The 144179-nt window shown below is 38.1% G+C and overlaps 4 protein-coding genes and 1 long non-coding RNA gene across 10 annotated transcripts in view; 1 reads left to right on the top strand and 4 right to left on the bottom strand.

Annotated features, from left to right (window-relative positions):
• LOC136836900 (isobutyryl-CoA dehydrogenase, mitochondrial-like) overlaps nucleotides 1-21656 on the bottom strand; it is a 26863-nt gene extending 5207 nt beyond the window's left edge. The window contains exons 1-8 of the mRNA XM_067101343.1: nucleotides 21300-21656; nucleotides 18176-18276; nucleotides 13684-13853; nucleotides 10179-10365; nucleotides 7730-7838; nucleotides 7368-7532; nucleotides 6368-6465; nucleotides 2243-2395 (exon numbers count right to left, since the gene is read on the bottom strand). Coding sequence (XP_066957444.1) covers nucleotides 2243-2395; nucleotides 6368-6465; nucleotides 7368-7532; nucleotides 7730-7838; nucleotides 10179-10365; nucleotides 13684-13853; nucleotides 18176-18276; nucleotides 21300-21483 — 1167 coding nt within the window. The 5' untranslated portion in view covers nucleotides 21484-21656. The remainder of the gene's footprint in view (nucleotides 1-2242; nucleotides 2396-6367; nucleotides 6466-7367; nucleotides 7533-7729; nucleotides 7839-10178; nucleotides 10366-13683; nucleotides 13854-18175; nucleotides 18277-21299) is intronic.
• Nucleotides 21657-26266: 4610 nt separating this feature from the next.
• Nucleotides 26267-35409, bottom strand: Arl2 (ADP ribosylation factor-like 2). The gene is made up of 5 exons (XM_067101339.1): nucleotides 35169-35409; nucleotides 31610-31732; nucleotides 30740-30902; nucleotides 30497-30577; nucleotides 26267-27163 (listed from the first exon to the last, which is right to left on the bottom strand). Exons 1-5 carry the CDS (start codon nucleotides 35231-35233, stop codon nucleotides 27029-27031), a joined length of 567 nt encoding a protein of 188 aa, XP_066957440.1. The 5' UTR covers nucleotides 35234-35409; the 3' UTR covers nucleotides 26267-27028.
• Nucleotides 35410-37119: 1710 nt separating this feature from the next.
• Nucleotides 37120-104240, bottom strand: LOC136837009 (uncharacterized). Of its 4 annotated transcripts, none has more exons than XM_067101541.1 (9): nucleotides 103967-104240; nucleotides 103122-103380; nucleotides 96848-96938; nucleotides 76544-76661; nucleotides 56867-56981; nucleotides 49689-49785; nucleotides 42919-43037; nucleotides 41215-41325; nucleotides 37120-37579 (listed from the first exon to the last, which is right to left on the bottom strand). In XM_067101541.1, exons 2-9 carry the CDS (start codon nucleotides 103311-103313, stop codon nucleotides 37439-37441), a joined length of 984 nt encoding a protein of 327 aa, XP_066957642.1. In that variant the 5' UTR covers nucleotides 103314-103380; nucleotides 103967-104240; the 3' UTR covers nucleotides 37120-37438. The 4 variants fall into 4 exon arrangements, with proteins under 4 accessions (XP_066957642.1, XP_066957643.1, XP_066957641.1 ...); XM_067101542.1 differs by having other exon boundaries at nucleotides 103122-103356; XM_067101540.1 differs by lacking the exon at nucleotides 103967-104240 and having other exon boundaries at nucleotides 103122-103465.
• Nucleotides 104241-109706: 5466 nt separating this feature from the next.
• On the top strand, nucleotides 109707-125892 carry LOC136837074 (uncharacterized). Its single transcript, XR_010852572.1, has 3 exons — nucleotides 109707-110186; nucleotides 122225-123025; nucleotides 123397-125892. It is a non-coding gene; the product is annotated as an uncharacterized lncRNA (long non-coding RNA).
• A 6430-nt stretch (nucleotides 125893-132322) lies between these two features.
• LOC136836905 (cell division cycle and apoptosis regulator protein 1-like) overlaps nucleotides 132323-144179 on the bottom strand; it is a 63529-nt gene continuing 51672 nt past the window's right edge. Inside the window, exons 14-21 of one of the 3 annotated variants that reach the window (XM_067101345.1) lie at nucleotides 143827-144060; nucleotides 143019-143282; nucleotides 141610-141742; nucleotides 138596-138709; nucleotides 137030-137095; nucleotides 136481-136600; nucleotides 136147-136262; nucleotides 132323-133446 (exon numbers count right to left, since the gene is read on the bottom strand). In XM_067101345.1, coding sequence (XP_066957446.1) covers nucleotides 133306-133446; nucleotides 136147-136262; nucleotides 136481-136600; nucleotides 137030-137095; nucleotides 138596-138709; nucleotides 141610-141742; nucleotides 143019-143282; nucleotides 143827-144060 — 1188 coding nt within the window. In that variant the 3' untranslated portion in view covers nucleotides 132323-133305. The remainder of the gene's footprint in view (nucleotides 133447-136146; nucleotides 136263-136480; nucleotides 136601-137029; nucleotides 137096-138595; nucleotides 138710-141609; nucleotides 141743-143018; nucleotides 143283-143826; nucleotides 144061-144179) is intronic. The other 2 variants (XM_067101346.1, XM_067101348.1) reach the window with 2 other exon arrangements.

Below are 144179 nucleotides of genomic sequence, written 5' to 3'. Positions count from 1 at the left end.
TTTCTTCACTACTTTGAGGAATTTTAAGTTCTCACCTACCAAAGGTTACAAGGGCATATCTCTATAAAGGTTGTCCTTTGGCATGATGTGAATTTGCATAATTAAAAGAAAATTACACACCTTGTTTCATAACTTTGCACAATTGATTCTTCTAGGTTTACTATTAAACCTCTGGGTTGAGATTTACCTTTTGGTGTTGTGCAGGCTCACCAGACCCTCTTAAGAACTTTTGGGATACCTTCTTACTTGTCTTGACCCTTCAGAATGTTTTTACTGGCCATTACCTCCTCTAAACATGTCAGTGAACTTCAAGCCTGTTGAGACTTTCATTTGCTCCAAAAATTTTGTAGCAAAGACTCAGTTTCTGAAAAGGTCTAATTCAACTTTGCTATTCCTCTTTACTTTTGTCTTCTGAGGGCAGTTTCTCCTACACCCAGTAAGAACCAGCATTAACTTATCTTTGGAAAACATGGCTCCAGGCCATCTTTTTGTCCATTTCTAGCTGCAAGAATTTGCCAGTCTCAGAAATAACCTCTGTGCTTGGGCATTTCACCAGTGGACCTCAGCCCACTCAAGCTCAGATCAAGAGGTCCATGCCCTTTAATCTTCATAAGCCTGTGAGTTCAATCTGGGGCTCTCTAGCATTCTTAGAACAGGTACTTGGCTCTGTCAAAAAACTTTCAAGATTTAAGTTATGAGATGTGACCCTATGTCTTTGATATGTATACACTGGAGCCGATCATCACAACAAAACACGTTTTACACATAAGAAAAGATGTGGGCTATCTATCCTCATTATTATCTACAGAAAGCTCTAAGTCTGCCATTTACAATGCAACTTTTGTCATACAACATCTTGGTTCCCAAACATCCAAGAGTGGGCAGATTTTTATTCTAACAGTATTTTTTTCTATCTTTGTACTAATATTTCTTATCCTTGTATTTCCTCCTATGTTGCAATTCAGCCTATTGATGATTAATTGGTTTGTAATAAACAAAGATTGTTTTCACAAATCAAAATATTTTCCAAACAAAATCATTCATGATAATACACAGTGCCCTCATCCCTTCCTCACACTCTTTGCCTTTGATTGAAGCCTTGCAAGATGCAGTGTGGTCTAAGCATGCACAAAGAGGTCATTGTCTTTCAGGATCTCACAAATTAGTGAGGCTAGAGAGGCATTTGCATGGAATAATTTTGCCAATGAGCTTGTATGAAAAATATTTTAATTTGTAAAAGCATTGTGGCTAAATGATACCTATATTCAATAATGTGAATATATAACAGTCAAAGAGAAGGGAAGACAAGCGTAGGTGAATTTCACAAACACCCTGCTCTTGGAGTATATAAATTAATGACACCTGATATTCAAGAGGTCTGTTGGTAGCCCAATAGCTTTAGTCAATGAAGCCACTGTTGAAAATATTTCTGGACAGGCAATATGCTGTTGTAACAGGTATAACTATATACTGTAGCCAGCTGTACAAGATATCTGGCAATAAAGAATTATGTTTCAAAGGACAAAATGACACAAAAGATAATGAAAGCTACTATATGATCCACACTCAGGGAAGAGCAGAAAGTCTTTTAACAGTGAGGTAAGTCAGTCACACCACAAATTGGAATATTTACCTTCAGCATATATTACTACTGTACTTATATACTTTTAAATCACAACCGTTCTCAGCCATCAGAATCAGGTTAGTATAAAAGCTTATTACAGCAGGTTTTTTCAGCCAATAGCAGACTCCACATTACAGTGGAACCTTGCATTATTAAGTACAATTAGATGTTTCATGCTTTCAGCCTGCCAAGGCTTGGAAATGACATTGAGACGTTTTGAGTAAAAGTTCTCTATGTAACTGAGGGAATGCTGTAAACTATTCTTTCAAGAATAATTCCATCTCCACACTAACAAATCAAGCAGTGTAAGAAATGCATATTTAAGGAATTATTAGTATAATATACTTCAATGGAATTAATTGTTTGTGATTTTCTGTTCATAACATAGAAACAGAAATGTATTTTTTAATTTTTGTTAATTTCATGCCCTAGTCAAGATGAAAGCATTCACCAGTAACAATTACAGTGCTATATGATGCAAAGCATCAAGAAAATGCTGTTCATTATTCACTGCATATTGCATACTTGAACTCTACATACCACACAAAAGAAATAATAATTTGCTTGAAAGATCTATGATACACTCTAAAGGCAAAAAGATATCAATAAGATACTTACATTAAAGCACTTCTCAGTTGCATAGTACTTCGCCATTGAACACAGAGATACAGTGTCTTTGTGGCCAGTCTCCAGAGCTCTTGCTGCATTTCGCACTAATAGACGAGATGCTACCAAATCTGTTGCCATTTCAGCTAGGCGGAATTGGCTATTCTGAAATATGAAATTTATGTTATCCTTTAATAACTTTTGCCATTTCAGCTAGGAAGAATTAGCTATTCTGAAATATGAAATTTATGTTACCCTTTAATAACTTATATTTGTTTTATGGCAAACTTTTTATCTATGGTTAGCCCATTCCATGGTCATGAAACCTCCTATACACTATCCATTTTAAAAAATATATAGCTGTCTGCCAGTAACACTGTGCTCTGCAATTTTCTCTATAGTTTTGAAATCTCCGGAGTAATTTCTTTCATTTTCCCTGTAATGTGTAATTTTGCTTCCTTGATGAGTGTTTTCAGTGATTTCATTCGATCATCTGTAGTAGAAGTGGACAATTCTTTTGAATAGTAACAGGATATACCACTATTATGTCAGTTTGTAAAACAGATGCTTGGGCAACTACGGCATTTCTTTTGTTTATGGCAAAGAGCAGCTGTGCTATTATGCTTAGAGTATGGCGTTAGGTTTTGTTTTTAGCATTCTTTTTAAATTTTGGAGAATTTTCCTACTTTTTGGTGTTTGTACATACTATCCAGTTAGCAATCAATAAACTCATCAGTATTAGAAGTTAGCTTTTGTTTGGTTCACTGTTAGTTGTTTACTGAAGATTTCAGTGAATTCTGCACAAAATAAGACTGTACCTCAATGTAATTCTGACATTTTAAAAAACATTCTCCAACAATTTTTTTAGTTATTGTTAACCTTTATAAATATCTTTCATTAAGCTTTATAAATATCTTTCATTTGCCTATATTCAACATGACAAGATCTCAAAAACTACTGATCATACTAGTTTGAGCTTTAACATGTCTTTCACATGTATTTCAAATTAAAAACTGAGAATACAATTTTTGATAAGTGGTAAAACAAATTTTTAAAAATATTTTAAAATTTTAAAGAAAAAATAAGATACTTGGAAATTAACCCTTAAACGCCTACTGGACGTATCATACGTCGACTAAAATTGTCTGTTGGGTGCCAAGTGGACGTATCGTACGTCGTCGACTACAAAAAATTTCAACCTTCGGTCAACTTTGACTTCGACCGAAATGGTCGAAAAACGCAATTGTAAGCTAAAACTCTTACATTCTAGTAATATTCAATCATGTACCTTCATTTTGAAACAAATTGGAAGTCTCTAGCACAATATTTCGATTTATGATGAATTTTTGAAAAAAACTTTTTTCTTACGCCTGCGCGGTAACTCAGCCGAAAACTTCAGAAATTCTTTCGTCATTTTGTCGTAATTTTTGCACTGTTCTATATTAGCCGTTACATAAAGTTTTATATATGAAAATGTGCACAATTTCATGTACAATACAACAGAAAATAACTAATGGTTGTAGCTTTTATCAGTTTTGAAATATCTTCGTATAAATCACGATAACTGCCAAAATATCAACCTTCGGTCAACTTTGACTCGACCGAAATGGTAAAAAAACGCAATTGTAAGCTAAAACTCTTACATTCTAGTAATATTCAATCATTTACCTTCATTTTGCAACCAATTGGAAGTCTCAAGCACAATATTTCGATTTATGGTGAATTTTTGAAAAAACATTTTCCTTACGTCCAGCGCCAGAAATTCTTTAAATCACGTTGTCGTAATGTTTGCACTGTTTTATATTAGTCGTTACATAAAGTTTTATATATGGAAATGTGCGCAATTTCATGTAGAATACAACAGAAAATACTCATGGTTGTAGCTTTTATTAGTTTTGAAATATTTTCATATAAATCACGATAACTGCCAAAATTTCAACCTTCGGTCAACTTTAACTCGACCGAAATGGTAAAAAAAACGCAATTATAAGCTAAAACTCTTACATTCTAGTAATATTCAATCATGTACCTTCATTTTGCAACAAACTGGAAGTCTCTAGCACAATATTTCGATTTATGGTGAATTTCTGAAAAAAAAAAACTTTTTCCTTACGGTAACTCGGCCGAACATCTCAGAAATTCTTTCGTCACGTTGTCGTAATGTTTGCATCATTTTACATTAGTCGTTACATAAACTTTTATATATGAAAATGTGCGCAATTTCATGTAGAATACAACAGAAGATAGCTCATGGTTGTAGCTTTTATCAGTTTTGAAATATTTTCACATAAATCACGATAACTGCCAAAATTTCAACCTTCGGTCAACTTTAACTCGACCGAAATGGTAAAAAAAACGCAATTGTAAGCTAAATCTCTTACATTCTAGTAATATTCAATCGTTTACCTTCATTTTGCAATAAATTGGAAGTCTCTAGCACAATATTTCGATTTATGGTGAATTTTTGAAAAAAACATTTTCCTTACGTCTGCGCGGTAACTCGGCCGAACATCTCAGAAATTCTTTCGTCTCGTTGTCATAATATTTGCACCGTTTTATATTAGTCATTACATAAAGTTTTATATATGAAAATGTGCGCAATTTCATGTACAATACAACAGAAAATAACTCATGGTTGTAGCTTTTATCAGTTTTGAAATATTTTCATATAAATCACGATAAATAGAAAAAATTCGACTTTCGGTCAACTTTAACTCGACCGAAATGGTCGAAAACTGCAATTGTAAGCTAAAACACTTACACTCTAGTAATATTCAATCAATTAGCTTCATTTTTCAACAAACGGGAAGTCTCTAGCACAATATTTCGATTTATGGCAAATTTTTGAAAAAAACATTTTTTTACGTCCGCGCGTTACGAATTCATGCATCATTTTGTGATAATATTTTCTCTGTGTTGCTTTGATCATTTTACAATTTGTTATATACCAAAATCATCGCAATTTAGTGTACAATACAACTAAAAAAAATTAACTCATTAGCTTTAACTGTTGTGCTTACAACGCAATTTGTATATAATTATATGAGTTTTTTTTTCGCTGTCATATATTCAAATATTTATATATGATAATGATATTTTTTTTCATTTCTGATGGTTGCATACTAAACTTCAGGCAATGACAAAAAAAGGAGCCAAAAATGAACTCTTAATCTTCAAAACTAAGCGTGCTGTGATTTTTTGAAAAAAACTTTTTTTCCGCTTCGGCGCTAACTCACCGAACGCTGCCGGCATACGGGAGACGTTTTTGTAAATAGAGGCTCGGCGTTTAAGGGTTAACAAAACACTTCCTATCAAAGTATGACTAAAAACATTAAAAATCTACATTGAAAGAATCCTTCGGAAATTTTGCATTTTCCACATACAGTACATTTGGTTGAGTTTCTACTTCTTCCAATTACCTGTTGCAAGTCTTTTATTGTTGACTTAGGTTATCACTGACCACAATTGAACTTTCATCACTGCAGTCACACAAATTTGATAAACTTAATCAACTTTAACAGGAATTTTAATTCACCAATTTCCCAGAATGTTCAATGGAAAAAGATAAATATGAGTACAGGCAGTGCCTGGTTAACGGCAGGCTAGGTTAATGGCGATCTGGTTTTACAGCGCTTGTCTAGTGACGAAAATCAGCAACTTTCAGCACCAAAAATCGCTGATTTCCACTTATCGGCGCCAATAATTGGGTATTGGTGCCGATACATACCTAACGGGGCGGCGATAACCAAAAATTGGCGCTTTTTGGTGCCGATAAGCCCTTTTTGGTTAGCGGTGATTTTCGGTTATCATCACACCCTGAGAACGGAACCCCCACCGGTAACCGGGGACTGCCTGTATAGGATTCAAACATCACTTACTTTTACAATGAAACAAAAAAATTGCTCAAAGCTTAATAAACTACAAACCATACTTAATAATACCTGTAGTATAAAAAACACACAAAAAAAGGCCCTTCCATTTGGGTCACACTAAAATCTTTCTAATCCCTTTTTTCTTTGTTACAATTATGATTTGGATAATGAAGCATTAGACTGCCTACTCCACCAGAATCTGTTTTATACAAAATATAGTTGTTTCTTTACAAGTACTTTTCATGTATAGTAGACAAGTGCTCACCTGAAATGCTGCAAGTGGTTTTCCAAACTGCTTGCGAACTTTAACGTGGGCTGCTGCTGCCATTATACTTGCATGAGCCGCACCGAGAGAACAGGAGGCTGCAAAAGAGAAAATGAACTGTTAAAATCAATTACAGACTACATACACATAAATAATCATTGTATGTCAGTTCCCTATTACAAAAATTAAATTATAAACTAATAAGAAGATAATGGTTATTCCCAACCGCACTCTCTCCAAGGGTGAGATCTAACTTGACAAAGAGTGAGAATAGAACACAATAGAGTGAGAGTTGAAAAAAAAAACTTTTAAGTCTTCCCAATTTGGATTTCTTAAGAGGTAAATACTGCCCCTAAAGACAAAAGTGAAGGGAGCTCTATAAGACTGCAGTAAACAAAATGCCTCCATCAAAAGCATAGGAATAGTGTAGTCCTCATTCTATCAACCAATTGCGAATTATTATCAAACTATTCTTTACAAACCACACATGCATACCTGCCATCTACAAAAACTGTACCTCAAATAGGGGTGACATAAATTATATGATATACAGTAATTAACAGTACTGTACAGCATTCAAAAGGTAAAAATTCATCTTACTTTAACAGATGCTTACCATACCAACCATTTGCATGCTAATTACTTTCACACCTAGTTTAATTACTACAAAAAATAATGAACCATTTCCAATTTTAAGCAGTGAAGAATGAATTAATGAAAACTACACAACATTGAAAAGAGTATTAAAATTTAAAATCTGGGAGAAAACCAAACAAGTGTGCTTGAAATGGGACACACACTTGCAATTATTTTACAGCAATTAGGGACACTTTAGAGCCTGTAAATACACATGAAAATGTGGGAGACATTCGGTTTTTAAGTAGGTCTGAAGAATGCAGTGGGACAAGGTTACTGTAAAGTGAAGGATTTGTAATAAAACAAATCATAAGTATTAATGAATTGAAACTTAATACGATAAGCTACATAAAAAAACACATACCAATATTAATTCGGCCTCCATTAAGGCCTTTCATAGCAATGTTGAACCCTTGACCTTCTTTCCCAATGATGTTGGATGCAGGCACTCTGCAGTCTTCAAATATAACCATACGAGTCGGCTGGGAATTCCAACCAACTTTCTTTTCTTTCTTTCCAAAGTTCAGTCCTGAAGAGCAAAATAAAATTACTTTGAAACTGTAATGCATATTTTCTTCCAATTACAACCAAACAATACAGCACAATGATAATTCCCTCTCATAAGATGAAGCTGCCAAAGATTTTCATCCACATTTATTGTCAGACAACAATATTAACATTTTGCATGTATACTCTTGTAAAAAAAATCTCAAGTAGGTTACTTACCAGGCATTCCCTTTTCAACAAGCACACATGAGATACCTTTTGGTCCAGTACCTCCTGTTCTACACATTACTAAATAGACATCTGTGTCCCCTCCTCCACTAATGAATGCCTGTTAAAAAATTGAAGTTTTAGAATAAATACAATTTTTCATGCTAGCCTAGCAATCATAATTAGCCTTAATTCACAGTGTGGAATTCCCCACACATATAAACTCTGAAGTACCACATTTGGAAGAAAAAAAAAAACACTGAGTGACTGTATCTGTGCTACATTTAGCTCACTGGTCATCCAATACCACTAAGGTCCCGTGGCATATAAATATAAGAAGCGCTTGCGGGAAAAGGTGACAGGAAAGATCGTAGACCTTGAGCTTTTGTCTTTATTTCAAGACCCGATCACATGTAGGAAGGAAATGCCAGCCCCATTCTTTTGTGCAGAACTTGCAGCAAAACTGAAATGAGAAGCTTGGAAAATAAGTATGGTTTAAGGATGTTCTATCTGAGGAAAAATCCAGCCCATTAAGGAACTTTTGCTCAGTTTAAGGATAGACAAAGATGACAGGCTAAAACATGAGTGGAGTTAGGTGTATCATATGTGTGAAGTTACCAGCTGCAACAAACAGGAAAAGCTCAGTTTACCTGTATCTGGTGTTCAGTGCATAACTCTGCTAAACTGTCTTGTGATTCTTTGAAACTAAGAGGAAGCATTAAGTTTACCCATAGCTGTCATCCAGTGCACAACTAAGCTAAACTTTTCGTATTTCTTTGTATTTTGTATTTCTGGTGCAAATAAGTCATCATGGAGCCTAACAGATAACAGCACACCAGTATGTAATGCAGATGGAAATTGAAAGAGGATGTCCCCAGTTCATTAATATATGAAATGTATGCAAAATAGGAGCAAATGCAAAGTTTCCTTGGAAAATATCAACATGAGAAAGCTGTAGTACACCATCTCATAAACTTACTGAGTGACTATGCTATGTTTCACTTTAGGAATATTTTAAAATGAAGGCAAAAACAGATAACACTGATCAGGTCTTTAGTGAGATAGAAACACAGTGAGTCTCAAGAAGGAAGCAGAAGAAACACACAGAAAAGAACAATAACCAGATGCACAACTTCCAGCTATTTTTATGGAAAGGGACTCCCCTTCCAAGCAATATCTCCACCCCTCTTCACCTTCCTACCATCTATCACCATGCCATCAACTCTCCCAATTACATGTAAACTGAGAACAAATATGGATTCAGATCATTCAGTTCATCTATTTACTTTGTTTTTTACAGTTTCTGCATGCTAGGTTTGTTGAATTAGAGTTAAAATGCTATTATTTGTTGTATTTTTGGAGATCTAAAATGGTTGAATCCAATTCCCATGGGAAAAATTTATTCGGTTCAAGGAGAGATCGGTTAACAAACAGCCTTCTGGAATGGAATAAGTCTGTTAATCGAATTATGGCTGTATTAGGATTATGGGTTTGAAATCATAATAGAAAACTGATTTTATTCTACAAACTTTAACTGTTCTATAACAAGTTCTCCTCAGTCAGAATTCTCCAATTTTTTCACCTTTAAGGGAAGTCCTGATGTCAGCCCTTCACCTTTTTCAAGTCCTTCCCTTAGTTTAAGATGAGATCCTTCAAAACGTGGTCAAATAAGTGTTTTTACAACCCAAATAAAGGTGAATATTTTTTCATCCTATGCACTAAGTACAGATTATGTACTGCCATATACCAAACTTTTTTTTTTATTGTTGCACTGACATGATTTTACAGAATCCTTACTTTAATGCTTGTCAAGGGATTTTAACCTTACTTTTTGATTTCCTGTTCTCTTTAGAGCCTTGAGTCCCTTGCAAGTCTCAATCCCCAGAGTTTTTAATTGGGTCCTGGCTTCCCACTTAAAATGAAATTCAGGATAATGCAAATGAAGGGTTGTAACAGAGTAAATGTAGTTTCTCAAAGATAATACAAATTTTTGAATACAAAGAAACCATTTTCATTAACTGTCCAGCCGCTCAACTTTACTAGTTTCTTGCAGCTACTGTATAACCCACAATGCACAAAAATTAAGGTTCTTTCCTTTATGAAACCCAGAATTAACAGGGGTGCATACATATAGGTGACAAACCATCCAGCCAGATGATGATGATTTTCTTTTGATTCCAGAACCATATGAAGACTATAAATGTAGGGTAATATACATGATGGGTTATTTGCTCAAACCATAATTCCACTGTTTCCATTTATTAACTAACCAACTAGCTTACCCCAGCCTACCCTAGGAAAAGCCTCTAATGCTGAATATTTGGATATAATAATGACACCCCAAGGGCAATATGACAGTCAGTTTAAGCAACAAACAATATAATAATATTGTCACTACTAGAACCTATGGTCACAATTCTGCGTACATGTTAAACAAGACTTGCATTTTTACACAAATTACCTTTGAACCATTCAAAATGAGGTCATCACCATCTTTTCGGACATTTGTTGAGAGAGATGCAGCATCAGATCCTGATCCTGGTTCTGTCAAACAATATGAAGCAAACTTCTCCATGGTTGCCAACTGGGGTATCCATTTTTCTCTTTGATCATCATTGCCAAACTCATCAATCATCCAAGCGCACATGCTACAAAAACAAACAAACTATAATCAGACAATCAGCTTACTGATGTTACATAGAACAAGATACAGTAATCCCCTCAAAATTAGATGTACAAAATATGTTAATTTTTTGCAAATATAGTTTATTCTTTCATACACAAAAATCAGTCATTAATCTATTGTATAGTCAAAATATCCCATACACTTCAATCACTATCCAAAATTTGCAGAAAGAAGGCAGTAGTTATGTGGTAGCCTTGTGCATGAGTGTATGTATGCATTAGTTTCAAGAACAGACTAGAAAGCATGGTTTTATCCTTTGCATCACTATCAAAATTTTCTAAAAAGATGCTCCCACTATGGGCGTAGCCTAGATTCGTCCAGTTCAAATTATACAAAAGACAACTACAGCAACAATGACATTACAAAAAATGGCAAAACTTTGTAACTGATTTTATGTCAAATGCTACAGTGTTATTAAAAGACAAATATTTTTAAATTTTTCAATTCTTTTCAGATTTTTACTATGCCTTGCACTGTATTCATAAGAGCTACTAAATCTATATACATAAAAATGGTGTATGTATTTATGTACTGTATGTATGTGTGTGTGTTCCACCATTGAGCAATTTCAACAAAACTTGGTATACATATTACTTACTATCTTGAAAAGAATACTGTGGGGGTAAAACATCACTAGCACCAAAGGGCACCAAAGAGGGTTAGGGCGGGAAGGGTTCCCTGAAACGGGGCTGGTTCTGCCCGTAGACTTAGTAACGAAATAAACTCAACAGGTTTATTTTATCTTATTTAGGTATACATATGACTTACCATCTGGAAAAGAATACGGGGAGGGTAAGACAACACTGGCACCAAAGAGGGTAGGGGTGGGTAGGGGGTGACATGTAAAAATAACCGAAAACGACAGATATTAGTGTCTAATCCAGTTTTCGAGGTCACTGATATGAATAGTGACACTCCTGATGCCCCTAAGTCCAAGTTCAGCCTAGGAAGGGGGTGGTGAGAAAGGGTGAAAAATAAAATGTAAAAAATGACATATAATAGTGTATAATCCATAGTTTTTGAGGTCGCCGAGAGAGATAGTGACACTTCCGATGCCCTTTAAGCCCAAGCTCAGCCTCAATAGGAATGGTGGGTGGGAAGGGGTGATATATAAAATGTAAAAAATGTTGGGCAATGTAACTGAAGCAACTATCTTAACAGGAAAGAGAGAGAGAGAGAGAGAGAGAGAGTTTATCAGCTGTCATTTAGAGTTTTCCCGGGCAGTGCCGGGTTGGTCAGCTAGTACCTTAACAATAAAGTGCATTGTCTCACCCATGCTAAGAAGCTATTAAAACACGGTTGTTTCAATAAACCACTATTTTGTGGAATTAATTAAGTTGTTCATAACTTTTCTGAATAATCTGTAATGAAAAGAGGCAAATATTATCTTAGACCTGACTACTGCAGAGACCAAAACTGGTCACATGAAAATGAAAGAATGTTTTTGCAAACTCAGACGACAAATTAAGCATTGATATCTGTACAAATTAAAAAGCTGATTTTAATGAAACCAAAGACCTGTTTTCTCTAGTAACAGATGAATGTAAGAAAGTAATAAATGTATTGTTCTTTGATCAATATGACATTCCTTCTTACCCACAGTAATGTAAAACATTACTGAATCACAGAAAACATATATTATATCTAGACTTCAAACACCAATAAATTGCCATGATAAACTCACTTGACTGAAATATACAGTGCTTTATTATATGTTTTTCTTCCTGTATAATTCCGATAAAACCTTCTGAATTGCAATAAACATATACATGTATTCATAAATTTTAGCATCAAACACTGTAAATGCAAAATGTGTAACAAACATTTTTCAAAGACAACTGGCAGACAGATACACTTATTGTCATGTCTTTCAAAACCAAAACACAAGCTAATGCTCTCAATAGTTGCTATTTTGTTAGGTGAAATTAGCCAACTATTAGTGATGCAGGATTATAAGTGATACAGCTAGGCAATCAGTTTTTCACATATATGGTAACATGCCAAATTTGAACAAAGTAGTGGCAATGGCCTAACAGGGTTTAACAGTAAAGCCACAACTGTACAAGGTATAAGACTGAAGGCTTGAACTGAAATAATATGATAACACTAAACCATCTAAAAAATAGCTCACTACTTTACATGAAACACCCATTACTTAGAAGCACTCGACTGAATTTGATTTGAGAAGCTTCCTTCCAAATGTGATGCAAGCTCTTAGTAAAATGAAAACCTAAACTCAAATGATGCAAGAAAGACAATCTTTTTCTGAAAAATTCAATATATAAATCTGACTATGTAGTTTTCTTGCTGATTCTACTTGTGTTCTGCAGGTTTCTCCTACTAAATTAGCTAACTTACACTCTGCAGAAAGTTCACTGTGCCATTGTGGAATACATGTACTAAGAAGGTTGAATAATTTTCAAGCTTGTTTGCTGAAGGCAAAGTCGTCACTGAAAAGCTTGGTGAACACTGGACAAAGCCTGAATAGCTTCACAATCAGTAAACAGACAAAGAACTGAGGCCAATAATTCAACAGATGAAATGAGTGAGAGAATTAATTATTACTGTACAAGTGAACATTAGTTTGGTGAACACCAACAAGCAAAACCTACTGTTTAATTCTTCATAACATGCTCATCTCTGATCAGGTTAGAAAAACTGTGGGGACAATTCCAGATGGCATTAGATTTGTACACTGATCTTTTTCTAAATCCCAAAGTTATCAAAAGTGAGTTGAAGAGAGAAATGAGATTTCAAAGTAATAAAAGGCTAACAAATGCTTTATCTGCATTACATCTATTTACTTTTTTCTCAGTACATCTGTCTCATCAGGTTCTAGCCCCATTACCAATAACACTGCACTGCAGAGGCTAAGGGCCCTTTTCAAAGCTAGAACAAACTCTGACTGCAATAAAATAAGAAATGGAGGAGATTCTTGGTGAACTTTATTCTTCAAATGCAAAGGACAGGTGCACATACTGTAGCAGATGTGATTGATAAACTGTTCTCTCTTCAGTTTACTGACTCAAAGTCATCTTACTCAATTCCTATTCATGATATAACGTCATTTTTAGTTCAATATCCATTTCTTATTTAGATATCTATAGATTCATGTTTAAAATATATTCTCGTCCTTCTTTAAGATACAATCATCAGCTGCAATAATTGTAAATTGTATTTTGTTACAGTTTCATTTTAACCACTGATATTTATAAAATTTATATAATTTCTGACAGAACACTCCTGGATATGCCCATGACGCATTATTTACATGACTTACTTGTGAATACTTATGTAAGCAGTGGTGGAAGTACAACCTTGAGCTAAAGCTTCAAAGATGATAGAGGCATCTAAACGACTGAGACCAGTACCACCATAATCCTCTCTAGCATATATGGCACCAAATCCCAATGCTGCTGCAGATTGCATGGTCTTAACAGGAAAAATTTCCTGAAAGCACATACACAGACAAATAACATACAATACTTTTTTTTCTGAGTCAATAATCTGTTATAGCATAATTAGCACAAAAATTAGTTCAAGAAGCAATGCACAACTATACACTATTTTGGAATCTAACACTTACCTGTTATTGAAACGTTATGTTGAGCTGTGGCAAATTATTTTTCTACTTCTCTGATCAAGAATAAAAATGATGGTTATCAAAAACTTTTCTTGTGCATACCATACTTTATACTTTGTCGGGGCCACTTGGCTAAGCTTCACTGCATTTATCGGAATATTTGACCTGCATTTGAAGGCTGGTTTACCTGCAGTGCCACATTTCACTGCTTTATGTCATGTGGGGTCCATGTAACTACTAATACCAAACCATGGCTATGCCATAGTAATTGTATCACAGTTTTCCATGGTCTTGAGTTACCTTGCTTGAAAGTAAGTACTTATGTTAGTTATTTACCCAATTAGTGATTTAATTCTTCACCAATTGATTGATTAATTTTTGTTTCATTACTAACCCACTACAGGTACTTTCATATACCTTATTCATGCATCTGCAACAATCCAGGACTCAAAATATTGGTATAAAAAGTAAGTTATCACATATACACAGTATATACAGTTTTCCAAGTCCTCCTGTGGCTAACTTTCTCCTTCCTTGTGTGCCTCTTGGCATTTTAACATCTTGCAGCCTCTTCCAATAATTTTTTTTGGATTATGGGTTATCTCCATTTTATTTTCCACCTCATTCCAAATTCAATCATTTTTGGTTAACGCAAAGATTTTAAAAGCTAGGACTTTCAAGAAGATTTTCCAGGAAGATTTTTGGAAAGACAGAACTCATCATGAAAACTTTCAAGTTGGTACTCTTCTCTTCCTTGCAGAAGATTGATACTGGGCTTGGTCATAGTTCTGTTTTCAGCTCCAGTTCCTAATGTTTTCCTGCATGAACAAGTGTTTTTTCACTCTACTGGCTATCTGGTAAGTATTTTTAATTGCTTTTTATCTTTCCTTTCATGAAAAATTTGCTAGCTGGTGTTTAAGTTAACATTATGGTAGTTGGTAGCTTATGATTTTCTCCTAAGTTTTTTTTGTACAGTATTCTTTCCTCCATTTTTGTGTACCTAACACTATAACCTGGAAACCTTCAGTTCCAGTAACCTTTTTTCTTATGACAGCTGCAGTTTCAATTATTGTGTATTTGTGTGTGTGGTTTACATACTAGTCTTTGTTTTTCACCTGTGGTATTTTTGTAGCTTTCATAGCAATTTACGTCTCTCTTGGAATGTCAGCATAATTTGTTTTTTCCCCTTTGGTAAGTTTCATCTTGCTAGGGCTGCACTGTACAAGATTTTTCTTACTACTTAGCACTTCTAATAGTGGTGATATCACTGAACTTGATAGAAATTATCCTGGCAAGGGTTTAGCTGCTAACTTAAGCGACTTTGCTTCACAAAAGTAGGAGTTACATGTACAGTACTGTATTTTCAGCATTCATGCATTGTGGAATTTTTTCTCTTGTGCTTGCAGTTTTGTACCATCAGATAACGGAATTCAGGTTCTTGTTGGTTTGATTACAAGCAACTTTTTCTGCTAATTCAATTAAGTGGTTACCTTATTTATTTTGTTAGCACTTATTTGTAAAACCATGATGTCTCAGCATAGGTGTTTGGGCTTTCTTCGTGAATTTTTGGATTTGATTTCTTCATTATCTTTGTAGTACAGGTATCTGTTTAGGGCAAGTTTGTACTCCTAATCTGACTTATTTTATTTGCAATAGCTGGTTGCCTATGTAGTGGCATTTCTATATGAGAAATTAGTGGCACAAGAAGAAAATTATATGATCATTTTGTCAGTCTTTGTCTTGCCAAGGGGGAGGTCCCAGTGGTAAAGATGTTCCCCCTTCTCACAACAAGCTCTTTGGCTATGATTTCTCTCCCTTCATCATTTCCTCCTCCTACCACTCCTGTCAATATCAATACTTCTCTTTTGCTCCTAATATAGTAAATTTTAAAATTAACTTGTATTTTCCCTAACATACAAACCTTAAGTTTTTTACATACGGATACAGCTCGCATTTGCAAGCTCAATCCCTATGTAAAAATCGAAGGTTTGTAATTGTGTAGGAACATACAGTCTTTTGGGAAAGATTGATTAGCATAACCTATTAAAGGGATTCTTCCTCTAAATGACATTTGCCTCCCTCTTGACATAAAGGGTCTTCCTTTCTGGCACTGTAATCTTTACATTGCAAAGTCCAAATCTCTTCCTGATATTATCACACCAACCTTTACTTCTTCCTAATGAACACCATGTTCTTTGGAAGCTTTGAATTTCAAGTCAGTAGCCCTTGTGGGCTTGTTCCATATGAATAGGTTGCATCTTCTGAATAATAATAATAATAATAATAATAATAATAATAATAATAATAATAATAATAATAATAATAATAATAATAATATAATAATAATAATAATAATACTGGCTCCAAAGTCTGTAGAGCTAGTTCCTTTGCCTTCTAGTTGCCTTACAGACTCACATAAGGACGTGATCTTTTCTCAAATCATGTTAAAGTCTTGCGATGCCCTTTTTACAGCTTGCACATGCAGAAAAAGTAATTATTTCCATACAAGAGAGATAGGAATTTTTTAGGATTCAGTGTTTTAAAACCTGCACTAACAGCTGCACAGATTGACTTATTCTTCTTATTTATGTATCTCACAGTCAACTCAGTGCCATAAAGGCAGGCAACATCAGTGTGTTTCCACAGTACTCTACAGGCAGTCCCCGGTTATTGGTGGGTTCCGTTTCTGAGGGTGTGATGATAACCGAAAATCGCCGCTAACCGAATATTGGAGATTTCAGGGCCTTTTCAGCGATTTTTGGGGGTTATCGGTGCCTCTGTTAGGTATGTATCGGTGCCAATACCCAATTATCGGTGCCGATAAGCGGAAATCGGCGATTTTCGGCGCCGAAAATTGCCGATTTTCATCGCTAGACAAGCCCCATAAAACCGGATCGCTGTTGACCGAGCCCACCATTAACCGGGAGACTGCCTGTATGTAGAAACATGCAATTCAATCTTTTCTTGCATGGTCTTCACTTTTGCCTTAGAGAAACATTACTGATCACTGTGCGAGACAAACATGAGAGAGACTGAAAGCCAAGACAACAGAGCACGCAGATCTGGTTCTTTTAAGAACTGGAACTTTAAAATAAATTCACAGTTTTTAATATTGTTGTGCAAGTCTTTATGCTAATAAGTAAAAAAGCATTAAGTATTTACCTTGCATTTTTAGTTTCCTCTACCTTTCCAACCCCAAGTTCATTGGCTGCAGCTTTGCCATTTTACATTTTCCTCAACTATGGACAATGTTGTGGGCAGTTTGTACACATATGAGTTTGACTTTTTTCAAGTTTTTACTTAAGTATTTTATGTACAGTATATAGTACTGTACTGTATTCTCATGGTAAAACATACTATGTCCAAGTATTTTATTCATTTATAGACTATACCAAACTATTTATGTAAAGTAGGCTATATAGTACTGTATTATACTCTAATGGTAAAACATACTATGTACATATATTATATTCATTTATAGACTATACCAAACTTTTTGAGTTTTATTTATATTTCTACCCTCTGCAAATCATTAGCAGGTTTATGTGAATGGCTGCAAACCTCCAGAGAATATTCCATTTCTGAAAGTAACCAAATCCACACGACCAAAACAAGCAAATTTTGGGGTTCAACTATGCAATGTTTTAAAATTCTTCTACTTACTTTTACTATTATGTATATGTTAAACATTTTAGTAACTGATCTATCAAGCTGAAGGAAAGTTTTTTCTTCCTCTCAGGTCCCACACAATCCATATGCCACCAAATCTCCCACTTACAAAGTGGGGAAAAAGTAATCACCAGATTACAAGTTTGGCAAGTGTTTCTTTCCCTTTGTCTCTAAACTTTGAAATATTCTCCAAGGTATGGTTTTACCATTTGCCCAATAAGTTTTCAACATCAAAAGGCTGATATATTAGGGCCTTTGGGTATAGGCAATACCAGGACATCAGACTGCCCATTCCATCAGTCCATGCATAATACAGTAAGGCTACACTTCCACACTGCCAAACTTGTGTTATCTTTTCCTGTCAATATATTTTAATGTTGTCCTTATTATTTAAAATTTCAGTGTAGTTATTTCACCACTGACGCTATAAATGATGTGAAGTTTTCCTTACAGTGAAAGAATATACTGTAGTATTCTTTACTAATTTACACCCAAACAAATAAAGTCCTCAAACACTAACCTTTTCATCCCATTCTGCCATGTGAGGTAACATCTCATTTAGAGCAAAATCTGTAGCTAACTTCTGGATGGCACACTGTTCTTCTGTCAGCCCATGTGATGCTGAAAGATTATTAAAATAAGAATAATATACTAAATAAAATTTTGTACTTTTTCTTATACATAATTCTTGCAGATACAAACAACTGCTTTACTAGACCTCCCCACTATGATACACATTCTTTCAAGGATGAGAGATACCCTTCACAGGGAAGTACAGTTCATGCACTGGCCATGAGTTCAAAGTGCCGCAACCCTTTTACCCTTGGAGACACAAGGAGGTCATTAGAGACCAAAACAACACCAGTGCTGGAGAGTGGACAACAAACTATTCTGCCATGATCAATTGCGAATCTTTCCCCGAAACTTCAAGTGTTATTCCTCTACAACCCATTAACATTAGCCACAATAAAAAATTTCTTTACAAATGACAAAAAATTACCCATTTGCAATCTTTGGTGCAATCTTGGCTAAGATATAGTGCCTGAAAACAAAGAACCTATCAAAATTGTTAAACAGAAATTCCTGTCTGTTTGAATACTGGCTGTATAATTTCCACTAGCATCAAGATATTCCCCACAAAAAACAAACAAGATACCTAACTTCACCTAACTCATGATGCCAAACCTTGGTCTCTACCTTCAATTCAAATGGGATGCAATACCCTGACTAATACATTATCTCCTACTTTAACCTACATCTCAACAAGGATGCAATGATCTACCCAAAGAGTTTTCACCTCCCAGAGATCCACTTAACTTACCTACTAAAGGATTCAGAGCCGATGAAACATGGTTTTTTGACAGATCCTCAAACAATTCGTAATGTAAACATAATATGACATCATGAGGCTCTGCATCCACCAGATAGGCGGTGAATGGATATGCTTAGAAGGTCTAGGCTTCAAAAAATTCGGTAATGGCCAGCAGGATATGGAACTGTCCCCGTGGTTGCAAGACTGCATTTCTGCTACAGCTTGCTACTTTGCATACAAGTGAGAAGACCCGTGGCAAGATTTACTATAGCATGAATAGGTAATTATTTCTATAGTGGGTAATAGTTACTTGGCAACACCCATCTCTTGCTGCAGCAAATGGAAGGCTATAGTCTTGAAGCCTGAGGTAAAATAAAACGGATTGTCTTTTTGTATTCCCGCCCTGAATAGATGTAGATCTAACACATGAACTATAGACTGGTTTATTTTGTGGATGAATTACATGCACTGAATTATTTGTAATGTAGAAACAATGGGAATAAGAAGAAAATGGAAGAATTCCAAGCTAACAACTTAGTCCCAACAACTGCTCTGGAAGCTGCAATGAAACTTCCACAAAATAGTAATAAAATAATAATAGTAATGATAGTAATAATATTAAAATTATTCAGAATGATAATGCAATCAAGGGGACAATGACAAATCCTGCTCGCCATCATTAATATCGCTGAAGCCTAGGATGGGTACCAACATGGCCAAGAGAGACAAAGTCTACCCAATTGGGTGGAGTCGCCTCCCACCTGGGGTAACTACGTAGGCGATGACATATCTTACAGGTACCTGCTCATTACGGCAATTCACCTGCTGACGCAATAAGGAGGTAGACAAAGCTCTGCCTACATGGGGGATTTGAGGGAAAGTGAACAGACCTTACCTTTCTCTTGGCCTTGGGTACTAATGTCAATTAGTGAATATGTCATCGGCAAGTGGGCAGAGCCACAGTGAAGAGACATTTTCCCGATATATAAACTTCTCTTCACTGTGGGTGGAGCCTTGTGTTCAAAACCCTTACCTGCGATTTTGATGGCTCTGGCATAGAAAACACACTTTTACTCTGATAAGTACTGGAACTATTGAACTTAGGTACTAAAAATTTTCCAGCCCAAGAAGAACCCTAAAAGAGTTCAGAGGTCTGGTTAAACAAATAATTTATAAAAAAATACTTGTAAAAATTAGGTAGGGTTATAAAACATACACTTGCCAAATTTCGCCTTTATCTGATGCTTTGATAAAAAGGTGTTACTGAAAAACCATTTTTCATCGGCTCTGAATCCCTTAGTAACATGACTTAAGAAACTGTCCTTCCCTAATGGGAGGAATAACTGACTTTCTTTAAATGAACACCTTACCTAAAAGTTTAGGGAAGAGGAAGGTCAAGGTCATGTGAATTATCCACAATCTTGCCAGGTAGTCTAATAATCATTGTATAAAGAGGTATTTCACACACAAGCAGCTCTCCTAGACCAAAAGGTTGTTCTGACCTCTTGGGTATAGTCCTTATTGTTCCTAACTGCTGAAAAATTTTCTACAAACAACTGTACTATATTATAGGGTATGAGAATGGGGATATCGCTTGATATATCAAGTGATATATCAAAATCAGCAAAACCTTTCAAGAAAATATTTCATTCTTCACAATTACAAAAAGTTTCAAAGGCAAATATATTTTCTCATAGTCTTTCACTGAGATGATGTCATTTGTAAGCCACATGCTGTCAACATTGGACACGAAACACTAAAATTTGTTTTAAATAAAATCTGTTTTCTAATACAAACCTATCATTTTACATCTGCCTAATCCTGCAATCAGCAGCTCTCCAAACACAAACCAAGAAAACATCATTGAATAATGACAAATTTTACTTTTTTTTAGCTACAATAATGAATACAGAGGGGAGGTACCAGTGCAGAATAGCTGCGCACATGTCGTAAGGGTCAGGGAGGTAAAGCCTCCTTGCCATGTCAAAGCACAGTGTCCTAAGAGTGGTTAGGTCATGATGTAACCATTAGACATTCTTTATCTAGTAGAGACTAGTATTATGCTTCTGATTTCTAGCCTAACAACAGTACACTAAGCTCAATCTCAGGTAGAGTTACTTTTAGCTCCGGCCCCCAGGTCAAGTACAGACTCAGCACCTGGGATAGGTTATGTCTTGGAAGGTTAATTGGTGCCCCATGAAAACTGGTCAGGAATTAAATTGATTCATAGCCTATTTCGATTATTACCGAAACTACCCTAAGGTAGGTACACTAGCACTTGGCTAAGCCTATATGAAAACGGGGACAAGAACTAAGCTAGTCCATAACTTACGGTCGACCGAAGTGACATAACTCCTGCCACTGACGTTGCCAATCACAGGTGAACCTTTATAGCTGTAAACAGGCCTTGGGTTAACTTGTTCATGACCGATGAACTTGGGGCTCTTTGACAATCCACTGGAAAAGGCCTTTTGCAATACTCCGGGAACTCTGCGAAACCCCGCAACTGGAGACATTGTTGTCAATCAGCGTTATTTTTTTAAAAACTATCTAGAAGAGTTAATTATACACTTAAATCAACCGTTTCGCAACCAACACCAGTTAACTTGGTAGTGGTTTTGTAAAATCCGGTTTGTTATTCAATTGGGTGCGTTCATAAACATTATCACTTAAACTTGTTACTGCCTGTGATCGTCACTTTTGGAAGACGAAAATTTTCTCAAGGGTAGATAAGGCGAAAGACAACGAGAATATATCTGTTCTGAGATATCGTGTTATTTATAGTATAACAGATGAGTGCATCTGAAAAACAGTACAATGCAAAACGCACAATCTGAGCTACACAACAGAATATAGTCAGGGGTAAATATTAAGAGATTGAACGTTGCCGGATTCTTCTTCTTTCCCATCCGTATATAACCTGCGAGGACTCGAAAATGGAAATCTGTATCAAAATGTATACATCGTTCATTCGGTTAAGCAGACCTCTTTGTTATGATTTACTTATGCACTTTGTATGCAAGAATTTACTAATGTATATCTGAAAAAGTGGCTATTATTAAACAAGTTTTGAAAGATCCCTTTGGTCATTAAAACTTCAAAATGCTGTCTTTGTTAAAGAAATTCCTGAAGTGTTCTATAAAGAAAATTATGACTCATTGTGTCTTTAAGAGAGTTGGCTGCTGCAAATCCGTCTAAGCTGCAAAATATGCTAGATATGGAGGCAAAATTTATGAAGGATGTGGCCGTCATTGTCTTCTAGGTCATGGCCATCCCCTTGTACATTGCTCCTCTGCGAATGAACTTTATTACTGTAAACAGAAATGCATGAACTAAGCGAAATGAAATTCCTTGGGTTAATTTCTGACAAAAAGTTGAAGGCCATCACATCAGCGCAAAACAAGACCAGAAATAAAATCAATTTAAGGCTCTGTGCTGAAAAACAAAAAGCAGTCAAATTAATTACGTACAGAAACTGCTAAACAACCACTGGTCTGGACACACAAGTTGGCCGTTACTGATTTACAAATCAACTAGAATTTTTTTACAGAGAAATCATTACTATCACTAATGATAATAACTAGCACAAAAAGAAATAAAACTGAAACACACTTGAACTTTTCTAAGGCCACGAAATCTCTATAAGCGTTATAAAGATGGCAGACTCACGAAATGATTCAGTTACTTACCACAGACTAGTAGGAACCTGAGTGGATGTGTTGATCTACCTGAATTTCTTCTGGTTGGATGGCATATCTGGGAACTGTGCACGATGCATGATTAGGTTTTGCAAAAGTAATTTTTACCCACGTATTTTTGTGTACCTTAAAATAACTTTTACCCAAGTACTTTTGTGTACCTTAAGTAATTCCGCCTTCAGTTTTCATTTGTTCTGCTAGAGGAAATGACACAGGATGAAGTTCTTTTGTATTGTGATAATTTCTTTTCATTATTTTTTTTTTCACACAATGGAACAGTTTTAGATCAAGTTTTCATAAACATCCTCATCATCTTTTACAATTAGTGTCATAGTCATGATTTGTCACTTGATATTTTTTGTGAATCGTCCCCCTCTCGTGTATATATTCTACATATGAATATATACATGAGATTCTTGCTTTGTTGATAAATGCGATACATGATCGTGATTGATGAGAAATGAAGAGACGTCTGACGTCTTTACAGGGTATTACAGAGGAATAAGACTGTATGAGTATGCTATGAAAAGCTTTAATACCCAAAGGCGGTCGTTGGATTATGTTGATATCTCCTCTGCTTCAGAATTGTTGATCTCTTTGGTATAAGGCCAAACTGACAAAATATCATTTTGAATAAAATTTCTCAGTCTTTCCTCCAACACGTTTCCCACTATTTTCATAGCATACTCATACAGTCTTATTCCTCTTTAATACCCTGTAAAGACGTCAGACGTCTCTTCATTTCTCATCAATCACGATCATGTATCGCATTTATCAACACAGTAAGAATCTCATGTATATATTCATATGTAGAATTTCCTGGCCTTTTCGCCGATATATGCTTTATCATTGTATGTACATTATGTCTCTTAATATTGCTATTTGTTTGCCTGTTAACAAACACAAATTGCTCTCGCTCAGTATGCGGGTCACGGCAATCAGAGGTCAGGCACTCCGTTTCCGTCCGCATGCTGCTATGTATACCTCTAGGAGCAAGAGCCCGTGCTGGTTCAAGGCCAGCTAAATCTGAAACAACATAAATAAATCAATTAGTACCCAGTTCTGTCTCTTTGACCTCACAACCCACATTGAAATGCCTCCCCTTTTCCTCGATGTATGACTGTTTTCGTAATTCTTACAAGATTTTCATATATTCTAGTCAGCTCTCGAATGGCCAATTCCCCTCCTACTTCTACTGTCACTTATTCCCGATGGTCCTCGGTTTTTTCTATTTTTCACCTTATGGAAGGCTTTCTTAACCTCTCAAGCCGTTATGCTTTATATTGTTCCTTCTGTTATACCAGTGTCTCCCAGTTTGTGGTTTTAATTCATTCAAGAGGTTTTCAGAATATTGTCTCCATTGTTTAAGGGTCTCTGTTTTCAACTTCGGTTTCTCCATTAACATCTTATATATACTTTGCCCATTTAACAACTATCCTCTGTTATTTTTATATCCTGGATATCCTATATACTGGGATTTGATTCCATTTCTCCAAACTCTTCTTCTTTTGATATTTTCTTCTACGCCTAGTGGTAGCAGTAGGCTAAGTTATATTAGTTCCTGCATGGAAGTGTGTAAGATTCATCTTCTTTGGAGTGGTTTTTCTATTAATTTCATCGTAATGGATGTGCAGCTAAATAATCCATGAATAGGTTAAAGAATATAAAGATGAAAGTTGATTGGTTTACAAGCTGAATGTCGAGGAATGGTGCCTAAGGTATTTCTGTATGAAGGAAAGGTTACAAAGAATCCTCATAATTCACCTTCCTTTCCTCTAGATTGCTGTAGATGTCCCACAACTTTACTAACATGGTTCTTGTCCATTCCATGACCTTGTGTTCATCTTCAGAAATTTTAGGCACCGAACATCATTTTACTCTGATGTTACAGCCTTTGGCTGTAATTTCTGTATTTTATGCATTCATCAACTCTAGGATCCTCCTACCTAAGTACCTATTAAGGCTATGTAAAAGTAATCAGTTTATGGTGAAATAAATATAATTTTAAAAAAAATTTCCGTATAAGCAATGGATTCCTCTGGGACCTATGAGGTCATTCAGCACTGAATTGTTATGAAAGGGTGGAAAGTAAGAGAATGTGAACAGAGGTATAGTAAAAGAATGAAAAGGATTGTGGCTAGGGCCCGAAGGGATACTGCAAAGAACCTTAAGCAATGCCTACAGTGCACCAGATGAGGTCAACTGATGGCAACCCCCCAACCAGGGGTTTTTCTGTGGAAAAAATGGAATGAATGAATCATGAAATTTAAGCTATAAAAGACAGGCACTAAGGCACTTTCAGCCATTCAGTGCTAAAAATGGTGAAAAGAGAGAGTTGGAGTGGTTTGAAAGCAAGATAAAAAGATCCAAAAATAAATGACACGATGCACAATTATCTAAAGGTGAAACTGGAGAAAACCTATAATTGCATTATGAAGTACAGTATTAGGTTGAGAGGTTAGACAGAAAACTGGAAAAACATAAACAGGAATGGAAGTAAAGAAAAAGGCTTAAAAGTGGGTGTAGCTGGATCCAAAGGGTCATTGCAAATATCATTTAGTACTACCTACAGTGCACAAAATTAGGTTCACTGACAGAGCTATCCTTCTCTGGCATTTGTCCTGTGATGTCTGAGAAGTTTGGGCAAATGCACAAAAGGCTACATAAAAGTGATGAGTTTGCAATGATAAAATTTTTTGGTTTTCAAAATTATTTTCATAAAGGTTACATGTTTCATCAGTGTTCTTCAGGAATATTTCATTATACAGCACATAGTAAACCTGCTTTTGGAATGAGATCATTTTGATTTCATTGTGCTGCATTCTCAGTAGATAAAAATATTTCTATTCAAATTAATTACTTTACACTGCACACGAACATGTACTAAACTAAGGTCTTCTCAGTTGGGATTTTACACTCTCTAGGTGGCCCAAAAATATTTTTGACAATTCCTGGCCAAGACAAAAGAGCCTTCACTTGTAAATCTTTTTTCTTTATAATTGCTTGGTGGTAAGAATGTTCACTTGTGTATCTGATCAGTTTTGAGACACTGACATTGGCTCATTAAACAAGTTCTCAATTAAAATTTATTTACTGTACTTGCACTTAGGTTGACAACCTAGAGGAAAAAATGTAAAAAGTATCCTTATTACTCTTCTTAGGAGTAACTAAGGAAGGGTTAGATAATTTCTGGGGTATCAAGAGTTCTGAGAAGTACCCTATAATTGTAAATGAAATTTTCATACGAAAAAATTTTAGGCTTATAAAAGAAACATAATGAGTCAATGACCATTTGATGACAAAAAATTCTATAAGCTTTCATAAGAAACTTACTCTGAAACACATGTGGACACAAAGATAAATAAGGTGTGAAGTATTAAACAAACCTACAAGAATGTTAGAATTACAAGAGTAACCATTTACTTCATCACACTTTTGGGAGCTTAAGCACTCTTGAAATGAAAGGTTTATTTATTGCATGGACACATCATATTCAAGTGTAGTACTTTCAGTTCCTAAAACATATGCAGTATGATAATATTCTAAAATTTCTACAATATTAGTAAAAAAGATTAATAAAATTTATGAAAAACAACACAAGTTATGGTACTCTGTTTTATTGCAATATGCATGTTTTATATTATTTTACATAATAAATGCTATGCTTTCTAAAGAACTCTCTGACATAAATGGATATAGAGTTTATATAGGATACAGAACATTAATCAGACTGGGTTGTATAACAAGATCAACCACCTTGAAACACTGATTTTAGCAGAGTAGAAGCCCAAAGGTGGTGTAAAGTTGGTAGTGTATTTTACTCTATACAAGAGCAATCTGAACAAATTCCCAGCACAATTCTTGAAAGGTCCACTATTTTAGCATCATATCTTATTTGACTGTGGAATACACTGAAGTTTAAAGTGGACTGCACATGATCAGACATGCAACCCAGTGCTACAAGAGTAAGGAGTATATTCTGTGGTCTGGTTAAACCGACTAATAATAATAATATTTATAACTTTAAATTATCATATCCTAAAAATATCACAACACACTGTTTGTCAAATCAACATTCATACACTGGAGATCTTTTAATACACAGCTCATTTTTATAGTAAAAAACAGTATGCAATTGTACAAATGGAATCATAAGAAGATATAAACCCTTTAAAACAATACCAAAAAAGGAGTCACATTTTTGAAGTTTCGATGCTATGTGAGAAGCTCAAATCTTGTACAGCAAGTTACTTTTTCCTTTATAGAAAGTTAGATAAAAATGAGATCTATCAAGAAACTCGCTATATTTAACATAATCATTAGACATCTCTTGACAATAATTATGGTCAAGAAGTTTTAATTCTTACTCCAGAGTGAATATTCTTGCAGCAATGTCCCTGATCAGCCAATCAATTCCTTCAACAAGATTCTCTCCTGTCACAGCACTACATGGTAGGATGTACCAGTGATGAGTCTTGAGGCTATTAAGATCCAATATCTGAAAAATTTCATTAAAAACACAGGTAAAAGGTAACTTGTTTAACCCTACATCTGCCTTGTCTTACAGTTACCAGCTCTCAGAACACATACACAGACACAGAGATACACACACACACACACACACAAAGGAACCCTGTAGGCCAGATATCCCTCTGGGCAGCACCTCTGATGGTATCAGGGATAGGTATCATTCTGTGTCCATTGTTCCCACCATATTTCCCAGTGGAATTTCAGTATATACAGTTACTGGTTTGTGCATAATTTTTTCCAGTTCCTTAAATATGTGTGAATTTTCTGAAATCATCATCCAAATAGCTCTCTGTGCGTCCACAGTATTTCATAATTCTGAATATTCTTAGTATTCAGATCTTCCCAGACAATTCACTGTATAGTGCTAGATATGCAGTTAATCTTTACAGTCTTGCCTTTTCTTCTGTAGGGTTCAGTACTGCAAAGTTTTCTGAGTTTTATTCGCGTTGTGATCAATTGTGGAATGTCCTTCTCAATCCTGTACTTAATTTGTTGGCTTCAAAAGCTTTTGTCATTTATTTTACTTTGTTACTTTTCTTTTTCTCTTTCACAGCTTATTCTTTACTTCCCAGTTTCCATTTTTATACTGGACTGTTCTCCCTATACTGTACTGGGGGCCCTGGGGCTTGTAGCATTTTGCTTTTCCAATAAAACTGGGACTATAACAATAACAACACTACTTTGATCAGGATTATAACAATTATAATACTACTGTGATTATGTTATAAATGATCATATCTGAATTTATATTACTCTCTGTATGGGGCACAAGTTTAATTATAATTTTATTGTTGATGATCATCATTACAGTTTTGGTATGTTAGTTTTTTGAGTGAAGTTCAATTACTGTCCCTTGTTTGACTATGCTTTTGTTGTTTTCATTATCAGTGTGTTTATGTTTTCTGCCAAGTGTCCTTCTGATGGTGCAATGCCATCTTATTTCCTTATTTTATGAGATTCTTTACTTTTACGGGTCATTCTGCATCTTCTAATGCCCATAATTATTATTATCATTTTGTAGAATAAGTGGGTATTGACCATGATATACCAAAAAAATGAAACAACCTAGCAAGCAAAATGTCTTACTAACGACCTTCCAACACAAACTTGTATTAACAATCAAGTAACTGAATAATGCAACAAATGTGTGTGTATGTGACAAATGTTGTGTACAAGTAACAATAAAAATCACAATGCCCACACAAAAAATGAACAACAGTGCACAATATATGCTACCATTTTAGATCATACATTCTTAGATAAATCTCTTAAACTGAATGTTAGGTGTAGAGTACAAGTTAGTTTAGCTTAGGAACTATGTAGAATTGCTGTTAGCTGTATGATATCTAAAAAATATTCAAGTGAAGGTTATAATACAAGGTCTGTGTTACTGACCCCAAAGCATATGTTAAGGTAAAATGCTACTGCTTATATTCTATGTACATAGAAGAACAAGTCTAAACGACTGGCTACCGAGTGAACATTTTCACTAATGCATTAATACTAAAACTAGTGCAGTATACTTGTACGAAGGTAAAATATGTTGACACTATCAGTCAACACTCAGCTCTCAGACCAGGTGAAAATGCAAGCAAAAGAAATACTTGCTCATGGACAGAAATTACACATTTATCACTCAGGAGAAAGATGGGACCAATGATAAAAAATCAATGAATTAACTATGGATAATGAAATAATGGTTGAAATAACACTGGAAATTAGCAATCCTGTAAACAACCTGGGGAATTCCCAACAGAGCTAATAATATTGGTGCAGACTCAAGAAATGGGGTACTGTACACGATTAACCCTTAATGGACATATCCCCTAAATAGAGGATCTAAAACAGGTTTTGGATGGTGGACGGATCCCCCTTTGAGTATTAATATTACACACCACACGATTTGGCTGTATCGAGCAGGAAAGAGTTTCCAATACTTCACTGGCTCATCAATGAATTGTGGCAACTAAAGAATTTAGCTCAGCTTAGTCATGGGCGTCTTATGGAATTTAGTATTGTTCTTGCCTTGAAGGGGGAATGTCTTGCTCCTTTCTCTCCCATGATGTCTTTTTATTTATTTATTTGCTCATAAATATACCCAGGGATTGCTGTTGGTTTTAATTCTTATCTTTTACAATATGATATCAGGTATAATTGTAATTTTGCAAAGAAATATTAGAAAAAACATGTATAAATCCCAAAAAAGTTACTGCATTTCCTGATCTTAGTAAATTTACTTAAATATTTCACAACAAATATGCTCAGAATTTGTTACTGATTTTATTTCTTATCTGTTATGATATTGTGTGAGCTGTAATTATAATTTTACAAAATAAAATAAAATAAATTGTTATAAAAAACATGTAAAACTTGGTAAAATTTATGAGTGTTTTGTGAAAGAGGCCCCACAAAGGGTTGTGACTACATAGTCACTTTCAACTTCCTGTGGAAGGTAGGGAAAATTTTTAAGAATTTTTTTTTCTTATACCATGTGCATTTGCATATCTTCCACTCTCCAATGATGTGTTTTTTCTTAAATTGGCCACCCTTAAAGTTTGCCCGATCTGGGGGTTGCATGATATATAACTAGCCTGTCCCTTAAGGGTTAATGAATTCTGACATTTGCCCATCTTTTGCTCTTTTCTTTATACCCTTTACTACCATTTTCTTTGTGTCTCAACCCTAGTGACTCCCACTGTCTGCACATTCCAGTTTGCTGGCTTTACTGTATAATAGAGCTAACTAAAAGTAATGAAAATCACTAATTTATCCTGAGAATTCAACATCTTTGCAGTTGTTGAATATTCCAGTGTTTTTCAAAATTTTGTAAATAAAATGCATGGCTAAACTCAAAATGTGATAAAAGTGCTTTTTTATGAAATATCTGCAGAAAACAATAAATGGATCTGACATAACCAGGGTAGTCTATCATTTGGTACACTGATGCAGCTTGGCAACTGTTAATAACCCTAGCTGTGAAAATAGTAAGTCAAATCACATGCAAGTGGACAAGCAAATATATGCTGAGAGGAATCCACACTGTTATAAATAAAAAAGAATTCTAATAAACACATAACTCACATCATAATTTGTTTTTACAACCAATATTTCAAAGTGATTAAATCAGGTGATCCCTTACATTCTATAGTAGATGACTTTCACATAACTAAAAGTGTACACCGTAACCTTTGAACTGAGGCAAAAGGCTAAGCAGGGCAATGATTTCCCCACTGTATGAACACAATTAATATATCCTTCATCATCTGATTGCCATCACCAAGAATAACAATATATTACTTACTTCTTTTATTTGTTCTGCTGATAATGCTTCTGGCAAATCCTGCTTGTTAGCAAACACTAGAAGCGTGGCTCCTGCTAACCTCTGAAATAAATTTTCTTCATGAAAATGACAAACACATCCTTTCTAATAATATGAAATGAATATTAGGTAAAAGATGTCATGAAACAGAATATGTCTTACCTTAATAGCAAAAATAAAAAGGAAGATGTAGTTCATGAAGCTTATATCACAATGCTTACTTACCTCTTCTTCTAGTAATTTCTTCAGTTCCTGCTGACAATCCCTGAGGCGGTCAGCATCTGCGCTGTCAACAACCCATATGAGCCCATCTGTGCATTCAAAATAGTTACGCCAATATGAACGTAAGGAATTTTGGCCACCCACATCCCATATGTTTAATTTATACCTGAAACAAAAATCTCATTACAACCATATCCACAAGAGTACTGTGCATCTTTTCTTCTTCATAACATTTCCAGTATCAGTAATCTTTTCGTCAAATCTATCGTATCCACAATGATTAATTAATCATATAAAACACTCCTACGCAAATATTGATAAAATCTTTAATGAAAGTCCAGAATAAAAATTAATACCCACACAGACACAAAAAATTAGTTTTTGAAAATGTCAGTCTAGGAATTCACCCACTGGATACTATAGTCTGAGTGCAAAGTGAAATCTGATACTTAGGGGTCAACTGACATGATGAATTTTGGGATAAAAAAAAAATCATGAAATATCAAATTTTAGTTACAATATGGAATAACAACAATATTACTATGAAACAAAAATGAAGAATGAAGGTGAAAAAATGATAAATCAATAATTGAGTATATATTTTGTAACAGCCAGAGAAAAAGAGAAACATGAAGGAAAAAGATTAAAAATAATTACTGTTTGAGAAATATTTGAATCACTAGTGAAAAACTGCTATATTTGAAATAAATTAAATGAACTATTGCATAAAATAGGGGAAAAGAGATATTTATACATCAACTGCATGTTCTTAGTATGACTGCAGTTACGAAGATTTTTCCTTTATGGATAGTAATAAAAACAAATAATCGAATACAACCAGTACTACAGCAATATTCAAAATAAAATACGTACCCATACTTATCAACTTCATGCTCCACCGTCTTGATATTAAAACCATACGTTGGTGAAATGGTATTGATGTCTTCCCCACAAAAACGTTTCACTACAGTGGTCTTTCCAGCATTATCTAAACCTCTGATGGTTTTAGTTAAGAAAACAAATTTAAAATTGGAATACAACAGTCATTCACTCTGGAGGATGGTCAGCTTCTAAGAGGAAAACAGTGCAGGTTATGGATCAAGAGTGAGTAAGTCATGCATTATATATTTGTAAAACTTGTTATGGCCTGCTATGACATCCTCAACTGTTACCTTCAGGAGGACATCCTCTTTTGCTGCATGAGAATACATTTTAATTCAGAAACATAAAGGCTCTGGGCCTATTCATATATATTAATAATAATTTCCTTGCCAAAATAAATAAAACTACTGTACATAAATTACTCGTTTTCTGTTGTTCCCCCCTGAGAATGCCCTGTTCCCACCAGGGCACCCCTACACTGATAGCTAGAGGGGCGAGGGTTAATTTCTAAACAAAACCATTGTTAAAACATAAATTTCTCCTCCAAATAGAGATGGGAGCAATGGTATAGGAATGGCATAGAATATAGAATTTAGGCCAAAGCCAAACACTGGGACCTATGAGGTCATTCAGCACTGAAAAAGGAAATTGAGAATAGATAGGTTTGAAAGGAGTAACAGAAGGATTCTCACAGTTGCACTATGAAATAATTGTTAGGAGAGGGTGGATAGCAAGATGGAAGAAAGATAATATGAATGGAGGTACAGAGAAAGGAATGAAAGGGGTTGCAGCCAGGGGCAGAAGGGATGCTGCAAAGAAGTTTTGGTAATGCCTGCAGTGCCACCCCTACAGAGGGAATGGTATAAATTTACAAAATAGTACAACTGAAGAATATTACTTTGCCCCTCTGGTACAGTAACTACCAGTCTACATGCAAAATGGGCACAGTATTTAGTACAAGCTCCTGGGGATGAAAGTAAAATTATAAACAAAAGATGGTAATTATCATAAACATAAAACATATGAACAAAACAAACAAATGGAGGTAAATATTCCTGTTGGCAACTGGCAGCCAGCCCACGATAGTAGTCTTCTATATTTGCCTTTTATGCACCCCAAATCAGAAGCCAGATTTCTAAATTTCAGCTTAAGGCCACCACTAATGTTCAGTTATGCCTGCGCAGTCAGCCTGTGCAGGCAAAACTGAACGATAAGGTGAACAACCTGCACAGTTTTTCTCGCCTGTGCAGTCGGCCGGAGCAAATAGCTCATCTCAATCGATGAGCCTCCAGCCAAATGGCTGTGCATGAGCACTGCAAAGTTAATGTGGGGAAGCAACGTTTTTTGGCTCAGTTCGCTGTCCGTCCCCAGACAGATAGCATGTACCAGTCAAGAACAGAGTTGAATATCAGATTTCCTTGTTTTCTATTAATTCATACAATGTCAGAATAATACATATTTATAATTTTGCCATTTTTTCAGACGAAAAATAATTGTGTATAATGAAGGCTGAAAGTGGCAGCATCATTCCTGAATGTCTTGTAAATTTCATTGAAATCTCTATGAATGAGACTGCTTGGGCAAGAAAATCCAAAGGCTATCATAACAGATTAAGCCTATGTATGTTTATTCATGGTTATAAACCATATACAGTATAAATATGCAAGTTAGTTTTTAAATGAGAATAAATATTCATTATGGCAAAATAATGTAAAACAAGACTAGGCCTATAATGCATTATATATGCAATTCATTTTAAAAATGAGAACAAAATATTTAACATTCTGATGAAAAAAAAAAAATAAATATTAGGCTACATGTTTATTCTTTGCTCAAATCCCATGTAAGCCAGTTTTGAAATTAAATTAGACTAATAAACAAACATATGAAACAAAGGAACAGTAGTAAACTATGGATGTTCACTTGTTGTAATGCATCACAAGAAAGTCATTCTTAAAATGAAAACAAATCAGGGTATAACTAAGTATTAGCTCTGATTTGGGTATTACCTTGGAAATTTACCTTTTCTATAGTATTTTGGTTGCTTATCAAGAATTTACTATTAATTTTTTGGTCAACTGTAATTAGCCAGTAATTAACCTCAGAACTGATTATATTTTTGCTATCATGCAAGTGCAGAGTTATGGGGAACCTTTGGTAAAAAGTGGAGTTTCCCTCACCGGGAGTGGCCCCCGGCTAAGTAACACGGCCTACTAGGTTAGGTTAGGTAGGTACGTTCAGTTAGTATGGTTCCTTTTATAATGAATTTCCTTAGCCAATCCCTTCTTGAACATATGGCTCCCTAATGTCTCTCGCATTTGCAGAACCGTTCCATACAATTCCGTGCGGAGCTAATACTTGGAAATACCCAAATCAGTACAGTATTAAGCATTTTAATAAAACATAGAAAAACAACAATGGGCATATAAATGTCAACTTTGAAATGAAAAACAATTATATACTAACTTAATTAACACATTTATCTTGCCATGGAACTCTTCCTTCATTCATAAAATATTCAATAAACATTATGAAAGTCCTTGGGGCCAAATTTAAACTTTTAAAATATTCACATGGGAGTGCAGTATTGGATTTTCTACCTAATAAGAAAATTGCAAGGAGTACAAAATAGAGCTGCCAGGTTAATAACAGGACTACGTTCCTGTGATAGAATAACCCCAGCACTAATTGAGCTACACTGGCTCCCAGTAAAAGCTATTATAGAATATAAAATACTACTTACAGTCTTTAGAGCAATAAAATATGATGAACCAACATATCTGAGAAACTTATTAAGTTTCTTTAGACCTGAAATGAATACTGTAATCAGACATGCAAGGGCAGCATATAGGCTATTTGAACCTACAACAAATTGTAAGTCAGGCGAGAGAGCACTTGTACACTGCGCACCAAGACTAGGCAACAAAATACCGCCTGAAGTGAAGCTCATACAAGAAGCATATTTAAAAAAAGAACAAAAGACACTCCTATTCTGCAGAAGCTACGATACTGGCGAGAAAACACTAAAAGACAATTATAATAAAATATAAGAAGCACCTTATTTTGAAGAGGCACAAGGGCCTGCCAGAGAGGGAATCATCCCTGTGGAGGGATGCACATAAAACCAAACAAAGTGAACCAATCTTTCACTGGACGTCTTCCTTGAGACGTTTATGATTTTTTTCTTTTATATCAGCAAGCCAATTACAACCGTGGCTGCTGCGGAGGAGTGAGGAAAAAGAATGTACTGTATCTTAGAGGCGATGATTCGCCTGCACAGGCCGACTGTGCAGCTATAGGCTAACTGAACGTTAGTGGCGGCCTTAAAAGTAGCCTACAGGTATAGGTGGTAGTGAGGGCAGTTTGCAGGTAGCCAACAGGCAATTATATAAAACGAACAGGCACCTAACACCTGGGAGTACCTGTGCATAGGATAGCCATGTATATGTAACCTTTGAGCAGCATGGCAAACACGAGAAGACAGCTGTTAATTCCACAAAGTTTACCGAAAAAAAACTAGAAACAATAACGCTTCAGTATTAAAGGATACAACATAAGGAGGCGAACTTCATGTTCCTTTTGTTTTAATTTCTTCAGTATGCTGTGCAGACCCATATTTCCCCGGGAATACTAATAAGAGTTGACAGGGTACAACCTTGACAAATGATAGGTGACAACACTCAACGAAACACAACACAACAAAGTTTGTTTAATATATTGTATTGTGATAGGGCGAGGCAAACCTTTGTAACGGCACATCTACAATGTCTTCTTCGCACTTTTGGGTCTACTGAGACGTTACTTTTTCTTCCAATTTAACAAAAGCTCTCTAGTGAGCTCTATATTTTTCTCACTTAAAAATAACTTTCCTAACGCGTCTGTCAAGTTTCTTTCAGATGGCTGCTGAAGCTCCATTATTTTAATCTTTCTTTCCTATAGTACGGATATATAATACAAAACTGAAATAGACCTTCATCCTTATCAGAAAAACACCTTATAATTGTCAATTTCATGCCTATTTCTGTTGTTCCATTGCAATGATGGTTTTTGTTCTATATGGAAACTGTAGGCCCATAGTTTTAAACGTATATCACCACTTCCTTAATTTTTTGCTTCCCCTTCTTGTATGAAGATAAACTCTCCTTGCTTTCACATTCACTCTTCTGTTTACTTGGGTCCAAATTTTATTTCTGTTCTTGTCATTACCTTCACATCTCTCATTCTAAATTTATTTCTGTCCAGCATCTTCACATTATTTTCCACTATTATTGTTTCTTTTTTTTCCAGACATGATTAGGTTATATATCCTCTGGAATTTCCTTTGTACCATTTGTAATTGTATTCAAGTATTGTAGCTTGGTCTCCAGCATGTTTGTACTCGACGAGGATGATCCTATACTTCCCTTTAATGCTCTACATTTAGTTGACCTTAATATCCTTCTGTGAGCCCCATTACCTATTCTTTGTAACCTTTCAAAGTGGACTTCAGTTAAATTTATGTTGTTCCCATATAAAATAAAATGCAAGAGCTTTACTCATCCCAAAAGTCTCCCATAATAAAACTTTACAACAACTCTTTTCTATAATGTGTTAAATTTAACAGCTCATATGCTGACTCTATCCTGTGATTCTTGAATAAAATATATTATGTTATCTATTGTAATACCAAAATAATTTATGCTATATACCAGTTCATTAACTTCTGTCTGGTCCTGCTTGTCTTTCATGTCTTATAAAATAAAATCACTTTTTCATGTTAATTCTAGCCCTACTACCTTTCTTCTCAATCAACATCCTAATAATGACCTGTGCATCTAAGATTTTCTGAAATTACTGGTAAATATCAGTAAAGAAATAATGAAACTCATCCTGATCATATTGTGCATATACATACATTTTTCCTTTATTTTTTGAATTATCCTACTTGTAGTTTAAATAATGTCTTTTTATGCAAAGCTTCTTTACCATTGACAATGTTTTAAATTTTTTCTTATAAATATTTGCTATTGTATCTGTCAATTATAAGTGAATTTTATATTCTTTTACAACTTCAGCTAGCACCTGCCTTTCTACCGAATCTAATGGCTTACCAAAATTTCCTGATATCACTACCAGAGTTAGAATTCTAGCACAACTTTGAACTTTGCCCTCGAAAAATTTTTGTATACAAATGGACACAGCCATTCGGATCTTTGAAAGTTCATATGTGGGTGTTGTTCTTGTGTTTCTATTTTTTGCAGTTTGTCTTTTTTGGTTGGCAGTCATTTTCTATTTTTAAAAGTTTTACTATTATCATCATCATGTAATTTAAACAGGACATGCAGCTCATTTGTTTAGCTCTAATAAGGCTGGACCAAAGGATTTGTCTTCATCAAAGGAAAAATGTATATTTTATTTTACAGCACCAGCTTTTACAGGAAACAAGGAATAACTATAGCAAACTACTATAATACTCTATAGAAAGACAGAATAACTACATGGGATATAAAGAAAAAAGACAATCAGTAGCCACATTTTATTGCGCATCTTTAAAACTGTGTTACATGTCCTCATAAGCTTCATGTGTTACTCAAGCTTATTTGTCGAATGAAATTATTAATGATCACTAAAACTATTTTAATCACTAGTTACAGAACTTCCTTTTAATTTCAGAAAGAAATTTCAGCTCTCATGATCTTTATCTTCTTTACATCAATATTTTTTAAAATAAATTATATACTGAAATTATATTTCAATTTTTTTCTAGTTCACTGCTTTCTGACATAGGAGTACATCTTACACTGCAAACTGAATGTTTGGCAAATCTGAAGCCTCCAGTGTTCAGGTGCTCCATGGAAGGGCATCTGGGTCAACATTTCCACCACAAAGGATAACTCCAACTTTCTGGGGTGGTGGTACAATGCTCTCCAAACAGTTAATGGCAGCATAAACCCCGGCTCCAGCTGCTGGTTCTACAACAACCTGATGATGAGAAGGAAAGCGAGAGCAAATTAGTATAGTCACACCTCAAATTAATTAGTTTTCCCAGAAATGTATTTTTACCAGTGCTACATGGGACATCAAATAATAAGCTAAGTAGAAAGCTACAAGGAAATGAAACCCATGAAATTCTTTAAAAAGGTGACAACAGGTATGGGAAGAATACTGTGTAAAATTATAGAAAGGTTTTTTAAAAAGTACACTTTCAGAAGTATTCTGGGAATATGTCACGCCTATTGTATCCTTAAATTGTAATGATCTTGCATGATGCTTCATGGAGGTTCATAAATAGTTTTATATCTGGAGATTCTACAGATATTTACAGATGCATAATCAACCTTGCAGCAGGGCTAACAACCCGAAAATATTGTGATGTGGCAAGGCTGAGTTTAATACTATTCTTTACTAACCGATATTACCTTCTTGTTCTTGTAATAGATCTTATTTTAGAGAACTACAAAGAAATGAAGGATTTATAGATGAAATTTAATCATATGCCCAACTCTTATCCTTTGCAACTTGTCTTAAATTTATATTCCAGAACAAATGAACATTTTGTTTCTCATCTAGTCTGTGGTACCATGAAGAACATCGCATTCTTTTGACTATATATGCATGAGACTTTATAAAACTCTCAGCCAGATGGCCAAATACCTAACAGTAGGAGTGCTAATAAAGTCTTCTAAGTACTTTAGAGGGGCTACCCAACGTGGCAATTCAGAGAAGTTTCACATTTCCTAATAACAGAATATACTGTATAATAATAAAACAACAGCTAAGTGTGATGTGATCAGTCATCTTCCCACAGAATGGACTGACAGTTGAAAATCCCAAATAAGTAAAATAAACAAATTTAAGTGAAAACAAAAGAGGACAAGCAACTGGAAACAGTCAGTCCAAAGATTTTTCAGATTCAAGAAAATGCCACTGCTATTCAGAGTGAATGCCCTCCTGGTCTTTATGCATGCAAAAACCCTCTAGAACTTATGAAAAGAAAAGGGGGAGGGAAGAAAATAGTAAAAGAGAATGGGAGTGACTGAAAAATAAGGTTGTTGAAACAGTACATCAATTAACATAGGAGGAATAAGTATTCGGAATCAATTTTATATACTTTTTTCAATATAGGAGTAACATGAATTTTTAGGGAGTAGAGGGGTGTCCTCACTGCTGGTATCAACTTAATAGCATAAGTATTTGGAATCAATTTCATGCATTTTTTCAATATAGGAGTAAAATGAATTTTTGGGGAGAAGAGGGGGGAATGAATTAAAATAGATGTAACTGGTGTCCTCATTGCTGGTATGAACTTCATAGCTATATTCCAAAAAAACAAGGAATTTCTGTCTATCTAATAAGCAATAAGTACATATTTATTTACTTAGTCTTATCTATTTACTAAGGGAGATAGGAGACATGGGAGCATGTGCGCCATCAGCAAAATGGACTAAATGGCCATTCTGGCTTTGTATTATATAAAAGAAAGCTACATAATAATACACAACATTAAATTTTTCAATTACTTATAAAGTATAACATACAATGTTTCACCATCCATATATTGTAAAGTAATAGTAGCATGATACAAAGGCAATTTTATGAAACGTAATTCTTGTATGAACTTTTACCATCATCTAATTTAGAAATCAGTAAAAGCATGTCACAAATTTAATTGCTAATTAAAAGGAAATAAACTAGCTAAATAACTTACAAAACCGTCCATTATATAAGTAGTACTGTAGTTACAGTATGTATCTACATAATAAAAGTAGAGCCTTTGTGAGCCTGCAGTAGTTCATACTACAAAAATAAGATAATTAAAAATGCTACTTAACACTTGCTTGTTAAATACTTTTTTTTAATTAAAAATTCAATTACAACCTGCCGTCTCCCTCAAGGGGCTTGACTGCTTTCAGACCAAAGTTTGTCTACCAGTTAGGCTAAACCAACAAACTGTGAACCAAATTTTTTGTCTATAATTACTGTTTAACAAAATTAACAAGATTGTTTAATACTGCCCGATTATTTAGGGTATCCTCAGCTACTTTTGAATGGGTAGGCGCTTTGGGGGAAGCACAGCTTACAAAAAGGGTAGGGGGATGTGGACCATGCCAACTCCCTAACCAAAATTTACACTACTGGAGAATTTATTTAAAACAATGTTGTCTTCTTCTGTAACATACTTTTTTATCTACAAGTACATCTGTGATGAGCATACATGATAAGCCTTTTCCAAATATTTGGTAAAGGGATGCAGTGTCTTGATGTATTTTCACTCTTTATGTTATACAACAATTAAAGGTTCAATATTAAATTGGTTCATTCTTTCCAACAATTTCTTTTAAAAAATACATTCAAACTACACTAACTGGCAGTAATTCAACTCAGCCATATTTACATCAAATGGATCAATTTATGTCTATCTTTGCACTCCTTTGTTATTGAAACTAAAACTGAGAATGACCGCAGTTACTGGTTTGCTAGATAAGAGATCATCCATACAAGAAATGTTTTTTATATCTAATACAATGTTTTTAGCAATAATTGCAGTTGGGTTAAAGCTCCAAAAGGGCATAGAGAGAGAGAGAGAGAGAGAGAGAGAGAGAGAGAGAGAGAGAGAGAGAGAGAGAGAGAGAGAGAGAGAGAGAGAGAGAGAGAGAGATAACTATCATTAGCACAACACTCATTTATTACCCTTAAACTAATGTTCTCATAAAAGAAGAAACAGCATTACAGACAACACAAAACACCCATTCTTCGAAGCAATGATGCTGCCATGCATGTTTGTTTACTATACTGAGCACTGTCTATTATCTTTAACGTTGTCTACCACTCTAAAAGCTCTCTACTACTTTAAAAGCTGTCAACTACCTTCAAAGCTGTCTACTAACTTTAAAACTGTCTATTACCTGCAAGTAGATAAAATATAAACTGTTCATTCTTTGTTTCAGAAATAATAACTCATTTGCAATTTGATAGAAACTCATAACTTTTACTGTGCAAAAGCATTTATGCAATATATTATTAGAAGTAGAATATAAGATTTAGGCCAAGGGCCAAGTGCTGGGAACTATGAAGTCATTCAACGCTGAAACAAAAACTGAGAGAAAGGGAGGTCTTAAAGATGTAACAGGAGGAAAACCTCGCAGTTGCACTTAGAAACAACTGTAGGAGAGTGTGGAAAGTAAGATGGAAGAAAGAAAATATGAACAGAGGTACAGTAAAAGGAATGAAAAGAGTTGCAGCTACGGGCTGCAGGGACGGTGCAGAGAACCTTGAGTTATGCCTATAGTGCGCTGTGCGAAGTAAATTGATGGCACTAGCCGCCCCCTACGGGGGCAATGTATTAATAAACTGTATGACTGTATAGCTAAAATAAACATATAAGTAATCAAACAATAAAACTTTAACCATACTGACTTAACTAAGGCAGTGAAATTCTCTGACCACATTAAAACCTCAGATTTTTCTGGTAAATATGAAAGGATGAAGAAAAATTTTCATGAGTGAGTTTGTGCTTAGTTACATTTGTAAGTTTATTCATTTTAACTATATTGTAACTCTAGATATATGCAAACACCACATACAGAAAATAAAATAAGATTTTCCAGAGTTTTTACCTTCATGCGTTCAAATACGAGCTTCATTCCCTCAATCATCTGGTCATCAGTGATGGTAAATACCTTGGGTTCTGCATGCTCACATACGATTGGGAAAACTGTGTCACCAACCTATAAGGTATGGAAACACACCTCTTCACAATGGAATATGTATCCTAAATCCAATTTGTCACACTTCATAACAAGAGATTAAGGTTACATGATATGTATTTTAAGATTAATAAAAAAAATCAATACCTTACTTTTATTTGTAATATATTAATATGCATTTTTAAACTCTAACAAATTGCATACAATACAATATAGTAAATTGACAAGTGTTACTATGAGGTAAACATAACTACAAATATAAGAAGTGAAAATGAATCATAAGAAATCTATGATATTTTGTTACATGCAAACCATTTTCTCCATTTTGATAGAGGTTGTCACAGAGTACCAGTACTTAGACACCAAAAAGTTATTCAGTAGAACAAGTGTTATCTACCATGTAAGAATAACTTATAAATATGAATAACCTGTAATCTGCACCTTCCAGCGACAGCATGTGAAACTGGGGTGCCTGTATGTTGCTAGATGTCTCACTTGGCCAAGACAATTCTTACTAATTACAAGAGAAGAAAGAAGAAATGGAAAATAGACTGATGATATTAAGCCTTTCTTATTATAAGGGTGACAAACTAAGACAAACTGCAGGACTCAAGAGAATAACAGCAAGTACACAACTTTTAGATAGAAGGAATATGAATTAAATCGAGTGACTCATAGTTCACAGCTAAACAGCGCCTGCAAGAGTAAGTGTAATATATAAAGATATATAAATTGTACCTCATGACATTCCCCAAAATAACATTAATGTATAAAGAAATTAAAGAACGCAGATATCCTTTCAATGGTCAACCATCATAAACGTCTTCTATATTCCACTGCCTCTATGCACATTCAAAACCTCCCTGGTGAGATGGAATGATCCCATGCTATAAATATAAATAAGAACCAATCTCCCAAGTTCAAGAAAAAGAATGGCTTTTATCTTCACGTAGGGAAACAGTGAAAAAAAGAGCTTCCTGATATAAGGAATCAATACAGTCCTCCATGCGGAGAGAATCTGCCCCATAAAAGACTTGAGGACTTACTCAAAGAGAAAATAAAATGAAAATGCTGCAAGTCTACGATACTGACCTTTCCAAATTATTTTTACGTTTATCTTTTGAGTCTATCAACTGACTTACAGTACAGAAGGCTACAAGGATCATTGGACAACAATAGAGCTCGCGAACACTGACTGAAAAAGTCAGGTTCTCTAAGTGCCAATTCAAACAATTCAATATTTAATGAAGGAAATGCATATAAGGGGCTGTACAGTATCTGCAAACTAACAAGGACTGAGAACTCATTATCATATGAAATATTTTAAGATTCAAAATCTATGAGACACAATATGTATCCATATATTTATTTCTTCAATGGGTAATGGTCTCCATGTGTAACTATCACACTATCTTAAATAAGAAAATGCAGAACACTGTTTCACCGCAAGTACGCAGCAAATGATAAATTACTCAATGACGTCAGTTATGACTGGGCAGGTTCAGTAATATTTTCTAAAATCTACACTAAAAAAAGACTCCTAAAAAATATTGTCAATTCATGACAATCAGTAGTAGAGATAGAGTTCAAACTAATGGCTCCAAGATTCCTTACTGCTTGTAACCTGATAGAATCAGCAACTGTGTCAAGATATTTAGGAGGATCTGTCCACAGACGTTCCTTGGCCTCTAAGGATTTTTGTAACTCTTTGCCCACTGGCTCAACAGCATAAACTGCAAAAACAGAGAACAACAGTGTTTGTTAGGATATCACTCAAAATACTCTACAGTACATGTCTGCACAGTGGGTATATAATAATAAAGATCATAATCAAAATGTTTATCATGAGTGCAATCATTACATTTTGAATCTTCATGATCAGTGACTTCTGAAACAAGGAATACTATTCAGATAAGAATATGTATATACTGAGAAATATTTTGGATATATGACCAAGGGGCAAAAATTGATGTACATATATTTTTCTTAAATTTAGAGGATTATTTACCTATTCAACAACTACCATATCTATTTACTGAACACTATGCAAACGTAAAACTTATAGAGAAATAACTGAACACAAAGTATCAAATTCATAAGATGCAGAATGTAAGTAATTTTGTAGGTTTTATCTACAGATCTCAACTTTGCCTACAAAATGTTAGTGAATCTATGATCTACAAGTGCACTGGTCAACCTGCAACCCTAAGGCCAAGTGTGACTAGGCCCCAGTTAAAGAACTCTTAAATCTCTATTGAAAATGAACCATCATGCTACTACTGGGTTAAATTTACTCATGTAGCTGACAGGCATAAACTACTAAGTACTAGTGATTAAGCCAACCTTGAAACTGGAGGAAAATGATTAAAAAGGTGTGCTGATACCAAAGAAACTCTAATCCTCTTATTGAAATACAAGGAATGCCCATCCCATCAGAACTTGTTCTGATTTAGTGAGCTTTATTTGTTAGCTGTGTAAAGTATTCCATGTCTTACTTGCATGCTTTATTTCATCTTTACATGGAATTCACTGACCAGTATGAGAAATGAGAGCTAAATATCTAACAATTAATATACAATATGTTATCATAACCTCTAGTGAGTGGTATCTTTTGAAGGTGATTTTGCTAAATGACAGCACAGTTTTTGGGAGAATTTAGAAGCATAATGAACCATTCACATTCTTAGTGCTTCAACCTCATATTCACCTACGATTAAAAAATTAGTGCTTCTACCTCATATTCACCTACAATTAAAAGATTTAAATTTTTTATTTTTTAGTAAAGTGCAATTTTTATCCACGTTTATTGTTGCCCTCATCTAGCTGAAGGCCACCTTCTTTCATGCTGGCCTCTTTATACATATGCACCATGAAGGTCTAGTGTACCTGGTAAAAGCTTCAAGATGGTACATAAACTTTCCTAGGATGGAGACTTGTTGTATCAACCATCTCTTATCTTACTGTTATTTTTTACAGTATGGGTATGCTTGCACTAAAATAAAAGGGCATCAAATACATATTAATATAGAATTTGACAAAATGAGCATAAATAGGTAAAATGGACTGCATAAAAATTAACATAATCATAGATAAAACAATACACATAAGAAAAAATAATGCCTAGCTTGTTGACTGAAATAATCACACAGTGAGGAAGTACTGGTAACATATGAACACAAACCTGTTACATATCAGCTTTGGCCAAATTTATATATACTAATGATATTATACTTTTCATCTTTTCATTGGCATGGATGTACATCCTATATCTATCTTTCAGCATTTGATACGCAAGTAAGCATTACTTATATATCATACGGAATGCAAAAAATCAATAAATGATAAATGATAGCTAAATGAAAGCTCAATTATTCCTAGAATACTAGATATGGTTCACTGTCCTTTAAGAATTGAACTGAAGCATATTACAGTACAGTATATGTGCTAATGATGGTTGTCAGAGAATAGTTATAATTATTGAATCTTCTGATGAGCTATCATTAAGTTTTACTCTCTAATTTTTAAGAGGGGACAGCCTCGGCAGAATTTCATGCTATGATCCACCTCCTTAATATTATAAACTCTACCACCTTTCTGGAAGTTGCCACGAAAAGGCTTTCAGAAGATTCCAGAACAATTTTGCTGTTGTGGCCAAAAGTTTTATGAGAACCCTACAGAAGGCACTCTATGACTTTCTAGAGTGGTGCATAAAAGTGCAAATGGAAACACTGGAGGGCTCCAACAAGTCACTTCCCAATATAATTTCATTATTACATTCTATCCCCTTCTGTAAGGACCTGTTTGAGGAGTCTGTTATGGCTAAACTTAATGAGCAAGCCCACCAACAGAATTGTACAGAGTGCACTCTTCTGTGAAAAAAGGGAATTCAGGAAACAAAAGACTCAACTCAAAAAGCCTTGCTATGATCAAAAAGCATCCAGTCACCCCCAAAAAATTTTTTCCTCATAGACAGGTAGGTGGTCAGAAGGGACAACTCCCTACAAAGGGACAACAACAGCAGCAGCAAGGAACTCCTTTTCACAAGGGGAAAAGGAAAAGCAACAGCTGGAATGCCTATCAAGGGCAAAGGCAGAGGAAGAGGCGGATACCAATAGGAATTGTATAATTGGGGTCGACTTCAACGACACCACTGGCAATGGAAGTCTTGCCCTTGGGGACACAGCACTATTTTCAAATAGGGGGGATGGAAACAGTCTCATCACTCCCTGTCCTTTAAGGGGTTCTTCAAAAAACCAGACCCCTTTCTGGAAGATTATGTGCAGAAAGGCCCTGTTAATGGGAGCCATAGAGAAACAAGTATATTCGCCACCAAGCATGTCTCTTCAGTGTCCCCAAAAAGGACTCCTCCGAACAAAGAGTGATCCTCAACCAATCAACATTAAACAAGCACATTGTTTGCCAAAAGTTTCAGATAACTACTGTTGCCCAAGTACGTTCAGTCATTCCAAAAGGGACTTGGACAGTTGCTACAGATCTGAAAGATGCATACTGGCATGTCCCTATCGCCGTTCCCTTCCACCCCTTCCTAAGGTTCTGGATAGGAAATGATACGTACGGATTCAAAGTCATGCCCTTTGGGCTAAACATTGCCCCAAGAATTTTTTACAAAATTAGCAATGGTATTTATTCAAGAACTCAAACAAGAGGGAATACAACTAATAGCCTGCCTAGACTGGTTGATCTGGGACCCACAAGAAAAGAGTGCTTGAGAAAACCTAAGAGCAGTGGTCAACATCCTACAGTCAAAAGGTTTTATAATAAAGTGGAAAAAATCCCGCCTCATGCCAGCAGATGCTTTCTGTGGCTGGGACTGTGTTGGAATACTTTTCACAGCCTGTTGTCTCTCCCCATCATACTTATAACAAAATAAGGCAAGTCCTCAGAAGGTTTCTTGCACAGCCCAAACTTTCCAGATGGCAACTAGAGCATATGAAGGGCCTGCTGCAGTTGGCATCAATAATAGATCCAATACTCAGATTGCAACTATAAATGTGAACTCTGGCTATCGCATGCAAGAAAAAAGATGTGAGACCGACCTCATCAAAAGATTATAAAAAGTTGGGGAGACACTTCGGCCTTGGACCCGGAAGGAATCTTTGGTGAAACAGGTCACCCTGAATCCTCTGTTCTGTATGTGACAATACACACAGATGCCTTGTTGACAGGTTGGGAAGACATTAGGAGGATCGTCAGGTGGCAGGGAGGTGGTCAGTTACTCTGAGGAATTTTCATATCATTTAGGTGGCAGGGAGGTGGTCAGTTACCCTGAGGAATTTTCGTTATCAATTTCCTGGAGCTGATGGCTGTCTTTTTGTCTCTCAGAAAACTCACAAACCTCCAGAAGAGACACATTTTGTGGGGTCTAGACAACATGACTGCAATGTCCTACATCAAGAGGTCGGGATCAAGTTCACCTCCTCTCAATATGCTAATGCTAGCCAACCTTTGGATGGCACAAGCAAGGAAGTGGAACTTGTTTGCAATTCACCTCACAGGGTCTCTCAGCTTAATAGCAGACTCTCTACCAAGGAAAACAACAGCTCAACAGTGTGGATGTTGGACAACCACTCTTTTCAAACAAGAGCCAACATGCTTCCACAATCTGTTCGCCACATACGAGAATCGCAAACTCCCAGTATATGTATCTCAGAACTTGGACAGTCGAGCAACAGCAAGAGATGCCTTTCTACAAGACTTGAACAAATGGAGAATGATACACCCTTTTCCTCCATTGTCCCAGATTTTGAAGGTTTTGAGCAAACTTATAACATTCAAAGGAACAGCTTACTTAATAGCCCCAGGCATTGGTTCTTATTACTTCAACAACAACATGCAAAGAGTTCAATTCCACTGCCATCTGCTGTTCTGTCTCAGACAGTAAGAGGGAAAGTCGTCTATGCATCCTCCCTTCTGAGCCGAGACCTTCACATATGGATTTTTTAAATACTGTCTGCCATGAAAATCACTCACCCAACACTGCTAGGTACCTTGGGCAAAAATTACAGACATCACCTATCTGGCAATACCAGTCTGTATGGAAAATATGGTAGATTATATCCATACTGAGAGCCCAGTTAAGATTTCTATGGAAACACTTAAATTTTTTGAAGACAAACACCTTGTGGTTACAACAATCACGGGGTACAAGGCAGCATTAATGGAACCCTTGCTTTATGGATTCAGGATTTACTCTAGTATACAAGTTGTCATTTCCTTTCTGCAGTCTTTTGCTCTACAAAGACCAGCTTCCGAAAGGCTTCCAATTACTTGGTCCCTGAAAAAGGTGCTTAGACTTCTATCAACCCCTCAATTCAGCAAGACCAAATACAACCACAACTCACATGCTACAAAAGGCGATATTCTTGATTGCATTAGCATCAGGAGCGTGTATTAGTGAACTGGGCTCTCTTAGACGAGGATGATACAGTACATCACACAAACAGCTGACCATCAATTACTATTGTCCCCTGGCCCATCATTCCCAGCCAAGAATAAGGATCATTTAAGAAGGAAATCTATTCTGATCAGAATACTCAATTTAGCAGATATTATGTCCGGCTCCAGCACTTACAGTTTACCCAGAAGTCACGGCAAACATCCTAGAGGGTCCGACTCTCCTACACCCTAGCACAAACTAACCACTCTCCCTACAAGGGCTCAGAATGATTGTACTGTCTCTCATTAAAAAGGCAAATCCACACTCCTTTCCTAGGTCACATGATATCAGGAAAGTAAGTGCGTCATTGGCCTTCCTCAGAAATGTCTCTTTTGAAGAAGTCTCCAAATGTACAGGGTGGTCGTCAGAGACAGTATTTTTAAAAAACATTATTGCCACGAGCTCGAACAAATTCCACTACACTGTGTATCAGTAGGTGGCAAGGTTAGTCCTAACCCCTAGGTACTACAGCAGAAAACCAGGGGTCTTATTGACAGTGAGTATGCTAACTATTGCTGGGAGAAGGGCGGCAGTACTGCAACCAAACCCAGCATGCTTAGGTAAGCCACAGCAGAACTACATCCTAAAACATAATTTCGTGTATAGTTTCTTGCTCTTTGGTACCAAAACCTGAAGAGTATTTGGAATAAAGATGGGACTTGACATTTGTGGCTTGACCTGGGACCAGAAATGTTTTTCCTTTGGGGTGTTGGGATTAAAAATTGAGAGCTTCAGCCTTTTTCATCACCTGTCAATTTCTCTGTAAAGCTCCTTGACGATGAAACATGTCTACGCTATCAAAAAACAGGTTTTGACGTAGGAAAAACCTATTTTTGGTGGTCATTGTTCAGTCCTCAAAACCCTCTGACATCCCTGACAAAAAGGTGTGGGATTTGGGCAAGGGATCATCCTGCATTGACCAACAGAAAGTAATGCTTCTTGGTCTCTGCGTTGGGTCTGCTGCTGACACTACAGCAGACTACACATGTGCATTAATCACTTCTTCTTCTAAGCAGGTTTTGACAATGGAAGAACCTGGGTATACAGCCTTGCTGTAAAGATTTGGGAAAGTGCTCCCTTATCTTTGAGTCCATAATATACTCCATCAAGTGTTGGTGTTTATCGCTATAAGATAATAAAAAATCATAAGATATGTATTGATTAACATGATATTCATAGTAACCAAAGCCATATGCAAATTTGTGGAAGAAGGCCTTGGTAATTATTAAGTGACAGATCAATCTCAAATCCTTGTATTCCCATAGGATATTCAACATAAAGTTTGTAAAGTTCTTACTACAACAAGACCTTCGTATTATGAGTTTTCTAATACCTTGAAAGAAGTCCCTCATATTATCAACGGATAATTCTCAGCATGAATATTCACTGAAACATCCACTGGCCAGTAATCTACCTTTTCACTGCATGTCACATTCATATGTGCTGTTACTTCACAAAGATTAGTTTCTTGATGCAAGGGACTTTAAATTCTGCAAAATAAATTAATATTTGGGGACAGATTTCACTGAATGCATGCAGTACACTGCGTAAATTACTAAAATTGATTAAATTTCTCTCAAGATAGGCCAAAAATTCCTTCACTGCTATTATAATGAAACTAAAAGATCAGATGGGTAAAATGTTAACTACTTCAAACCAGAAAAAGTATCCAAATCTAACATTGAGATATGATTTATAACCACCTCTGCATGTATACAAACCATACATCCAGCACTCAAGGAATTGATGCATTTCAAAAATCTTCCTGGACAAAGTAATACTATGAAAAATCCATGTCTCACTTTAAATGTACGTCAGAAACCTCTGAGGATGACCTCTGTATAATAAGATAAAATTAAATGAAAATTATTAACTGGCCATCTATGAGTTTTCATTAATAAAAGCCTGAACAAAAGACAATAATTACCTTGACAACTTGGCTGAATTGCATTAGCTGTTAATGCAACACCTGCTAACATGCTTCCTCCACTAGTGGCTACCAATATGGCATCTAGATCAGGAACCTAAAATCAAATCAATGTGTAAGTAAAGGCACAAAAGTTCACACATAAGATCATGAAATCCCATAGCTACTATATCTCTCTTTCTTTCTTACACACAAACACACACACATACATATATCATAGTACATAATACTCATGTTACTTCAGTTACAAATAAACCTTGTATTTATGACACTTGTTTTATTATAATGTTATAGAACTGCAAGGATAAGGAGTCATAATTACTCTGAAAGTTATAAGAATTTGCATATTAAATATGCAAAAGAAATGCCTTGTTCATGTGAAAATAGAATATTTAAAGATGATTTTTTTGAACATAAAATATCAGTTAACTAATGGTAAGCAACCTGACTCCTCTCCTTGATGAAGTAAGCACTTTTATCATCCCTGAACATAGCTTAAAACTTCAAAAGTCAAGGAAAAATATGTGCAATTCATATTTCTGTTTGACTCAGTCTACTGTCATATGCTGCTGAAGCAGTTGTGATGGCCAGTTCGAGTCACAAGTTGCGTCAGCACTGCCTACCTCAACACACCAAGATCAGAGCCAAGTAATGATGGTAATTGTTAAAATACAAGAGCCTTCAATATTTCAATAATTTCACATAGTTTATGAACTATATCAACGCACAGAACATAAGAAATATTGTATTTACCGACACAAACAGGGGAGATAATTTCAACTGAGAATTAGCAGACTTATAAATGCAGCATTTATGAGATTAAAAATATAAGAATGACATTTTTATAATAAAATAAGGTTTTACATATACTTACCAAGTAATTACATAGCTTTAGCTTCTACTTTAATAGCAGCTTTAGAACTGAAATTCGCAGTAGCGCTCTTTTGTTTTGGTGCAGGTAAGTGCCCCTCCCACTTCCAGGGAAGTACAGGTACAGCATAGCTGAAGAGCTCAGTTCATTTATGCTCTATGTCCATGTGCTTACTTGGTAAGTATATATAAAACCTTATTTTATTATAAAAATGCCATTTTTGTATATGTAACTTACCAAGTAATTACATAGCTGAATCCCACATTGATAGGAGGTGGGAAGTATGGACATGAACTACTCAAAAAATGCATTTGAAATAGATAAAAAGCTAGCATTGTGGTAATGCTTGTTGTAACCTTACCTGGGGAGAAAGCAAGAGCAGGAAGGTACTGCCTCTTGACCTGTAGGGACATGACCAGTAATGTCAGGAATTGCCCTTCCTTCAGTGGGAGCTTAGTGGTCAGGGAGTACTCCTATGACTTGACAAAGCTAAACAAAATAATTGCCCTTGCCCTGGGTATGAACATACACCAACCAACACGACCATAAAAAACAATATTACCTGAATGCCAATTAAAAACTTATTACCCATCTGTAAAAACACAGACAGGAGGGTACTCCAGGTACCACGTACCCCCCAGCTTCCCAAAACTCAACCACCTTAAACAAGGATACGGGATGGAGGAAAACAGAAGGATCACTCCTACCCCTCATTCCCTAGTGCCATGCCAGCCACGGAGAACGGACCCAGCATACTGTAGTCCTCAAAAACTATCTCGACATCACATAAATAAAGATTGGCAAAGACTGAGCGACACTTCCAATAAGTTGATTGAATAATCATAGACAGAGAGAGATTGTGTTCGAAAGCCAACGATGTGGCTACTGCCCACTCTTCATGGGCTTTTACCTTTAACAAAAGTAAAACATCTTCTTGAACCCCCAAGTGAGATTCCACAATAATGTTTTGCAAAAAAGAATGAAATAGCATTCTTGGAGAGAGGGCGCAAAGGATTCTTAACTGGACACCAAAGATTACGAAAGTCCCCTCTGACATTCTTGGTTCTCTCGAGGTAATACCTCAATGCTCTCATTGGGTACAACACTCTCTGTCGATCCGAAGGTCCCACTAGTTCCATAAGGCTCTGAATGGAAAAAGAATGAGGCCATGGATTAGAAGGGTTCTCGTTCCTACCTAAGAAACCCAGAATGTACGTGCATACTGCAGTCTCTTGGGAAAAACCAACCTGTTTATCCAGAGCTTGCAACTCACTGACTTGTTTTGCTGTGGCTACGGCAATTAAATATAGTCTTTCTGGATAAATCTCTGAAAGAAGACTTGTGAATTGGTTCAAAAGGAGGGCCTGATAATCAATGCAGCACTAAATCTAATTTCCAAGACACTGGAAACTGCGATTTCTGTTTCGTGGTGTCAAAGGATTTAACCAAGTCTGAAATATCTGGGTTAGAGAAATGTCCAAGCCTCATTGCTTGAACACTGAGTTCAGCATGGATCTGTAGCCCTTGATCATAGACGTTGATAGGCCCTGGGAAGATCTCAGGTAGAATCAAAGTTCAGCTAGTTGGGCTATAGAGGTAGAAGAAGAAATGTTACGTTCCTTACACCATCTGCAAAATACTGCCCACTTAGCTTGGTAGATCTTCGAAGAAGATTCGCGTCTATATCTCACAATAGCATTTGCAACCTCTCTTGAAAACCCTTTCACTCTGACAAGCTTCCTGACAGTCTGAAGCCTGTCAGAGCAAGAGTGGACAATCCTTGATGAAACCAGTTGAAATGAGGTTGTCTGAGCAGATCTTTCCTCTGTGGAAGGAGCCATAGAAAGTCCGATAGAAGTTCCAGAAGGTCCGGAAACCATTCCTTTTGAGGCCAAAAGGGGGCCACCAGAATCATCAGCATGTGATGAGAAATCCTGAACTTGTTTATTACTTCCCTCACTAAACTGAACCGAGGAAAGGTGTACACCTCCAGATCCGACCAGTCCTGGAGAGCAATATGGAGGGAGGTGCTGATTCCTGGACGTTGCAAACAAGTCTACCCACAGTTTTCCCCACCGTTTCCCAAGGTCAGTGCACACCTATGGATTCAGCGACCATTCCACGGGTAAGACCTGTTTGCAACGGCTCAACTCGTCCGTTAATATGTTTGACTTGCCTTGAACAAAGCGGGTGAGGATCTGTGTTGTTGTGACCCCATAGAAGATCTCTGGTTACTTCGCACAGCGAAAAGGAGTGTGTGCCTCCCTGGTTCCAGAAATATGCTAAAGCAGTTGTGTTGTCGTAATGTACCACGACCACGGTGTCGCAAGTCACTGCAGCAAAATGTTGAAGCGTCAGGTGAACCGCCTTAAACTCTTTCAGGTTTATATGAAGCTTCTTCTCTTATCGAGACCAAGTTCCTGAAACTTCCAAACGTCCTAGAATTGCTCCCCAACCCAGATACGATGCGTCGGAGAATGTTAGGCTCGGGCTCGGACAAAATAGAGACATTCCTATGAGAAACTTTCCTTCTTCGAGCCACCACTGAAGATTCTCCTTTATTTCCTGAGTGATGGAGAGTACAAAGGAATCCGGAAGTCTTCCTGCTCTAACTGGCCTTTAGGAAGAACTGTAAAGGTCTCACATGCAGTCTCCCCAACAGTATGAACATCTCGATGGAGGAGAGGGTTCCTAGAAAGCTCATCCAATCGTTGGCAGAGCAGAACTGCAGATTCAGAAAGTGTCAGATCTTTTGGTGCACGACTGCAATCTCTCGTCTGACAGAAAAGCCTGGAAAGTCCGAGAGTCTATCCTCAATCCCAAATAGACTACTGATTGAGAAGCGACTAGTTGGAACTTTTCTTGATTGATTAAAATGCCTAAATCCTGGGTTAACTGCAGAGTTTTGAGAAGGTCCTCTGTACATTTCTTCTGGGATGATGATCGTAGGAGCCAGTCGTCCAGATATAGGCATACTTTCAAACCCATCAGGTGAAGCCACTGTGATAGAGGGACGAGTACTCTGGTGAAGACTTGAGGGGCTATGGACAACCCGAAGCACAGAGCCCGAAATTGGAAAACCTTGTCCCGGAATAAAAATCTCAGGAATTTCCTGGAATCCCGGTGTGCTTGGATATGAAAGTAAGCGTCTCACATGTCTATGGAGACCATCCAGTCTCCTTGATGCATTGCAGCAAGAACTGAGTTGTTCGTCTGCATCTTAAACTTAGTCGTTTGAATGAAGAAGTTCAGAGCGCTTACATCCAGGACCGGTCTCCAACCCCCTGATGCCTCAGGGACTACAAAAAGACAGTTGTAAAACCCCTCCGATGATAAGTCTTCTACTTCATCTATTGCTCTTTTCTGGAGAAGGGCTTCAACTTCAGTAGGGCTGAAAACCTCTCCGAGCCTTCTGAGTACGCCTTTAAGGCGATGGGAAAAGACGTCAAAGGAGGTCTCTCCTTGAAGGGGATCGAATATCCTTCTCTGAGTACTTAAAAGTACCCATGGCTCTACTGACCTGGCTTCCCACCGTTTCCAAAAATGTAGGAATCTGGTGCCCACTGGGAGTCTTACTTGCTAGAGGTTGGTCTAGAGGATGATTTCTTTGCAACCAGACAAACAGATCTAGGGTTCGCGCTTGGTCGAGAGGGAGCTCTTCCCCTGCTACCTCGAAAGGGCCATGGCTGAAGGGAAGAGAATGGACGAGGATTAAACCAGACAGAAGGGGCACGGCTCGAATCCTTCAGTCGTTTGGTTGACTGAGCTAGAAGATTGTGTGTAGCCTTCTTCTGAAGCTCTATAGCTACTTGTTCCACCGTCACTAAAGGGAAAAGGCTGCTTTTGTCCGACGGGGCGAAAAGAAGAGAAGATCTTTGGGATGGAGTCACTCCCTTGGTTGTGAATGAGCATTGCATTTCTCTTTTCTTCAACATGCCTGTAGAAAAGAGAGCAGCTAATGCTTGTGCCCCAACTCTAATCACCTTATTGGTGCATGGAAGAACCCCGAGCCAGTCTGCAGCGAAATTGTCCTGTAAAGAACAATCCTCAATTTTCTTCGTTAAAGCACCCACTGTCCAGTCGATGAAACTGAAGATTTTGAATACTTTGTAGGTGTCTTCAACCAAGCGGTCAAGCTCAGAGGAAGAAAACAATCTTCGCCGCGTCGAAGGCCGATTCACGAGCATTATCAATGAGGCTGGAGAAGCCTCCTTGGGAGGAGGCAGAAACTCCCAAGGAGGGTGCTTCCCCGGTCACATACTTCCTCTTCAACAGGCGGAAAGGAGGAGAACAAAATATTGCTTTGCCCAACTCTCTCTTCTCAGAAAACCAGGCGTCAATACCTGACAACACTTTCTTGGAGGAAATCGAGAGAGCCATTTTCGGGAGTTTAGTAGAGCCTGCTGGTTGCCATAACGTGAATGACGATTCAGGAAAAGAAGTTGCTCTGGTGGAAAAGTATGATGGAAAGCAGAACAGAAAGTTTAACAGGGATGTGTATGGAGATGAGGGCTGTTCTTGCTCAGGTTCCTCTTCTGCTGACGAAATAGCAGACAGCGCAAAGTCCTGTTGCAGTTCCTCCAGTTTCTGAGGAGAAGACAAAGGTTTCTTCATAACCTCCAAGATATTATCCAATTGCTGATGGATGGGGAGCAATGAAGGATCTTGAGGAGCCGATACTAGGGTCACCTTCGGGTGCTCAGCGTTAGGAGAAGAGGATAGTCTTCGAAGCTTGTTTAACAGAAGGTGCCGAAACAGGTTGACCAGCTGAAATAGGGAGAGAAGAACCCTCAGACATGTAATCCAACAGTGGACAAGAGCTGGAAGCCAATGGGATCTCGGGAGCCACTGCGCATACTGATCCTAATGCATGCTTATGAGCCCCTGGGAGCTCTGATCCCACGTGAGAAGTCGATCTCTTTGTAAGCTTATGAGCCAATTGGTGCTTGAGCCAATGAGCGCTTACGAGCCACTGGGAGCTCAGTATCCAACTGGAGCTCTCTATAGTCACAATGGCTTCATGAGGGTTCTTGATCCTTTTGGTGCTTACGAGGAATCGATGGCTGTTCATCCAAGATGTGCCTCTTCAAAGGCCTGGAGGAATCCTGAAACCAGCATCCGCGTCCTTTGGGCTCAGAATCAGAACCATTGGAGGATAAGGTGTGGTCCACTGGTACATCTTTCCAGCGCTTGACTACCGAAACCTGGAAAGTGGCAACAGGTTCGGTTGAGGGAGCAACTACTCGTGGGCAAAGCCCACTGACCTCCCTTGGACTTACGGTTTGCCTCATCCCAGGTGCAGGGGAGTTTGACAGGGACCTCCATCCTTGAGCATTGGTGGGATGAGCAGCCACCCCCTCCACTGACACAACACTAGCACTAGCACTTGCACCGACACTTGCACTAATCTAAAAGGACTCTAACAGAAGCTCCTATCTGAGCGATTGCATTCACTAATGCATCAAATTTTTTATCTATCTAGGCTTTGAGAGTGGCAATGGCACTAGGTTCAGAGGGAAGGGAGCCAGGTAATGGAGTCGTAGGAAGGAGTGAACGATAGGTCACAGGTGTCAAAAGGACCGGTTTCGGAGTAGAGGACACTGATGCTCTAGCTTCGGCTCTAGCAGCCGCCTTTCTATGGCTAGCCTTCTCTAACTTATCTAAATGGCTGGTCAAAATTCTCCATTTTACTTTGTCCCAGTCCCTACATTCTTTGCACATCACGTCAGGAAAACACACTTGTCCTCGGAAATGACAACATACTGAATACCAATACACGTTAACTTACTGCAATACTAGTTACTAGTCACACTCGAGTCTGACATACTAAGTCAAAAAATCTCAAAAAATAAGCTAAGCTTACCTAAGCTATGAAAATATAATGCAGAGGCTACTAAATCAAAGAATACTTCACCAAATCCTTCGAAAACAATCAAAACCATCCAGGTGAAAACTCCTGAACTTCAAAACAAAGCTGCTGAACAACTGATGTATGGTCATTACGTGGCAGAAACAAGCTGAGTTCTTCAGCTATGTTGTACCTGTACCAGGAAGTGGGTGGGGCTTACTTGCACCAAAACAAAGGAGCGCTACCGCAAATTTCAATTCTAAAGCTGCCGTTAAAGTAAAAACTAATAGCTATGTAATACTTGGTAAGTTACATACTGTATATAAAACCACCTTTTATACTGCTTGGCAATGTACATCTGAGATATTGGATGATATATAAAAAAAAGTCATGTTGCATTACTTTTCAGCAGTGCTCTACAAAAAAAGGTTGCTAATCCACATTAGTGTGAAAACTTACCTCTTCCAAAAATTCCAAAGCAATAGTACCTTGCCCAGCAATAACATCACAGTTTTCTGATGAGTGAATGATAGTCTTCCCAGTTTCTGATGCCACCTTAGCACATACATCAATTCTGAAAGATTCACAATTTGATGGAGAAGCAAGTACAGTATACAGTAACACTATTCTACATAAATACAGTAGTATAAATGACATGCATTTATTACTGGAAAACGGTAATACTGTATTCAATTATGACAAGGAAAACAAAGGGTTTCTTAAATTTGTGAAGATGGCATTTGCTGGGCAAAAACTAAGTTGAAGCACATTCAGCCCACCTTTATTTCTTGCACTTTCAAATCTTCCAAACCCTTAATTTGTAAATTATAAATCTTCAATTCTATTAGAGATCATCAGCCTCAAAATTAAAATAATGGATTAAACTATACAAAAAGTTTTTGATTCTAAAATTGAGTTTTTGTTTGACAAAACCTTAGGCCACATAAGTACTCATGGTCCTTCATATTCATACTTAACAAAAGGGAAAGTCTCGATTTGGATGTGTGAGACTCTACAAGACCTTTTAAAAGTGGCCTGTAACTGAGCTAATTATTTATCTCTCACAGGGCTGGCCCAGATTTGTCTTTGTTAATAACAAAGTTTAGGCTTTCTAATCTATTAAATTACAGCTTTTAAAAATTTTAAAACTGAATATAACTGAATATGATGGAGATTCTGATCAAATTTCTTTAATCTGTTTCCAAAATTTGACATTCTAAAATGTTCAACTGTTAGTGGTACTTTACATTCTGTACAAAGATAGACTGGATCAAATATCCATGGGTCAAATAAGTGTAACTAATTCTAAGACGAGCCAAAATTACTTGACTCATTCCTTTTTATATGAATTCCATATTCAAACATTGGGGTTAATCTTTTATCATTTGTTTCTAACAGGTTTGTTATTTCATATATTCTGCCATTTTAAATAAGATATGTACTGTAATTACTAAAAATATTTGCATGTAATCTTATCAGAGTTGTTGCAGTTTTGGCCACTTTATTGGCTTTATTTCTTTCAAAGCCAAAATGACAGGAATCAAATATATTTCTACATATTTACCACCTTCATATACTTGGAAGAAATGAAAATTTTATTTGATGTACTGTACAGGGGTATTGTTTTTACTACACTTTCAAAGGGTTTCCACAGTTGCTGGACATCAGAAATTTTGATGACAGCATATCTTTCATCCTTTTAAAGACTGACCCTTCTCCACATAATTCTGACATGAAATCAGAAGCACTGTTAGGCAAAAAAAATTAATGTTTTGTTGGGAGATATGGCTGCAAATCCCATGCCTGATGAAGATTTGGACGCTCAGTGTATACTGCAAAGTGTGAACCTTTACATCTTATATGTTCCACTGCAAGTTGCTTATAGGTTCTGGGGTATATGAAGAGTTTTTAGACAAATATTTCAGAGTATACAAGTCTGCCCCTTATGCACAATCCAGGAAGGAAGTGGTTCTATTATTGGAGGAAATTTTATACTGTATTTACAGTTGTTGACTATTATTATTATTATTATTTAGAAGATGAAACCCATTTATACAGAATAAGCCTACAGGGGCCATTAACTTGAAATTCAAGCTTCCAAAGAATATGGTGTTCATTAGGAAGAAGTAAGATGAGGTAAAATGGGATACATAAAGAGGACATCCACTTCTTAAAAATGAAAAAAAGTCAAATTTTTAATCAATTTGTATTTTTCATAACAAACCTGCGGTCTTAACGTAGGGGAATTTCTCTAGCGCCTGCTGGAGTCCAGTTAAAATAGCACATGGATTTTTCTAATAACTGACTTCCTCTTTCTGTATTTCCCTTTGCCTTCTATTACTTCTTTCGAACGAACACCATATTCTTTGGAAGCTTGAATTTCAAGTAAATGGCCCCTGTGGGCTTGTTCCATAAGAATAAGGTTCATCTTCTAAATAATAATAATAGTACTGCACAGGAGGATACACTATACCCAGGGGAAGAAGCAAGAGAAACTCAGCAACTATGAGGGGACAAGATACATCAAGAAAACTGGAAAAAATTAAGGGAAGAAGGGTATGACCAAAGCTTTGCCTTTAATCTCTTCAACCCTAATTGTTCCAGTGTAGGGTCACCTCCTAAGACAGCCTGGAAAACTTGGCAGCTTTCAGGGTTGATCAATTAGGAGTTTGCTTTGTGACAATGAATAAGGAAATACCTACTATGAAAAAGGAGAAATGACTGCAGTAGTTTAGAATGCCTAACCACAGTACTTCTCTTCAGTCCCTATGGTGTCAAGATACCTTAAGTCATGATGGTGTGATGTCCATCAGGGAAAAGACATTCATTGCATTCATATACTGAAGTGTCAACTTTCCCCAATGTTCAAGTGGTGAGGACATCATGCCAGTTCAGCACTCTGCTTTGTTCTCTCCCAAGTCATGATGAAAATCTAGAAGAATGTTGGATGATGACTTCTGTAGTCAACGAAACATTTTCACGGCACCTCAATAAATTCCTGGAAACAGTCTAGGACGACAGCTCTGCTGTCAATGTTCTTTTTATCTACAATCTACAGTGGACTCCCACCTATTCGAGGTTCCAGATTCGTGGCTTCACCTATTCACACATTTTTCTGTGGAATGTATATACAGTAATACCCCAAACTTGTGCGATTCGAGTTGCGCGAATTCGGACACGTGAACTTTTCACTAGAACCTAACTAACTGTCATACACAAGTTTTTCACAGACACACAAACATTTGCGAATACTGAGAAACCCTGCAAAAGTGTTTATGTTTAATTTTTTATGTAATTTATAAGTTGTCAAGCTTTTATGCGTAAATTAAATAACATTTAATGATAAAAGTAATAATTTCTCTCTCTCTCTTTTACTGAGATGAGAGAATTTTTTTGGTACATGAATAATAAATTTTTTTACCTAACAATAAGTAATAATTTTCAAATATTAATAAGATTAAATAATAATAATAATAATAATAATAATAATAATAATAATAATAATAATAAAAGGATTTTGACAAAGGAAAAATCTATTTCTGGAGAGGGGCCCGTGTCACCCGGTGAAATAGTCCATTCAGCACTTATTTCTAGGTAATTCCGTTGCTAGATACCAGAGAAAGCTAAATGAAATGCTGGAGTTACTACCCCCAGAGCGAGCTCCACTAGATGGAGTCGTGTATGGAAAAGGGTGAACTACAAAAACACGGAACCTTATCCTATAGAGATTCCCAATGTCAAAAATCCCAACGAGAGAGGTGCCGATACAAGCCCATGCACTACTCATGGGACTGTATACAAGGCAACACTAGCCGCATTCCATGTTAGCACCCACTTCACTAGAATGAAGTTTATCAAGGAGGGAGAGAATGAAAAACAGGGGTGGGTCACCAGGTGACACGGGCCCCTCTCCAGAAATAGATTTTTCCTTTGTCAAAATCCTTTTTCTGGATCGGGGTCCCGTGTCACCCGTGAAATAGTAACAGAGAAATAAACATCATTCTTATGCTATTAAAGACTTAAATAGAAACGTTGAAAACTAGGAGAATTCTACCCTGAACATAAGTAAGGTCCTCTAAGTTCATGTAATGAAAATAATGTAAGTGGTCACCGTCTAAGATCATGAGCTTAGAATAGCACCTGAATAGGCTTGTATTAAGAAAATACTTCCTGCCTAATAGCAGACCCAATGACAGTGCCCCCTTTTTTAAAGGAGAGGACCTGACAAAATTGCGAGGTCCTGTCTAAAAGCCTGCAAGGAGAAAACTGGACACAGAAACAGACCTTGTAAAAGGGGGAGTACTTTCCAAGGTGACCACCGAAAATGAGGACCTTCAATGTAGATAGATAGAAAGTTAGGGTGAGGAATTCACAACACTACCCTGAAGAGGGGAAACCAAACTGATTGGTTCCGCCAGACAGGGCAGACAGTACAGGAAAACTAACACTAGAAGCTAAGCTGATTAAAAATTTTTGGGACTTCCTTAACAAGGAAAGATAAGAACAAGGTGATTGTTGGTTACAAAGCTAACTCCGATACATTACTCAAAGACCAGGAAACCGAATGTGGACGGAGTACTGTTCTTAGACGAACACAGACCTTAGGGATGAAAGTTAAGGGCCTGTGAGTCTGGTTCCAACAAAACACTTTCCTCGAGGCCAATGCGGTCGCATCAGTACTATAGCTTCAAAACTATGTGAAGAGTGCTAGTTACTTAACTGCAGAATCATACTGCAGTAGAGTAGGATCCCTTAACTGATTTCAGGAAAACAGTAATAACAGGACCAATATCAGTTTCCTCCTCAACTGTAAGATTCACAAAGACCACAAAGCCAGGACATCAGAGTTTGAGGGGGCTGACGCAGGCTGAGTTTATACCAGACGGGACAGCTTGATAGTTTGTGGCTGAATTGGGTTGCAAACAGACCTACTTCCAGGCCCAGGAAAAGGTCACAAGACTACCTGAATGATGCTCCGCCTAAGGACTATTCCGACACCAGGGGGGAGGCCCTGGATAGGGAAAAAGCAGTGACCTTTTGGACCCCTACGAGAAGGGTGGTAGACAGAGGCACCTGCGTCTGTTGGTTATGGAGAAGAATGAACCATAACCTGAACGATGCAATTCGAGTCCAAAACCACCTGTTTACGCAGCGCACTATTGCTGTTTTGTTCAGAACCAGCCTAAAAGGAAACCTCTTGGGGGGGGAGTTTCCAAGGACAGGAAGACTGTCACCGCCCTCCAAAGCGTTGATATGGAACTATCGGAACGTGACCGACTAAGTACCATGTACTCCATTGGGCCAAAAATAACCACCTCACCCGCCAGAGAGGTGACGGTGTGGAATACTGAGGCCGGAGGAAAGCTGGAGAGGAACTGACTGGTAAGCACTTGACAGTTGTGCAAGGCCGGAGGCCACTATTCAAGTAGGAGGAATCAAGGAGACACGTCCCCTGACTCCACCATACCCCTGTCTCATAACTCCAGCTTTGACTTCAGAAGGAGAACCGTCACTGAAGCAAACTGGAGAAAACCAGGACCTTTTCTTGGGCACGGGGAGAGGTATGCTTGAGATGATGAAATGATAAGATGCCCTTGCTATCTCTTTCCACTTCCACTGGATTCATAACTACGGAAGGCTACCCTCCTGAATCAGGTGGGATTCCTTCCTGGTTACTTAGAAGCCCAAAGACTAGAAACCGATTATAATGACCGGCGCCCTCAGGCAATTCCCGACGCTGGGTGCCCAAATGAGCCAGGCAACTAGATATGCAGCTAGCATAGCCTCCTAATACCGGAGCTGTTGAACTACGGTATTGTTCAAACTGGCGAAGACTCTGGAGCCGCATTGAGGAGGGCATGAACCTGAAGGGGCGCGCCTGCTCCCCGAGTCTGGATCCCAAGAAGGGATAGGACCTTTCTGCAACCAAGATGTGAAAGGAAGCGTCGGAAAGGTCTATAGAGGTGGTTACGGCTCCACGGGCGCAGTAGGATCCGAACCCACAAGACTGTAAGCAACCGAGACTTGCCGCATGAATAAGGAAAACAAACGGGACACGCCCGGAAAAATTTTCCAGTGGAAGGGAACTTCCTTGGCAGACTGAAAAAGCCTGACAGGCCATTCGCAAAGACCCCAGAACTCTGGCCGGAGGCTGATTGAACCTGATTGGGAACAACAGTCCAGCTCCACCCCGGGCCCTGATAACTATACTCTGGGCCCAGGAACTGAAGTTCCAGTGGCCCCAAAATGGTACAGCCTCCCACCCATATGAGAAATACTACAGGGAGGAGGCTTGATTGCCTCCCGTGAAGCCAAAAGCCTTCCCAATTTCTCGGAGAGGAGTAGGATGCATCCCTGCTCCTATGATAACCCCGAGGGTCAGAGCCTCTTGCCAAATGTCTAGTGAAAATTTTTCCTTAGGTTTTCGTATGAAGCAAAGAAAACCCCGGCGGGCATTGCTATCTCTTTCCCGTGGGGGAGGCAGAGACACACGGGGGCGTTACAAGGGGCTGATGTGTTGGCTGAACCCGCACACATCGAGGTGGAGGCTGGGAGTGAGAGCTGACGGCTGTCTAGGGGCAGAGACCTGAAGAGCCTGCACCACTGCCTGAGCAGGGGGGCTCTTGAACTACATGAACTTCTTGCCGGACTTAGGGCAGGTCCCAGCAAGATCAGACCGTTTCTGCTCGTAGGGTAGACACCCATGAGAACGGAGGCTCTGGGTAACAATAGTAGCCCCAGATGGGCGTAACAACGCCCACCTGGGAAAAGATTAATTCTCCAGGTGAAACCGTTCATAAGATTTTTCAGCTCAAGGCGGAACGGGCAAGCCTGACTTACACCTGTTTCAGCTTCCGAAAATTGACTCCGAAGCTTAGGAGCTGTACGCTGAATAAATTAGAAGCGTAGTCCAGGGTTAGAAGATTCACTGTGAATGTATCTGTGATATCTGTCTCCGGAAATGCCTCAGCGATACATTTTCAAAACAAGCCTGTTGATAAGAGGGGCTACATTCGGAGCACAAGGGGGGTAAGAAACAGGGCTCTCAAGAGAGCACGGTAAGACCCCACAGCTGGCGTGAACTTGGAATTCTCCGCCTGCCACTCCGTTAGAGTCCTCAGGGAGACGATGTGTCCAGCCCCTAGCTGAGGGCTCACTTATGGATCCTGCCAGACAGATGCCATGCTCGTTCTGACAGTCTGGTAAAACCCGGATAAGAGGATACCAGACCGGAAGGGAAGAAATGCCCTTCCACCAACCTCCGTGTGCCCACACCCCGACGACAGGAGGGTGCCTTCATGCTGGGAAGCATAAAGGGAAGGCACCAAGATTCCCCAGACTGGAGGGGAAAAGAGGTGGAGATGTCCGGAACGATAGAATTCCAGAACGGAGCAGGACTTAACAGGTGATCCATTGACAATGAGTCTTGAGATTAATCTCTTGGGATTTAAGCTCCTGGGAAAGGGAAGGCATGGACCATGACGTAGATAGTTAGTTAATAGGTTGACAATGACCCTCATAACGAGCTCCTTATAAGGAGACCTGTAAAAGAGTTTTCAACAAAGGAAGGAGGGGGTAACCGCCTTGCTTTGCTTGGGCCGTGTCCCTTTCCAGAAGACGAGGCCAAACTCGAGATGGCACCGGATTAGAGATCCGAGACGTCCTGAGGGGCCCCGGAGCGGTCTTCTTGGTTTAAAAAAGGGTGGTCTTTTTTTTTTTTTTTTTTTTTTTACTGACTTCACCTTAGGGACGGTAGACCACGAACCGTCGAAAAAGGGATGAGAAGGTAACGAATCCCCTAAAGGAAAAGTTTGCCTCACCTAATTCCGAGCTAAGCGGAAAAGGCTTGTCTCAATTATTCCCTTATTACCTACTTATCGCTCCGGGACGATGTTCACAGGTCCGAGAACGAGACAGAAGGCATAACGTCTTCAGAAAACTCTCCGTAACCAATTAACTTGAAGCGAAGAGTTACGAGACTTGCGGCCGGCCTCCAGGAGGGGGAAAAATTGGAACCCCAGACACCGGAGGAACAACTATCAATAATTTATATAAGACGGAGTTTGGCGAAGGAAAAACCGATAGGTGTATATGAAACCTACCAATTTACCGAGAATCTCGCCCGGAAACGGAGTTTGGCGGAGGAAATCGATAGGCGTATATGAAACCTACCGATCCACCGAGAATCTCGCCCGGAGAGAGCCCAAACACCGAAAGATTAACTATTAATAAGCCACAAGAGGCGGAGAACCGATAGGTTTATATGAAACCTACCGAATTAACGAGAACAAACAAAAATTAATCAAACCCACTAAAGATAGGGATCATTAATGGTAAAACATCCCAAATAAAAAGGGATACAAATAAAAACACAAAACAAATATGCCGAGCCAAGACCAAGAGAGGTCAAGAGATCAGCGTGAGAGGAGATCGAGACAGGCGTTATAAATTCCTTTAATTATTAAACTAAAGGAAAATAAGAAGCCTCAAATCGCCTAAAAACAACAAAACACTGGTACTCAAGTAATTGAAGAAGAACCTTGCGAGGATGCCAAAAAAAATCCAAAATAGAGCACAAAATAAGGATCACAACGAAATTACGTGTGAACGAAAAAACGTGCTAAAATGGAATGTGGCTAGTGTTGCCTTGTATACAGTCCTTGAGTAGTGCATGGGCTTGTATCGGCACCTCTCTGGTTAGGACTTTTGACATTGGGAATCTCTATAGGATAAGGTTCTGTGTTTTGTAGTTCACCCTTTTCCATACACACTCCATCTAGTGGAGCTTCTCTGGGGTAGTAACTCCAGCATTTCATTTAGCTTTCTCTGGTATCTAGCAACGGAATTACCTAGAAATAAGTGCTGAATGGACTATTTCACCGGGTGACACGGGACCCCGATCCAGAAAAAGGATTTTGACAAAGGAAAAATCTATTTCTGGAGAGGGGCCCGTGTCACCCGGTGAAATAGTCCATTCAGCACTTATTTCTAGGTAATTCCGCTTGCTAGATACCAGAGAAAGCTAAATGAAATGCTGGAGTTATTACCCCCAGAGCGAGCTCCACTAGATGGAGTCGGAGTATGGAAAAGGGTGAACTACAAAAACACGGAACCTTATCCTATAGAGATTCCCAATGTCAAAAGTCCCAACGAGAGAGGTGCCGATACAAGCCCATGCACTACTCACAGGACTGTATACAAGGCAACACTAGCCGCATTCCATGTTAGCACCCACCTCACTAGAATGAAGTTTATCAAGGGAGGGAGAGAATGAAAAACAGGGGTGGGTCACGGGTGACATCGGGCCTCTCCAGAAATAGATTTTTCCTTTGTCAAAATCCTTTTTCTGGATCGGGGTCCCGTGTCACCCGGTGAAATAGTAACAGAGAAATAAACATCATTCTTATGCTATTAAAGACTTAAATAGAAACGTTGAAAACTAGGAGAATTCTACCCTGAACATAAGTAAGGTCCTCTAAGTTCATGTAATGAAAATAATGTAAGTGGTCACCGTCTAAGATCATGAGCTTAGAATAGCACCTGAATAGGCTTGTATTAAGAAAATACTTCCTGCCTAATAGCAGACCCAATGACAGTGCCCCCCCCTTTTTTAAAGGAGAGGACCTGACAAAATTGCGAGGTCCTGTCTAAAAAGCCTGCAAGGAGAAAACTGGACACAGAAACAGACCTTGTAAAAGGGGAGTACTTTCCAAGGTGACCACCGAAAATGAGGACCTTCAATTGTAGATAGAAAGTTAGGGTGAGGAATTCACAACACTACCCCTGAAGAGGGGAAACCAAACTGATTGGTTCCGCCAGACAAACCAAACTGATTGGTTCCGCCAGACAGGGCAGACAGTACAGGAAAACTAACACTAGAAGCTAAGCTGATTAAAAAGTTTTGGGACTTCCTTAACAAGGAAAGATAAGAACAAGGTGATTGTTGGTTACCGAAGCTAACTCCGATACATTACTCAAAGACCAGGAAACCGAATGTGGACGGAGTACTGTTCTTAGACGAACACAGACCTTAGGGATGAAAGTTAAGGGCCTGTGAGTCTGGTTCCAACAAAACACTTTCCTCGAGGCCAATGCGGTCGCATCAGTACTATAGCTTCGAAAACTATGTGAAGAGTGCTAGTTACTTAACTGCAGAACCATACTGCAGTAGAGTAGGATCCCTTAACTGATTTCAGGAAAACAGTAATAACAGGACCAATATCAGTTTCCTCCTAAACTGTAAGATTCACAAAGACCACAAAGCCAGGACATCAGAGTTTGAGGGGGCTGACGCAGGCTGAGTTTATACCAGACGGGACAGCTTGATAGTTTGTGGCTGAATTGGGTTGCAAACAGACCTACTTCCAGGCCCAGGAAAAGGTCACAAGACTACCTGAATGACGCTCCGCCTAAGGACTATTCTGACACCAGGGGGGAGGCCCTGGATAGGGAAAAAGCAGTGACCTTGGACCCCTACGAGAAGGATGGTAGACAGAGGCACCTGCGTCTGTTGGTTATGGAGAAGAATGAACCATAACCTGAACGGAGCAATTCGAGTCCAAAACCACCTGTTTACGCAGCGCACTATTGCTGTTTTGTTCAGAACCAGCCTAAAAGGAAACCTCTTGGGGGGAAAGAAGTTTCCAAGGACAGGAAGACTGTCACCGCCCTCCAAAGCGTTGATATGGAACTGCCGGAACGTGACCGACTAAGTACCATGTACTCCATTGGGCCAAAAAATAACCACCTCACCTGCCAGAGAGGTGACGGTGTGGAAAACTGAGGCCGGAGGGGAAAGCTGGAGAGGAACTGACTTCGGTAAGCACTTGACAGTTGTGCAAGGCCGGAGGCCACTATTCAAGTAGGAGGAATCAAGGAGACACGTCCCTGACTCCACCATACCCCGGTCATAAACTCCAGCTTTGACTTCAGAAGGAGAACCGTCACTGAAGCAAACTGGAGAAAACCAGGACCTTTTCTTGGGCACGGGGAGAGGTATGCTTGAGATGATGAAATGATAAGATGCCCTTGCTATCTCTTTCCACTTCCACTGGATTCATAACTACGGAAGGCTACCCTCCTGAATCAGGTGGGATTCCTTCCTGGTTACTTAGAAGCCCAAAGACTCTAGAAACCGATTATAATGACCGGCGCCCTCAGGCAATTCCCGACGCTGGGTGCCCAAATGAGCCAGGCAACTAGATATGCAGCTAGCATAGCCTCCTAATACCGGAGCTGTTGAACTACGGTATTGTTCAAACTGGCAAAGACTCTGGAGCCGCATTGAGGAGGGCATGAACCTGAAGGGGTACGCCTGCTCCCCGAGTCTGAATCCCAAGAAGGGATAGGACCTTTCTGCAACCAAGATGTGAAAGGAAGCGTCGGAAAGGTCTATAGAGGTGGTTACGGCTCCACGGCGCAGTAGGATCCGAACCCACAAGACTGTAAGCAACCGAGACTTGCCGCATGAATAAGGAAAACAAACGGGACACGCCCGGAAAATTTTCCAGTGGAAGGGAACTTCCTTGGCAGACTGAAAAAGCCTGACAGGCCATTCGCAAAGACCCCCAGAACTCTGGCCGGAGGCTGATTGAACCTGATTGGGGGAACAACAGTCCAGCTCCACCCCGGGCCCTGATAACTATACTCTGGGCCCAGGAACTGAAGTTCCAGTGGCCCCGAAAATGGTACAGCCTCCCACCCATATGAGAAATACTACAGGGAGGAGGCTTGATTGCCTCCCGTGAAGCGAAAGCCTTCCCAATTTCTCGGAGAGGAGTAGGATGCATCCCTGCTCCTATGATAACCCCGAGGGTCAGAGCCTCTTGCCAAACGTCTAGTGAAAATTTTTTCCGTAGGTTTTCGTATAAAGCAAAGAAAACCCTGGCGGGCATTGCTATCTCTTTCCCGTGGGGGAGGCAGAGACACACGGGGGCGTTACAAGGGGCTGATGTGTTGGCTGAACCCGCACACATCGAGGTGGAGGCTGGGAGTGAGAGCTGACGGCTGTCTAGGGGCAGAGACCTGAAGAGCCTGCACCACCGCCTGAGCAGGGGGGGCTCTTGAACTACATGAACTTCTTGCCGGACTTAGGGCAGGTCCCGGCAAGATCAGACCGTTTCTGCTCGTAGGGTAGACACCCATGAGAACGGAGGCTCTGGGTAACAATAGTAGCCCCAGATGGGGCGTAACAACGCCCACCTGGGGAAAAGATTAATTCTCCAGGTGAAACCGTTCATAAGATTTTTCAGCTCAAGGCGGAACGGGCAAGCCTGACTTACACCCTGTTTCAGCTTCCGAAAATTGACTCCGGAAGCTTAGGGAGCTGTACGCTGAATAAATTAGAAGCGTAGTCCGGGGTTAGAAGATTCACTGTGAATGTATCTGTGATATCTGTCTCCCGGAAATGCCTCAGCGATACATTTTCAAAACAAGCCTGTTGATAAGAGGGGCTACATTCGGAGCACAAGGGGTAAGAAACAGGGCTCTCCAAGAGAGCACGGTAAGACCCCACAGCTGGCGTGAACTTGGAATTCTCCGCCTGCCACTCCGTTAGAGTCCTCAGGAGACGATGTGTCCAGCCCCCAGCTGAGGGCCCACTTATGGATCCTGCCAGACAGATGCCATGCTCGTTCTGACAGTCTGGTAAAACCCGGATAAGAGGATACCAGACCGGAAGGGAAGAAATGCCCTTCCACCAACCTCCGTGTGCCCACACCCCGACAGGAGGGTGCCTTCATGCTGGGAAGCATAAAGGGAAGGCACCAAGATTCCCCAGACTGGAGGGGAAAAGAGGTGGAGATGTCCGAACGATAGAATTCGAACGGAGCAGGACTTAACAGGTGATCCATTGACAATGAGTCTTGAGATTAATCTCTTGGGATTTAAGCTCCTGGGAAAGGGAAGGCATGGACCATGACGTAGATAGTTAGTTAATAGGTTGACAATGACCCTCATAACGAGCTCCTTATAAGGAGACCCGTAAAAGAGTTTTCTTGGTTTAAAAAAGGGTGGTCTTTTTTTTTTTTTTTTTTTTTTTTTTTTACTGACTTCACCTTAGGGACGGTAGACCAGGAACCGTCGAAAAGGGATGAGAAGGTAACGAATCCCCTAAAGGAAAAGTTTGCCTCACCTAATTCCGAGCTAAGCGGAAAAGGCTTGTCTCAATTATTCCCGCACCTACTTATCGCTCCGGGCGATGTTCACAGGTCCGAGAAGCGAGACAGAAGGCCGCAACGTCTTCAGAAAACTCTCCGTAACCAATTAACTTGAGGCGAAGAGTTACGAGACTTGCGGCCGGCCTCCAGGAGGGGAAAAATTAGAACCCCAGACACCGGAGGAACAACTATCAATAATTTATATAAGACGGAGTTTGCGAAGGAAAAACCGATAGGTGTATATGAAACCTACCAATTTACCGAGAATCTCGCCGGAAACGGAGTTTGGCGGAGGAAATCGATAGGCGTATATGAAACCTACCGATCCACCGAGAATCTCGCCGGAGAGAGCCCAAACACCGAAAGATTAACTATTAATAAGCCACAAGAGGCGGAGAACCGATAGGTTTATATGAAACCTACCGAATTAACGAAATCCCGCCGGAGACGGAGTTCAAAGAGCGACTATTAATAAGCCACATGAGGCGGAGCTTGACGGAGGTAAAACCGACAGGTATATATGAAACCTACGGATTCATCAGGTAGCCTGCTTGGGAGAGCATAGCGTAACGCGCAACCTGCCGGGTGCCAAACGACTAATAATAAGCCAAAGGAGGCGGCGTTTGGCGGCGATAAAACCGACTGGTGTAAATAAAACCTACGGATTCATCAAGTAGCCTGCTCGGAGAGAGCATAGCGTACTTTACAACCTTCCGAGTCAAGAATAAGTCACATGAGGCGGAGTTTGGCGGAGACGAAACCAACAGGTATATATAAAACCTACGGGTTCATCAAGAAGCCTGCTCGAGGAGAGCATAGCGTTTTCATAACCTTCCGTGCCAAACTATAAATCCAAAACAGACTGCGACCGAATGGGAGCTATAGACTCCGTGACCGCTGGTTTGTTGTAGGATAGCGGAGCATTCCTGCACTCGACAAAACCAGTCGAAAACGTATGAGAAAAAGGCATGCTGGAACGGATGCCGGAGCAGAGTACTGTAGCAGCCAAAGCCTAGTCAGACCAGGAAAACCCCCGGAGAAAACCGGGCTAACAGGACAAAACTCATAGACATAAAAACAGAGTCAACGGAACATTCCGAAGCGATCATGTTTGAACAAAATGTGGGAAGGTTATGAACTGTTCGGAAGTGGGCGCACTCCGAGCCAAGAGAGGAAAACCCGGAGGAGGATATCCTGAACGCAGTGATAGCGGTGGGGAATAAACGCCACCGCTAAACACTAAAACCGCCGTAGCAGTAAGCAAGGAGAGCGCCCAACAAGATAACGAAACACCGAACAGGTAGTAGCAAAAGGAGGGGGAACGCCAAAGTAAATAAAGCAGAAGACAGTTAGGTGGAGAACGCTAACTGGCCTCGTATGAGATCCCAACAGTGAGGTGCGAACATGTAGGAAGCACCACGAAGGGAAATAGTCGACGTAAAAGGAAGGGGGAAGGATAGGCCAGGAGGTTGGTAACCCAAAGCAGCGACCAGGGGTGGGACAGCACTCCCCGGGCGCCCAGAGATTCTCATAGATCCCCTCGCTATGTAAGCTGTGTCGCACGACAAGAGCGAGAGAAAAAGAGAGGAAGGGCAAAAACCTCTACGGCCAGGAGAGCAATGAAAGATAAAAGGAGTGTGAACAGGAGTGGGGAGAGCACTCCTGGTCACCTCCAGGTCCAGGTGGAGTGCCAACTCAGACACACCAAGGACAATCAATCAATGCAGAGGGAGGGGATTTAGGCTACGACATAAAATAAGGATAATTGCTCTCAAGCCTTGGAAAGTTAACAAACTTGAAAACAAACCAAGGGGAGAGAGAGAGCAAAGGATAAAAGGGAGAGAAGGGGACTCTCAAACCACAAAATAACATATATATAGTCGGTAAAAGAAGTGTGAACAGGAGTGGGGAGAGCACTCCCGGTCACCATTGGTAACAACCCAAAGAAGGATTGAACTAGGATAGGCTACGCAGGTAAACCCTCGCTATTCCAGCTTAACTTATTAGGAACATTAGCCTAAGTGAAAAGCCGAAACAGGGAGAGGGTGGACGTAGGCAATATATCCAAGTCAAAACCAAACAAAGGGAAGCACCAGACATAAAACACACATGTACAGAACGAGATCACCGACATGAAACTCATACGTACAGATCGAGATCGTCCCCTCCTAAACGAATTTTTCCCCGAAGGGAAAAAGTGTTACAGCCAACCCCTAGGCTAACCTAACTGAGGCGATGTAAAGGAAGGAAGCCTAGGAGAGGGGTAAAGGCTACAAATAACTCAAAAAAAATCATAATAAAACAAAAATTGTCTGTAAGGTACATGTAGGAGGATAGGCAGGCCCAACACGACATGGACGTGAAGGGACATGACCGACCTCCAGTTAAATGAAAGTATCCCAAAATTCAAAAGCATCCAAGCACAAGGTCAAAAATTAAATGTAACAATGAAAATCATGTTCCCATACACTTAGAGAAGTGAGTCTAAAACAAGGCAAAATGAAGCCAAAATAAGAAGCGAATAGGCCCGAGGGGGAACCAAGTAGCCTAAACAGCAAGACAGCACTTGATCAGGAAGGGAACACAAAATTCACAAAATAAACAAAATTATGAAAACAAAGTAAAAACCGTAACAGTACCAATGAAAATAAGATCCCCAAAGGCTAAGAGAAGTGAGTGACAAAAATAAAGCATAATGAGGCCATGATAATAAGCGAATGGGCTCGAGGGGGAAGCTCGTAGCCTAAACGCACAACAACATTTCTCGTAATGAAGCCACGATAAAAAGCGAATGGGCCCGAGGGGGTAGCTCGTAGCCTAAACGCTAAACATCACTCCCGTAAAGAAGCCATGATAAAAGGCGAATGAGCCCGAGTGGGTAGCTCGTAGCCTAAACGCTAAACATCACTACCATAATAAAATCACTCTCGTAATGAAGTCATGATAAAAAGCGAATGGGCCCGAGGGGGTAGCTCGTAGCCTAAACGCTAAACAGCACTTCTCGTAGTAAATGGGTACAGAACAAACAAAAATTAATCAAACCCACTAAAGATAGGGATCATTAATGGTAAAATATCCCAAATAAAAAGGGATACAAATAAAAAACACAAAACAAATATGCCGATCCAAGACCAAGAGAGGTCAAGAGACGACGTGAGAGGAGATCGAGACGGGCGTTATAAATTCCTTTAATTATTAAACTAAAGGAAAATAAGAAGCCTCAATCGCCTAAAAAACAACAAAACACTGGTACTCAAGTAATTGAAGAAGAACCTTGCGAGGATGCCATAAAAAATCCAAAATAGAGCACAAAATAAGGAACACAACGAAATTACGTGTGAACGAAAAAACGTGCTAAAATGGAATGCGGCTAGTGTTGCCTTGTATACAGTCCGCGAGTAGTGCATGGGCTTGTATCGGCACCTCTCTCGTTGGGACTTTTGACATTGGGAATCTCTATAGGATAAGGTTCCGTGTTTTTGTAGTTCACCCTTTTCCATACACGACTCCATCTAGTGGAGCTCGCTCTGGGGGTAGTAACTCCAGCATTTCATTTAGCTTTCTCTGGTATCTAGCAACGGAATTACCTAGAAATAAGTGCTGAATGGACTATTTCACCGGGTGACACGGGACCCCGATCCAGAAATATAACTGTAATTACAAAATTCGTACGTGATACGTATTTTAAACAAACAAATATCTTTCCCTCATCTTTTGAGAAGCTCGAAGGCAAAGCTGTCAGACATGTCACTTTAACATGAAAAGAAGGGGGAGTCAGAAGGGGGAGTGTTGCTGATTAGCGGGTCAAAGGTTTCTTACGTAATTCTCTCTCTCTCTCTCTCTCCCCCCGTAATAATTCATTAAAAATTTCACTCTCTTAAATAAGGACAACTGTTTCTCTCTCTCTCTCTCTCTCTCGTAGTTAGCGCAACCTACGTATTACTGTTTCTCTGTATGTCTTTACCTGTACTGTGGATACTGTAATTCTAAACTGATCTAATTTTACCTGTTCCATCTACAAACTGTATAAGCACTAAAACATAGAGCATTTCAGAACAAAGAGAACGAGGCAGAATAAAGAAGTTTTTAAAAACGAGATTGAGAAGACTTCTGAAAATAGATCGGTGGAATGGGGGAAGAGAGAAATAGTATACTAATCTTTACACTCTCCTATATTCTTACGTCAACCATTTATTTCTTTTGTTGAGGGTAATGTATTAAGGTAACTTTTAAATGAAATTACAATAACTTTAATTTCATTTAAAAGTTAGTTTAATACTGAATTTCCATCTTTTGATATCTAACATACAAATAACTTCTCTCTCCCTCTCTCTCTCTCATGTTATTCTCTCTGTCTCCGTAATAATTCATAAATAATTTAACTTGATATCTCTCTCTCTCTCATTCATAGTTAGCACTCACACATTTTCACAACTTACTATTTCTCTGTACGTCTTTAAACGGTACAGTAGATAGTTTAAGGAGGTCGGCCGGCTACAATACATGGAGGTATAGGACGAAAACTGCAAAATCCTGAAAAAAATATATGCGCTTTGTATGGCAATGGAGAATGTGCCTACGAAATATTTTGCCAAAATTCCTTTTAGTTTCGTAGTTACAGGGTATTTAGTAAAAGTAACTCAGTGAGCCAAAAACATCGATCCCTACAAGAAAATGTAGTATGTCTTCTGTTATCGTACATTTTTATAATTATTACATTTTATATCAAACAAATTGTGAGCAATGGCATCTCTCACAACTCCACGCATCATAACAGAGTCACAGCAGCTACCTTCCTCAGTGTGATCAGAAGAGTCATGAGGGGTGCACATCATTTTTTCACCTCTGTCATTCGATCACTTTTACGTCTGTTTTTCTTTCTTTTGGCAAAAATTCATCATGCCAAAGAGGAAAAGACAAGCAAAACATCTTTTATCCCTACAAGAGAAGAAGATGAGCTCCAAGAAGAGTTCAAGAACCGATAATATTAGTGGAATTAGTGAAAGAGAGAGTGGAGTACTATTGCGGAGGGAGGGTCGGCTGGCTCGCCTCAGTGCCAGGCTAAGCCTGACCTTGAACTCACTCCCTTCTACATCCACTGCTGGTGCTTTCACGTACAAGACTCGTATTGGTATACGCACGTCATTGCTGGAAAGCGAAGGAAGTAGCAACAATAGCGAAGATATTGATGAGGAAGATAATGAACTCGTTCTCATAAGTAGAAAAAGATTGCGAGAGATTTGTGCTAAAAGATTGCCTGGGTCCACATGTACAAAAAATTATATAGTGCAATATGAAAACAATGGTTTTGAAACAACAATTAAAATAAAACCTGGCCACAGTGAGTAGCTTGGGCAGCTATGACACCCTCTCGTAAGAGAATAATACCCTGCAGCAGGAAAAGGCGGGGGGGGGGGACCAGGAGCCTAAAGAAGCAAGATTTTTAGCAAATGGATCTTCATTTATGATTAAATTATGATAAATAACATAATTTTGGTTTATTAATACCCAAAAATGATTACAACATCCACAACTGTCATGATTTATTAACATTGTCTTTGTAGAAATACAAAGAAAAACTTTGAACGCCCGTATCTCAAAACTATACTTTTTGACCTTCAAAATCTATCTCCTCCCTCAGTTTTAAAGCTATAGCATTGAAATTTGGTACATAGCTTCGTAAGACGTTCTAGAACAATAAAATGAAGCCCTTTTTAAAATTTTTTTATCATAATTTTTTTTTATGTGATTGTTTGCATGATTTTTCGAGTTTTTTTTTTTACCCAAACTAAAAAATTCATATCTAGCAAAAAAATTACTTTTATAAAAAAAACTCTTCATTTTATTGGAGGTCTACTTCAGGTCTATTTATGGTAGTAATCTCAGGTCTTAATATTAAGTATCCAGGGAGGAGATAGATTTTGAAAAATGGTTATTTTTGGGATAAATCGCGCTGGCGTCACAAAACCAAAGGTCAGATGCAAAAATCATATGCGGTCTGGAGATGTCCTAAGCCCCCCTATTAAGTGGTATGAATGTTAAAGTCCTGCCCTTAAAAAACGGTAGTAGCCGGCCGACCCCCTTAAATTGATCTAATTTTACCTATACCATCTACAAAGCGTAAATGTGCTAGTGTGGCAAATACGTTCTAAAACATAGAGACATAATAACTAAGAGTTCTATTAGTCAAAATAAAAAACACTGTTTGTTCATGAAAAAGTGTTTCAGAACAAAGAGAAAGAGATGCAGAATAAAGAAGTTATTAAAAAGAGGTTGAGAAGACTTCTAAAAATAGACCAGTCGTAAGTGGAGAGAGACAGAAATTCTCTTCCAACTCTCTACCTTTATGTCAACCATTTATTTCTTTTTTTATGGGTAATGTATTAAGCTAACTTTTACAAGAAATTACAGTAACTTTAATTTCATTTAAAAGTTAGCTTAATAATTTTGGAGCATAGTTAGGGTCATACTGTATTTATGTTAAACCTTAGCATTTTTTGAGACTAGCAGACTTACACAAAAATTCGCCTTGTGCGAGGGGTTCTGGGACCTAACCTCGCATAAGTTCAGGGTATGACTGTGCACATTATTCGCAGAAAATTCGCCTATTCGTGGTATTTTGCATAGAGAAATATTCACTAATTAATGTATCTTCATATAATTTTTGTGACTAAATGCATTTTTTGTGATAAAGCTATTAAAATACTCAGGTATAAACACCTTTAGAGGGTTTTTTTTGGTGTCTGGACTATCAAAATATGCAGTTATAAGCATTTTTAGAGGGGTGTCAAGTATTCGCGGAGTTTAGCTATTCGTGGGGGTTGTGGTGTGCATCCCCCGCATATACAGTGGGTCGACTGTATTTTGAAGACTTAGTTCTTAAGAGGGCATTTCCAGTTCCTAAAACCTGACCAATGAAAACTGACTGATTCCATAACGAAAACATGCATTTTTTTCCTTGAAATTGTAAAATATTTACCTGGATGTATGTGAAGGCTCACAAAAAATTAGTTCTGCTCCATACCCCCTTATTGCATCACACTTGATTTTTGGGGCATCGCGAGGTATTACAACACTACAACTTAACCCTGCACACTCTGAAATAATAAGCATCCTAATATAACTGATCAAGAATTTTGAAACATGCTTCTACAACATGAAATATTTAATACATAATCCTAGTAGTTATGTTAACTATACTGTATCTACATATACTTACTAGTGATAATATAACTTATATACTATCATTTTTCAAAATCTTGTACCAATTCAAATTAGAAGAAAGTATTATTAACAGCAGCACTAATTTCATCATCCATAACTTAGCTGGAGAATGTAAAAAAACAACAGGTAAAATACCCACCTGTAAAAAAAACCTGGATAGGGCAAACTTACCAATGCACTCTTATCGGAACATCACTTCATTTTTAAGTCCGTCGATGAAGGACACCTATTCTGTTTAATAATTCACTGACCTAAAACTCCATCAAGTAGACTTCTTAATGGAATTAACAACTGAAAATACAATATAGTATGCAGCGTCACTTAACAAGATAATTTACAAACTAAAAATAAAAATACTGCAGCATGTAAATTTAGAGCATAAAGGAACCAATGCCTTTCTCTTAAAATTAGAGAAATTCTAAAACAACTTTCTGTACTTTTCTTTAAAGCACTGCTTTTAGAACAAAACTACTGTAATGTATTCTAACATGCATTTTCTATAAAACACTTAGCAAAAATTGAAAATAATGTACATAAGAGTGAGTGTTTTGCTATACAGTTAACTTTAATTTCTTTCATATGGATTTTCAAAGCCTAAGGTGAACACAATCTCAAACCAATGGTAAAATGACATTTTTATAATAAAATAAAGTTTTATATATACTTGCCAAATAATTACATAGCTATAGTTTCTACTTACGCGGCAGCTCAAAATTCGAAATTCGCGGTAGCGCTCTTTTGTTTTGAGTGTAGGTGTGTTGCTCCGCCCACTTTCGGGGAAGAATAGGTACAACTTAGCTAAGGAGCTCAATTCGTTTATGCTCTATGTCCATGAGAGGGGAGGAGGGCGGGCTCTGATCATGTAATTATTTGGTAAGTATATATAAAACTTTATTTTATTATAAAAATGTCATTTTTATATATGTAACTTACCAAATAATTACATAGCTGAATCCCACATTGAGTGGAGGTGGGATGAATGGACATATATATACTACCCAAAAAAACTACTTGATATGGGGATAATTTGGGATAGCAAATTAGCTAGCATCTTGGAATGCTTGTTGAAACCTTACCTGGCGAGGAGCAACAGCAGACGGGTACTGCCTCTGGTCGTAGCTCCTCTCGACCTGTAGCGGTGTGGCGGTAGAGCCAAGAATCACCTCTACTGAGTGGGTGCTTTGCAACGGGAGGTCAATCGCAGGTTGCCAAAGCTAAAAATCCAATGGGTCACATAATGATATGTGGATTGCCCTTGCCCTGGGCGCAGTACAATAGAATAACTAAGACCAGATAAAATCAACCTACACCATACAACCTTTTATCCAAAACCATAAAAACCAATTGATGACACTGAAGATCAGTGTACATCAAACTTCCCAAGAAGTACGACTGCCCTTATTCAAGGAGAGTGGATAGAGGAAAAGGTAAGGCGTTCCTCCTATCCTTCGTCCCCCAATACCATGCCAGCTGCGAAAAACGGACCTAAAGTACTGCATTTTTCATACACTGTCTCAACGTCCCGTAAATAAAACATGGCAAACACTGACTTGCACCTCCAAAAAGTTGTTTGTAAAATCGAAGAGAGAGACAGGTTTCGTTTAAAAGCCAAAGACGTTGCCAAAGCTCTTATTTCATGAGCCTTTACTTTGCACAAGGGAAGTAAATCGTCTTGAACTCCCGAATGTGCTTCCGAAATTACGGATCTTAAAAAGAATGACAGTGCATTCTTGGATAAAGGACGGTTGGGATTTTTAACGGAACACCAAAGATTAGGGGCCAAACCTCTAAGGTTTTTGGTTTTCTCAAGGTATACTCTTAGAGTTCTTACTGGGCAGAGGACATTCTCTTGCTCGTCTGGGCCTAATACTTCTGAGAGGCTTTTGATAAAAAAGGAACGAGGCCAAGGATTAGCAGGATCCTCGTTTTTGGCCAAAAATTCTAAAGTTAATGAGTATACTGCATTGCCTTATGAGAAGCCTATCCTTTTGTCAATGGCATGAAGTTCACTGGCTCTTTTGGCTGTGGCAAGTGCCACCAAGAATAAAGTCTTCTTCGTAAGATTGCGAAGAGACGACAACTCTATCGGTTCAAACAGTGGACCTGAAAGCCAGCTGAGGACCACGTCCAAATTCCAAGAGACTCCTGCGAGTTTAGCTTGCTTACTGGTGTTGAAATGTTTAATTAAATCAGTTATGTCTTGGTTGGAAGACAGGTCTAATCCTCTATGTTTAAATACTGAACTCAGCATCGCTCTGTAACCTTTGATGGTCGATGTTGAGAATCCTTTCGCCGTTCTGAGGAATAAAAGAAAATCAGCGATTTGAGTTATAGAAGTTTTAGAAGAGGAAATTCCTTGTTCTTGGCACCACTTCCTAGAAACTGTCCACTTGGATTGGTAGACTGCAGAGGAAGATTGTCGTCTGCAGTTAGCAATAGCCTCTGCAGCCTTTCTTGAAAATCCTTTCGCTCTGACAAGTTCCCTGACAGTCTGAAGCCTGTCAGAGCGAGAGTGGATAACCCTTGATGGTATCGGAGGAAGTGTGGCTGTCTGAGAAGACTTTTCCTCTGAGGAAGTAGTCTTGGAAAGTCTGTCAGAAGGCTCAAAAGATCAGGAAACCACTCTTTGTGTGGCCAAAAGGGAGCGACTAGTGTCACTGACACGTTGACGTGAGAATTGAACTTCCTCAGCACTTCCCTCACCATGCTGAAGGGAGGGAAGGCGTAAAGGTCTAGATTCGACCAGTCCTGCAACATGGCATCTGTTGCCCATGCTTGTGGGTCCGGGGCTGGGGAGCAATATAACGGAAGCCGATTGTTCCTCGACGTCGCGAACAGGTCTATTAACGGTTTTCCCCACAATCTCCACAGGTCGGTGCATACCTGTGGATTGAGTGACCATTCCGTCGGTAGGACCTGTTTTCCTCGACTCAATTCGTCCGCCAGGACGTTCAATTTGCCGTGAATGAACAGAGTCACTAAAAGTTTCGTTGCTCCTTGCCCAAAGAAGAAGCTCCTTCGTCGCTTCGTTTAGAGTGAAAGAATGAGTCCCTCCTTGGTTCTTGATGTACGCTAGTGCGGTCATGCTGTCCGAATGCACCGCTACAGTTTTGTGGTAGGTTATCGTTGCAAAATGTAGAAGTGCAAGATGAATTGCTTTTAGTTCCTTCACATTGATGTGGAGGTTTCTCTCGGAAGGAGACCAAGTTCCTGATACTTCCATGTTGTTGAGGAGGGCTCCCCAACCCAGATCCGAAGCGTCGGAGAATAACGTTAAGTCGGGGTTCGTTGGAGTTAGAGACATTCCTGCCGAAAATCTGTCTTTTGCCAACCACCATCTGAGATCCTCTTTTATCTGGGGAGTGATGTTGAAAATGAACGAGTCCGGAAAAGACTTCCTGTTCCAATTGGCTTTGAGGTAGAACTGAAGTGCTCTTGAATGCAATCTGCCCAATGGAACGAACTTCTCGATTGATGAGAGAGTTCCAAGAAGACTCATCCATGCGTTGGCTGAGCACGAGTTGCGAGTCACGAAGTCCTGGACTTTCCTTCGGCAAGCGAGTACTCTTTGATGGGATGGAAAAGCCCGAAAACTCCGAGAGTCTATCACTATCCCCAAATAGAGAATAGACTGAGTGGGGACTAATTGCGACTTCTTGAAATTTATCAAAAGTCCTAATTCTTGGGCGAGGCGAAGTGTTTTCCGTAAGTCCTCCGTGCATTGATAATTCGATGGGGAACGAAGAAGCCAGTCGTCCAGGTACAGAGAGATGTTTATCCCTATTAGATGAAGCCACTTCGTAAGGGGCGCAAGTACCCGGGTGAAAACTTGAGGGGCCGTGGATAGCCCGAAGCAGAGTGCCCGAAACTGGAAGACTCTGTCCTGGAACACGAATCTTAGGTACTTCCTGGAGTCCGGATGAATTGGGATATGGAAGTAGGCATCTTGCATGTCGATCGTGACCATCCAGTCTCCCTGATGGATGGCTGACAAAACTGACTGATTCGTCTCCATTCTGAATTTCGTTGTTTGAACGAAGCGGTTCAGGGCACTGACGTCCAGGACAGGTTTCCATCCTCCCGATGATTTGGGAACCACGAAGAGACGGTTGTAAAATCCCCTTGAGTTCACATTCCCTACTATTTCTATTGCTCTCTTTTCCAGAAGGGCTGAAACTTCTCGAGATAGGGCAGAAAACTTCTCTGAGTTTACTGAGTAGGCTGCTAAGATGATTGGAGAGGTTACTAATGGAGGTTTTTCCTCGAAGGGGATTGTATAACCTTCTCTTAAAACTTTCAGTACCCACGGTTCCACATTTCTCTTCTCCCATGCTGGCCAGAAATGTGACAGTCTTGCTCCCAATGGGACATGGAGGACCGAAGTCTCATTTCCTGATGTTAGACTTGAATGGTTTCCTAGATGGTTTGGAGGTTCGAAGGTTGGTTCTCGGACGGGACTGTAGACGGCCTCTACCTCCTCAAAAGGGATGTTTTTGCAGTGGTGACGACGTCCTAATAGTTGCAGTAGAGGTTGTTCTCGTAGGAAAATACGATCTCTTGGTGGATTGAGTGATGAGATCTTGGGTAGACTTCTTCTGAAGATCGACTGAAATTCGATCTATTACATCTTGAGGAAAAAGGTTATCCTCGACTAAAGGCGCAAATAGAAGCGAGGAACGTTCTGACGGAGTGACGCCTTTAGCTGCAAAAGAGCACCACAAATCTCGCTTCTTGAGTACTCCCATAGTATAGATGGTAGCTAGCTCTACTGCTCTATCTGCGCATCCCAAAACACCCAGCCAGTCCGATGCGAAGTTTTCTTGAAGTGATGCACAGTCTTCTATCTTCTTAGTCAAGGCTCCTATAGTCCAGTCTAAGAAACTAAAAATCTCAAATACTTTAAAAACATCTTTGAGAAGGTGGTCCAATTCAGAGGATGAAAAAAGAATTCTTGCTGAAGCGAAGGCCGAACGATGAGAAGCAACGATAATACTGGAGAAGTCTCCTTGAGAGGGGCAGCGCCTCCCAGGACGGAGCTTCCCCGTTGCATAAGCCAGATACTTCTGTCTTACCAAGCGAGAAGGAGGAGAACAGAAAACCGCCTTCTTGGCTTTCCTTTTCTCTGCAAGCCAGGCATCCATACGGCCAACTTTCTTCGAAGACGAAGACAACACCAGGCGTGGAAGTCTGGTGGTACCTGGAGGTTGACGCATGCCGAGGTAAGCTGAACCCGGCGATAAAGGAATGACCGGGGAGAAGGACGACGGGTAGCAGACCAGGAAAAACCTGAGTAGAGCCGAGTAATGAGAGGTGGGTTGCTCCTCTTCTACAGGATCTTCGGCGGACAAAACAGGAGATCCTGGAGGTTCTATGGGGTCCTGTGCGGTGTCCTGTACCGCTGGAGTTGGTTTCTCAAGAAGGCTCAACACTTTGTCAAGCCGGAGTTGAAGTGGCGCCAAAGAAGGGTCTATAGGGACTGAAGGAAATTCTTGCTGAGAGGTCACGACCGCATGAGAAGAAGGGTTGATTGAAGATGCGCCACCCACAACTGGGCACATACCCGCTGAAGAAGCAAAAGTCCTGTCCGTGGACGCTTGGTTCGCCAATAATGGGCGCTCTGGAGACTGCCATTCCCGCTCCGAGGGGGCCAACACTGGCTCTTCCGTCTTGGAAGCTGGGCGTTCCCGAACAGGTAAGGTTGGAGCAGTGCGCTCAGGTGATGGGCGCTCCGACGCTGGTGTGCGCTCAAACAATGATGGGCGCTCGGATCTTGGACGTTCGGACTTTGGGCGCTCTGAAGGAGAAAAGTCGGATCCTGAACCGTCTGTGAACTGGCGTTTACGAACATTGTCTGGGCGTTTTCTTGCGCGAGAAAGAGAGCGAGAATCTCTTGTCGGCGAGCCCGAAACTACAAGACGGGAGAGGGCTATGATCTCTCTCAGCTGCTCGCCATCAGGCGGGGAGAATCGGAGTCCATGGAAGCGCCTAGCCTTTTCAGTGGTCTAGATACATGAGAGAAACGATCACTGCGTCTCTTAGATGTGGGTGAGTCTGATCCACTTGAAGAAAGAGTGTGCGTATCCATCCTAATACCTTTCCAACGGTATTCATCCGCAGTCTGGGATCGGTGGACAACGGGTTCGGATGAGGCGACGACTGCCCGTGGGCAAACCCCACCGACCTCCCTTGGACTGTCAGTTTGCTTCCTCCCATGTTTGCAAGGGGAGTTTAGCAGGGACCTTGGTCTAGGAGCATCGGTGGGACGAACAGCCGCCCCCTCCACTGACACATCACTTGACACAACACTATTAAATTTGTCCATTAGGACTTTCACAGAATTCCCAATTTGGGACACAGTATTTACAAGTAAATTAAATTTCTGGTCTACCCGAGCTTCTAAGCTGGCAATGGCATTGGGTTCAGCAGAATAAGAATTAGGTACAGGAGTGATGGGAAAAGCTGGAGGGCTGGAAATGGGAGAAAAAGCTGTCACAGGCGTCGAAGGGATAGGTAAAACATCAATATCTTCCCTTGAAGAATGGCCCATACTAGCAGAAGCCTTAGCTTCGGCCCTAGCTGTAGCTTTCCTAATTCTGTCCCTTTTCAATTTGTCTAAATGAGACTGCAAAGTTTTCCATTTACCCTGATCCCAGTCTTTACATTCGTCACAAGTCAAATCAGGGGAACAAATTTGTTCCCTACAAGTACAACAAATTGTATGTTGGTCGTATTTTACCAACGTGAGTCTAGTTTTGCAGCCTTTGCTGCAGTACCTAAAGCTGGATAAACTAGAGTCAGACATAATGTTCAAGAATTCCAAATGAATAAATACCACTCAAATTGTCCAAAAAACTAGCTAAGCTAATAGCTGCGCTACCAACAAAAGAGTACTTCACCAAAGACGATCTCCGACATTCGGTGAAAATGAAAACAAGAGCTGCTAATAACTGGTGTTCAGTCATTAACCGGCAGAAACGAATTGAGCTCCTTAGCTAAGTTGTACCTATTCTTCCCCGAAAGTGGGCGGGGCAACACACCTACACTCAAAACAAAAGAGCGCTACCGCGAATTTCGAATTTTGAGCTGCCGCGTAAGTAGAAACTATAGCTATGTAATTATTTGGTAAGTTAAATATATAAAAATTACTTTTAACTGCTACCCAAATGTCAACTCATGCAACGTGAAGAGAAGGAAACAATAAAATATAATTCTTTATAACATTAAATTTCATGAACAAAAACTTATTTTACTTGAGCCATGATGCAAAAAAGCTGACTGCTGAGATCCAGTGCAAACAGGAACAGAGGGGAGTTTAATTAGTACATAAGACCTGTCTTACATCACTATCAACCTTGTGAACTAAACTGGTAATCTTGCATCAATATCAGTTTGAAGGGCTTATACTTTTGTTGAAATAAACATTTAAATTTTAAAAATTTGTTTATGCTGAACAGCTTTTTGTGAAGGAGAACACCAAAAGATTCATAAACACGCACAATGGTAAATCATGGAGGTCTTAGGAGTTAGGTGAATTGGGAAGTGGTCAAATATTCTCTTAATGACCAAATAAAATCTAAATGCATGACAAAAGAGCATAAAATTGTCTACAACATCATTATACAAAATCAATGGGCTGATGTTTATAATATTTTCTATTTACCCTCCAGTACTTTACCACCCCACATAAGATTACAAGCATTGAAATCACCAAGACATAGGACAGGAAAGGGAAGGTGTATTAAATTCTGACTATCACTTTCACTGAAGTCACATGGGAAGGAAGATGCCGACAGCAAATGGTCAGATGTTTGAATAAAATTGATAGCCACAGCTGAAAGCCTTATTTACAATAACTGCAGAACTTTTATGGACAGTCACCAAGATGAAGAAAAGGTGGAAAATGGCATCATGCATTACAGGATTGAAAGGAGGACTGCCTGTCATGGTCTCGCGTAAGTACATAATTCCTGGATTATGATCATGAAGCATATCCTTGATATGCTCTCCTCTAGCTCTCAGACCCTTCGTCCCAATAAAAAATGTTTGACCTTAATATAAAACATTACTAGCATTCTATTTTAGAAATGTAGCACTGGAAGAGGTGCATGGTGGGATTAAAAATTTTGGTTTAACCTCTTCTTTAGGAGGAAGAGAATCTCCAGTATATGCTAAGCAGCAGAAAATACTTTGGGGTCTCTGGTTGTGAAAGGTTTAAGACTGAAGATTTGGTAATCTTGAGAAATGGGATTTGTGGTAACAGCAGGAAATTCAGTAAGAATAGCGCAAGAATTTGCTGGCTTTAGGTTAGTATCCTAAGGCAAAGTAAGTCTTCCCTGCTTATTAATGGGAGATACTAAGACATTTGAAAAAACCCTGATCAAATTGTCAAGTTATGTGGTCCTTCAACTGCCATCACTATGTTACGTTATCACAGTCAACAGGTGTCTGACTCAAGTTGCCAGTCCCAACAATGAAATGAACAGTTTTTTCCTTCGGCATTCATATGCTTTATCTTGGTTTTAAATAATGTAAAAGTATCAGGTGTCTGATATCTTTCAACCATACAAGAGAAGAGGCTCCCATCACTGCTGAATGTGGCATTGTACCATATAACTGACAAACTGGGGATGAAATGGTTGATATGCATAAAACAAACACCAATCATTATGACAAAAATAGCCATTCCTCTCTTCTCATAGGAAGAGGAACAGGAACTGGAACAAGTACGTGAGTTACAATTTGATAACTATTTAGAATGTACCAGAGGCATTAATTGCTAATCATTAACCCTCAAAGGACCGGCTAAATATATATTAAACACACCCCCAGACTGGGCAAACTCTAGGGTTGGCCAATTTCAGAAATAACACATCAATGGAAAGAGAAAGATATGCAAATGCACATGGTGTAAGAAAAAAATGTCAAAAAATTTTTCCCTACCTTCCACGGGAAGTTGAAAGTGACTATTTACAAACCTGTGTGGGGCCTCTTTTACAAGACACTCGTAAAAATATGCTAATTTTACCAAGTTATACATGTTTCTTTCTGATAATTTATTTTATTTTATTTTGTAAAATTATAATTACAGCTAACACAATATCATAACAGATAAGAACTAAAATCAGTAACAAATTCTGAGTATATTTGTTGTAAAATAAAATATGTACGAGATTTACTGAGATGGGGAGATGCAGTAACGTTTTGTGAGGTATACATGTTTTTTCTGATATTTCTTTATAATTCTGTTTGCAAAATTACAATTTTATGGCTGACATAGTAATCAGAAAAGATAAGAACTAAAACCAACAGCAATCCCTAGGTATATTTATGAGCAAATAAATAAAAAGACATTATTGGATAGAGAAGGGCAATACACTCCCCCATCAAGTCTTAAGGCACACTGTGCTGAGCTACACAGTTGCCATAAGTCATTTATCGACCACTGAAGTGCTATGAACATCTTTCCTGCTAAATTCATCCAAATCATATGGCACACAGTGTTAGTACTCATATGAGTTAGCCCATCCATCACTCAAAACCAGCTATAGATACTCATATAATGATGCCCATCCATTAAGGGTTAAGGTTACTGAGTTCAGGAAACTCAAATCTATCATTGCAAAGATGCCAGTTTAACATAAAAAGCAAATACTAAAATCATGTTATGAAGCAATTATCTCACCTACTGAGAAGAATTAGCACCATCTGGACCAATTTCCTTATTGATCTCAAAAAAAAACAAAAGTTCAGTACTAATTAAAATATTAAATTAATTGAACCAATTACATAAGTAAAGGCAAGACCCATATTAACAAAGACACCTTTGCCCTTGTCAGTCCTTGACCTGAAACCAAATATGGCCACAGTAACAGTGATGAACTGGACCAGCACAGCAAGATGTAAATGACTAGTCATGCTGGGTCAGTAGAGCAAGAAAAAATAGAGGGCTGGGATGGCTCCTCAGATAAGTCCACGACCAGAGTGCAGTTAATGTAAAAATTAATACAAGTGAAATAATTCAATTATCACTTACAAAACACCTTTATAATCCATGTGTCTTGAATATAGGTTGTGGATAGGGTAATATGAAAATCATAAGGGTACAAACTTTCACAATTCGGTCTTCTTTCTTTTAATTAATACTTCATTGAAAGGTATCACCAGGGAGGATATCATCACCTGATGAAAGGGAGTGAATCATTAGAGACATCTAATCTGACATTACAGTGGTACAGCATAACAAAAAAATTATAACCACTACATGAAAAAATTCACTTGTACACAAGCAATATAATATATGCTACTACTGTATAAGATTATAAGAACATGTAGAATATAAGCTATAATATTACTAAAACATACAACAACATCAATATTATAAAATACGCCATTAAATGATATTTAGGTCTAAAAGCGAAGCAAAGGACAATATATCAAGACAGCAAAATTGCATATTCAGGATAATTTTGCTACATATGCAAACCTAAAATGAAATTTTTATAAAAAAAAAGTTTTATATATATACTTACCAAACAATTACACAGCTATTAGTGTCTACTTTACACAGCAGTTCAAAATTCAAAAATCGCAGTAGTGCTCTTTTGTTTTGGGAGTAGGTAGCTTGCCCTGCCCACTTTCAGGGAAGAATAGTTACAACACAGCTAAAGAGCTCAATTTGTTTATGCTGCTCTATGTCCATGAGAGGGGGGGGAGGGAGGGCTCTGATCATGTAATTATTTGGTAAGTATATATAAAATTTTATTCTATTATATAAAAATGAATAAGTAACTTCCCAAATAATTACACAGCTGAATCCCACATTGAAAGGAGGTGGGATGCATGGACATATACTACTCAAAAAATACTCAGAGATGAAGATGAGTTTGAAATAAAAAATTAGTTAGCATCATGCAATGCTTGTTGTAACCTTACCTGGTGAGGGAGCTACAGCAGGTAGATACTGCCCCTGGTTGGAGCTCCTCTCGACCCGTAGTGGCATGGCAGTAGAGCCAAGAGCCGCCTCTACTCTAGTGGGGGGGCTTTACAACAAAGGAATATACCGCAGGTTGCCAAAGCTTACAATCCAACAGAACTTATATATATTATGACCTCTCAAGGTAAGAGCTAACAACCTCTCCGGAAATCACGGTCCTTAAAAAGAAGGATAAGGCATTCTTGGATAACAGGCAACCGAGGTCCTTAACTGAACACCAGAGATTCTGAGAAGAACCTCTAATCCTCTTAGTTCTCTCCAAGTATACCTGTAATGCTCTCACTGGGCAGAGGACTGCTGGGCCCAGGATATCAGACAAGCTCTTGACTGTAAATGAATGTGGCCAGGGGTTAGAAGGGTCTTCATTCTTTGCCAAGAATCCTAAGGTCAGAGAGCTTACTGCATTCCCCTGAGAAAATCCTACCCTCTTATCAAGGGCATGCAATTCGCCCACTCTTTTAGCTGTAGCTCAGGCCATCAAAAATAGGGTCTTCCTTGTCAAGTCCCTGAGTGAGGAGGATTCCGAGGGTTCAAAAAGAGGGCCCAAAGGACATTTTAGAACTACAGTAATACTTCGATCTTACGATTCGAAAGTTCTTGCTGAATTCACACACACACTTTTTTTCACTGGAACCTAACTAATGGGCATACGCGATTTTTTTCACAGACACACGAAATTCTCGAGAAACCCTGCAGAAGTGGGTATTTAATTTTTAAGTAATTTACAAGTTTTCATGCTTTTATGTGTAAAATCTGTATGAAAAATGCATTTCATTCTTTTATGTATAAAATCTGTATGAAAAATGCATTTCATGCTTCTATGTGTAAAATCTGTATGAAAAATGCATTTCATGTTTTAATGTGCAAAATCTCTATGAAAAATGCATTTCATGCTTTCATGTGTAAAATCTCTATGAAAAACGCATTTCATGCTTTCATGTGTACAATCTGTATCGAAAATGTATTATTTTTATTTTTGTACATGCATAAATATGATGCAAAGGTAATTTCAGCACATTCACTTAGTGTACTTTTACAAGATGTGATACCCATTTGCAAAGTTACTGCACTTTTCAAAGATGATACCCCTGCAGAAAATGCTTGTTTAATGTTTGAAGTACATTTATAAGTTTTCATGCTTTTAACTGTAAAATCGATATGGAAAATTTATATCTATATTTCTCTACATAAATATCATACAAGTATTATGTCCATTCGCAAAGTCTTTGTCACAAGGACTTTACATGACCTTGAGATGAGGTGGTTCAGTCGCGCTCATTTGATAAAATGAATTCTTTAATGTAATATCAGAGATGTAACTAAGAGTTGTATGTGTCATTCTTTGAAAATTACTCTGTTCACCTCGGAGAAAAGTGCTGGTGCAATCTGTATGTGCATGTAATTACAGCACGTTCAGTTGGTGTACTTTTACAAGATGTGATACCCTGCATTTTTCAATAATGATACCCCTGTAGAAAGTGTGTATAATTTTTAAGTTTTCGTGTTTTTAGGCGTAAAATCAGAATGGAAAATTTGTATTTATATATTTGCGCATAAATCGATACAAAAGCAGTACAGTTACTTTATTACAGTATCTCTCTCTCATTCATTAAGTAGTTAGCGCTCAAACATACGTTTACAACTTATTATTCTCTGTACGTCATTACCTGTACAGTATATAATTTTAAATTGATTGAATTTTACCTGTACTGTACTACCTTCTACGAACATTATGTACATGTTTTCGATGTTTTATGGAATTCTACTTTTGTTGACTGTGACGTTTTGCCTAGTGACGCAAATAAAACGGCTTTTACTCTAAGTGACAAAGAAAACGGCATCCCATGAATTAGGGGTAACATTAGTATATCGTGCGCACCTACTGTAAATGCGCTATTATGAAACTGTGCAGTACTCAATTTTTATGTCAACCATTTACTGTATTCCTTTTTAAGGGTAATAAGCTAAATTTTAAATAAAATTATACTAACTTTAGTTCATTTAAAAGTTAGCTTTTAAATGAGCATGATTAGGGTCATATTTAGTACTTAAACTCTGGAAATAAACATTTATTAGCATTTTTAAAGACCATGCCAAACTTATGCAAAAATTCACCTTGCACGAGGGGCTCCGGAACCTAATCTCGCGTAATTTCGAGGTATGACTGTATATCCAAGTTCCATGTGACCGTCTCTTGCTTACATGTACTTAACAATTTAATCAAATTGCTGATATCTGGATTTGAGGATAGATCTATTACCCTATTTTTAAAAACGGAATTTAACATTGCCCTGTACCCCTTGATGGTAGATGTAGCCAACCCTTTCAAAGACCTCAGGAACCGTAAAAAGTCTGCAATTTGGGCTACACGTTTGAGAAGAGGAGATATTTGCTCAGACTGCAGCAGAAGATCATCGCCTACATTTCGCAATTGCTTCTGCAGCCTTTCTTGAAAAACCTTTTTCTCTGACAAGCTCCCTGATAGTTTGAAGCCTGTTAGAGCAAGAGTGGATAAGCCTAGATGAAATCAATGAAAATGGGGCTGTTTGAGAAGATTTTTCCTTTGAGGTAATAGTCTTGGAAAGTCTACTAAAAGACCTGGAAGGTCCAGGAACCATTCTTCTGCGGCCAAAAGGGAGCTACTAGAGTCATTCTCTCACCAAGCTGAATGGAGGAAAAGCATATAGGCCTATGTCTGGACCCAACCAATCCTGCAGCATCGCATCCATGCCGAGGATCCGAAGCTGGGGGACAATAAAGAGGGAGATAATGGTTTCTTGACGTTGCAAACAGGTCTACTGACAGCTTTCCCAACAATCTCCACAGGTCAGTGCACACCTGTGGATTCAGCGTCCACTCTGTCGGTAGAACCTGTTTGTCGCAACTTGATTCGTCTGCAAGGAAGTTCAGTTTGCCCTGAAAGAAGCGGGTCATAACGCTGGTCCTGTTGACTTGCGCCAAAAAAGGAAGTTCTTGACTGCTTCGTAAAGCAAAAAGGAATGTGTCTCTCCCTTGGTTCCTGACGTATGCCAGAGCGGTCATGCTGTCTGAATGGACCATGACTGTCCTATTGAAAGTTTCTGCTGCAGAGAACTGAAGGGCTAGATGTATCGTCTTCAACTCCTTTATATTGATGTGAAGGTTCCTTTTGGCTGAAGACCCCATCCTGGAAACTTCCAAATTGTTGGGTAGAGTCCCCCAACCCAGATCTGACACATCTGAATACAACATTAGGCTGGGGCTCATTGGAGACACTGACTTTCCTGTTGCGAATCTGTCCTCTACCAGCCACCACTGACGGTTCTCCTTGATTTCGGGGGTGGTGGGGAAGACAAACGAGTCCAGGAGGCTCCTCCTGTGCCAGTTGGCCCTGAGGAAGAACTGCAACACTCTGGTGTGCAACCTGCCCAACGGAACAAATTTCTTGATGGAAGAGTGTTCCCAGGAGGCTCATCACTCATTGGCTAAGCAGGACGGGCGAGATATGAAGTCTCAGACTTTCCTGAAACAGTTCTGAATTCTTTGCTGGGATGGAAAAGCCCAAAAATTCAGAGAATCTATCTTCATCCTCAAATACAGAATTGACTAAGTGGGGACTCATTGGGATTTCTTGTAATTTATTAACAACTCCAAATCCTGGGCAAGTTCAAGACTTTTCTGAAGGTCCTCTGTGCACTGGGATCTCAAGGGGGAATGTAGGAGCCAGTTGTCTAGATATAGACAAACATTTATTCCCATTAGATGAAGCCACTTCGCCAGAAGGGCGAGAACATGAGTAAATACTTGCGGGGCCATGGAGAGGCTGAAGCACAGTGCCTGAAACTGGAAGACCCTGTCCCGGAACACGAACCTAAGATACTTCCTGGAGTTCAGGTGTACTGGAACATGGAAGTAGGAAGTATGCATCCTGCATATCGACCATGACCATCCAGTCTCCCTGGTGGGTGGCTGACAGAACGGACTGGTTTGTTTCCATTCTGAACTATGTTGTTTGAATGAAGAAGTTCAGTGCACTGGCATCCAGGACAGGTCTCCATCCTACTGATGACTTGGGAACGACAAAGAGGCAGTTGTAGAACCCCCTCTGTGCTTAGATCTTTGACCAACTCCACAGCCTGCTTCTCGAGTAGGGCTGATACTTTTTGAGACAGGGCCGAAAACCTCTCCGAGCCTACTGAATAGGCCGTCAAGCTGATGGGTGAGGTTACTAAAGGAGGTTACTCCCTGAAAGGGATCGCGTAGCCCTCTTTCAAGACTTTCAGAACCCAAGGTTCTAAGCTCCTGGCCTTCCATCTGCTCCAAAAATGGAGGAGCCTGGCTCCCACCGGGACATGGAGGACAGGTATCTCACTTGCGAGATGCGGGTTTGCTGGAAGCCTTCTTGACCGGTCATACTGACCAGCGATAGGTTCTTGGTCGGAATTGAAAACCACCTCTGTTTCTTCAAAAGGACTGCTGAGACAAAGAGGAGGTCGTCCTGACAATAGTGGAAGTCAAAGGAGCTCATGCTGGAACCCTAGTCCTCTTGGTGGACTGCGCGGGTAGGTCTTGCACTGACTTCTTCTAAAGTTCGGCTGTCACTCGTTCCAGGGTTTCTTGAGGAAACAAGCTGGTTTTATCAAAAGGAACAAACAGGAGGGACAAACACTGAGAGGGAGTGACCCCTTTAGTGGTGAACAAGCACCACAAGTCCCGTTTCTTAAGTACTCCCGTAGTAAAGATTGTTGCCAATTCATGGGCGCTGTCTCTTACTGCTCTGTTGGCGCATGCAAGCACCCCCAACAAATCTGCAGCGAAATTCTCCTGCAGAGTGGCGCAGTCCTTGATTTTCTTGGCCAACACCCCTAACGTCCCATTGAGGAAACTAAGGACCTCAAAAACCTTGTAAATATCCTTGAAGAGATGATCCAACTCCGGCGCAGTGAATAAAATTCCAGCAGAAGAGAATGCAGAACAAGCTGCATCAATGAGGCTGGAGAAGTCCCCTTGAGAGGAGGAAGAAACTCCCAGGGAAGGAGCTTCCCTAGTGGAGTACGACAGATACTTCTGCCGCATCAAACAAGAAGGAGGCGTACCAAAAACTGCTTTGCTGACATTCCTCTTCTCCGACAACCAGTTGTTGATGCGTGCCAAAGCTTTCCTAGAGAAGGAGGAAAGCACCATCCGAGGCAACCTGGGAGTCTCTGCAGGCTGACACATCATAAAAGCATACCCCGGAGAAGATGGAGTAGCTGGAGAGAAGAAAAAAGGGTAACAAACCAGGAAGAATCTTAAAATAATAATTATTAATAATAATTCTACGTTGGTTGTTCCTCATCCAAGGGTTCCTCCTATCAGGAAATAGACGACATATGAGGGTTCGTAGGATCTTGAGCCACCAAAGGTGGCTTCTGAAGGAGACTCAAAATATTACCCAGCTGACACCGAGTAGGTGCCAAAGACCGGTCCTCAAAAACAGGGTACATTGCGCCTGTCATGCCAGATACTGGCTGTCCTACCTGTGGTGCCAAACCCTTGAGGACAGGTGGACGCGCTTCATTGGAAGCGCCAACAAAAACTGGATGCTCGGACACTGGGTGCTCAGACACTGGACACTCACATGAAGGGCGCTCGGACACTGGACACCCTTACACTGAATGCTCATACACCAGGTGCTCGGACTATGGATGCTCAGGCAACTGGCCCTCACGCACTGGATTCGCAGACACTGGGTGCTTGGACACTGGACACTCATACAATGGGCGCTTGGACACTGAATGCTCATACGCTGGACCCTTGGACACAGAGCTTGGACTTTTGGTGCTTGGACACTGAAGGAGCACTTGGAGCTTGGCCAGGAGACTCCCAAAAACTGCATGAGGAGAGCAGAATGCGAACCCTCTCCATAGCACGCTTACGGACAGGAGGTGAGTCGTCTTCCACCAAGGCGCTATGCCTTTTCAACGGCCTCAAAACACTAACATACCACTGACTGCACTTTTTGGGCCCGTTAGAGTCTGAGTTGCTTGACGACAACATATGCATACCCAAGCGGACGCCTTTCCAGTGGCGGTTCTCCGAGTCCTGGGGCTTATGAACAACAGTCTCGGTTGAGGAAACGACCTACACATGGGCAAACCCCACCAACCTCCCTTGGACTGACAGTTTGCTCCCTCCCAGATGAGCAAGGGGAGTTTAGCAGGGACCTCAGTCTAAGAGCGTCGGTGGGACGAGTAGCCACCCTCTCTACTAACACTGCACTTGCACCAACACTGTTAAATTTTCCATAAAGACTCTCACTGAATTCCCAATCCGAGAAACAGTATTCATTTACATAATATCAAACTTCTGATTCACTCCCGCTTCTAAGCTGGCAATGGCATTAGTGTCGGAAGAATGGGAGCCAGGATTAGTGACTGGAAAAGTCGGAGGACTGGAGATAAGAGAAAAGGCAGTCACAGGTGTTGAAGGGACATGTAAATCAGCAACATCAACTACCAGAGAATTAGCCTGATTAGTGGAAGCTTTAGCTTCAACCCTAGCAGTTGCCTTCCTAAGTCAGTCACGTTTGAATTTCTCCAAATGAGAATGCAAAGCCTTCCATTTCCCTTTATCCCAATCCTTGCATTCATTGCAATTAAGGTCTGGTGAGTAAACTTGCTCCCTACAAGAACAACAAATGGTATGGCTGTTATATTTAACCGTCGTATGTCTTGTCTTGCAGCCTGTACTGCAGTACCTAACACTAGACAAACTACGAGTCTGACATGATTGGTCAGAAACAAAGTCAAAATCGGGAAAGTCCTGAATATTAGCTAAGCTAATTAGCTACCAATAACACAGAATACTTCACTAAATGAAGAGAATGTCCAAACCATCTGGTGAAAAACGAATTCAAAGAGCTGCTCAACAACCAATGTTTAGTAACGAACTGGCAGAAACGAATTGAGCTCTTCAGCTGTGTTGTACCTATTCTTACCCAAAAGTGGGAAGGGCAAGCTATCTACACCCAAACAAAAGAGTGCTAACGCGATTTCTGAATTTTGAGCTGCCGCGTAAAGTAGAAATTAATACCCATGTAATTATTTGGTAAGTTACTTATATATAAAAGTCTTTTATTTGGATACATCTCCAGTGAAAGCTGGTCCAGTTTTTTAAAATTTTGCAGCTAATGAAGGGAAAGGTAGTTAACTAAAGGCAAACATGTAATGGGTTAGGGATTCATCAACCCAATCAATTCCTGGTGTAGCTTTTTCCTTCTGCAACAGGAACACATGCAAGATTGGTTTGAGGTATGATTATAAGAAAAATACAAATTATCCCGAAGTGGCAATGTGTTCCTTTTATAAGGAGGCTTATTTCTTAGGTGGGAGGTACTGTTTGAAGAGCATGACTTATGTTGTTCTTCCCACCTGGAAGTGCCAGCTTCCTGATCACACATGTGAGTGGGATGGAAAGGATGTCTCCTGTAACATCTGTACAGCCTGGCATATGTGATATTGTGGATGACAGGGCCCTTGGCCAGAGTTTGACTTCATAATAGCCTTGTACTAAGGGATATGGAAGAACCTAGGTTTCCTATATGTGATGGGTAGACCAGTTTGGAAGGAACCAACATTTTAATTATAAACCTAGAGTTAATAATGCTCTACTACCTGCAATGTCCTTTTCTTTGTTTAAAGAAAGATGGATGTAGTCATAGCTACCTAGTATTAATAAACAGAGATAGGATGCTCAGTTGTCTAACCCACCTTCATCTCACCAGAGAAGTGTGTATACAGCCATAGGCTGCAACAGTATGAGATAGGAAAGTAAGGATGAAGTACCAATCACCTTTCTTTCACCCGACATTTTACCACCAAAAACTTTAACAAGATGTTCTGTCCACTGAAGCCCTGGAAGCTACACATCTTGAGTAGTAACCATAGGTCCTAAGGACAAATTATCCAAGGACTTGTTTCAATACCTGTTAGACTGAGAAGTTCTTCTTGAACATCAAGGATGAAGCAATGCCCCTGATCTTGTGATACCTCACCCATGGTATGGAGCTTTCACCTTTGCCTGATGACTTGCACACTTGCTTGTTACCTCCTTTAGTCTGAATAAGATGTTCTCAAGTACTTCCTTCTTGGACCTGGCAGCACTAACAAACAGTCATTGAAAATCAGACTAGAGATGCTGAGGCCAGTGCAGGAAGTATCACATAACTCACAGGATACAACAGCATCTCAACACATACAACACCTACAAAGTCCTGAAGGAGGGAGGGGGGATCAAATTCTCTCTAAGGGAAGAACAGAATGACACTCCCTACAGTGGAAGAAGTTCACAGCAAAGGATCACAGTTGATGGCCAGTCAAGGAGAGTGGAAGGCATTAAGGTGCTTTCTTAGACTTCTTCCGCTTGGACTCGTACCTCTTTCACTTGGCAGAGACAGATACTATGCAACTGAAAGGCAACAAACACTCCTTTCCTCTAAAGAAAGAACAAACAGAATGAGGATCTATGTTCAAAGGTGACATGAAATGTCCACAGACACATGGTCACACCCACAACACCTTCCCCAATCAAATTTCTACACATAAGTATCAGGTACCATCATTCCTACCAGAATCAAACACATTATCAATACAAAAACCAAAGTACGGAACAAAACGTAAAAACGTGTAGAAACAGCTTCAACAGCAGCAGCCCTGAAGAGTTGTGAAGAGCAAGTGTCTTTACAGCAATGCAGCCAGAGAAAAACTGATGCCAACAGACCAGTAAGTGGGTGTGAGCCCCAGCTCCTTTCCTACCTTTTGCTGAAGGTATATCCACATAAAACACAACGGTTTGCATCTTTGCAGGAACAAACATGTTTTCAAAGGATGCATCCAAATAACGATTAGTTTCTAGTGAAGGGACAAATGGTTCTTATCAGTGAGACAGATTATTCACACTACTACAAGCCACCAACATAGTACTGTACCTATACTACTCCAATTTCAATTTGGGCCAATACAGTTGCTACCAAAACAGCAGATTAAGATACAAAACAAGGGAATCTGTAATTACATAGAAATAATTGTGAACAGAATAACAACTTACTTGCAGCATATGCAACACCTTGGGCATGATTACCACTGCTGTGAGTTACAATTCCAGGACTGTTGGGGTTTCTCTCCTTCTCCAAGAAAACCTGTGATAAAAAGCACAATAAGAGCCATTGCCATAATGAAAGACAATTTTGAAGATGCCCCTGACCTAGAAAAACTCTTGATAGAATCAAATCACCAAAGAGGACATGGCAACAATTATGAGATATAAAATTGTCTCCTAATATTATTCCTTTAACCCTGTTGGTTGCAGAGATGCTGAACAATTTTGACTAAATTTTGGTTCTCTTTAGAGTATTTCCTTTTTTACAGTGTTCCTAAATGTACAGACTGTAATAAAAGTTAAATGTCCCCTTCCAGATTCAACAAAACTTTTCTTCTTCCCAGTTACCAAAGATTCATGTTAATCTTATTGCTTTTTTTAACTTTATGCAAGAATATCTTTGGCATCTACCTCTTATAGTCTGTTCAACATTCTAAGATCGCTAGGGTGGGGCCAGGAAAAGAATACAGCGTTGCCAGATCTATTTATCCTTTTAAATCTCACCCTCGAGGTTAATCCCTTGTTTATGGCTTTACCCAAGATCTGTCATTTACTGTACTTTGTTTTATAAAGAAACAACGAGTAAATTTTGGTTGTTCTTAATGATTTTCCTTTCTTTGTGAGCTTTTTTGGAAATAATGATTATAGTTATAATAATACCATAATGTATTTGATGCATTAACACACTTGAAATCTGTGTGGGTGGTTCAGCAGGAATGGCTTTTCAAGCCATTTGATTATTGTCCATATTCCATATCAGCATTTATTTATGGTTACGTGACTGTATTTTTTCAGTGCATCTGCAGGTTAAATAAGCTACTTATCATTTAGGAGAAAAATAAATTACCATTACTGTAATTACAGGGCCCCCTTGTTGTTTCTTTAATATGAAATATTTTACAATGTTATAAACAGTTTACTTGACCTGAGAGTAAAGGTGTTGGCCGTGGGGAGATTTGATCCACTTTGGCTATCCCTGGGACTATCAATACTGTCCAATGACTGGCTTCTTAAGGTGACCACCGTTGTTATTGTTTTAGATTGAGCTGGTCATTTAAATGCCCTCACTGACCACGTGTCAGGGAAACTGAGGTTTGGCAGCGGCGGCCAAAAATTATGCCATGTCTCTTTGTTTTTATGAAGATAAATTAGGCTTGTACTGCAAATATGTGAAGCCAGATATGTTTCGATGTTATCTTTAAATGAATAACATTTATTTTTTAAATTTCACTTGAACAAGCTCTAACAAGGCAAAACTTTTAATCATAACGAGACATTTGACACCGCTGTATTCTTTTCCTGGCCCCACCCCAGCAATCTTAGAATGTTGAACAGACTATAGATAGTAATGTTCAAAATTGTGATATCTACCAAACTACTACCAACCATATACAGTATATTCTATGGAAAACTGCAACTGAAGAGCTGCTGTATCAAGTAATTGCTTCCATTCCTCTATCATCATGATATAAAATTTTCCTTGATACAGTGCAGTACCATTACAGTATACCTGATTCATTTAACATTCCTTCTTTTATAAAGTGGGTCAACTTCCTGCAATACTATTATAGGCAGCTCTTGGGCCTCCAAACATTGGTCCCTCCAGTTCATATGATATTACAGTATTATTTACATTATCATTAAGCTAATTATATAGACTGATACCTCATTATTTATTATAACACAGTTTGTGCCTAGTTAATATTCTGCATGCCATGATCTACCATTATTTAGAAAATAAATTATTCTAATCACAGAATCAGAATTACTGTATAAGGAAACCAAAGCTACCTATTACAAAACATGGAAGAGATACCTTCACGGTGGCCAATTACTGGTTCAGTGAAATTACATCATATACTGTGGTAATTGTAAAATTACAAAAAAGTCAATGTATTTTTTATGTGGTATTAATAACAAAATATTTGTAGCATAACTGGATTACTGTATTAAGAAACATGCATTCCATTGCATGCATATTGGTTTAGATGATATGAAACTAACTTGCAACATTTGTTTTTGGTCCAAAAATAGGTGGCAGAGTTGCTCCCCTTAAGACCCCCTTGTTTCTCAGACTAAGTATAGTATTGGTTATCTTTCAGGTTTTTCTTGTGTTCAGAGAAGAGATTAATATTTACCAATTATGTGTGTTGATTTCTTTTGTATGTCTCATAATCCCCAGTAGCAAAATTTCAGAAATTTCTCTTATAATTTGCACAAGCAGTTTTCCTCAAGCATATCCTACTAAGGCTGTTTGTGCACTGAAAACTCCAACTGTTAACTTTTCTCAGATTTTTATTTTTGTTTCGTTTAGATAGTTTCCTTCTTGTGTTGCAGAGGAATTTCACAAGGTTTCCATCATTTTGGAATTACTATGGGAAACATCCACTAGAATCATGGCTTTGCAGCAGCCACTAAGATACAACCCTCATCTTGATGGTTGAATTAACATATAATTCAACAGTCAATCCCCTGGCTATACATTGTTTACCATACATTGTCCATGTTGTGATGAAAAGGAATTTTAGATTTGAATGGTATTAATCCTACCTTTTATGCTTCATATCATCCAGCTATTAACAGGGAAGCAGAAAGACTTGTTAAAACTTTTAAGCATATTATAATGTAAACAAGCAAATTTTGACAATGTTTTTACTGTAATTTCTTCTATTTGTGTGTCATATTCAGAAATGTCATTTATTGCAATATTTCAAGGGGAATAGAATGCTACAGATTATCATGAATGTTATTCATGATAACCTAAGTACTGCTTGTTTTATACAAAATATCTGAACAGAGCTTTGATTCTACTCAACACTGTTTGACCATTAATAACGAATGTGGTTGTTTTCATATGACTTCTACATTGTCTTGTTCACTTGTTTACACTGAAGAGAATGTAGGTAGCAAAGAGATAACTAATAAAGTAAACTGCAAGAAACATTCACTTTAATTACCTTCCATTCTTTTTATGTTTTTTTAAATACTCTTTTTCATTCATGAGATGGGAATGAAGATTGAATAGCAGTAATCACATTAGTGAGCACACAAAAACCATGCAGAAAATAAATCTATTCGCCAAACTGACCAGTGCTATGTTGTTAGAAACTTGTAATTTTTCACATGCTGGGGGCTAACCACTGTGAGTTTACTTCATTTGAATATTTACATTAACTTTGGCTTGCAACTTTTTCTCAACAGCAAGAATTAAGTAATGAATCTCCTACTGCAGTGGTAAGATAAACTAGAAAAAATGTTAAAAAAATTTACAATACACAATTTACGAGGGGTACTTAACTACAGGGAAGGTGAAGAGCCAAGATGATCGTGTAGGTCATGCAACCTCTCAGGTCATAATGTCTCCATTTCTTTATATGTAAATGAATAATTCCATATAAAAAATAAAATTATTTTATGATTGCATGAGTTTTACACACAGTATAATAATAAGAATACTATGTAAATCAGTTTATAAATATTTACATATCTATACACAAAATGAGTAAGCATATACATTTTTATGTAATCATGGAATTTTCAGAAAAATTTCCCAATGTATAGAACTACTTATAAACAGAAAAATCAACTTCATACCAATCATAATTTCCTTCCTTTTTTTTTTTGCATTTTCTCAGAATTTTAGCACATAAAAATTCATTTCTCTGATATAATCAACCAAAAAATTCACCAAATGGGTTTGAGACTTCTCACCAGGACTAGACAACCATACTCCTCATAGGATGAACTCTATGTCCACTTGATCGCTTCATGAAGCCCGACAGAAATGGAATTCTAGACACCACATTCTTGTGCTTGCCAGTACTACAAAGAGACTGACATTCATGCCTAAGAGGTTGGGTTCTCATAGATATGCAAAGTGCTGTAGGAAGGAAGCAAGAGACTAGCTAGCTTCCTGGGATACCAAGGGAAGGCTACAACTTTTGCCAGTACTCCAACAATTCATACATTCCTGAAGCAGTTGAAGAGATGGGTAAGTGGTGATGAATCATGTGTGTGTGTCAAGGTCTCACCTAGAGAGAGATTGGCACAAGCACCTGGGTCATCACTAGAAGAGTGTGCTGGTCATCCTCCTTCATGTGTGTAACCTCCTCAGACTGGGCCAAAGAAGAATGAGCAGACAGTGGAAAAGATTTAGACGTATTAAGGGAGGAGTATTCCCCTCCCCCTCCCCCAACAATAGTACCAGTGAATGCCTCTTGCCAAATCTCTTCCACTGCAAAGAAGACAAGCCTGAGTATTCATCACAGGAAGAACCATGACTACAGGACCTACCCCTGAAAAAGGAACAGATACAACAAGCATCAACCAACACAAAAGGGAATGAAGTGACCATGCATTTGCTCACTTCCTTCACACCTTGTTAATTTTGTTTTGTTTTGTTTCCATAATGAACAATAAAAATAACCTACACACCCAAGACAAGAAAAATTTTTAACCTTACAGTCTGCTAAACAGCAAGATGTATTGATATGACCATGGCTTAAGAAATAGCCTTAATTTTTAGTAGAGTCACCTGCTTACCACAAATCAACCACCTTGTTACAAAGTTTCAACAACCATTACCAGAACATGCTGAGCAATCCCAAAGGAATAAACATGACTTTGTGTTTGGTATACTGCCTTATTGAAACTACATAATTTTTTCTTTTTTTTGCATAAATGCCAGATCTTGGAGATTATTTACTTTGTTCTCAAGTCTCCTTCATATACTCAATACAAAAAGCAAATTAAAATAAACTGCAAATTTACTGTTACTGAGATATTTAATAATAAATGTTACCCACACTCAGATTTTCTAAATTCTTTGTTCATGTTTTGATGTAGCCTACAGTATGTGCAAGTGGGGCTCGCATAGCTAGCCCACTTTCTACGTACAATACCTAGCCTATTTAGTTATTTTCATCTGGAAATATGGGTATATGGACAATGAAGAAACCTGATTGGTTCTTATGTCTTAAGTTTCACAAAATGAGCGGAATTTTGGGAAACAACAAAACTTCACTTCTCAATTATGGTTCCTTCAGTGCAGGCATTTAACTTGTTCCTCAGATTGTTTGAGTTGAATTGCAAAATTTTACACAAAAATTTGTGTGTAATTTGATCATTTCTAACATTCACTTAGTAGTTTTAAGATAGGTACTGGACACCCTCATGTTTTACAATTATGGAGAGCTACAGGGAAGCCTGGTTTTTGGGTGTGGGAAAAAAAAAACCAAAGGGATTCGAGAGATGTATTCCAACATCCCCATGATACTTCTGGTGGTTCTGATTATGGCATAGCTTATTAACATTAAAATTTTCAAAGTGAGAATTCACCCCTGTATTTGTTTGGTGGTCCCCCCCCCCCCCGCTCCCATCTCAAATACCACGGTCTCCCACTGTAGTTCTTGAAGCTGTAAGATGTAAAGGGAGTCCAGCATCTCTCAAACTGCTGGTCTGCTACTGAAAAGGATGTCAGAAAAATTGGTAGAACTATATAGTAGCTCCTCGGCGGCGACTGCCTTCTAACTTAACTTTTTCTACAGTTTTTTGGTTCCTTATTATGAATTTACCTTTAATTTTTGGCGCTCAAGTGTAACTAACCTGTAATTAACCCGTGAAGTCCATCCAAGAAGGGGTTTCCAACGCGATCTTCACAAGACAGAGCACGGGTACGTCTCTTTCGAACGGTTCATATCCCGTCCGGCAAGTGCAATAACTTGTTAACATATCGGCACCCAACACCCCCAAGCCAGTACTAAACATGGCGAAGGGACATTCCATTTGGCCGACAACAAACAGATGCACTGCCAGTATCAGAACCCCAAAAAGTGTAGAAAAAACCAGTTGAAAAGGTAAAAACAAGCTCGGAGCTGATATACAGAATTACCGAAAAATTCAGCACAATAAAACATAATCATATTTCCAACACCGGAATACGATTTGGGGTATGGTTTACAGTAAAAATTTACCAATAACTCAATCAGCCCCAAAGGTGAACTAGCCTACTACGTTAGTAGGGTAGTGACCAAACGTAGCCTTGCCTACCCTATTAACTAAAATGGAAAGTGGCAACATTGAACAATACATGTAGATTATTACAAGCTGTGACCTGACCAGTAAGATTCCAGGCTATACTACACCATGGTCGAAGTATATTTCGACCATGCATTGCGCTACACATTGAGAACGTCTAGCATATACAAAGTGCTTTTTGAATTACCGCGTTACAAGCTCCACGGGCTTTGAAGGCTCCTGTTTTTTGAAAGCATTCTGCTTTGAAATAGATCTTCCTTTTCGCAAGTCTGTCGATCGCCTGGCATGTCAACACCGGCGTCCTGTGAACGAAGTCTTTAATTCTTACGCTCGCTTCACAGACTTTTCCCACATCAACAGGTGTGGATTTGTCACTCATTTGGCTTTTGTTTACTTTGTCCAAAAGTCTCTTTCACTGTTTTCTTTCGTTTTGTTTTGATGAAAAACTTAAATTTCAGTCAATGTAAATTTTGTTAGATATAACAATAAACAAAAGTGTAATAAGAAATGTTCATTTCATAATGATACACCGTAAAACAAAACCTAAGTAGGTCATATACAACACCACAGCAAAGTCAGAACAACCAAATTCGGAAGAGGTGACACATTCGTTTAGACCACAAAATTAATAAAGGCTCCCCAAGGCTAAATTATCATACACAGTAGCACTCTGAATTTACTAAAACTCTGATCACTTTGAAATTTTAATATAACTCTTAAAACATGATAAAATATTAACATATGACAAGTGAATTTACTTTCTACCTACAATCGAAGACAGGCCACCTTAACCGAACGAACATCATATTATTGGCACTTGGTTTATGATCATTCAAATATCATGCATGCCACAGTAAAGGGAAAAATCTTTATTCTAATGTTAAAGTCACCCTATCTTATTCAGACAGAAGCCAAATTCTCACTGTTTATATTAAAAAACGGGAATACACGTACATACATATAAATTTGCAATTTGAGCTACTAATCATTGTTAATGATAAATTGATCTAGATGTAGGTTTCTGTGGAATACCTAATACTTGTGAAAATACGCTGCACTCGCCTACTTGTAATTGATATTGGCTATAAGGAATACACGAGACCCTTCGTACTGTCATCTAATGGATCAGCATTTGGAATTCAAATATTATGTTTATCTAATCAGCCTTTAGGAGTGATAATATGCCACGGTTTTCCACGAGTTTCCAGGACACTAGTTCCGCAAGTGTATGGGTGTCTAACCGGACCCGGGAAATGCCGGCTTCGCCAGTCAGACAGTCACTACGGAAAGCACTAGAACGGACTGCACCAAACCAGACATTTAAGTCAGGCCTAGTGGTTAGTGCCATGCGCAATCACGTATTGGGCAGGTGTTACGTATTATCCCCGCCCACAACCAACTCCCTTTACCAACCGGCCTAAAATTATGGATTTTTCGTCCCCCTCTCTTAACTGCAGTACATTGCAAGCCCTCACGCCTATTCCCTTATGACTCAGATGTGAAAATACATAAAATGTTACACTATTAGGTGCAAGCACTTCGACATCAGGACAAACACTATGTCATTCACATTAAAACAAAATAGATTTTAACCAAATTTTGAAACTGCAGTACACCAGCATCGTTTTGGTAACACATATCTACATGTAAGATGCTGTGGGGAACTGCAGAGGTTATGCCAAGTTAAAAGATTATTATTATTATTATCATATTATTATTATTATTATTATTATTATTATTATTATTGTTATTATTGTTGTTGTTGTTGTTGTTGTTGTTGCAGAAAATACGAAAACGCGCTTTCTATATTTACTCTCAAACTTTCGTGGAAACTCATGGTTGTAAAATCAATGCTTAAATCTAATTTTAATTAGTATATACATACACACACACACACACACACACACACACATATATATATATATATATATATATATATATATATATATGTGTGTGTGTGTGTGTGTGTGTGTATGTATGTATATATATATATATATATATATATATATATATATATATATATATATATATATATGTGTGTGTGTGTGTGTGTGTGTGTGTGTGTGTGTGTGTGTGTGTGTGTGTGTGAGTGAGAGAGAGAGAGAAAGAGAGAGAGTACTGAGGCCATTCCTATCCAATGCCTGTTTCACACTTTCTAACCATCCAATTCTAAATCTTCCTCTCCTCTTCCCTAGTACGCTTCTGTATTATACCAATATATCATCCACTATCTGCAACTTTTTACGACATCTACTGTACTTATCTCCACATTTCTCACCATATCAATTCTTCTTGCACCACATTTACTTCACAGACAGTTCATCTGAGCAGCTTTTTTTAACATTTATTCAACATCCTCACCTCACTTCCGTAAAAGAGAATTGGCTCAACAATCCTTTCATATATTCCCACCCTGCTACTTCCCTTGCTTTACTTATTCCATCTCCTATCCTAGCATCATACTTTAGTTTTCTGAAAAGAAACTTTGTCTGTCCGTCCGCACTTTTTTATGTCCGCCCACAGATCTTAAAAATTACTGAGGCTAGAGGGCTGCAAATTGGTGTTGATCATCCACACTCCAATCATCAAACGTACTAAATTGCAGCCCTCTAGCTTCAGTAGTTTTTATTTTATTTAAGGTTAAAGTTAGCCATAATCTTGCTTCTGTCAACGATATAGGACATGCCACCACCGGGCCGTGGTTAAAGTTTCATGGGCCGCTGCTCATGCGGCATTATACCGAGACCACCGAACGATAGATCTACTTTCGGTGGCCTCGGTTATACGCTGCAGTGGCTGTACAGAAAACTCGAGTGCGCCGAAGAAACTTCGGCGCATTTTTTACTTGTTATATTTACTTCCATTTAACCCTCTCATCCTCATTCTTACTCAATCTCGCCTTTCGAACACTTCCAAACTCTTTTACATGGAGAAAGGCGCACCAATATCCCGCAAATTCCCCTTACCACAATAAACTTTGCTTCTATCATGATGTACCTATAAAAATGATGATAATGATAAAAGAAATGACATCCAGATTAAAAGCGGTGAATCCAGAAGATGTCACTCTCACGAACTTAATGAAAGGCTGTAGATAAGTGGAAGGCCTCGTGACATAAATGCTTATATTATCTGGTCATATGAGACAGCTCTGTAAAGCCATTTATAATTACTTAGCATCCCTTTAATAGAACAGAATGCCCGTGTGTGAAAGAAGAAGTAAACAGCAAAGAAACGTTTGGCAAATGCAGAGGGCAATGGCATATTAATAAAAGTATACAAGTAGACAAAAAATAACTATGTTCATCAATAGGGAGCTGTTGGGGAGGAGGCACACTAGCGGACCCAGAAAATAATATATATATATATATATATATATATATATATATATATATATATATATATATATATATATACATATACATATACATACATATATATATATATACATATATATATATATATATTATATATATATAATAGATTTTTTTATTTTTTTTCCATTTTTATATTTCTCATTTATGTTATCATTATCTAAATCTTCGATATTATTATTTTGTCATTATTTTTCATGGGGGGGGGGCGCCACGTGCCCAGGTGCTCCCCCCCCAACCCCCGGATTCCTTAGTGAGGAGGCAGGAATATGAAAACAGAGGAATATGATACTTAAACATTCAAGTATTTGCACCCACAACAAGGCTACAAGGACTGATTTGTTTTTTTTTTTTTTTACTTCAAGAGGAGCTTTCTATTTTTTCATCACTGTCTTGTTTAAAAACTTTCCTTACGTCTTACCAGAAATGCTGAAAAATGTTATGCCGCACGATTCTTTTTCTTCTCTGTCAGCTTTCCCTCCATCTAAGAGGACGATTGTGTTTTTCATCCATTCATTTCGAACCTACCCACCGTGCAGAAATACTGAGGCATCAATCGTATGATATTGCCAACTCCTCAAACCTTGCCATTCCTCTCTGCTGTCATCTACATACAACAGCACTTCGACACAAGACTGCATTCTGTAAGTGTGTGTCAGATCTGCCAAATGTTTGGTGGTTACCTCTGTCAAAGAAAGTTGTAACACCTGTATATTATTTCTTTAGGATATATCAAAGTCTAGAGGTACTAAAGCATAATATTCCAGCCCGGTGTTTGTCAGTTTGCTGAACAGCAGCACTTATATGCAGTAAATCTGCCTCGCTGCCGAACTTCTCAGTTCCAGAGGTCCTGTTTTACTTACACCGTTGGACTGTGGAACCGTCTCCCTGAGGATGTTGTGCATTTAGAACCTCGAAAGTTCAAGCGGAGATGCAATGCTTTACTACCCTAAAACAATTCACCAGTGCAGTTTACTAATTTATTTATATCCTTATCTGTTTATCTATTAATTTATTATTCTGTCTATTTTATTGTCTAATAATTGATCTCCCCTATCTGTATTACCTATTATCTTCTCTAACTTCTTTCAGGTGAACATTATATTCTCTGGAAGCTTGAATTTAAAGTCAAAGGCCACTGTAGGCTTGTCCCTCGTGAATCGACGTTTGTCTCCTGAATAATAATAATGTTGGATGTTTTAGAGGTGGAAATAGCCTTCAAATAATAAAAGTGCCTCGTCAGTGATGGCCATCATCAATTACTCTTGCTTACGTGGGAAGCTAGGAAACAAAAATATTCTTTCTCACTATTCTACATGACCCGAAAGTCTACGAAAGGCTGGATGCACGAGTTTGCAGTCCCCTCAGTCTTGATTTTTAATGTTCACAGTGTTGCGTACAATCCTTGGGCTGGTGTATGGAATGACAAAAGAACGGAAGTTTGGCAAGAGAAGACTTTTGAAGAGAGAAGGGAGTGTACGCATGAAGCGTTCGCTAAGAAACAGTTGTGTTAAAATTTGTGAGCAAAGGAAAATTGCCTGCGATATACACAGCGCTACAGACATATAGAGAAGCTACGTGAAGTGATGAACATCAGTATATCAAGAGCGATTAGTTTTTTGTATCTGAACTCATACTTTTATAAAAAAAAAAAAAAAAACGGGCGTAAAAGGAAGAGTAAGTGGTTTGATGTCTTACGTCTCTGAGAGGCTGCTTAATGTTGACATGAATGGGGTGCTTGAAGAGGAGTTCGAGTAACCAACAGGAAATGGGACGCGACATATTAGGATGAGGAATGGAATATGGAATGGGATATAGAGTTTAAAGCAAAGAACAACACTGGGACCTTTGAGGTCATTCAGCGCTGGGAAGGAAACTGAGAGTAGGTAGCTTTAGAGGTGTAACAGGTGGGAAAACTTCGCAGTTGCACTATGAAATAATCGTTAAGAAAGGGTGGATAGGAAGATGGAAGAAATACAATATGGATGGAGGTACAGGCTTGGGATAAGAGATGATGCTTTGAATCTGCTGTGAAATAGGTCTTTCGAGGGTGGTGCATTGTTGATACGTGTCAGTAAAACGAAGCTACAGAGACTGGTGAGAGTCTAAGTCTTTTGATGAAAAAGTCGATAGTGACACTTAATAAGTGTAAGGTTATGTGGATGAATAATATGATAACAATAATAAAGAATATGATAATTATAAGTTAGTGTGAAGGATCATGGAAGTTGTAGAGTCATAGAAAAGGCGAGGCATAAATGTTAATAAGATTTTTGCACAACTGCAGAGTAAACATAAAAAAAAAGTTGTCGAGGAAGGTACACATTATAATTAGGGCTAAATTCTGTTACTGAAATACTGGCATTTGACTGACAGTAGGTGATAGAATCAGTATAGACACTTGCGCTGGAGGTATATTTCTAATATCAAGGAACTGCAACGCTATCTCACCACTTGATGCACTGACTCTTACGGTAGTTGCATGCAACAGCTCAGCTATTGCGTGCGTGCCAGAGAGAGAGAGAGAGAGAGAGAGAGAGAGAGAGAGAGAGAGAGAGAGAGAGAGAGAGAAATCCCTTCGGTGAGCTTTATAAGAGTGGTTTCGTTAATGTCCATTTTAATAATAATAAGAGTAATAATAACCTCAGCTTCATTCATAAGTTATAAAAACTCCTCATATTACGCACGTCCTACTCAAGGTCCGTGATTGATTGAATTATGATTTTATGGAATTTATTTAGACTTTCAAGCCAAGCAATGGGCCGCTTTCGGCCATTCAGCTCTCAAGACAGTGAAACGAGGGAGGTTGGAGTGGTTGGACAGCAAAGACTAAAGAAACGAAGCGGGAGTAAAGATAAAGTAAAAGACCAAAAAAGTGTAAGCGGTTAGGGACCAAAGGAACGTTGTAAACATCCTTCAGTAAAGCCTACAGCGCACCACGTGAGGTGTACTGATGGCACTACCCAGCTATGGGCCCCCAAGGTCTGCAGAATACTTCTGTCATGCGGGGAAATCAATGTAGTAGAAACGACTCTTTCCTTGCAGGCTAAAATTCACTCTAGACTTTTAATTCTTTTTGTCTCTCTCTCTCTCCCTCCCTCCTCATTTTGACTATTCGCCCTTCATATCGAGAAGAGCGCAAGTCCTATGTTTCCACCAAAATCTATCGACTACTATCCAATTAGAAAACTAATCTCGTTTTAGTAGGTGCGTCTTATGTAACTTATTTAATTTGCCGGGCACATCAAGAGAAAAGAAAGCTGACGAGTGACGTGATCAAAGATTTTTAGAATTCAAGCCCTGCTCTGTGAACAAAATAAGAAATCTAATGAACTTACAGGTAAGTGGACGGGACACGGCTCAAGGTCTAGCAGCGAGCAGAAATACCCGCGAGAGTCATTACACATTTCGTGGGTAGGCGAGGAAGGGAGCCAGACCAGTTTTCTTCCCAAGGTCCACCAGAGAAGGAACTGGACACCTGCAGATGCTTCCGTCTTCCCAAAACGAGGTCCTGATGTAGCGTCCCGTGCAGACTCCTCCTTCTCCCCCTCCTCCTCCTCCCCACATTAATCCTCTCCGGCTCTGCAGTTCCTCGACGGTGTCAGTTAGCCCAGTTCTCGCGGAAAATGCAGCTCTTCAAAAACATTGTGCCCGACAGGAGTAGTGTGGTGGAACGGGTGCTAGACTGGACAAAATCTTCCAGAGTGATCGTTTTTGTGATGATAATTTGGATGATAGCTGGCTTCGGCCTCATTTCACACTTCCTGAGGAAGAACAACCTGCAGGGGTCCATCATAACATTGGCGTTCATCTTCCCTTTATTTGGCGTAGTGTATTCGTGTACCAGAATCAGGGATATAACTCAATGTGTCATTCAGGTAAATGTTGCATTTAATTCTTAAGTTTTTTTTAGTGCGTTCAGCTTCGTCTGTTCATAGTGAATGAAAATGGAAGTGCAAATGAAAGGAAAAAGGTTGAAGCTGTTAGGATTAATTGTTTGCTTAATATACGTCCATAAGAAAGACGGAAACAATGAAAAATATGTCCATACAAAGTACTGACAAGGTTAATTTTGATGTACAGATGGATCAATATTTCGAAATGGTTTGGCCATGTGGAAAGAATGGAGAGCGATGAAGTGTTAAAAAGGAGAAAAAAAAACTTTAAATTTCATATGTAGAGGGATTAGGACAGGAAGACCTTAATAGCCACGATGTGAGAGCGCATGCAATCTAGAGTTAAAGGAGCACTGTGAGCAAGGATTTCACGCTTTGTTGATGAACCTTCTATGAGGATGAAGATGAATTAAGTGGGTAATATTGTGGAAGTTTTCTGCACGAGGGAGCTCATTCTTGATTCAGCATTTGATGTCAAAGTGCGAATGTAGCAGTGTCCATTGGTTTGGCTTTTCTTTAGAGCCATTCCTACAAGGAAAACTATATATATATATATATATATATATATATATATATATATATATATATATATATATATATATATATATATATATATATATATATATATATATATATATATATATATATATATATATTGATCAATTGTACAGTTGTTCTGAGCACTAATACAAATCAAATAGGATGGTATTTAGTGGAGATTTTTATTAATAAAAGTCACAAGCTTTCAAGGACGATGAGGACAGGAAAACCCTTAAAAATTTTTAAATAAAACTCTCCATCCTGTTTATACGAGGTCCTGTTTTATACACACACACACAAAACACACACACACTATATATATATATATATATATATATATATATATATATATATATATATATATATATATATATATATATACAATCATAAGACTTTTATGCATTTATATGATGTTGCTGAAGCACATAGTGAATGTTACTGTGCTTTGCACGAAATTTACATATTAATGAAAACGCCGTTTGCCTAAATACACACACACACATATATATATATATATATATATATATATATATATATATATATTCACATGTATTTATGTATATATATATATATATATATATATATATATATATATATATATATATATATATATATATATATATATACTCACATATGTATATGTATATATATACATATATACATATATATGTATGTGTACACACAAACATATATATATATATATATATATATATATATATATATATATATATATATATATATATATATACAGTATATATATAATGTGTGTGGACGCGTGTACAACATCCTCTGCTACCAATGTACCTGTATCGGTTCTGGCAAAAGCAGTAAAACTGAAATGATGCAAACTGTAACGAAAGTAATACAGATCTTAAGAAAGTCAGGAATCAACTAACACCGACATTTATCAGCAAAGTAATGGTAATGATAAACCTTGGTAGAATTCTGAATAATAAGAATATCACGGATGCTTCCCTCTTGAAAAGTCTGACAACGAAACGACAGCAAAACAAAATACACAAGGCCGGTACATGACAAGTGAGTCTAACAAGGCGGGAAATGTAAGAGGCATCATTTACATTACAAAGAGGGATTTCATTGTCACTTCACTACAGGTAGCATTAACACAATGCTGCATTTGAGACTTTTAGGCACTATTCAGTAAGGATCTAATTAAGAAGCGCCGAAAGCTACATGTTTAACGTGAAATATAAAAAGAAAACCTGATGACTTAGTCAAAGCTCTTTAAGTAGATAGTGCGGTAACATAAGATTTGTCAGTGACAGAAAGATGACTGAAGACATTAACAAAGATACATCACATAAACCAAGACTAACTTCCTCGTGTCGGTTAAGGTTAATGTTAACGGAAGTATTTGGTATGTTTGAGCGAAAAACCGAAAAATAAAGAACTATAGGTTAAGCACAGTGAAAAGTAAAACTTGCCTCTGGCAACATTCTACGTAAGTTTGCGAGCGATAACCCGATGGCTGATTACGTATAATTTGGAGCTTATTTATGGGCATCTCCTCGTGGTGGGATGCACTTACTGCCCTTTGTGGGAGAAAACGCCTCTTTGCCATTTACTTAGTGAATCGACAAATTTCACAGCATCCTACTTTACTACAAAACAGCTTCCTGGATTCATATGTAAACTATTTAGACCAATAATGAAGGGGAGAGATTTTGCGAAAATGATGGATAAAGTGAACGAGAAAACAACTTGCAAATCTTACTTAGTTCCTAGATAAGATTTCAAAAATCAAGAACGAAATTAATTACTACATACAAGTCTGAAGCACTCTGGAGTAACACGCCTTCTACAACTTTTTTTTTTTTGTGAAACATTAATTAGATGTATTCAGTTTATAACTAAATTCAGTTTCATACAGGACAACAGGCGAACAAAATTTATGTGTAAAAAGCAAATAAAGGTTGAGATATATTGACCATGGATAGTTTCTAAACAGCAGCACAGGAATTAACAAAAATATATAGGAATTGAAAAAAATATACAGGAACTGAAGAAAATATACATATAACTCCAAAATAATTAGTAATTAATAAATAAAATCATTCAGAGAGAAGTAATAGATAAAAAAAATTGTCACAATATTATATGATAAACCTAAGGATTTCAACGTTCAAATTATGAAAATTTACAGCCATTAACTATCAAAGATGTATCAGAGATTATGCAAATAAGACAAAATTAATGTTCAAGGTAATTGTTTATGATAATTAGTCCATTATGGTACTATGTGATAGTTTTAAGTATGTGTAATACTAGGCATAAATTAGTTTATCTTCTAAGCATCAAGGCTTCTATACAGACATCTGTTTCGGCCGTTAACTTACTGGTTTCATCAGAGCTCATACTAAATATACCATGGAGCTACGCCCCATAATATAGCTGACTACTGTAAAAAAAAATGAAAGAATGAAGATAACATCACGAAAAACAAAAAGTAACATATAAACGGTACAAATCACAAAAAGTGAGAATTAACGGGGAAACATCACTGAAGGATAATATGAGAGGTTCTTTAACTCCACTAGACCACCCCACCCCCCTGTCACGTTGAGCACCCTGAAGGCCTGCAGCGAAACCTTCTGCAGGATGGGAGAGCGCAATCCGAATCCGAGGACAGTTTAGCATTCAGCACAGGCTGCCGCAGCAGCGCGATGCTAAATGCTTCCGTAGTCACCAGCTGCCCATACTTGTCCTCTTAGCGAACAGGCTCAGTGTTTCTGATAAGGCCACCCCACGGAGGCTTTTTGTCCTGCATATCTACAGAGGACTGATTTATGGGTCAGTTATTGCGATGGACTTGTTGTTAGTAACCTCCGAAGGGTCGTTGTCATGTGGCTTGCATAGCTTATGTGTGTCTCTTCCGAACATTTCAGCTCATAGACGTTGCTGGTTTCAGACTCCTCGAGCACTGCGGGGAGCGTGCTATTCTTCATTACAAGAACAGCAAAAAAAAAAAAAAAAAAAAAAAAAAAAAAAATATATATATATATATATATATATATAAATTATATATATATGTACATATACATATATATATCTATATACATATATATATAATATATAATATATAGTCATGTGTGTATATGAATACAATATCGCTAAAAGTACAATGACAAAACCAAACTGAGGTCACTCCCTTGATAATCTAGGACAAGTTCAATTTAGGCGCAGTTTTCTAAATTACGATCTACCTAATAATAATAATAATAATAATAATAATAATAATAACAATAATAATAATAATAATAATAATAATAATAATAATAATAATAGGGGCACAAAACAGGAATACAAGGTACAAATTTGATATCACTTATGACTTACAGTTAATGATTGAGAATACTAGTCTTAAGATATTCTCCAGCCTCTCTCCCTCTGTGACAATATTCAGAATTTTTCGACCTTCCCTTGTACTTCCTTATTTACATCTACGCTCTTCGGAGCTTGCAACGCAAGGATAGCTCGGTTGCAACAGAAACTCGGGTGATGGCGACACTTATTTCCTTATACCTACTTGAGATGTCGTCACTTTAGATTTTATGTTTAATTCAAGTTGTACTTTTACTGCGTATTTCGATATTTTAGCTTCATTTCTTCTCTAAGGAGAAAGCCTAGTCTTACTTGCTGTACGTGTGTGCGTGTGTGTGTGTGTGTGTGTGTGTGAGTGTATGCGTGTTTATGTTTGTGCGTCGTAGGATCGGAGTGTCAGGAGTGAATGAGTCTTGCTGGAATAGAATATAATTTCCTAAGAAAAATAAACAAATATGCATTGTACCTAGGAAAAAATGTGTCTTTGCTTTTTGATCATGCGTCCTGCTTGCAGGCAATTTCGACTGAACACTTGTAGCGTCCATTACGTTAGCGCATCTCTCCAATTTTCGATATTTTTTTCTTCTTCTCACGCTAAACTCTTAGGGGAAAGGGCGAAAGAAGTTACACTTATTTTCCTCTATCAACAGCTGCTTCTGCCATCGCTTTATGACTGCAATATTACATTCTGTGGCAGTCATTACGATAGTTTTTAAAGTCTGGTGTTGCCTTAATGTTACAAGATTAAAAATATGATTCGTCATGGCAGACTGGACGATCTGTTGCGACCCGGAATAATAATATCAACCACGTGGTACTATGCCTGCTTTGGAAGGCGGATGCTGATTGACTCCCATCAAAATAGTTTTACCAGACCACTGAGCTGATTATCAGTTTTCACAAGGCTAGCCGGAAGGATTTGCTTTTACTTATATTTATTTAGTTAGATTTTGCCACTTAAGCTACAATTTTTCAAAAACTTTGTGTTAATTGCAAATGTTGAAGCTGCTGACAAGATTTCACTGATGGACTTATTTCCAAAACTTGGTAGTCGCTGCTGATTATACGTTGAACATTCGCACAGTAAATGTTTAATCGTTATCACTACTTTACAGGCATTAAGGAGCAGGGTTATGTAAGTTATCATTGGGTGTCAGTGTGTTAAGACGAGAATGGCCTATTCGGAGACTTGTCAGAACTAATTGCGTATGTCTCTCTCTTTTTGGAATGATGAGGGTATTTGTAAGAAGCGGGCTTACGGCCCTGATTCTGACATGGTCGTCACTCTCGCTGATATATATATATTTTTTCTTTTTTATCTCGGCGGTCTATCCCTTCTGCTGGAGCGAAGAGCGCAGTCTGCGGATGCCTGCATAAATTGCTATTAGTTTATGCAAGGTGATGGCTCACAGTCTCAGGAATTCAGCCTCCAGTAGCTAGTTTCTTTCTGGATGGTCTCACTATCCCTAATGAGGTTAAGGGTGGCTTCTTGTCAAGTGCATGTGTTAAAAAGTAGGTGTGTCTTCCTTGTTTTAGTGGGCGTGTATTCGCCACCTTTAGGTGTCATCGCGTGGCCAACACAACTTTTAATGATAAGGTTGCTTGCTTCTTCGGAACATTGAAATTTATAAATTACTATGGTTTTCGATTCCTCGGGTCCTCTGGAAGCAGTGCTGTCCCTCACCACAATGCAGTCGTGAGACTCACCCTACAGAACAAACATTAAACTAACAGGTTTCCTCGAACTACGTTCTCCCTTCTAGCGAAAGGAATAGGCCTAGACCAGAAATCCATTTCACATTCAGGGCCTAAAGACCACAGCCAAAGGACCTTCGGGAGATTTAAAGGTCACTCATGAGCGACAAGCGCAAGGGCCAGGTCACTGTATTGTTGCATAATGTCCTAGAGAATGAACAAACGCACACACAGCGCTCAAGCAACTCTATGAACCGCGTAGTGGCATTTGATGAATAGGCAGGTAGGCCTAGGGGCTCCCCTAAACCCATTGTCCCTAGCTTACAGGGAAGGCAAAGTTGTGTTGCCAATGCAATCTATTAAGCCAAAACCAGGGCCTGAGTTGAAGCAGGGTTTGAACTCAGGACTGACAGTGTGCAAATTGCCAATGACCCTACTGAGTTGCTGTGGACTTACACCAGTAGGGGGCTAGACGCCCTTGGTAGAACGAACTCGGACCAGGACTGTAGGGAGCAATCTACTGGCTTTTACAAACCACTGCAAGTCCCACTGTAAACGTTCCTGTTGGTTGGGCGGAATTCAGATGTCCACAGCAACCTCCCTACCCCTTTCACACCTTACTGCAGTTACAGGCTGACCGAATGGAAAGGCCTGTGCTGACATACGGCCAGCTCACTCTAACAAACAAACTCACAAACCTTTGCAAAATTATTACCCTTAGGAGGCTTTGCAGCAATGGCAGAATCAGATGTTAATGTTAGTAGAAGAAAATTAATAGACCGCTACAGTAAGGACATTTATAATATATATATATATATATATATATATATATATATATATATATATATATATATATATATATATATATATATATATATATATATATATATATATATATATAGTGCTTGGCTTGACAGCTTGAACTTCTGGAGTCATATGAAATCCGGATCGTATGCGTTTCCTTGCAGTAAATTTCTTGAGTTTGCATTAAGTACTTTATCTGATCACTCTACAATGTGAGAATTTCTCGTAAATGTAACTGAATGGGAGATTTAACTAAAACCGAGCATATCGATATTCCAAGAATACAAACTTCACTGCCAATTCAAGATTCTTTTCCTGTTTACCATTGCTGGCGTTACTATCGACCAGTTGCCCTTCATTGTATCTTCATGATTATCTCTCTCTCTCTCTCTCTTTACACACACACACACACACACACATATATATATATATATATATATATATATAATTTATATATATATATATATATATATATATATATATATATATATATATATATATATATATATATATTTGTGTGTGTGTATGTATGTGTGTTTGTGTGTATGTGTAGAGAGAGAGAGAGAGATACAATGGAGGGCAACCTGGTCGATAGAAGCACCGGCAACAGTAAACAGGAAAAGGATCTTGAACTGGCAGTGAAATTTATATTTGAAGTGTCGATATGCTCGGTTATAGTTAAATCTCCCATTCAGTTACATTTATAAGAAATTTTCCCACTGTAGAATGATTAGATAAAGTACTTAATGAAAACCCGAGAAATTTAATGGAAATAAACACACAAGAGCTGGGCGATATTTGGATTTGATTTGATTTGGTTTGACTTAAAGAAGCTTAGGTTGTCACGCCAAGCACTGGGCACTTTTGGCCATTCAGCCTCAAGGCAATGAAAAGAGGGAGCTGGAGTGGTTGGACAGCAATATGAAGAGATCCAGAAAATAAAGGAAATGAAATACAAGGATCTAAAAGTGGAACTGGGAGAAAACTCAACAGTTGCACTTAACTAGGGGCCAAAGGGACGCTGCAAACGCCCTTTAGTAATACCTGAAGCGCAGAACGAGAGGTGCATTGATGGAACTACTCCCCTAAGGGACCAACATCTGGAAGAATCTGCTGAAAAGGAGATAATAATTTCGGCAATACTTTTGCGAATATCTGGTCATATTTTAATGCCGAACCATGACTATTCAAAATCGCATACACCATTCAGGAGAGAGTCGACGCGGACAAACTACTAAGTTTGACATAGAGTGACATCTCGTAAGATGCTGAATGGCTGGACACCTACATGTGCTTAAAGAAGTATTAGATTTCGATTGCCCAACCCCAAGTTTAGTAAGAGGTTCAAGCCCTTCCCAAGGTTAAATTATTTCCGTAAATAAAATGACCAATCTTCTGGTGGGAGAAGGACATTTCCTAGCTTTTATTTATATTTTCCTGTGCCTTAACTACTCACCATCATTTCCTGAAGTCACGGACGCTAAGTCTTGCACATATTTCTGCATTATTTTCATCTGTGCACTATACAGATGACAGTCAGAAAGTTAAACAGTTAGAGAGAATGAGTTGCTGACCTTGAAAGTGGCTACCCTTAGTATAGCTCTCATCAGTTCGGTCTAATTCAACGAGGCCCGATCACATGCTGAGCGACACTGGAACATGTATTCTCAAGTTTCGAAGATTCGCTTAATATATTAAACGAATATTTATAATATATTAAACTTTTATTGATTAAGCTATCGAGATATACTTTACGAAGAATAAAATATATTCTTTGACTAATTAGCGTAAACGGGCAACTGCTTAAATATTTTTCCTTTCGTTTGAATTGCCTTGATAAATCTGAAAGTATTTCTCCGGGCTGAATTATTGTCTCGAATGAATAGGTTTCAGAATTTTCATGGGTGTGGCGATAATTACAGATGCCATAGGGGCCAAGAATACAGCTGTGAATGCACTGGCAAGATTTTGGTTTCATTTTTAATTGAAAGTTTCACTGTGCAAATATTGCAAATACTGATTCAATTTCAGTTTATTGAGCCACAAGTTATAAAAGTGGCGATTAGCCCGGGCTATGCCAAAATATTCTTAAAATATGTGTCTTAAATTTTCAGCCTGTCCGGGTGATTGCCAATAATACTTTCTCTAGCTGAACCTGAAATTCTTCTGGAATGGAATGGAATGGAATATACAATTTAGACCAAAAGCTGGGACCTATGAGGTCATTCAGCTCTAAAAGGGAAGTTGAGCGCAAACATTTTTTCAAGGTTTAACATAGGGGAGACCTCGTAGTTGCACTGTGAAACAATTGTTAGGAGAGGGTGAAAAGTAAGACTGAAGAAAGAGAATATGAACGGAAGCAGAGTAAAAGGAATGAAAGGGATTGCAGCTAGGGGCGGAAGGGACGGCTGCAAAGAATCTCAAAGTAATCGCGGTGCACTGACGGAACTACTTCCGTACGGGGAGCCCTGACTATGCCAAAATAATCTTAACATTTCTGTTCTAAGCGATCGCCAATCATACAGTTTCTAGTTCAGCCTGAAGTTCGTATATATAATGTTAGTGTTTAACCTTCATGATGACAATTCCTATTCAAATGATCAAGATTCAAGAACAAGTTGAAAAATATATCAACTCCTGTCCTTTGGTCAGTTTTTGTAATTAAGACAAGGCCAGTTTTCCACATTTGCAAGCTAATTTGATTCACAGATCACCTGATGTGTACTGGATCCTACACTTAACATGCGAATACAGTTAGACAGTTTAAGATCAAGGCTCAGACAATGCTTCAACAGGATATGAGAGCCTAAAACATCAAAGCCAGGACTGTGTACTTGTATTTCCGCCATGTTTAACAGCATGAGCAAGGCTTTCGAGACGAAACGAAAAAATACAAAATAAAAAAAAGTAGAAAGCAGGAACACAAAGCTAGTTGGCTCGTCAGAATAACACCTTCCTTGCTAATGCTTGAAGCGTTAGGCACCGCATAATGAATTGTTAAATAACTCAAAAGAGAATTATGATCAATGACAATCTACTATCGCCTGTTTTGAATGGAGGAAGCAGTGCGCCAAGCAACCAAGAGGGAATAAATTTAAAGCATGTGAAGAGGACGACATATTTGTCTCTTGAAGAACCGCGCACGAATGTTAGTCTGTCACTTCTTTGCCTTCTCGGGAATCAGCTTACACAGTAGTTAATACTGATAACTACCTGAATGGTCTTTTTCTCAATCCTATAGATTTCTGCTATCAGTCTTTGTATGATGCTTAATTTCATATATATATATATATATATATATATATATATATATATATATATATATATATATATATATATATATATATATCACAGTGCACTCCACAATGAAAATGAAGGAGAAACCAGAGGAAAAGGAAATAGAGTTCTTAATTTGTCCCAACAATTTCGCCCTCCATCAGGCCTCTTCCGGAAGAGGCCTGATGGAGGGCGAAACTGTTGGGACAAAGAACTCTATTTCCTTTCCTCTGGTTTCTCCTTCATTTTCACTGTGGAGTGCACCGTGATATTTTATCTTCGTTATTGAGAAGAATACAACTAAATATATATATATATATATATATATATATATATATATATATATATATATATATATATATATATATATATATCGTAGTAGGTTAATGCCGTCAGAGCAGCTCACGTGGTGCACTGTAGGTCTCACTTGTACAGGTTTGCAGCAACCCTTCGGCCCCAGGCTACACCTACAAATTAGCCTTTCACCTCACCTTCATTCCGGTTTCCTCTCCTCCAACCTGCTATCCGACCTCTGCAACTATTACCTCTCGAGATCCTTGTACATCTCATTCATTCTCTGGATCTCTTTACCTTGATGTCTACCCACACCAATAACAGCAACAACCCCCTTTTTTTTTTTTACCATCCTAAGCGCTGAATGGCTGAAAGTTCACCAGTGTATGGCTTTATAGCATAAACGAGAAGACAGTACCGAAAAATCAAGCTCCACAGAGAGAGAGAGAGAGAGAGAGAGAGATACCCAGATTCCTTCTGCATTTTGCAACCGGAAAAGAAAACGCAGACGTATGACGAATGTATGTTTTTATCTCAGCACAACAAACCGCGGTGTGTTAATATTGCCCACACCAAACACTGGTTGTTCGGTCTACCAAACGAATTTGCCATTTCTCTGCGTCGTTCCCTGTCATTAAATAGATGATGAATTATTGAGGGATTCTACTTCCTATCACATGGTGCGTTACGTATGCGTCTCTGCCAAGTTCCTATATTCATGACCTTCAGGCCTGAGACGTGTTTGAGATGTGCTGTGTCACTGAGTGTGTGTGTGTGTGTGTGTGTGTGAGTGTGAGTGTGTGTGTGTGTGTGTGTTCCCGTTTACCCTCCTAGCCCTTAATCTTTTATCATGTAATAACGCACATAAATATATACGAATCCATAAATAACTGCGTCATTTACATCAAGCGCAAATGTGAGGAACAAGAATTCAAGGAAGTGTCATTAGAAAGCGTCGCATGAAAATATTTAGATACTGCAGTCTTTTCATCAAATAAAGCCATTTCCCAAAATAAAGGACGCTTCCACTTGCTGCAGTCTATCTGACCGAGCACAGTGGATGAAAGAATGGTGAAAAGTCAAATACTGAAAGAGAAAACCAGTGAAACTGAGGAATGACTGGATAAAATCAAATCCAGTCAGAAACCAAGTCATTCACCAACGCCACTTCAAGAATGAAATATTTTGAGTCTACTGACCGCTCCGACTCGCGCAATCTCTGGAGTTATCGCTGGTGCTAAAGTTGCACTTGGCTTAGGCTACAGTTTGTCTTATCGCGTTCTACCAACTGCACGATTTCTGAATAACCAGTTTAACCAGTTTTCGTTCCTGGTTGGATGGACAAAGAACATCTTCAGCCAGATAGACAATACCTTTAAACTTAGTATATTTGAAGGACCTTGTAAGTAACCTGAGGTAAAATGATTTCTTACGAACAAAACCAACGTGGAAACTCTTAACAGGAGTCTTATGGACTTACAGTTCCTCGTCTCACTGTTGAACTGTAAGGCCTTTAAATATATATATATATATATATATATATATATATATATATATATATAGAGAGAGAGAGAGAGAGAGAGAGAGAGAGAGAGAGAGAGAGAGAGAGAGAGAGAGAGAGAGAGAGAGAGAGATAACAGTAAATATATTTATAAAAATTTGAAGAAATCTTTTATATGTTACTGCTTCAACCTCTTTTCACTAAAATGTATTTTCCACATCGAAAGAAACTCATGGTTTATTACTAATCAAAAAATAAGAGAAAAGGGGTGGAGTGTTCCTTTCTTGTGCCCACTGACTTAACTGCGACTATCTAATTCTCCACACTTTCTAATTTCAATTTATATATATAAAAATATTGATGATATAAAGTGAATTTCCTTATACTGACAAGTCCAGAAACTTTTCCTGATTTTGTTTTCCTTGATTCCAGTAACCTCCCAACCCTAAGAGGAAGAAAGGTCTATGGTTAGGCTACCCCCTGGGGTTCGGTTAAGCCGGCCTTCCCTTCCTTCTTCTTCTTTGACCTCTGCACCTGAAAGAATCCATTCTTGTTTATCCTCCCGCAGATGTACCAGTCCAACAAGAAGGTCAAGAGAGAAAAACCTCCGTCTTACGACGACGTCATGAATGCCGAGGCACCTCCTCCGGCCTACTACGAACTCTTCAGCGAAGTCGAGGGTCACGGCCAAGACCCGGCAGCTGTCACCGATCTCTCCTCTTCCTCGTCACCTTTCCCGCCGACGCCGCTTCCATTCTCGGGAGAGCTGACCCACAGGAAAAGGCGGACGTCGCTGGCGAAATCCGACACGCGAAAGACGAGGAGTTTTGACGTCATCTACGTCCCGGCGTTAGTGACCAGACTGAGGAGGAGATGGTCTCTAAGTTCAGTGTGTGGAGCCGAATGAGGGAGGAGAGAAAGGACCGTATTCAAAAGACTTACCCCAGATAAATGAGACCAAGTGACTCTAGTCCCTAATTCCAACGTAATTTTCCACCTAAACCTAAAACTAACACTAGAGCAAAAAATTTAGTTTTTAAGTTTTACATTTATTTATTTAATGCTAAACTATTTCTCCTATTAATACTCATGGCATAATTATTAAAAGTTATCCTTCATAACAGCCATACTTCAAGGAAGTATGTCTCGATGAATTCATTTGATTTCTGTTGAGAGAGAGAGAGAGAGAGAGAGAGAGAGAGAGAGAGAGAGAGAGAGAGAGAGAAATGACGAACAGCGGTAAATTACGTTATCTAACGTACACTTCTGTCCGACAACGGAACTCCATACAGGGAAAATGAAGCACATTCACAGGACAAGGTCTAGGCTACAGTAGCCAAGATTTATGAAATCCCACTACTGCAACAGGGTAAGCTGAGTATCATCGCAGTTTTTATTGTTGGTGTTAATTATCCACGAATTTATTGAACTATCGGCACTAAACAACACAGTTTGAGTCAATTAATAAATATCCAGTAAAAGAAACATTGTTACTTAATGGCCACGGATTTTGTAAATGAATAACGTTCTTAAAACTTGCGCGCGCGCGCACACACACACACACACACACACACACATATATATATATATATATATATATATATATATATATATATATATATATATATATATATATATATACATACGTGTAGAATGAAAAAACATTACAATAGTCTCTCCACTGTTGGTTTTATATTGCATTTTCTGTATTTTTAAAATAACTTTTCTTGTTTGCTTTAGGTAAATAATGAGAGATGAGAAGATAGGGCATTGCCAAGACCAGTTACTCCCCACGGACTAACTCCTCAAAGAATCTGATTGGGATAGATGCAACTTCTGAAGTGACCCGATAAGCAGAAACACCAGGGAAATGGTTAAAGAACCTTAAGAACCAGGAAGACAGCGACAATAAAACGTCAGAGGAGACAGCCACTCACGTCCTCACCAACACTGATGAATGCTAATAACGAATCAGTAGAATTCCAAGTAGGCACATTACAACGGAACCCTCTTGAAAACATTGAAAACATCACGGCCACCTCTCTCTTCCCGTGCAAGATAATTATGAACGTGGATACATAAATGATTCTTCATGTTCTTGACCAAGCACCCAATGACTGCTTTCTTCATTCTGGATTCATTAACGATCGAGCAGGTTGTTCCTTCACTAAACAGTCAGGGCTCTTCTACTGTTTTGCATGTACCCTACGTGGGCGCCCATCTCTGAAAATATGAGCATGTCGCTCAGTTTGTAGGCTACAAACTGAGTTAGGTACTATAATTTCTCCTGATAAAAGTTATGTTTTTCATTTTCCAGTATTTCAATGCTTTTAAATTTCTTTAAAAATAATTTTATATTTATTTTAACATTCGTAAATGTTTTCATTGAAAATATTTTCTAATATTTATATTCTGCATTGTCTTATAGCCCTGATGATGAGACAAAACATCCCAAAAATTTGGGCAATAAACACGAAACACTGCACGGGCTCTTTTCTCAGTCTTTTTATCCCTCCTGAATCTTCAGCATTCCAGATGCCTCAGCCTTCCATTCTTAAATATATATAATACGCACACAGGAATGTAAGTATTCATATGACTGTAACCCAGATCCCTATACCGTGCTGACACTAGCCAAGGAACTGAATTCTGTCTTGACACCTTATATACCTTTTCTCTCATGCATTTGATCACCTGAGGAATATCTGTGGGGGCTCTAGGTAACAACGACTCAGGGAATATCGTATCCCTGGGCATGAATTCTCCATGTATTAATATCCCTGTGGATGATATCAAAGAGATTATCTTTGACATTGTGCATATGGATGCCAGCTTCCATTAATTAAGCAGATATGCATCAAGAGAAGTAACCTTCTTCATATCGTACTGTGGATACGTGTTCGTACAGTACAGCAAGGTGGCATTGCTATGAACACTCTCTGCAAGTTACTTGGATCACTGAAGGACATGTATTAACCCACTGAAGAATACCCTTCACCCACTTCAGGTAAATATATGCCAAGGAAGAGCCAAAGTATCTATGAAGTGCTTTATCGAAGTATTAGGCCAAACATAAATGACAAAGAAGAGCTAAAGTATCTAGGAAGAGCCTTTATCGAAGTGTTGGGCCACACATAAATGATAAGGAAGAGCTATGGGATCTGTGTAGGGATTTCACCGAAGTGTCAGACCAAACCTTACATTTCGACTCAATATCGATAACTAGCCGTTTCTCTTGGTTGTTCACTTGATTTTAAAAGAACGAAGGCTTCGAAACCTATAAACCTGGGACTCGGCCTGAATAGGAATAGTGAATGCCCTAGAAAAAATCTACACAGAGTAACGAGATAGGATAAAATATACAATTTAGGCTGATGGCCAAGCGCTAGGACCTACAACGGCATTCAGCACTGAAAGGAAATTTGAGAGTATAAAGTTACAAAGGTGTGACAGGAGGGAAACCTGGCAGTTGCACTATGAAACAATTGTTAGAAGAGGGTGGAAAGTAAGACAGAAGAAAGAATATGGATGGAGGAACAGTAAAAGGAATGAAAGGCATTGCAGCTAGGGGCCAATGGGACGCTGCAAAGAATCTTAAGTAATGCCTACAGTGTACTGTGCGTGAGATGCACTGACGGCACTACCACCTACGGTGACACACGCACCATAAACCAGAGGAGCATTGAATGCCTCCAACTAGACAGCCACTTACACATCAGGGGGAAGATTGAGAAATGGTGTACTAATTAGGAACACCAGCCAATGTATACAAGCCTGTACCTATCACTTGTATTTACTGGGCCATTATATACCACTACCTGGAGGAATATGAGGTACTTTGGGGTGTTTTAACAGGAATGTCACCAGCTACTGTAAAATAGAAGAATATCAGAATTACTGACAGAAAACAATCCATCCTCTGCACAAGAACCAATTGTCAGATGAATGGTATATAATTGCCATGGCCCTATTGAAAGAGAATCCCTTCATTCCTATACTGGTCTGACTAAAACATGCATTTCGAGGAACATGCTTCTGCTTATTACTTATTAGAATACTGAATTGAAATTCCTATGTAATGCTTGTCAAAATAGTCTGTTTTCAGTAAAAAAAAAATGTTAGATTTTATTATGGGTTTGAGAAAAAACAAGAAAATGCCAATTTATGCTTTGAGTGAGACCTGTGCAGAAAATTTCCATACCTTACAAAGAAGGTTCATTAAAAGTTCCCCACGCACATGCTGTGTCATTTACCTTTATTGCAATCACTCTTCCTCTTCTTGAATATGAAAGCCCTTCTATTCAAATACCTCCTCTGTTCCATTCACCCAGTTCTTTTTAGGTCTTCCTTTCCTCCTTTCTCCTTACATTTCTGAAATCATGCTCTCTTTTCTTCAACATATCTGCATCCATTCTTTCCAACTGACCGAACCATCTCAAGACACTTCATTAGTTCAGGTACATTAAGATCTTTAGCACTTCTACATATCTCCACAATTCTCTCCCTTACATCACATATATTATGCAAACAACTGGTCCCAACAGCCTGAACCTCTATACTCCCTATATTCCATTCAACATCGACATTTTGCCACTACAAAAGAGAACTGGCTCAAAAACTCCCCTTATACATGCCCACTGTAGGGATTTACCTGTAATTACCAACTCCTCTTTCCTGACTCGGCCAACCCTGACCAATCAGTCCCACAGTTGGAGCTCATAACAAAAGGAATGCTAAAAGTTTCTTTGTTTGCATAAATATTGATGTGGGCTGCAAGGATTCAGTTCACTTGAATTAAATGATGATCCATCAAGTATTGTAATTAGCAAAAGGGGCTAATTAAAAGAATGCATCAACAGTGTTAAATTCGTTGGTCTAAGACGACATATACAACTGACTAAGACCTAACAAACCAGATAATGAGGAGGATGAAAATTCTGTTCAAATCAACAAGGGGTCAATAGATAAATCGACATAAAATGTTTAGAATGCGATGGATGTTAAGTAGAATGTACAAACTTCAAGTGAATTATGGCTTTATAAATCGGATATAACTATACTGCCAAATTGTATGGAAAAATTACATGAAATTTTATTATTGCGCAGTTGTGTGAAAATAAGTTGTAGTTTTAAAAGAAAAGAGAAAAAATAATTATAGTAGATCGGACATTTACAAAACAACAAGGAAACTTTCTCATTATTATAACCACTTAACAAATTTTATATTAACACAGTTGACCGTAATCTCACAAAGTTTAGAACATACTTATACACAATTATTGTCTTTTGCTGTTGTTGGTTGTTTTGTTCATATAACAATCACTTGTATTTTATTATCCACAAGGAAATGAAGTTATGGAGATGACTACAATTACCCCAGTTGGGGACCTCTGTTTAATCAATCACGGATGCCTGTGAATGTGTAGTCAGAGATGAAGTCAGAAATTGTAAATTACTCCTTACCATGATAATGAGGATATTCATTCTCATATCTAATGAATGAGTGGTACTCAGCCCACTAAGATGGTTGGGTGGCTAGGAATAAGCCCTAAGGTGGCCTGGAAGTGTGGTAAGAATGGTAAGAACTTACAAAGTTTTTATATACTGTAAAGCATAATAGCAACTTACCGGAACTACGATGAATTTCACACTGCTGATGATTTTTGCAGCAATCTCTTGTTTTAGACATAAACCTGATATGGCCACCATAAGGACAACATAAGACCCAACAAGACCCATCATAGTCCTGTTTAAAAAATGGAATGATTACATGAGTATAATACAGTTAAAAGATCTTAAACAAGATCTTTACTTTATAATATAAAATAATTGTTTAAGCATTATCTAAAGTGTCAAACACTGTACATTACTTTGACATTTAGGCTGAGCCATAACTAAGCTGGGCCAGTGCATGGAGCGCATGCCTCTTTGCACATGATGGAACTCCAAAGTAAAAAAAAATTAAATAAATAAAAGTAGGAATGCGTCAGAGAAGGATTCAAAGGAGGCATGAAAAGAGAGAGAAAGGCAAGGCATTACCTTTTTTGACCAGGCACCGCAGATGGAAAAACATTAACAAGTAAATCTGTGATTGTAGGAGGTAACTTTGTTATTGGTTGCCAGCTGGGAGCTGAATTAGATTTCGGCAGTGAAGCTTACAAAGCTTTGCAGGGCTAACTCCTCAACAGAGACAAAAAGAAAGAACGAAAAAGTCATGATATAATTCATTCCTTTTCCATCCTTTTGACAATTACATTAATTTGTTCATAAGAGCTGATAGGGTACTATGGGAGTGTTACAATATGTTACAGTTATATGCTGGAATATACAAAGATAACTTGAATTACTGGGTACAGTATATGCCTTTGAGGATGTTGACAAGGTACTAGGTTACTTTATACCGTAATAGAATATTGTAAAACTTAAATTGAATTTTACATTTGCATTTGCAAATACAGCATAAAATGTACCACTTTATATCCTTACTAGGTAGTTGATCTTCACGTTGATGATAAGGTACTAGGTTACTGTTTACAAGAAGTGTATTTGTTACTGATTAATTTTTTGTAGGGAGTGGGTTTGATATCCGGACTTGAATAAGGTGACTTTCAGGTAGGCTGGCTTTGACCTGTAAATGAAGACCCAGCCCTCTTGTTAATGGAATTGGAGCTTTACTGCTTTTTCTTGACACTGAGGAAGGTGAGGCCTCCTGTATGGGGCTATTAGTGATGGATTGGGGCGTCATTGCATAGGAATATGAAGTGGCATGTGTGGAAGATTCTCAGTGAGCACTGCTTCTTTGTTTCCCTGTAGGTTTCTAAGCAAGGGTGGTACTTTCTGACAATCCTGCAATTCTTGAGAACTCTTCTTTGTGTCAGAAGTCAGCTTCAGGAAGGGTGAAGAACTTGCCCGGAACACACGGTCTTTCGCTGAATACCATTTTGACGCGAGGCATTGGTTTCTTCCTTTGGAATGGTGTGGGGGCTAAGGACCCAGGGCAGTTGTGACTTCCAATATGAGCCACTGCATCTGGTAGCATTGGCAGCTCTGAGGCAGCCAGGTTATGGGCAGTGGTGTGATGGATTTTTGACCCCATTAATTTGGCCAGGGCAGTCTGTATCTCAGAGATGAAGGGTGGTCATCAAACAGAGGTTATAGATTCAGGTATGCTGAGCTGAAGACTGCTTGGCATGAGTGAGTGAGGTTGCTTCTGACATTGGTATTGCTTCTTCAGTGTGTGGAGTATTCCAAAGCGATGAAGTTCTTCATCAGTTCTGTCTAGAATTCCTAAGTCTGCTGTAAAAGGAGTAATTTTTTATGTAAAATATTAGGGGTGGGTTAAGATTACACTTCCAAGATCACTTGAGCCCAAGGCCCAAATGGATTACAAAACAGCACTGTATTTGGAGTTTTGGATTTTGACCACCTTGGCTTCTAAAGATATTGCAGTACTCTCTTTCATATCTTCTGCATATAATCTTCATCCATTTTGTCGCTCACCTCTGCTTACATCCTACCATCATCCACTGCATCTGCTACCAAATACCTTTATGAATGAACTGTATCCTTTTTTTACAATCCATTCACTGTCATAACCACACACTTGCTTACATATAATTTAACCTTTTTCTGCAAATACTCGTCCCACTAGTTCTTCACTACCTCCCGTTAATATTGTATCATCTGCAGTTCATCCATTTTACATTCCACCCACTATCAATTTTTGTCCTACAACTTTCAACTTGCAATGTCCTTCTCTGAATTCTTGCAATAATCCATCCTTAAAGATGTCAAGAAAACTATATGCACACAACCTGTCTTATACCCACTTTTAAACTAAACCAGTCAATCTCCTGTCTTTATATTCTAATGGACGCTTCACTTCCATCATAAAAACTAATTGCTTTCAGTATTACATCTTTACTGCTTCTGTTGCAAGCTTTATCTGGGTTCATGTACACCACATACAACTTCCCCCATACTCTTAAACTTCTTGCATTAGTTTTTCTCCCCCATGAATCCCTCTATCCTTTTCTCATACTTTCTCAATCAAAATCCTACCTTACAACTTCCATGGTATATCAAATATTTTACTTTCAACTCCAGTGCTTCACTGTCTACAAATCCTCAGACTCCCTTCCCAAAGTCTGGTCTCTGTTTTTGTAGAGTTGCCAATGCATTTATGGCAGCAGACTTTATAAACCTCCGAGCTTTTGGCCCATAAACTTCCCAATAATGGCTTTCCCACCACTAGTAGAGTTATCACACTGTTAATAAATTTTTTTCTAGTAAAGAGCTTACAATTAGTAAATTTAATTATGGCTAAGGTATTTTACATATTTACTAATACTTAAAATATTAAAGAGAGGCCTGACTTTTCCCTTTAAATACTTAAATCACTATAAAGGATGTATAACCTAAATACTTTACCATAGCATTGTATCTAAATAAGTCAGTAAATAATTTGTATTTGCTCAGACATCAGTATGTTAACTGTAGGACACTACTGAAGTCAAGGTTAAGGATGAAATGAGTCTAGTTCAAACCTTAATGAAGAAGGCATGAGAACTGATGGGATTAGAACTGATATACTGCTGCATGGTGGTAACAGCTGACATGGGTATGTAAAGTAGGATTAATGAAGGAAAGGTTCCAATTTGTATGGGAGTAGTACCCAATAGAAGGCAGAGTGCAAGTCCTGAAAGTATGGATTAGGTGAACGTATATGTAAGAATTACAGTAAAACATGAAAAGCTGTATCAGATTATGAAATAAAGATGTGGTGAGAACGTATAGCACGTGCAGAACAGATATGCAAGATAAGGGAAGACATTACACTAGGAACAGCTGAGGGCTTGGACCTGGTAGTGGCTTGAAGGCTTTAGTTCAGTGGTTCCCAAAGTGGGCGGTACCGGCCCCCTGGGGGTGGTGGATTGATATTGGGGGGTGAGGCAAAAGGGGGTGGTTGGGGGCGACAGGGTGGCATTAAGAGCATTTAATTTTAAGCAATTTTAAAGCAAAAAAAAAAAAAAAAAAAAAAAAAAAAAAAAACAGACTTAAAATTACTGAACGTGGGGATCTACGACTTCTTAGTGAGTTCCAGCCTGATGTGGAGAAACCGATATCCCTGCGCCAAGCACACCCATCCCATTAACAGTAATTGTGAAGACCAAGTTTACTAAATTAAGTCTTGTTTGTGAAATACCTCTTTGAGTTTAATATTGTTGTTTTCAATTCGAAGCAAACCGTCCCGCCTCCCCCCCCCCCAAAAATAATAATACTCGCGTGTGTATCGGCGGGAGGGGGGCGCTAGGAATCCATCTGGAAGCCAAGGGGGCGCCAGCCTGAAAAAGTTTGGGAAACTCTGCTTTAGTTGAACCTTCGCCGTCCAGTGTCTCTACACATTAAATTATCTTATTTGTACAGTTAGAAATGGGAAAATTGATACTGAAAGTAAATGCAGGGACAATGATGGATAAAAAAAACCAGAAACATGGGGCAATAATTGCAGTACAGTATGTCTATTTTGCTCTTGCATTATCAAGCCTACTCTTATGGTCATAAATAAGTGACGCAACTTAATCACCTGACAGAAAATAGTTATGTTAATCTAAATACACTGATGTGTAATACAAGGGCAATTACAAATTATTTAGACCCTAAGTATGATGCTATGGTAAAGCCCTTCGGTTATACAACCTTTACATAAGATGAAGTATCTAAACTGAAAAGTAGGGCTTCTATTAAATATTGAACTATAGTATTAACAAATAAGTAAAATACCTTAGCCATAATGGAGAGGCCTTCATTCCTGATTAAAAATAAATTTATGAATCGTAAGTTTTTTACCACAACAAAATTTATTTATAGACCTGATAATTCTACTAGGGGGAAGGCTATTATGGGGCAGTTTATGTATCAAAAGCCTGGAGTTTTATAGTCGTAGCCTGCCTTACAAACATCAGAAAGTCTACAAAAAAGATCTAGACCAACTTTGATAACTATGGGAAGGGAGGTTGAAGATTTGTGGAAGATACAGCATCACAGGGCATTGGAGTTGATAATGAACGTTATCCGATATACCAGGGAAGTTGTAAGGTAGGATTTTGTTTGAATGAGTATGTCAAGAATTCAGGATTTATGAAAAAATATTACATGATGCATGAAGTTTAATTGTAAAGAAAAGCTGAAAACTGTCTTCGGATATGCCTCTTTTGTATCCTCTACAACTCTCAAATAATTCATTCGACCACCACACAAATTCATTAAAACATCATTTGTTCTTTGATCAAAGCATTTAATTTCTACCAATACATGACTTTTTCTAAAGTATTTGTTCACAGTCATCCCTAAATTTTTTTTATTCTCCCATATTCTCCTACATACTCATGTGGACATGTCAGCTGTAACTGTTTTAAACTTTCAAAATAAAAAAAATTATTTTCAACAAGCCTGGCACTACAGTAAAGTTAGAAATTAATTTTCATATCCATATTTGCTTAGTGTTCATGCATGAGCATAAGTGTTAAAATGAAAGCTATAAAGGAATTACATTTCTGTACAAAATAAAATAATATTTCCACATAAAACTAACTTTTGCACCTAAAACAAATACTGTACACTAATTTTTCGTCAACGGCATTCATAGGGTAATAATACAGTGAACAGTAAAAAATATCAATATATTTTTGTCTGAAAAATGAAGATCAAATATATTCAATTACTTATACTAAGTACTAATGCTACATATCAATCATCTTTCTACATTCCCTGGAGCAACTGCACCCATTCTCGTGTTCAACACAACTTTTGAGTGGAAGGGATGGGTATCATATTAGCACTTAGATGCTCAATTTAAAAACTGAATATCAAGCACTACTCATACTCTCTAATAAATACAATCATTAGCATTCCATAAAAAATACAGAGGCAATCAAGATATCACCTCAGAACAATAACATACGGAACACACACATATAGCATTGGACAAAACTACAAAAAACTAAAATTCAATCACTTTTTGTCATGATTTATTGCATAGCCAACTGAAAATATAATTTGAGAATATATGTTACAAAACTGTCATGTATTACTGTACACTGCTGAGTGAAATGACATTAAATTCAATCACTTTTCAATCACTTATACACAGGATAAATGTTATTGAAATATTGTGTCACAACTACATGAATCAACAAAAACAATGCTGAATATATCCACATTGTACTTAATTATGTATACCAATGTAATTCCTTTTGGGAGAAGATATCAAGAGACAGTATCAAATGAAACAATGGTACACAAGATCTACAACAACAAACACTAACAATACCCTGAGCTTCTAAGTGCTACTGCATTTGAAAATCATAAGTACTGTAATGAAATTCCCCTGCATTACGGTTTGGTGCAACTTGGTATTACAACTTCAAAGTTTGTTACACAGCATACCACCACTCAATAATCCCTGTTTCTCTATTTATACAGAAATAAATATAGAAATATTACTCTTTTGCACTGGATAAGATTCACACACCTTGCAACAGGCTTCAATAAATCTCTACTCACTAAAATATTATTCATTTTGAACTATTTAAATAAAAAATTGTCCATGCTATCTTTGCACCGTGTTACAGCTATGCTGTTTGCATATCACTCAACAGTCCCATTTTCCCTGGGCTCCACTTTCACTTTTATTGGGATGTCCTCATCGTCCAGATCGACTCCGGCTACCAGAGGTTTTATCACAGTCTTGATTTGATTCAGGGCTTTTTGATAAACATTATTGTCCTCCTGTTTAAGAAAGAAAAAATTTTAGGCAGACACTTTGATTACTCTGAAAACTAATAAAATAGATTATCAATGCACAGATTCAGCAAAGGCACTGAGGTTCCGTCTTCCCAATATAAGAAATTACTTACGAAATGAAGATTGCAGCTATTTTAACCTGACAAAGGAGTCCAAAAGGGTCTCTAATTGGTAAAATTGAGGATATTTATAAATTATTAAATGCATAAAAAATTTCAAGTACAAAAAAACTTCATATGATGATAATTTTCCACTTAGCTTACACTATACAGTATACAAAAGGAAATGAAAAAAATTACAGTAAACAAAGAAATAAAGGTGCAAACAATTTCTAATAGTGTTCAATAATTAAAGATACATCAGAAAGAGAAAATGTGTATACTACCAAGCTTTTGTATATACCCTAAGTAAATAAGGAACCTTCTTGTGAATAAATTTAAAGAAGTGAAAACTTGGTAATGATAACACTTAATGGAGTTTAGGGAGATTTTTATAATAATTGGAAACAAAGGCAAGTGCCACAATGCATGCAATGACTCTTGAATATACTCTACACATTTTTATCTCTAATTCCCTGTTATTGCCAAGAGAACTTGATAGCAAAGAAAATATGGTAGTTTATATAAAAGGTAAGGTAAAAAAGGTGCGAGCAAAAAGCTTCACCAAACAAATGAGTTATCAAACTCTTATACAGATGGTTATACGAGTTTTTCAATAATAAATATATTGGATGTTACTGTATAAATTAAAACTTTTATAATGTAATAATTCAGACAAAATTTTTTACAAGAATTTCTTTCCAATAACTTTTTTATGAACATTTCCTAATGCTAACGATGCCATTGGCAATTTAGCTCCTGAACATAGTGATACAGTTCAATTACATAAAACATGTTTAATTGCAAACATTATTTTGTATCATCTGCCTTCTGTGATTGGGTTATTCTCATTTAAGATCACACTGGCTTCATACCTGCATAGGCACTTGCTCATAATAGCAGCCAGTAGGGGGAGATAAAAATCTAGAAGTACACACAAAGCCTGGTGGGGACTCATGGACCTACATTTCAATGACTGTAGTTAGCTGGATCAAGTGATCTATTTGTTATTTGTTATGTATGGTAAATATCCAGTATCCATATGTCAAAAGAGAAAGACCAGTTTGAAAATGGGATAAAATTAATTCAACTCATATTCTGTTTCAAAAGAACACCACCACAATCTTACAGTTGGTTTAATGTTTCAATTTACATTATCAGATTCATAATTCCACAAAGCCTCCCATTTTTTATGATGATAGGCTTTACAGAGATCGTAAAAAGTTACTGACAGAATACATCTCCTACCTAGTTACAATACTTAATGCTCTGGTGGCTTTAGTCAGCAACTTCACATTCTGACACTTCTGTCATCCAACAAGCTAGTAATTGTTATGCCTCTCTAACTTTCCTACTTGCTAACATGTATTGTTACGTCAGTTCCACCTGCTTTTTAATGAGCTAGTATCTTCACCCTTCATCTTCAACATCCTCAATACTGTATAACTGTATCCTGAGTCTCCTCTACAATAATGTAGTGTCACATAAACAGTTTTTCCTTCCATCTCAAACCTGCCACACAACCCCTTTCACAATACACCTGTCATTTCTGTATAACTAACAAGGTATGGCAAGCATAGTTATAAAGCTGTTCTTCCTAATTTCTCCTTTTATTACATTTCGCCTTTATACATTTAAAGTTAAAAATGAAAATTATTAATCCTACTCGTGCCACTGGAACCTTTCCCTCATTCATCAACAAAATGACCCGTGAGATTACACAAGAGTTCACCATTAAGTAGCTTTTTATTAATAACCATAACTACTACTACCCACTCCATCAACCTTTTAACTATTACTTTCTTACAACATTGTCAGTCACTTTTTAAAACTTTCTGGGAGTTATGTTTTTATGTTAAGTTGAATTCTGCCATGCTTCTAGCATATACACTACCCCACCTTTCAAAAATTCATACACAGTGCTGAAATCTCTTAATTTCCACTTTCCACTCTAAAGTATTTTTCCATGTTTACTGTACTTTGCAAAATAAACCTCCCTTCTGTCAAGACATCTGTAATCCTTGTCCTATATCACCTTTATTACAAGTGTTGTTACAAGTCTTCCATATCTTTCAAATAAAAAGAACTTACTCATTTTATTTTAGCAAGCCTTCCTCTTATCAATAATAAATATAAATATTACTAACAACAAGGTCTGAGACCAACTTTTCAAGTCAAGAAAAATGTCATGAACACTGCCACTACTGGCTTCTATTAAACAATAAGGAGCACACTTAATAAAGTGATAAAACATCCTACAGACAGTGCTATAAAAACTCACTCATTTACACCTATCTATGTAAAGCCTCCAACATGATGTCATTACCATAATACAATACTTCTGAGTAAAAAAAAAAGCAGTCAATTACTCCCACTAGAGCAGCAATTACTTAGTAACTGCAAATCACATCAGTAATAGTATTTCTTATTTTTCTTCAATGAGCTACACAGAAAATCTATACCTTTCTAGTTCAACAAACTGCTTTACCATTCTATTAAGACAAACAATTCAACATTAGAAGTAATTACAATAAGTCACTATTCCTTATACCTTCTAAATTTACAAAATCAGTTATGAAATACTTACAATGGCTTTCTGAAGCTCCTCCTCCATTGTTTTGAGACTGGAGTTGGATGCTTTGACTTCTTTACTTAATTTCAAACACTTTTCATGGGACTTCCGAGCTTCCTCTTTACTGGCCACTGTAAAATATTTCATTTGTAATTATCATATGTAAGTCATGAAAATATTCTTAAGAAATTCATTCAATTTGAATTCCACTACATAACTTCATGACAAGAGTTCAAATTGCTATGAAAATACTTTCATAACATTTATGTCTTTTGAACTTTACTAAGTAATTTCATGCTAGAGTTCAAATTGCTTTAAGCTGCTAATATTAGAAAAAAATAATTCATACTTAGTTCCTTCTGCAACTCTCTCAGCTTCTCCTCTGTGCTGTTTCTGGCATTCTCAGATTTTTCTAATTGCTGTATCAATTTCCCAATGTCGACGAGAGACCCTCCATACTTCACAACACCTACAAAAAAAATTTGTTTCAGTTCAGTGTGATTCAACGTTCATTTCATTACCAATGGTACTTTTAGGCACAGCAACTGAGTGCCTGGTGAAGGGATTACAATTTACGATGCAGATCTCACTTTCAGTATTAAATTACTGCAGCTGTTCTGCTTCACTTCTTACATTTCATCAATTCCTTATTCTTATACCTTCAACTTTTACCTATTCTCTTCTTTTGCCAAAATTTAATCACTTATAAATATGAAAAAGTTTAACAGACTATAGGAATAGAATGTCAATTTTTTATTTAAAGGTAAAATGTTTAATTACATAATGCCAGCAGGAAATTGGTTAGTAGTTACCGAATACTATATTTTTTTAGCTAAACATTATCATATGTAACAACAGCAAAATAGATCAAAACATCCTTTGCTTGAAATTTCATTACCTTGACTTCCTGTATTGACCGTCACTTCACCATCATTCTGCTCTTTGTTCTGAGAGCCATCATTAACTGGAAGAAAAAATCTCTTAACTATGAGGCTAAAATACAGAGGTCTTAAAAACTGAACTCCCAACTTCTACTTCAAGATTAGAATACTCTAATCACAAACAAGCAAGTTCAGAAAATGGCATACAGTGACCCCAACACCACTTTTCAAATCCATGAACCATCTATAGGCTGATTCATCTGCATACAGTTCCTTCTGCATCCATTACCAATTTCAAGTTAATGACAACATCTTGTTGTACACAGCAAAGATTCATGATTTGGGAAGTTACAAACTTATTCTCAGGTCTACAACTAAACAATAATATCGAGTGAATTTTCCTCAAGACATATGACATTTTCAATTCTGTAAATAAAATAAAAGTTTAATGTTAAAAAATTCAATCATCAAACAAAATTTTCCCAAAAAAATATATATATATATATTAAATAAATCCATTACTTATAACCTATTTCATGATATCAAAATCATCACAGATGCTTCCATCCCTCTTAAAATCAATGACACCAGCAATCAGACAATGAATCTGCACTTGACCAACTGAACTCCAAGGATCTCTAGCAGTCACAGGAGATAATATTGCATGTTATTTAATCCCTCCTCTACAAGAAAATAGTGGGAATCCTTGCAATGATCCAAAATGACTCGGGAAGATTACTAGCTTTGAACTCACCCACAGACACACGAAGCAAGGAAGCTAACCAATGGGGACCTGAAGTAGCTGTAGATGGGATAACTTGCCATGAACAGCAAATCACTTGTCAAATACCACTGTCTAAGATGTGTGTGAAAAATACAAATGACAGGGAAAATGAATGAAAAGTGCAATGGGTTTGTGATTAACAAATTCCTAACCACATTATCCTTAGAGCCAAAAATGTGTACAATGCCAGGAAAATGAAAGAAAGATGATGTGAATAAGGCTGTCAACAATAAAGATTACAATCGGCTAAAACATCTGGAACATCACAATATTATGCTGGTCTTCCTGAACATGCACAAATGAAACAAATAGCCTCTTGAGCCTCTGGGATCCACCTATGCATGTGCATTGCTGCTGACTGATGGTCATCATCTTTCTTTTAAGATGGGCAGAAGCATCTTCAGATGATCTGTGGCACACGAAAGGGCTAACTACAAGCAACAGATTTGTGGCAAAACAAATTTCTATTAAAATTCATTATGTAAAAATATTGTTGATAAATAAAAAATTTTTAATTTTATCTCATATGTGCTCTTCAAAACAACTCAAAATAATAACTTTATAAATCTGAAAAGACAAAAAACTACATTTTACCTGGGCATATTGTGCACACAGCAAAAAAAAATGGAAAAAAACAAAACACTGAAGGTTAATGCAATAAGAAAAAACCTGCGTTACCATAATTTTTATGTAAAGGCAAATAAAATGATTAGTTCTCTTTCAAGATGATACTACATACTGACCAATATAACACATTAACCACAGAAATAATTTAACATAAAGTTAGGGGAAAACAAACCTGATGATGGTGGTTCCTCTTTGATTCTTATGTTTTTCTTGGAAAGCGATTTTATATCTACTGCACTGGGAGCATTTGTAGCATCCAAGAACACAGGCATCACCATGTTATTCCCTACAAAAATTTTTTTTAAAAAGTCAAGTTAATTTCATCAAATAAGTATTTCCTTACTACCAATTTAATTTTCCCTTACATAAAAGTTATGTAAGCACACTATCCCACATACTGCTAAATTCAAACCAGTATACAGCAAGGAAACAAGTTAGAACTCAGAAAACTGAAACCTCATCTCCACTTGTTGTCAATCCAGGGTAATCAGCACTGGACAGCTCCAGAGTGAGAGCAAGGGCATACCCCTTCATGGGTGTTACTTGATGACACAGCTGACAAGAGGATCAGCCTATGGGCAAACTCACAAGCATAAAGAGCCAATAAGGAACCCGTTGTAGGCCTGGCAGGACAAGAGGCAGAGCAAAAGAGAAGACTCTCCAGAACTTCCTTACTGACAATGTGAAGAACTTCTACTGCAGCCATCCACAGAATGAGGCTCAGAACTGTGTTCACACCCAAGAGAACAGAAAGACAGAGCCCAAAGTCATGGGAAAGGTAAGCAAAAGCAGGTATACCAGATCCTGTGGCATGAAGAGGGGACTCAGAACTACTGCCAAGGTCTTGAGAAGACAACTGATCAGCTCAGAAAAGAAACTCACACATCGAGGTGCAGGATGAGAGCCACAGGTGACACTAGAGGCAACATAGAAGCAACAGGTGGATTTGCAGGAGTGATGGAAGCAGAGGAAGTCTACAACACACCCACTATACCCAAGGACTAACCAAAGCTACTCATGAATCACATTCTACTAAACAGAACTACAGTTTCAACCAATACGTGAAGCAAGGACCCACCAACTGGGGCATATCCAGGCAATGTGGCAGCAGGCAGCCTCAACATCAGAAAAGTAGGTGGAAAAAACTGATCATAGAGCAACAGCAGGAGATGGGGATAGAATGAATATCCTACCCTGAAATCACAGGAAAATTATCAGAGAAAAGAGTCATCTGCAGATGAGCAAACCAATGAGTAGAAGTTCACCCAGCCATTTCCTTTTCTACCCACAGTAATGGCATGAGACATCACAGGGAAGGGGCGATGAAGTATTAAGAGCACTGCAACCCATTCAGTAAGACTCCAGAAGCCAAAGAGCATAATGAGGCTACCCAGAAAGCTTAGAATAGTAGAACCTCTTCTGGAAAAACAGGAACCACTGATCAACCAACCAACTCTCACACCTCAAACACGCACATTATATATGCTGAAGGAGACACTGCTGACCACTAACAGGACAGATATATATGTGGTGAGAATCCTCCTCAATGAAAGTCATGAAGCTGTTGCAAGAATTTCTGGGTAACACTTGACACATATGCTAGGATATGGTAAACAAAACTAACAAAACAACAATGGTAAACTAAATATCACTCAACGCTAGTACCTATTCAAAATTACCCTTTCAAAAATTTCAATGACAAAATCAGGATAATCACATGATTTATATATACATGTAATTAATAAGCAAAAAAGGAGAATTATCAAATGATCTTACACACACAAGCAGAAAATGACAAATAGTATGTTCACAACAATGTATGGAGGGGCAAGCAAATCACAGAACATTCCCAACAAAATTCTTCTAAATGATAAAAGTAAGTGAAACTAATGCATGCACAATGTTATCAATCACTTAAAAGCTAAAACTGAGGAGAGACACACAAGAGCATGATTTCTTGATGATGTTGCATGAATGACAGGTAGCTGACATGATATAGAAGAACTGAGGTTATGGAATGGAAAAGAATATAAAATTTAGGCAAGGCCAAATGCTGGGACCTGAGGTTATTTAGTGATGAAAGAGAAATTGAGAGTAGAAAGGTTTTAAATGTGTAACAGGAGGAAAACCTCGCAGTTGCACTATGAAACAACTATTAGGAAAAGGTGGAAAGTACAATGGAAGAAAAAGAATATGGAGGTACAGTAAAATGAGTGACAGGTTGCAACTAAGGGCTGCAGGGATGCTGCAAAGAACCTTGTGTAATGCCTACAGTGCATGGCATAAGGTTTACTGATAACACTAGCCCACTACGGGGAACTGGGTTTATGCTCTAAGGTTATTTGAACAAAAGTTGGTACAATTGGCTGAAATTTACAGAGGAAAAGCAATATAAGATTAATGGGGTTGTAATATATAAATGAGGCAGGACAGAAGCTTGCTGAGTTTTGTAAATACATTTCAATTATAAATTTACGCAACCAGAAAGATGAAACAACAAAACATGAATTCAAAAGCTAAGTCACCCTAATGAGACAGCATAATATAACTGGGTACAATAAAGTTGCAATGGTGTTGAAAAACATTTAGATTCTGACCATCAAAAACTGTTACTACTAACTCATACGAGGTCAAAAGGAGCTTCCAACTGCGGTGTGTCACACCAAAGAAAAAATAAGCAATTATGGAATCATGTAGGTATACATATTGTTTAAAGAATATTAGCATTACACACTGGAGGCTGGGTGAAAGAGAAAGAGAGCCACTAGCTGAAACCCCATTAATAACTAAATCAGGTGATGCTTCAGAAGTCCCAAGTTTTGAAAAAGATTTCACACTCAACAACTGTATCATGGCACAAAGACGAACACTCAACAACTGTATCATGGCACAAAGACGAACAACTTTGAACTACTGTTATCCCATTCTGACTCACACAAAACTTGCATAAATCATAATTTAGTACCTTTGCAGTGACCATAATTTAGTACCCTTTTCACTTATAACTCTTATACTCTATTTCAAGATGTCAAATTATTAATTGCTAATAAATAAATACTAATATTCAAGGTGTCAAATTATTATTCAATAGTAAATAAAACCAAGAACTAAGCAGCATTAAAATGTACCTTGAAGCAAACTATCAGCTGCTATTATCAACCACTGCAGGCTACAAAAACCACCTACCTTTTGCTAAGCTCTCCATGTCAATAGTTGGTGCAGGGTCCCTAGGCTTGTCCTTATCCTCCAGTGGAACGTCGGTCAGCTTGCGATAATGAAGGACATCTCGAGACATAACTTTGCACATCAACTTCTTTTGCTATTGGGAATACAAAATTGACAAGATTACCACTGAGTGCTACAAATATTTTGATGTTCACTGGCCTTCTTAATGGAGAACTTCATAGGTTTAAGTAAACTTAGTTCTGCCAAATTAACTGTTCTACAAAGGAAAAAGAACAATACACATTACCATACAAGTAAATTTCTCTTCAGTTAAAAAAAATGGCAGTTTCAGAATTTTAGACTATTTGAGGTTAAAAAATAAAGTTTACTGCCACTTACAAAAAGCATTGCATAAATGCTTCAGGGTAACAGTGACACACCCCAAGTGTTAGAATATTTACCATAGTTTATACCTGTGTACTCAGATTTTTTATATATAACTTTTAGCTTAATTTCAGGGGTTAAATCCGTGTGTGTGTGTGTGTGTGTGTGTGTCAGGGGTTAAATCCGTGTGTGTGTGTGTGTGTGTGTGTGTGTGTGTGTGTGTGTGTGTGTGTGTGTGAAAATTAAAAAAATTAGCACATTATTATTAAAAAAAATATAAACTACTTGACTTTATCTAACATTATGAGCTTACACTGGTAAACATATCAGCTAACAAGTGAACAGTGAAAGTAGAAGTTTTGTTACTCATAATGTTTTTTTTTATTAGCTTTCATTAACTTATTTTTTTATTAGTTTTGATTAAACTAAGATATGTTTCATTAAGTTTCATTTTATTCAAATAGATAAACAGGCTCTTATTAAAGATGAAATGGTGACTAAAAACAAAAAAGAAAGCTCTCTAGTTGTTGGTTGTTATTTTACAACCAAAATCAGTGACAAAACAAAATATGAAAGTAATGAACCATAAATATTGAAGAAACTGATTCTATATTACAGACATATCAACTGCTAAAAATATAACACAGCTACTGACTAGTATATATCAAAAGCAGAGGCTTTTGATTAAATAGCACATACTGTAATTGCATTTGTCAACTTTCTCTATTTGATGTTTCGATTAAACTATCATTTAAAATATCTTGCAATCACCCACAGCAAAGCTCTGTTATGTACAAACAAGGGAGAGGAGACTGATGTCAGCTGATGAAAGATAGCCTATTCTACTAAAAATAGAACTCACAAAATGCACAAAAAATATGATAAAATCATCTACTAACAGACATAATTTGAGGGGCTGTAAAATATGAAAGTATGATATACATAAATGTTTTGATTATCCAGTGATTAATTAGACTACTCAAGTCAAATATCTCAACTCTCACATATATGACTATAAAAAGTCTTAGTTCTAATTTTGAACACACCTGGGCTCTCGAGAGATTTAGTCCTAGCATGTTGATAATGTCTTCCAAGTCCCTGTCAATAATATAACCCGTATGCGTTTGGTCAAAGTATACAAAAGAGAGGAGGAGGTATGGATCAATTGTAAACATTTTCTTCTTCTCTTTCTTTTCTCTTCTTTCCCTGTCTTTTTTATCATCTTTTCTCCTTCCTTCTTTGCTTTCTTTCCTTTCTTTGCTGTCCCCTCGCTTTGCACTTGGCATTTCATCCTTAGAATCTTCATCATCCTGAAAATAATTTCATAAATGATAAAACCATTTGCAACTTGATGAGAATGATTTTTTCTTATTCCAAAGGCTTTAAGTCACAGTTTCTCACATTTAGGAAACATTCAAAATGATCTGATACAATACCAAATACAAACCGCTACATGTATTCACCTTCCCATAATACAATTCTAAATATGTTTTAATAACAGGTTTGTAACTTATTTACTCAGACAGCGTCAATCAATCACTTATAATTTTTTGGAACTAGTTCAACCAGACCACAATCACACTTCCTATTTACTCAATGCCAACCACTCTAAAACCAATGTATCAACTCTTTTAGTTACTCAAACAGTTAACGACATAGTTCTACAACAGCATGTGGGGAACCAACACTTTCAATTAAGAAATTTTTCCCCCTTTCTTCCCTCTTAATTAGGACATAATTTTTCATCATTTTCCTTGAATTATACCAAAAAATTAATTATTTTGAAATTATTTTCCTTATAGTATTTTTTTCTTTATACAGTATATATACACAGGATGAGTAAAACTGACTTACCATCTCCTCCTCTTCATCTTCCTCCATTTCTTCATCATCTTCCTCCTCTTCCTTCTTTTCCTCATCTTTTTCAGCTGTTTTCTTTTCCTTCTTGTCAGCTGATTTTTCCTCTTCCATCTTCTCATCTGATTCTTCCTTCTTATCCTTATCCTCCTTTTTGTCCTTTTCCTCATCTTTCTTGTCTTTCTCTCTTTTGTCTTTGTCTTTTTCCTTTTTGTCCTCCTTGTCTTTCTTCTAGAATTACAAATAAGAAGAAAACATGATCAAAACAAAAATTTTATCTTAAGCTTCATCTTAAAATTATACGTGATTGGTAATCAGAGCACTCAAACTGCTGAAGTCACATGAAACAA

The sequence above is a fragment of the Macrobrachium rosenbergii genome, chromosome 57, assembly GCF_040412425.1.
Source record: "Macrobrachium rosenbergii isolate ZJJX-2024 chromosome 57, ASM4041242v1, whole genome shotgun sequence".
Taxonomy (NCBI): Eukaryota; Metazoa; Arthropoda; class Malacostraca; order Decapoda; family Palaemonidae; genus Macrobrachium; species Macrobrachium rosenbergii.
This window is presented reverse-complemented; position numbering and strand designations above follow the sequence as displayed.

Coding starts and splice junctions, on each gene's coding strand:
- LOC136837009 (XM_067101541.1), bottom strand. CDS start 103,313: ATGAGTGACAAATCCACACCTGTTGATGTGGGAAAAGTCTGTGAAGCG. Junction 76,662..96,847: donor AGGTGTTGCATATGCTGCAA/GTAAGTTGTTAT, acceptor TTATTATTTCAG/AGTGTGCAGGGTTAAGTTGT. Junction 49,786..56,866: donor CTTTGGAATTTTTGGAAGAG/GTAAGTTTTCAC, acceptor ATTTGATTTTAG/GTTCCTGATCTAGATGCCAT.
- Arl2 (XM_067101339.1), bottom strand. CDS start 35,233: ATGGGTCTGCACAGCATACTGAAGAAATTAAAACAAAAGGAACATGAA. Junction 31,733..35,168: donor GAAGTTCGCCTCCTTATGTT/GTATCCTTTAAT, acceptor TAAAACCATCAG/AGGTTTAGATAATGCTGGAA. Junction 30,903..31,609: donor CATGAAGTTGATAAGTATGG/GTACGTATTTTA, acceptor TTTTTGTTTCAG/GTATAAATTAAACATATGGG.